The following is a 144,179-nucleotide window of genomic DNA, read 5'->3' as shown; positions in this document are numbered from 1 at the left end:
GTTGATTTCACAAGCTTAGTACCTCTCTCACAATTAGGCAAATGAAGCTCCGTAAAACAGGGGCAGTAACTCTGTCAAAATTAGTCGAAATGAAACGGTACTGCGATATGCGTATCATCAACATGTCGACATCTTGTGTGTAGAGTTTCAAGGATATTCTCTGGAAACTGAAGGAGGAGTTGATTTCACAAGCTTAGTACCCTCTGTGGGACGGACAGACGGGCGGACTGCGCCACGACATAATCCCCCTTCGGTCATTCTGGCCCGGTGGGAAAAAAAGGCAGTAGTTAGTCGATATATAAGAATTTTCAATCCAGGTTATGGAGAAGCTAAACACGGAGAGTGTTTGAAGCAATGAAGACTGGTATATCTAAATGTAGGATATACATGTATCTTGAAACTATGGGATAAATTTAAGATTTGGTTTGTCTGTGATAACATGTGTGGGGCAGCAGTTGCCTTAGATGCAAAACACGGTGCAGCTAAAACACTGAATGATTCTCTGAGAAATTTGGTTCTGATTACACACTTTGCAGCACTCGCGTTAGGTGTATTAGATGCAGTTCTCCAAAAAGAACTGTGAACTCAAACAATAACTGAAGTGTTAGATTAGGCACACGGACATCACAACAGATTGGTGGGTTATATCTAATACGAGGGCACTACAAGTTCTTTGTAGAGATCTTCATGTCACACGTTCACACTAAATATTAGGAGCAAATACTTAGCAGCATGAACCAGGTCAGTTAAAAGGCAATTCGAAATGAACTCTCGCATGCAAATTATATTCCTACCTCATGATGGATATTTTTACAACCATGAATGCCACATCTCGACCCATCCTGACCAAAGATGTATCTATCTGTGGCGTGAACGAAGGCACTGACATGCCATGACATAACAAGAAACTTCAAGAATTGTTTTCCAAGTTTGTTAAGATGGTTTGTTGGTTTGTTGTTTAACGCCGCACTCAGCAATATTCCAGCTATATGACGGCGGTCTGTAAATAATCAAGTCTTGACCAGACAATCCAGTGATTAATATCATGAGCATCGGTTCACGCAATTGGTAACGATGACATGCATCAACCAAGTCAACGAGCCTGACCACCCGATCCCGTTAGTCGCCTTTTACGACAAGCATAGTCGCCGTTTACGGCAAGCATGGGTTGCTGAAGATCTATTCTACACCGGATCTTCACGGGTCTCAAGTTTGTTAAGAATATAGATGTTGGATGGCAATGTGAATCAGAAAGGTTCACACCTTTGAAGAATACAAGACAGTCTGCTTGAGAAAATGTCAAAGTACATTCAGAGGTGATTCTCAGTTCTGAACATCATCCACACATTTGTGTAGAGTGATTGACTTCTGGCTGTGGCCTTCTCTGGCTCAGCTAAGTACCTATGGGAAATCTGAGATCAGGGAACTGTGTACCAAAAGCAGTGACATTCCCTCACCAGAGGAAGTCAAGATCATTTTAAATGAGTGGCACAATCTGAACACGCATGTCTCTTCAAAGACTATTTATCATCCAAAATTGCTCCCACAGGAGATATCGCTTGGATGAGATCAAGCGATATCTACACTGTAGATATCGCTGCAATGAAATTACATCACAATGCTTTGCAGACCATTGTGACGTCACTGGTTTATATGACGTCACAATCAAATGACATCACTAATGGCTCTGCTACTGAAGCTGTTTGCAGTACTTTTTACACTGAAGACACTGCTAATTACTGTCTACAAATGGAAAAAGTTGAAAGAATGATGTTGGATGATAAATAAAATCTCACCCTTGTGTCTTTTGATATCAAATATATCAACTAGTTTCTATGACGTCACAATCAAATGACATCACTAATGGCTCTGCTACTGAAGCTGTTAGCAGTACTTTTTACACTGAAGACACACCTAATTACTGTCTACAAATTGAAAAAGTTGAAAGAATGATGTTGGATGATAAATAAATCTCACCCTCGTGTCTTTTGATATTAAATATATCAACACTCGTTGATAAAAGTGGCAAAAATCCTCGGCAAGCCTCGGAATTTTAAGACTTTTATCAAATCGTGTTGATATATTTGACATCAAAAGACCCTTCGGGGAGATTCTCTATATATCCACTATTTGTCAATACTTTTCAGTGAGGACATCACGATTTGGTTTCAAGGAAGTGAGCATCGACCCCGGGCGTGACGAGCACAGCTGCGACCTCTTCGTGCAAGTGGGCCTTGTACATCTCAATCATTGCATGCCACGACCGCAGATACCACTGCAAGGCGTCAGTTGACCTCTACAACATTAATGCATGGCGATTGTAACTGACTTCGCAAACACAATGGTTTGACATCTCAGTTAATTTAATCAGGTATAGATTAATTGGTACTCGTTCATATCTGCAATGCTTTTCCGTGTATGTAAAGTGTTAAGCAAATATGGGTCAACCGATAACCAGCTGATTGATGTAATTGGAATGGATCGACCGATGTATTAGGGTCGTGTACTTCATGCTATCCATATATAACTCAAGTTCTACAGCATTGTCGTGCACTCTCCAATACTCATACAAAAACATTGGCATTTCGTCGACAGCTATTTTCTCTGAAAGCCAACGCATCAACAAGTGCTAGCGTTTCGTGTTCCAGTAGATGAATAACACCCATTGTTATTGAGCACTGTTCGTTATTTTGAGACTGCATTCTCAATATAATTACGTATACACTGTGAAAAAACAATAATTGTTAAAGGGCAAGTTTCCATTAACGTGTTTTTTTGCGATAGAAGATTTCATTAACCAAACACATATGAGGCTGAAAACTTGTGTGAAGATATATCACATTTACTTTATAGCTTCCTTTATCCATCTTAAGGGTGATTACCATCAAAAATCCTTTCGGCTTTGATCAAGATGCCGCTGGTGCCTTTTTTAACCAATCAACACCAGGGACCTGGGAATGAATCTCAGGGCAACGATTCTCGTGATACGGAAGTGGTAGCCTGTTTAATTTGGTTGTGAAGACAGATCAACGCGTGTTGTTTTTCAAATTGCTGGCGTCTAAATTCCAACCCATTTTCATTTCTTTATTTGGCACAATTCGCACATAAGAAACATTAATGTTTGTTTTCCTTGATAAGTCTACGCATGAAAAAGTAATTGATGCTTACACCTTATTTCGATAATCATCATTTTCCCATAACGAACCATGCTAAGCAGGCATTCATCAAAAGAACGTATGTGTTTTAATCAAAATGGGTTTGGAAAATAATGCTGTTCACACCTTGGAATGGGAAAAAAGCATGACATATGCTCGCCAATACACCGAGTCAACTTGATATATTGAAATAACACCTAGTCTGATCAACCAATTACTTTTTATATGACAAGAGATATTCTCAGTTCCACTGCGCGAAAACATTGGGGTCACAAACATTTGTCATGATCACAATGCTGGCGGCTTAAAGATATTTTATTTTGGGGACATTTGGGATTAGCGCCGGACTGCTCGATAACGTTCTTAGGCGGTATGCTCTGTTCTTGGTTGGCGAGGAATTATTAATCAGAGTAAAGAAACGACAATCTCAAAGATGCGAGCGCAGATTTGTTCAAAGTAGGGCTAGAAACCATCATCGCTGCAGTATTTATCATTGTCTGCGCACCATTTCTTGGCTTGTTTTATTATTCATAAAACGTTAGCAGTACTATAATTTTGCAAAATGGCACCATAGAGGTACATATAAGTGTGTCTCAAGGTATCAATGAAATATGTTCTTGCTTCGGAAACAGTTAACCTAAGGATACAAGGACCAACTTGTTGCAAGGAAATCTGTTTGTGTTGTGTACAGTGAAATCCCCTTAGTCCGGACTGTTACGTTCGTAGTAAAATTACCTGATTGACACATTCGGGCTACAGAGGGCCGGAAGACTAGGTTTTCAACAGATTAACAGGTTTCGACCGAAAGGAGGCTTCACTGTATACGAGAGTACTTCATGTTATAACTAGCATGTGACTGTTTATACGTTGAATGCACTGTGCTAACATGAACTGCTGACATTGGCCAGATTACCGATCAACTTGGCCTAATGAGACGATACTTTCCGTTTATGATATGGACATCAAATTAGAAATATGTTTCAAATCGTGTGCTCCAAGAGTCTTTTTTGTGTATAGATGTTACAACTACATGTACATGTATGTCTCGGAAGCCCGCAGATAATTTATTTGTTTGTTTGTTTGTTTGTTTGTTGTTTAACGCCGCACTCAGCAATATTCCAGCTATATGACGGCGGTCTGTAAAATAATCGAGCCTGGACCAGATAATCCAGTGATTAATATCATGAGCATCGATCCATGCAATTGGGATCGATGACATGCATCAACCAAGTCAGCGAGCCTGACCACCCGATCCTGTAAGTCGCCTTTTATGACAAGTTTAGTCGTCATTTAGGGCAAGCATGGATTACTGAAGACCTTTCTACCCCAGGGCGCAGATACTTTAACCTTGTTTAAATGAGCAACGTCCCACACCGTCGGGGTATGACGACACACAATCGACCAGCCGCTGAATCTGACGATGCCAGCCAACGTTATCGCCTACTGCAACAAGCAAACAAGCTCTAAGGAACCATTCTAACTAGGATTCCCGGCGATTTAATATGTGACTGGACTATATTAACCAATATTCCTGTGAACACCCATATGTTTGTGTCATATTGTCAGTCATAACTGGGTCTGCATCATTGGTTTAATATGTGACTGGGCTATATTAACCAATATTCCTGTGAACACCCATATGTTTTTGTCAATGTTGTCAGTCATAATTGGGGCCGCGTCATTGTTGATAATTTATTTATGAAATACCTTTACTGTAACGGTATAATATAAATCATACTTCTGTTACCAATTTTAAACTCATGTACGTTAATTGTGGCAGGTGCAGTTGTTCTCCTGGAAAGAAAACACGAAAACATATGGTCATTTTGGTGACATGTTCTTTGCGCTTTAGAAACATCTCTATTATTCAGTGTATTAAGAATAACGTTCATGTTTCCATTTTATTATGATGAGTGCTCTGGGGCTAATCTCCACCAGAGCATCGTTTTGAATCTGATTTAGAATATATGCCGTGCTTAGAATAAAAGCGACAAACCATTTCCATATTCATAAGAATTCTCTGCCTGAAATCTCAGTCGATTGTACGAGTCCGACTATATCATGAGCATATTTTTATGAATCACTATGAAACAGACATGTCGTCAGGTGTTCGCGAAAAGGTGAGCGTATCCTGCCCCACCGGCGGCACCCGTCACAAACACATGCAAAAGCAAGTCAATTGTTCACCTGAAAACACAGTGAACACGTAGTGCAAGTCAAAATAGCGAATTGCATAGGACATCATATTTGTCACGTATGCGTCAAATCTGCGAATATCCTCCACATGTCTACCTTACAACGTTTTGAAAGCTTTACTGAGACCTTGAATGGTGTAATCCGATCACACAGCTTTGAGCAAGAATCGTATGGCGCTGTTTGAAACTTTCGCAGAAAAGAGCATGCTTAAATGTAGTTGGAAAGTTGAGAAACTTAGACATCAAATGCCGGAGCTGCTGGAATATTGCTCGATATAAAGTTGAATATTGCAAAAATTAAAGTCATCCCTTATGTAATACAGACTTGTTATTTGTCACTTTGAGTCGTTATGCATAGATCTACACATGAAACACAGTAGACGTTTCACTGGTCTCTTTTATTTCTAGCAAACGTGGAAGGGAATTTGACCTTTTTTGTATATTAAATCATCGACAGACAATGGCATAATTGTACCTGGTTGTATTTCTTGATGCCGAACATATACAAAACAAACAAGAACATTGTGATACTATATACTCTATATACTCTATCATGATCCAGTTAATATAGCCAACAGGATCTGAGAGTCTCTGTTTCAGAGAGTCTTAGTTTAGTTCGCATGCATGTTCTTTATTTTTTAGTTCGCCTGCATGTTCTTTCTTTTATTGTGATGTTATTTTAGGTGGCAAAAATAATTGATGAATTTAATCAAGACATTTTCCGAACGGATCTGGTTGAATGTTGATCATGTCCTTGAAGTCAAATCAAGCTGCAAGTTTTGCTCTTCCTTGCTTCTGACACGTTTCTTTCTCTACCTTGTGTTTTCCAGAGAAACAATTGAAGATGGTTTAAATTATTCGTTTTATTTAAAATGGTTGACATGAACTATAATCTTAGTTCATCGCCGCAATATATTACAGCTTTAATGTAGGTGGTCTGTAAATAATCCAGTGATTAACATCATGAGCACCGATCTACGGTACGTAATTTGGATACGATGACATTTATCAACCAAATCAGCGAGACTGACAACATGACCCCGTTAGTCGCCTCTTACGACAAGCATGGGTTGCTGAAGATCAATTCTAACCCTGATCTTCATGTGTTGCCCTACTCAGTCGCCTCTTACTACTGCAATCGAGTGCTTGGGACACATTCTGTCCCGGGTCCCCATGGGGCATAAACATTAATGTAATCATTGAAGACATAGACGCTCAGTTAAGCTTTAGCTGTTCTGCTGTTCATCTGTTCAGCAGTTCAGCAAGAAAGACAATGTTTAAGGACGAGGAAATCAATATAAAAAGAGTACTGACACTTTTATTTTCAACCCAGTAAGAAACAGTCAAACAGTTTTTTACAAGATCACTCACACAGCATAAAAATATCAATGTTTAATCCGAAACCATAAGCGTAAAAACAACATAGTTCATGTACATGTTCTTTATGCTGTTTTCAGAGAATGTATTCATAGCTTTCAAAGTCACAACAAACAAAAACTCTTGCACAAACGAGGGTTTATGTCCAGGGATAAATCACACACAAAATAATGTCAAATTTGCGACTACCGATAACTAAGATGGTTGGCAGGGTAACACACCATTTACTGATAAACTATTGTGTCAGAGATTTCATTGCCTGCGAGAAGAACGATCACGGATATCGCAGAGGAAGCCGCTTCCAGACGCTCTTGACTGCTGAACAGATTCTTTCCCTTGAATCTCGAATGATAGGCGAAGAGAATGGTGCCAGCAAGACGCCGGTATTATACATTATACAGTTTGCAATATCCACGAAAGACATTACTCCACTGGAACAATCTCACAAAACCACGACTGAGTGCAAGGCAACCCTGAATGTATTATTCATGACTGGGTCATTTGCCACAGAATTGGAGATGCAGTCCAAAAGTAACTCCATCTGTGTCTAATAGCATGATTTTTGTTTGTTTGTTTTGAACGCCACATTCGCCGGCAATAGTCCAGCTATATGGCAGCAGCCTGTAAATTATCTTGTCGAGACCAGAAAATATAGTGATTGATGTTGCGAGCAACTATCCTCGCAGTCCGGGTACGATGCAAGAAATCACTTGGTCACTCAAGAGCCTGACCACCAGAGCATCACCACCAGGGCATGACCACCAGGGCATGACCACCGGATCCATTCGGTCACATCTTACGGCTAGCAATTACATATAGGTTGCTAGGGACCAATTTTAACCAAGAATCCAAATGGGAAAATAGCATGATGTATATAATGCGGTCACAATAGGTAGCGGCAAAAAATGTAGAGTATTCCTTATTTGTAGTGAAAGGCGTGAGTTGTGAATGCTGTAATCGTGTTTTATGTTAGACTGTTGAGTGTTACTCCTGGAAACTTGTCATTGTGGCACCTATACATACACGTACAAGCGAGCCAAGGGGAACAACAACAGGGATCTAGAGTGAAGACCTAAGTCAAGCTATCACAGCCAAAGCTGGCATCGGAGGTCAATGTAAGTCATATAAAGAAGAAGAAAATGTGTCCTTGTCTTCCTTAATACTTTCCTGGGATTAAGCGTGATTTCCCCTGACACAATGACAGTGGAAACTGCCTACACATCGAACATCGATTCAGCAAAAGTTTAATCGTTGGCCGAACATCAGCATAATCAAACCTCTGCCCTTACATTCAGCATAATTAAACATTGCCCATACATTCAGCATACTCAAACTGCCAAAACATTCAGCATAATCAAACTGCCCATACACGCAGCATAATCAAAATGTGCCCATACACGCAGCATAATCAAACTGTGCCCGTACACGCAGCATAATCAAACTGTGCCCATACACGCAGCATAATCAAACTGTGCCCATACACGCAGCATAATCAAACTGTGCCCATACACGCAGCATAATCAAACTGTGCCCATACACGCAGCATAATCAAACTGTGCCCATACACGCAGCATAATCAAACTGTGCCCATACACGCAGCATAATCAAACTGTGCCCATAAACGCAGCATAATCAAACTGTGCCCATACACGCAGCATAATCAAACTGTGCCCATACACGCAGCATAATCAAACTGTGCCCATAAACGCAGCATAATCAAACTGTGCCCATACACGCAGCATAATCAAACTGTGCCCATAAACGCAGCATAATCAACCTGTGCCCATAAACGCAGCATAATCAAACTGTGCCCATACACGCAGCATAATCAAACTGTGCCCATACACGCAGCATAATCAAACTGTGCCCATACACGCAGCATAATCAAACTGTGCCCATACACGCAGCATAATCAAACTGTGCCCATAAACGCAGCATAATCAAACTGTGCCCATACACGCAGCATAATCAAACTGTGCCCATACACGCAGCATAATCAAACTGTGCCCATAAACGCAGCATAATCAAACTGTGCCCATAAACGCAGCATAATCAAACTGTGCCCATACACGCAGCATAATCAAACTGTGCCCATAAACGCAGCATAATCAAACTGTGCCCATACACGCAGCATAATCAAACTGTGCCCATACACGCAGCATAATCAAACTGTGCCCATACACGCAGCATAATCAAACTGTGCCCAGACATCCAGCAGCATAATCAAACTGTGCCCATACACGCAGCATAATCAAACTGTGCCCATACACGCAGCATAATCAAACTGTGCCCATACACGCAGCATAATCAAACTGTGCCCATACACGCAGCATAATCAAAATGTGCCCATAAACGCAGCATAATCAAACTGTGCCCATACACGCAGCATAATCAAACTGTGCCCATACACGCAGCATAATCAAACTGTGCCCATACACGCAGCATAATCAAACTGTGCCCATACACGCAGCATAATCAAACTGTGCCCATACACGCAGCATAATCAAACTGTGCCCATACACGCAGCATAATCAAACTGTGCCCATACACGCAGCATAATCAAACTGTGCCCATACACGCAGCATAATCAAACTGTGCCCATACACGCAGCATAATCAAAATGTGCCCATACACGCAGCATAATCAAACTGTGCCCATAAACGCAGCATAATCAAACTGTGCCCATAAACGCAGCATAATCAAACTGTGCCCATACTTTTAGCATACTCAAACCGTCCCCAGACATCCAGCATAATCAAACTGTGCCCATACTTTTAGCATACTCAAACCGTCCCCAGACATCCAGCAGCATAATCAAACTGTGCCCATACACGCAGCATAATCAAACTGTCCCCAGACATCCAGCAGCATAATCAAACTGTGCCCATACACGCAGCATAATCAAACTGTCCCCAGACATCCAGCAGCATAATCAAACTGTCCCCAGACATCCAGCAGCATAATCAAACCGTCCCCAGACATCCAGCAGCATCAACAGAACTATGCTTATACATCCTGCTGCAAATGACAGAATGAATCATGCCCGCTTGATCTCTCACTGCCAACGCGAAACAACGTAGCAGATGTTGAACTAGTTACTCTGTTGATGTCATTTACTGAACTGAACCGTGTGCATGTTGTGAGCCAAATAAAATCCCCCGCATGTCCATTATGAAGAATTCTCTCTTTAAATCGTGGCGTTATTTACATGTTTTGGTTATAGATTGTATATAGAGGCAATGCTATTTAATTCACTGCACCTTAAATTACAGCTATGGAAACTTCATTGAGTATCTATATTTCATGATGAATATATCTACATTCTGCAAGCTAAACTGTTATTGTACCGAGCGATTTACAACCTTTTTGTGTTTCCTGCTCTTATAACAATCGATGACAATTATTTTTATAAATAATTGGAGCTCACCCATCTACTTTATTCATGCATGACTGTAGGCTGTTACTTAAATTAAGCAATGATTACTCTAGTGATCGGGAAACTGTGCCTAAAGCATCATGTGTGATGAGATGTCAAATGGTACTAATATTCTGGAAGCAAAAGAAACAGTTTTGTCCATGCAAGGTGACGCCTTGGTTTCCATAGACATGTTTCAGCTGAGAACCTCTATGAAACGTTCAACCGCCTGTGAGGACATGGGATGACTTCATCTCTAACACACATTGTTGTAATCACACATCTTCTGAAGAGGATCATGTTGATAAACCAATTCTTTTAACTTCGGAGTTATTGCTGTATTGTCGCGTATTGTCATCTCTCCAAGTATACATAGCAAATATATATCATTGTATCCTGAAGACGATATATGTTTCTGTTCTGTGAGAGTGCAAATATCCCCTTACTACAAATTAATGGCATGAATTGTTATGTCTCAGGCGCTTGTCTTCAGTTGCCAAAAAAAGACTGTGTTGTATGGCGTACATGGTGAAATCATTGGACACACTGGAATGTTAACTGTGTCAACGAAAGTCAATCTCAAGTGTGGTCATTGTGCCGAAGGCTGAGGAGAAGTCAAGATGTGACATGTATCTCGTGTTTCGGGCCCTATGGATATAAGTGCTGACACGTTTTAGATTTGAGTCTGTTTTGTGATTAGGCCTCTTGGCAGAGTTACACTCCTGTACGAGATTGCGTCTGTTTCCAGTCGCCTGGTGATAACGGTGTTTTCAAGACTCTTTGACAGGGTGATAATTCTTTAAGTTTCTAGAAGCTTTATAATGGCAACCTTTCAACATTTTAGAACCATTCGAAAGATTAGAGTCACTCATAGATGTAACAGTTTGAGAAGCAATTTGATTGGTAGGAGATTGAGTTCACACGATGCCAGTGCGTAATGCCTGCATGATGGTTTCAATTTATTTTACAGTGAATGATTGGAATTCAATCATTTTGTTGCCAATGAAATTTAAGTAGTCATGAATTAGCAATGATCCCCAAAGAGATTGTCGAATGTTTTCAAACTTGCAGGTGAAGAAATAACTAAAACCCCTATCATCAATTGTTGCAGTCACGATGGCATTGTGAGGAGTGCAGTTTGTCTTGAAAACTGCAAAAAGAGCTGAACCGGTTTCATTATCTATTTTATTTCTCGTTTATCTGGACCAACAAATTGAACACTGAAGTCACCCTTTGGGACGTCGAACAAACACTCCAGAACACAAACATGCGAGTATTAATGTCATTGACGCAGTGCAGGTACGCATGAACGCCTTTGCACCATGCCAATGCGAAACAGGAAGTGTAATGACGTCTTCAGAAGTCAAATTTCATTCAAGAAAACAGGGAAGGCAGTGGCATCCATCATAGTTCTTGTCACAGATCTGTCGAAGGTACAGATATCCCGAGTGATAACCGTTAACAATATTATCTGTTGCTTTATGCTTCAGTCAATGACAAGATTTATGATTGAGTTACAATTAAACATGTCATCGGCATTATTTCGGCCATTTAAGCATAATAATAAGAATTAATATCCATAAATCAACAGTTAATCATAGGTAATTGTATTATGAATTATGAATGTATTAACGTAGTGCCTAGATTGCATTGAAACACTGATGGTCATGTAATAACAATAGTGAGAGAGTTGCATATGACACTGCTTTAAACATTGTTTCAGTGACTTTCTGGTATGGCCGAAGTGATACATGTTGTAGAGTCTGACGTTATCACGAGCACAGGCATTGTAATGAAAGACGTGTACCAAGGTGGGACATGCAGGGACACGCGCCTCTTCCTACTCTTATCAAAAGAATTGAGTCCCTTTTTCAGCCATGATCCCCTAGAAAGGTAGGATTTGGCTTATGTAACTGCAATCAAATCACGGAGACATGTCCCGAGCTGTTGCACGGTAGGCCTTTGATGTACACACTACTGCTTTTAGGAATTGGAGGAATCTTCAACGCGCTGTGGTGCTTATAATTACGCCACATGGCAGCTGGGAGAAGGTCCTTCCGGTTTCGATGTACATCCCGATAAAGTCAATAAATGGATTGATGGCAGAAGATGACGGAAATGGCTCGTTTCAGTGGCTGTAAGTTCCAGTTTGCCATGTACACTACATTCCCTAAAACATCAGTCACTTCCCTAATCAATAAACTTTTAGAGTTGAGCAGACATTCCAGAGTGTATCACTAAATTTCTGCATCCTTTGGGATTCCCTGGCAGAATAGAAGCCAGCATTACATGCTTGGTGCAAGAGCCGACTAAAATGCGGAGTAGGTTTTTTTACCATGCGTGTGACTAGACTCATAATGTTGCCTGGACGGGGACGGGATAAGTCTATCCCGCAGGATGTCCATCTCCAGGATCATTTTTTTAAACATCATTGAACACTGAATTCTAATATAAAATGCTCGACGCACAGCTAGAGTGTCAAGTACTCACTTACTTAATCTTTGATAAGGAGACATGTTGAATTTTCTCAAATCACAACAAAAACGTATCGTGGGCAAAGCACCTTCAACTGAGAAGCATCCTGACTGACCTCAGACTCAGAAAGCTGCTGGAAGGGAATGAATAATTGACTGGGGTTATCAAAGAATGTCCAAGCCACATCGCTGCGGGGAACGCCAAACATACGCGTCACAAAGGTGAGGTGAGGTGAGGTGAAATGGGGTTTAACGTCGCGTCCAAGATTATTGCAATTATATAGCGACGTGCATGTACGTGTGTGTGTTTGTGTGGCTGCTTGTACTAGTCCGGACTGAGGCCGATTTATAGTGCTAGCTCACTGAGATACCATGCCGCAGTTTAAACATGAATACCCCACTCAGACACAGTATACTGACTCCGAGCCGACCAGTCCTTGTTTTAGCCCCTTAATGCCGAGCGCCAGACAGGGTAACAACAAGACCAATCTTTTAACGTCTTTTGGTATGACGCGGCCGGGGATCAAACCCCGGACCTTCCGTTCTCCGGGCGGACGCTCTACCACTAGACCACGGAGGCGGTCTCGCGTCACAAAGGCTATAAGTTAGTGATGTGTCTCGGTGTCAAAATGACCACCTGCAGATACATCGACTTGGTTAATGTAAATAAAGCGACAAAACACATTCTTTTGTCTGTACAACATTTGTCGTAAATTGTTAGCTACCTAGTTAGTTACTAGTATATGTCTCACCCATGTGTGGAAAGGGGACGGGTCTTCGGAGTCACAAGAATAACCTTTGTTAGGTACACTTCATCACCTGCATAACTGATAGAGCTACAAGTCGGGCGAAGTTATGCAACGCTGGTGGCGTTGAGTACTTCTATATCTGAGCTTCGGTCCTGCCCCACATAGAAATATTGGTTCGCGTTGTGTTTAGTGGGCAAGTGTCTTTGTTCTTTGTTCTCATTAGCGAATCTGTACCCGGTTGGATGCATCTTCTTGTACTTAACGGACAACTTTGTCGGTTGTATACTCCCCAGGAAGCTGAGAATGAGCACTGATCCGATGACCGAGGGAATAATATTATGGACCCGTGAAGATCCTGGGTAGAATAGGTCTTCAGCAACCCATACTTGCCGTAAAAGGCGACTAACGGGATTGGGTGGTCAGGCTCGCTGACATGGTTGATGCATGTCATCGTATCCCACTTGCGTGGATCGATGATCATGATGTCAATCACTGGATTGTCTGGTCCAGACTCGATTATCTACAGATCGCCGTCATATAGCTGGAATAATGCTGAGTGTTGCGTTAAACAACAAACAAACAATTAATATCCTCTTAATCAGAAAACAGAAGTCCGTTGATGGGCGTGGCCTTATTGTGCTTAGATGTATGTAAACATAAATGCAAAAACAAATTGCTTCGTTAACCAATCAAATGCCATGAAGTCACGTGCAATTTATTTATTGACTTATTTCCGTGCAGCATAAACAACAAGTGGTCGGTAGTGTCAGCAACAATCAATGCAATCATCATGTAATGACACAGTATGACACATAAGTGCATACCATCCTCAACAGTCTCTTCCCAATAGATGGCTTCAAACCTGATCACCAATTCTGACCTTTCATTCTGACATTCATGATACCCATTAACAATGGTAAGCTCATGTAAGACCCTATACCAATTACACATGCTAAGTGAACGTCACATGTGATAGAACTTTCATCTTGGCTCACAAGATAACCACCACAATGTCGAAAATCTTACTCTTACAATTGTACAAAACAATGAGTTCAACACGTTTTTTAAATCTATTCCATCATGATTCCATTGTTCTTGATGCCTGGAACATTCAATAATGCCTATAAAAGCTACAAAACCCTCCCTTTAATCATAAGAAATCTCTGCTTAAAGCCTCCATTGTACGATTCCGGCCATAGCATATTTATTTATGAATCACTATCAAATAGCGATGATACCAGATGTGTTCGGGAGAAGGTGTCTGAGCATATCCTGACCAACCGGTGACCCCGTCACAAACACATGTCAAGGCAAGGTAGGTTTTCACCAGGACAAACGCCTCTCTTTCATCTGTGTCCTTAGTCCAAACATGAACAGAAAAACTTAACATTGCATAATTATTCGTCAGACCCTGTTCTGCTAACTATTTCTGAAGACACGACGACGCGAATCTATAGGGACCGTGGTTTCATGTACTGCGGAAAAGTCATTGATAATTACATGAAAGGATGTCAGGAGCATAGCATGCCACGTCCATTTGGGGTTCAGATTTAAATAATGAGGCCCGACAGGGAGGCGAATATGGAAGAAGTCTCTACTTGATTTTTGAAAGAGATCTTTAAGACTTCTTTTGAACGAAGGATTGCAAGTGCAGTGTGATATATGCGGTAGCTTTGGGTATAGTTTCCCAGATTAATGAGCACAACAGTTAGTTCATAAATGAATGGACGGTCAGAGTCGGTCATGACTATGTGAGGTGAGGTGAAATTGGGTTTAACGTCGCGTCCAAGATTATTGCACTTATATAGCGACGTGCATGCACGTGTATGTGTGTGTGTGTGGCTGCTTGTACTAGTCCGGACTGATGCCGATTTATAGTGCTAGCTCACTGAGATACCATGCCGCAGTTTAACATGAATACCCCACTCAGACACAGTATACTGACTCCGAGCCGACCAGTCCTTGTTTTAGCCCCTTAATGCCGAGCGCCAGACAGGGTAACAACAGGTACAATCGTTTAACGTCTTTTTTGTATGACGCGGCCCGGGATCGATCCCTGGACCTTCCGCTCTCCGGGCGGACGCTCTACCACAAGACCACGGAGGCGGTCTCATGACTATGTGTCCATATAGGCAACACAATGTGAATGGATATCTTACAATACCATAATACTATGTGGTTCAGGAGCCGAAGGTGCTGTTATTTGCTCTGCAAAGTTGCGTCCGTTAGAAGTTCCAAGATCCGTGTTCGAATCATAGAATAGCCCCGGACATCAAGCTGACACGTTGTGACCATGACTGAAATACTGTTCCGCTTTGAATTTATTTGTTTGCTTGAATTAATTCTTTCTTAACTTTCATTTCGAAATGTTTTTTCTCCACATTTCACTTTGCAACTTGTCCTGACCCGCGTTTACACATGGTGTTGTTTTCGATACACTGAGACATAATTGTACTCGGCCTTCTAGAAACTAAAACTCTTTTTTTTCGTATAAGCTAGTCACGAAAATCTCGTTGGACATCGGCTGCAAAGAGGGCAGCTCGCAGTTTCAAGATTACTTTACATCAAGGTGATCGAAATCGCGGTGCCTATGATAAAATCGAAATCATACTCCACACAACTCACTCGCGGCATGTCCCTCGATATTCAGTGTGACAAAAATTCAACATTGTCATTCTCATAACAAATACATTACTCCTTGAAATATGGGAAAAGAATGATTAAAACATTTTTTTCATTACAATCTGACCAAAACGCATATTCAGGTAAAAATAAAACCATTAATGAAATATTCTTAACACTTGAACGGTTTGTCAAACGTTTGTCTTTTTTATGAATTATACAGGCTTCGATCACTCAAACCGAAACAAATTAGCATTTCTTATTCCGACCTGCTGACCCTCTTTTCTAACTAGGACAGTATTAAAGTTAAGCCTTTTAGTAATTTTACAAAAGTATCTCACCGCAAGCTGCTCTTTGTTCAACCCTTAAGAGGATCAATGAAACATGAAAGCGTCCTTGGTGTCAGGAACTCGTTCTTATGCTTAGCCCTGTTAGATCATCAGTTCATTGTGACTGATAACCTTAAGGCGTTATATATTTTATAATGTGGACATATTGTCAACATCTGAAATTATTTGCCGCATGTGAACCAAATACGCAACCGGGCAGGATATCTCTGCAGGTTTTAAAGTGCCTAGATATTCTCTTTTGATGAAAATGGACAAAATTGACGACTTCGCTATCATCAACTCCAACAACCATTCATGCGAACACTTGGTGCCAATTTTAGGGGGTAATGCTCCTTACTTTGCCACTGTTCAGATATGGGCAGCAGAGTTCAAGAGGAGAAGAGAGCCTCGAAGATGATCTGAAATCTGCCACCACAAAGGAAACTGTTGATGAGAAAGATTCATGATATGAATATGGATAATCTACGACTCAACACACGTCACATTACCAATTCAATCACCATCTCTCATGACAGAGTTGTGAACATTATGAGGAATGAACTGAGCATGAGAAAGGTTTCAGCTCCTGATCAGAAACGCTCCAGGTTCGCCATCTACAATTTCTTCAGCTCATTTTGTTGGGCGATTTGTAACCATTGATGAATCTTGGATTCACAACATTCAGCCCGATACCTAACAACAGTCAAAGCAGTGGAAACATACAAATTCTCCCGAAGAAGGAGGCAAAGCCCGTTCCATCAGCTGACAAGGTTTTCTGGTATTCCCGAAAAGTCAGATTATTTAACTCACTGAAGGTCTGTTGTTCCGAAAGGTCAATGCACCTGTGCACAAATCTGTTATTGTCATGGCTGTAATGCATTGAACATCCTCCATATCCACAGGATTTGTCAGATGTCCACCTCTTCCAAAATTTGAAGGAAGAACTGTCTGGCAAGCATTATACAAATGATAATTTCGTCATTTCTACTATGGAGGACGGTTTACACCACCAGTGGGATCCATGCACCCTAGCACCGTTGGAAAAAAGAGTGTGGACACCGGAAGGGATTGTTTTGAAAAATAATAAGAAACCACTCAGGTCGTTGCTGGCTCAGAACTTGTATTCCACCCCTTGTCATCAGTTTTGTTTAGTAATTCATCCGTCAAAATATATAAATAAACAGTTAGTGGGTACACTACATCACCTGCATAACTGATAGAGCCACACGTCAGGCGAAGTACTTCTATATCTGGAGCTTCGGTCCTACCCCATACAGATATATTTGTTCACGTTGTGTTTAGTGGGCAAGTGGCTTTGTTCAGTGTACCCGAATCTGTACCCGGTAGGATGCATCTTCTTGTACTTCACGGACAGCCTGGCTGGTATACTCCCAAGGAAACTGAGAATGAGCACTGATCCGATGACAGAGGGAATAATATTGTGAGCTTTGAACATACGTTAGACTACGTAGTGTGGAGTCTCTGTTGTGCTCTGTGTAAGGGGCTCATTTTTAATTGTGTCATGTTTTTGCATCAGCAATGCAACAGCACAGGTCAGTAATACTAACTGGCTAAATACTGCTATCTCGAATTGGCGATAAGGTAGTTGACCACCCAGACACTATTACAAACTACGGCGTACTTGGAATATTTACTGGGCTATTATGGAAGCTTCATTAACGTGAATCTTCTATCCCGTAATGAGGGACTCCGATTCTAAGCATGGTGAGACATAATAGAGGGACAGTTGAGACTTACTTTCCCGTTTGACGCCTGTTAGCGTTAAGCATGGGAGGATCAGGTTTTTCCCTCGTCTTAACTCGTAGTGAAAATCAATGAGAGCAGCAGGAACTTTGTGGTAATGTGTATTCCATTACAGGGTTGACACGTGGGCCGCAGGGAGCAAGAGGGCCAACTTCAGAACCGATTAGAGTGCAAATACGCGGTGTAGACGTTTTGATACATTTGGTAACAACTATTACAAAATCAAAAAGTGCATTTTTCCTGTCACTCTTTTACAAAACTCCAACGCAACGCATTTATTCGTGAAGTTAAAACTAATTCTAGCATGCTGAAAAGTTTACTCCTCAAAGTTGACAGCTCGAGATTTCAATGAACAACCGCAATTGATCACTCATGAAAGTTGGTTAACACATGGAACCAGATTTTGTAAAACAGGTGTTGATGTGCCCATTTATTTGTGCAAAAACTTCATTATCATACATGTTAACCAGCAGGTATGGTATGTTGTGCAGCATACTGGTATGTTCTCCCATAACCATGAAAAGTTCATTCTTCAGGCATGTTAAAATCTATTTACATTTACAGCCGAGTGAGTTAAACAGTGGGACCTGCTGATGTGTCTGGATGGTCTGTTCTGTGACTTGCTGGTGTGTATGGCTGGTCTGATCTGTGACCTGCTGGCGTGTATGGCTGGTCTGCTCCGTGACCTGCTGGTGTGTCTGGCTAGTCTACTCAGTGACCTGCACGGAACTCAAGCACTACAAGAAAGTCACCTCCATTTCCTCAGCGTACGTAGGCAGAAACCTGTAACAAATACCAACTCAATGACTACTTCACATGCGATACGTCTTTCAAATGTATAACAGTAATATAGTCAGTCTGTAATGTATCACCGAAACATCAAAAGACGCTAATAGCTGTATGGCAGTTATATGGCATACGAACATTAGTTAGTTTGGATAAAAACACAATCTGTGATAAAATCAACAGACAGATCAATGTATTAAATAAAGCGTTTCTAAATATGCAGACTGTCTCCTTATCAGTGCACCAACGTCACGCGAAGGACGCCAACCATACGCGAACATGAATAATAGGTCCCAAAGGTTAATGATGTGGAGTTGGTACACACAAAAACGCCTCCCACCACACGGGGCAAGTATACCACTGAATAACACGTACATGAATTTTCCTCACCGACTTACCTCCTGTGAGGGGGGGGGGGGGTTGGGTTCGGGGTTGGGATGCAGTCTGCAGAAGGCTTCCAGGAACAACACTAAAGACCGTTTGTCTTTATATACATTAGATGTATTTATCGAAGAATGGGAGCTTTTATTGTTTTTGATGTTTTCGGATTACTGTTTAAACATCAATATCTTGTTTTGTTCACACAGAACAGGGATATCAGGAAAGCATCACAACTCGTTAATGCACGGTCGAATATTCATGGGGACAAACTCAAAGGACCATTCTTGAATTTATTCAAAAAAGAAAACATTTCATCTTTTTTTATATTTCTTTTGTTATTTGCAAAGAATGATGATATTCAAAGATTTAGACTATCTCGTTCCAACCTTTACTCTTTTATCACACTGTGTCTATGACACAATTCAAAATGTCATTTACTCTGAATAAATTGAAGACAGATAACAGTAATTCCACCAGGACATGAAACAAAGATTATATTTTATTTAATATTTCTCGCTTGTGAGAGTCCTGTCTTATAACCTGATCAAACAACTCGTACTTGATAGACTTGAAGTGTTTCAGCTTCTTCAGAATAATATAACTTAGTCAGAATCAAAGCTGTATGTTATACTTAGATATTAATTATTTGATGTCAGTGGCATTCAAAGTTTCACAAGGTCCCATGAAATGCAAACGTCAAATATGTCTTAATTCATCTCGAATTGAAGTGAATTGTTTTTGTCCACAGTCTAAATATGAGTGGACGTAATGGCATCGAAACATGCCTCGTCAGAACTTCTTCTTCTAACCATTTCCGAAGACACGACGAAACCAATCTATAGGGAACTCGGGTTCATTTATTGCGGGGAAGAACTGCTTATTACATGAAAGGATGTCAGAAGCATAGCACGCCATGGTCAGCTGGGGTTCAGCTGTAGATAATGAGACCCGACAGGAGAAGGGGTGTGGAGAAATCTCTACTCGATATACGTTCGACCCCCTGAGAGAGCATAGCCTCAACGCCTGATACCGAAAATCGGTTCATGAAGAAAACATTCCACAGTTTCTCTAATAATAGAAGCTATTGTGGATAGATATATGTTGTGTAATGAATGAACGATGAACTGTATGGACAAGTAAATAATCGTTCAGGGGTTATCAAAATTATAAATAACTGTGAAGTTGGTCATGACTTGGCGGTAGTCGGTGCAATGGGTGCACTGTGATAATGAAATACAGAATATTCAGTTTACAAAATGTCTCTTATTGAGCTATTGTTTCCGACTTAAGCTGAATATTATGTCCGTTCGCTGAATCTCATTCCTGTTATACATCGTTTTCTTTCGAGTCACTCTTTGACGACAATCATCTCAATGGTATCCTTTCGTTAGTTACACATCCCATTTGCCATACACCTTAAAACAACAACAAAGGTCATGGCTGAATGCTTTGACTTGTCTACCCTATGTTACCTAAGTATTGATATGGACTGACCCAAAACAAGTGGAAACGGAATCTTGTACTTTATAAACTTTAAGTACTTATTTAAGATAAGAAAATATATCTTAGCGCTAGCGCAGTCCGCCCTCTCGATTTTCTGGATAACTTCAATGAAGCAGTAGATGTTGGGATGGTCGTGGGGTAGTTCTCGATTGAGTCGGTTGTGAAATCCCTCAAGATCGTTGTTGGTGCGCGGTCCTGTTGTCTGGTGATGGTTCCAAAGATGAAGGGAAAGTCAACCCAGTTCATCAGTATATAGTCATTGAAGCCCTCAGCACGGGGAACTTCAGGAGGAACTTCATCCATGGCGTCCAACCTGGTGTCTTGTACTTGTCCAAGAGGGAGGTGTGGCAGTGCCGCAGATCGCCGTATCTATCGCTTCACATGGGACTCTTCTTTGTAGGGGACAGCTAAGCCAAGATCCCGTGTCTTCCTCCACGCTGCTTGGCTGAAGTGGAAGTAGCAGCCCTTCTCTTCAGCAGCTGGGAATTGCAGCTAGTTCAAAGTCGGTCTGGAGAAGGTTCTCGCTGGAGTCTTTCCTGTCTTTAGGGTCAGAGTTTTTGTCTGCGTGTCTTTAGCTGACTGAAGAGTCACTGGTATGTTTTCATCTGGCGACCTGTAACAAAGTAAATACAAGAGGATAGTTGACAGTTCCACGTCTGGTAATCCTATGTACTCCAGTTAGGCTGGTCCATTACTCAGTAGGTGTTGTCTTACCTAATCCCCTCCTGGCATCCTCACAGGCTGTGTAACAGCTGGGAATATAGACGTGTGTGACAAATAGGACGTGTAACTAATGGGAGATAAGTCTCAATTCTTAAACATTGGAATTAGACTGAAAAACATGTCCTCCACATGTCTGCAAGGTTTTTTTACAAAGGCCATAGGCGTTGGAACCCTGAACAAACAACATTTGAGCAAGAGTCATAGTCAAGATTGAGTGAGTGAAATTCAGTAATGACCAAGTATTCGCGAAAGGGCAAGCATGTCTTGTTTTACCACTCACACAATTTGCAAGACGATCTAGTGATGGAGATAATACACGACACAAAGATTGGATGTCCAACCGCGAGGCCAGTGACTCAAACTTGACGTGCTAGGAAATGTTATTAGAACTATATCTTGGTGTATTTGTTCTCTGGAGATATAAAAACTTTTGTACATTTCTCAAAGATCCTACATTAGAATATTCTTTAGTGGCCTTATGAATCTGATAAGGATTTAAATATTTTTAGTTTTTCTCATTGGAGTTTTAGTGTGTTGATTTCTCCCCAATTTCTCAGTCATGACCACACATTCTTTCGTGAGGTGAACTGGATTATTATCCTGGTGGTTGAAGGATCAACACGTGCAATTTTTGTAGTGGTTTGTTGCATCAATATGACATCAAACTGATGCGTTGTTAAGAACCGTATATGACGTCCATAAACATGTAATGTTACGTTTTCAAAGTGAGTGACCACGAGGTTACTCATAAAAAAAACTTTTAGTGTATTTGTTTTTGTAAAGTTGTCATTTCATACATCGTTCTTCATTTGTTCATAAAAGCAGAGGTACCAAATGAGGGTGCTGAAAGCAATGAATCCTTTCCCTCGCCAAACGGTAGTTCACTTAGGAATGATAATCCATGAAGTGCATTCATACCTGATTCAGGTACATACATATACATTGAATTCAGATTATACCAGGTAGTCTTCAATATTGGTAATCGGGGCGACGTAGAAGTTAGAGGTTAGTGATCAATGAAGTACTAAAAAACAGGTCACATTTAAGCGTTTGCCTTGAGCTCCTAATACCAATTCATGCCACCAACAAATTGCACATCATGCATCCAAATCGTATACTTGTCCAATAATACCATTTCTTTAATGCTAACCATGTAATGAGTGTCATGTTAAGTTAACTGAACTGTTATAGAAGGTTCATTAATGTGATACTGAAACTACTATCCCGTAATGCGGGACTCAATGCTAAGCATGATGAGCCATAATAGAGGGACAGTTGAGACTTACTTTCCCGTTTGACGCCTGTTAACGTTAAGCATGGGAGGATCAGGTTTTTCCCTCGTCTTTAATCGTAGTGAAAATCAATGAGAACAGCAGGAACTTTATGGTAATGTGTATTCCATTATTGGGTTGACACGTAGGCCACAGGGAGCAAGAGGAACAATTTCAGAACCCATTAGAGTTCAAATACACCGTTTACACGTTCAGATGCATTTGGTAACGACTATTACAAAATGAAAAAGTATGTAAAAAAAACAAAGTTTTTCTGGGCATAAAACGTGCAACGCATACTTCCGTAAAGATCAAACCTACGAAGCCATAAGATCTGTTTAATTTATATCTAGAAGATAAAAAGGTTGCACAGCATAGGGCCTGTTGGGGCATGTTTAAAATCAAAGACCCTCATGGTGATTCCCCAAAGAGCTCCGTCATCTCAGATGGAACCATGTGGGAGACAGATCTTTAAATCGTTAAATCTTGCACCTGTGTTCACAGAATTGTGTCAGACATAGATAACCAAAGACGACACGGCCCGAATATTTATTAACATAACTGATGCTCGATTGAAGACGTACACTGCGTGTCCAGTCGTAGTTATACTTGTACTAGTATTGAGACTTTTGAACAGGAATGTAACCTAGCCCTGAAATATTCCTAAAACAGAAAACTGTCAACCTTAAAATACGTGACTAGTCGGCTACTTCTTTAGGCGCCACAACCCGTTGAGCAGTGTTTATATCTTATGAGGAACAGAATATGCTGTTCACATCCAGAATGACGTCAGCACGAATTGTCATTTAAAGAACACTGACCTTTAGGCAATACAGAAGATGTACCTGTTGAATGTCTTTCAGAGTGGGTTAAGTCAGTATGTGATGTTGTCATTGGTAGAAAGCACACAATGAAAAAGAGGAAACAGAATTGGAATAAACCTATTCTGTCCCAGTCAGCTCTCATTCAAGGTAAGGCTGCCCTACAAGAAAAAAACTTCAAGTTGTTCCCACTGACAAGGTCTGAAATAACATAGCCATGATAAGTAAGAATCACTGCTTTGATTGTTTGATCAAAGAACTGGATATAAGTTGCATATCAAATACTGCCACATAAAAGGCCAGTATGATAACCGAGGAAGGAATCTGCCAAAACCACGCATCAGCTTGACTGTAAAACCTGAGGACTTGTCCATTCCCATTTTTCGCTGGATTCAAAACATCCATAAAAATCAGTAGAAAGAGATATATTGCTGGGTCCAGTGCATGTACTTCCAAATCCTTGTCTCTAAAATTAACCACAATTATCAGAGCAGTCAAGGAAAGATTTTCTTTAAATTCACAGAAAGTAAATTGTATTTGACAAATGGAATTAATACCATGTGGATTCTGAAATCCACATGGTATTAGAAATAAAAGAGTCAAGCGAAACCGTCTCATCTATTTCATACGAGAGAGCTGGTCAAAAAGTTTTAAGCCTGACTTACTTTCAACAATGGGGCCATAACAAAATGAACTAGTTAATGTAGAACTGTGTTTGAGTAGTTCATTGCAAGTGTATTTGGACTGTTGAGACTGTTTGTATATTAGTGACAGCCAGTTGAACGTGATAAGGATCCAATATGACACAAATGGAAAAGAACTGGTACCAAACAGTCATCAAGTTTTTTACTTTAGAGAAACGTACTCCCCAAGACATTCATGACCACATGTCACAAGTGTATGGGGATAAGTGCCCTAGCTACTCCACTGTTAAATCTTGTACAGCTATGTTTAAGTCTGGGAGAACAAGTCTTGATAATGACTCAACTTGAAGATTCAATCAAGGAGATAGAAAAAACTTATACTGTCAGATAGACGTATTTCTATTGCTGATCTTGAGGAAGACACAGGTCTAAGCCATGGATCCATTGAAACTATTATTCATGAACATTTACAGATGAATAAGATATCTACTCGTTGGGTGCCATAGTTTCTAAATTCTGCTCTTAAGGAAAAATGAACTGACATTGCCAGAGAAAATTTAGAGCGAATTGAGGAGAATTTCGTCAAATTCAGAAAGAGATTAGTAACGGCTGATGAAACATGGGTCTACCACTGTGATCCCGAGTCAAAACGTCAATCCACGGAATGGCACCAGTCCACTTCTCCAGCACCAAAGAAATTCAAGTCTTCAAGATCAGTGAAGAAAGTTATGGCCACTGTATTTCGGGGATGCAAAGGGTGTGAGCCTTTTTGATTACTCAGAAAGTCAAAAGACGATTACCGGTGCCTACTTTGCTGATTTGCTTCATCGCCTGAGAGATTTTATCAAAGAAAGGCGTATCGATATATGCGTAACAATCAGGAAAACAAACATCCACAAGACTGTATGACAAGAGAGGTGACTTCAACTTTCCCTTTGTGTCGAGCAATAGTCCAGCAGTTCCAGGATTCATAATAAGTATCTACATTCATAACGTTTGAGGTACAATCAACATGTTATTTCTACGAAGATAGCAAAGAGCGTCATAGGACGCTTGCCTCATAGTTGTTTGATCTGAGTTACAACACTCAAGGCCTCATCAAATATTCTTGTGGTTAGTATTTTGTCACGGATAGCTATATGTTACAGCTACGGTGGGTAAATCAATGGAAGTGACTGGCTATTTGACCATTATTTAACGATGTCAGGATGCTACGGTTTATGCCTTCCTTGTGAATTAATGTTGCAAGGCGTAAGTCCTGGCTTGACCCTCCTGGAACGATTCTGAACACAGCGCTGAAAACGTTCACTTAGTAATTCATGTTAGTATATTGTCTTCGTATATGTTTATACTAAATAACACAACCATGTATGTTCAATGTGTGTAGCATTCATCATAGAAGCATGTTTTGTAGTATTTCATTTACTGCTGAGTCAGACAAGCATGTTCTCCAATGTGATATTACACACTGTCAATCACACAAGCATATTCACCGGTGTAAAAGAGCTGGTGTTAATATAAATGTGTTTAATACCACCTGCACATCTGTAAACACATCACGTTATATCCAGCATATTCCCTACTGTAACGTTAATAAAATGTGTCAAACAGAAATATTATCTTCGCAATACATTTACCTCTAAATTGTTTACCCTGACGTCTACCATGTTTATAGTTATGCAGACGCTAGAAAGTATGTGAAAGTCACCTACAGCATATTGTCTAAAAGTACATAGGCATAAACATGTAACAAATACAGACAAAAAGCTCTTAATGGCCACTTCACATGCTATGCTTCATTCAAATGTATTATAGTTATATTTATGTCTCGAGTGTATAACGGAAGCATCAAAAGATGCTAAAGGCATTATGGCAGTTATCCTTCATAAGAACATTATAACACTGATAAAATCCAGTGAATTTATCAGTGCATTAACTATTTCTAAACAATTCATACAGTCTCTTTGTCGGTACTCGATGGATCGCCATCGGACTCCAACCATGTACGTACATGAATAACAGGTCCATAGGGATTAATGGCGTGTAGTTTGTATACATGAAGCAGTTTTATGTCTTTTTCTTTGGGTTCAGGGTTTTATTCGTGTAAATTTATACATATCTGTAAACACACAGCAACTGTGACCATTCTTGAATGTTTATCCAACAAACCACATGTAATCAATACGCATTCATGAATTGGTACAGGTTCATCTCTGCTTCTTGTCTTCCTTGACCATGCACAGGAAATGCATCAGTGAAATACTTCAAATGCCATTTACACTGAATAAACTGAAGAGAGATAACTGTAATTTTACCATTACATTCAGAAGGAATAAAAGTTATGTGATTGATTATATAGCGAGAAGCACATATTGGCGTTAAACATACATGTCAATTACTTGAGGCCATTGTCATGCAAAGTTTCACAAACGTCACATGAATGCGAATGTCAAGTTCTTGCAAATTCTCTTCAATTAACGCCTGACTCGTATATGTATTATTAGACCCAGTGAAGATATTACAGTGAAGATAAATGCTTATCCTATGTGCACCATAGCACACCATGGTCAGATAGGGGCATGGGAGGCACAGCAGTCAGACACCGCAATTCGCTGTGCAGCCCAGACACCTATGATCATAGGTTCGAATCCCGGCTTGTCCCGATTCTGTTTCCAGGTTTCCCAGCACCATACACATGTTCGTGGGTTTCATCAAAGTGGTATACGTCTGAGACTTCGGACTTTTCTGCCACATTAAGTTGACACGTCGTACTATTACAGGAATACTGTTATCAAGGGTTCAGCCATGGTCAGTTGATATTGAGACCCGAAGGGGTTGGAGTATGGGAGAAATCTGTACCCGCTAAATGTGAACCCCCTGAGAGGGATAGTCTTAAGGTTTGATGCTGCATATCGGATCACAGGCTGACTAAAAAGAAGATATGTGTGACTGATGACAATATAGTCAAGCAAAGTATTGTTCAGGGATTATCAACGAGAACATTTCGAAAGTGGGCTTTTGTCTGACCATTTTAAGAGCCTTGATATTGTAGCCAAACATGTTCCGACTTGGACTGCGTGTAATCACAACCATATGCTTGCAACATGGTAAATAACAAAATGAATGGACATGTATCTGCATAACAACATTCATACAGACGTGGTTCCCGCTCTCCCGCCTTGTACCTTGTAGGTTATTCTCTAAACAGACATTTGAATGGCATTTGTCCGAGGTTCCAGTTGTTACCATCTGGGTAATGTACATTTCCCGTTGTGCTAAGCTTCCTATGATAAGTGTCAAGCCAATGTATTTATTGTCAAAGCTTCCGCGTAGATATATAATTTTCTCTCTTAATAGTACACATCACATCAGCTGGACAATCGAGCCACGGGGTCATTAATTCAAACCTGACGTGATAAATAATGTTATCAGTACGATATAAATAATAGCGTCAAACCCTTTCCATGATCCCGTAATCTCTGCTAAAGGCAGGGTAAACTGTACGATTCCGACTGCATCATAAGCATTCGTTTTGTGAATCACTATAAAAAGATGATAAAACCAGGTGTTCGGTAAAGGATAAACTACACCGTCTAACGGATAATTTTCATTTCATTTCTTGAAGAGGTCAATCGAGTACTGTGTGTGTGGGTAATATGTCACAGCAAACTTATTAGTTTGTTAGTTATCTTGGTCTATAGATTATCTGGATATGCCAATGATTCCAAGGTTACGAAACCTTTGTCTCAATAATGATTTCTTACACTTTACCCGTGACTAGCGTCCACAAAGATCCCACGACATTTGATGGTTCTTTACTGGGTTTGTGAATAGGCTTAGAACCCATAAGGATTGACAAATATAAGGATTCACATATTTGAAATACGTGCCATTTAGTAATTATCAAAGCTGATTGGTTTGTTAAAACAATATGTTTATGAATATCATATTGGCGCATTGTAGGGAACAATCACAAAATGACGTTATACAATGTAATTGATATCGAAAATCATTGTATATTCAAAGTGAATGACCAATTCTAGTCCTGAATACCCCCAAAGGTACTTACCCAGAACAATTGGTTGACAAAAGTCAGAGGTCTTTGTAAAGTTGACTTTTCACATATTCTCCTCATTTGATCAGGAAATGACGGTGCCTCTGGTATAACCTTGTGGTTAAAGCGTTCGACTAAGGCATGGATTTGCAAATCAAGCGACAAAACGCTTTCCATAATCTATAAAAAAAGGTTGTAAAATTCCGACTTTATCATGAGCATGTGTTTATTATGAATCAAAACCAAATAGTGATGATATCACGTGTTCACGAAAATATGAGCGTCTCCTGACCAACGGGTCGCGGCCCCCTTACACACACACACACACACGCACACACACGCACGCATGCATATACACACACGCATACATACACACACACACACACACACACACACACACAAAGACATGTTAATTGTTCACGTGACACAATACTGGAACATATATATACTTACATTTGTCCGAGGTTCCAGTTGTTGTTACACACACACACACACACACACACGCATGCACACACAAGTCAAAATAGGGAATTGCGTCAGAAATCATTCGAAGAATCGTTATGCAGAGATCTAAATGTTTCAAGCTTAGGTGGGTAAATCAGTGGAAGGGAAATGACTATTTGACTATTATTGAATAATATACAATGTACCTGTAGCTAGAGTTAAACTTAAAAGCAACAAATCTGACTCGTTTGCATAAAGAAATAATTTTTATAATAACTAACGAATGCTTTGCCTCACCAACGGTATGATTTACTCACTGGAAATATTGTCCTTGATGTGGTTTCGTATATGTTATAAGATGGAGTCAGATAGGTAACAGAAGGCGAAGGACTAAACAAGCGGGTCACAACAAAGAGTTCATCTTATCAGCTTCTAATATCGATTTTTGCCACCAACAAAAATTGCATATCATGCACCTAAATTGTGTAATAATGCTATATGTTTAATACTAACAATGTAATGAGTGTCATGTCAAGTTAACTGAACTGTTATAGAAGGGTCATTGATGTGATACTGAAACTACTATCCCGTGATGTGGGACTCCGATCCTGATCATGATGAGACATAATAGAGGAACAGATTAGACTTACTCGTACTTTCCCGTTGGACGCCTGTTAGCGTTAAGCATGGGAGGATCGGGTATTTCCCTCGTCTTAAATCGTAGTGAAAATCAATGAGAGCAGCAGGAACTTTGTGGTAATGTATATTCCATTACAGGGTTGACACGTGGGCGGTAGGGAGCAAGAGGACTATCTTCAGAACCGATATAGAGTTAAAATGCACAGTTTACAATTATTGTTCATAAAAGTGCAACGCAAACTTCGGTATATATCAGTGAAACCAAATACTCTTTTTAATTTATTTCTAGAAGAAAATAAGTTTGCACAGCATAGGGGTTGTTTGAGGATGATTAAAATTAACCTCAGATCGACCACCCTTAATATATTGATTTACCAACAGAGCTCCGTCATCTCAGATGGAACCATGTGTGAGACATTTTTTTGAAACCGTTAAACATAATTGCACACGAGTTCACAGCATTGTGTCAGATTAAAATGACACGGACAGACTACTTACGAAACATAACTGATGCTGAAATGAAAACGTATTCTTCTGTCTGACCTGTGTTTGTCTGGTCGCAATTCTTCTTTCGTGACCTAGTGAGATTTATGAAATTGCATATGTCCGAGCTCTGAAATATTACTGTAACGGAAATAGGTAATCTTGGTATACGTGTCTCGATGACTACACTTCTGCTGCGGGAACAGGTTGACGTCTGCGCCACAACTCGATGTGTTTTATCTTGAAATTCCAGGATCTGCTATTCGTTGATTCGAATCTCAGATTGTCTTCAGCACGAACGTTTAGCAATGGAGATCATTGAGCTTTACTGTGTGAAACTTTATTACCGTGTTTAGTAAATTATTCGTGAATTTTTTCCATAAGATACATTTCGATATTTACATCACATCGTCAACACAATGGTGTAAATTTGATGCATTACTTGTAAAATATATGACACAATCGATACCTACCAATCACAGAGTAATTGGCTATTAATCACATGGCAACCAATGGCACTTTTCAGGGCTTTTTTCAAAAGGCTTTCAAATACTTCGTATGACGCTTTAGTGCACCAGTGACACCAAAGCAGGCGTACATTATACAGGTGATATTCAATAGATGTGAGGGAAAGAATTTAAAGGAGAAAAAACATATTACAATACAGTGTAAACGTTCTCTGTCTACTCCCATGAAAGGCCGAACATGTACTTCAAGCAGCCAAGCATGCTCGAATCTCCAGGTGTTATAGCTCAATTCTATTATAATATGCCCCTTAGACCTATTTCTAAATCTTCATTTATGGACTGATATCATCTGTCATCAGTGCAGACGTTATCTCCCTCGTGAGTCAAAGGGGATGGGATGGCCTTCTATGCATCGCATGTATTCTACATCAGATTTCAAAACGATACTGTGGTGGAGAGTAGCTCCAAGTTACTGATCATAATGGAATGGAAACACTGTTTATAAATTACACTGAATAATGAAGTATTTTTACAAAGCACAACTTCACAAATTGATCTTAGTGCTAATACACTATTCTGAGACGACTGTGTAGGGCCTAGTCCACAATGTAATTTGTGAGTCCTGTATACAAGCTACCGTTCATGTGTCTTTATGTCAATATACAACATATTAGTATGGGAATGGTTTGGCTCAAGGAAGCCCCGGCATGTTGTCTGATGCTGATAAATGGTTTTTGAAACATTTTGTCTATCGTAGCTAAAAAGTTTAAAGTAACAATGAAAATAACAATAAAACAATTTTTTTTTTTTTTAGCATTATTTCAAGTTGACCAGTGTCCCAAGTAATGTTAACTGAGCTCCAACTCCAACTCCAACTCCAATTCCAACTCCAACTCCAACTCCAACTCCAACACCAACTCCAATTCCAACTCCAACTCCAACTCCAACACCAACTCCAATTCCAACTCCAACTCCAACTCCAACACCAACTCCAATTCCAACTCCAACTCCAACTCCAAGGTCATCTTAGCTCGTGTATTAAGTAAAGCAAAGTTTGTTGGTTGTTTTTTTGTGCTTTGAAAGTATAAATCAATTAGTCGAACCAGCAATTCTGTTTACTTCAAAACACGTTACTAGTGATGTCCACGTTTTGCAGTTTTGAATTCATCCATTCAATTTGATTTGTAGTCATTCCTACCAATACTTAGGGAGTCTCAAGTACCTTGGACTATCAATACTGAACTAAACATGCTGAAGATAAAGGAACTATCGGTGCTGCTGCATGCCCCCTTAATGGAGAGACATCTTCAGTGACTATGATGAACTCAAGAATATGGACACCATGATAAATGTCAGTTGCAATGACTGAGGGAATCATCTGCAGTGACCATGATGAACTCAAAAATAAGGACACCGTGCTAAGTGTCAGTGGCAATGGTTTATAGTCAACTACATGACAGAGGGAACCCTTAGTGTCAGTATGGCATAAATAAAGATGTCACACAATTGTCAAATAAATAACAGCAAATGTTTGGTTTTTGATAATGCCTGCGACCTATTTATGCATCAATTCAGTACGGCACGAGCTCAGTAATATGGGAATAAATCAACAATACAATACACTGGTTGGTTTGCCATGTTTCATTGACATGGTAGTCTGCGTTATTAACAAGTAACAATCATGGCATATATCTTCAAATCTATATCTCACTTACTTCATACATCTTAATCAATTCTCAAACAAATTGACAATAAAAACAGATTCATGAAACAATCACATAATACCTAACATGTTGGACCTTGAACATCAGTATATATATTGTTTTCTTTATACAGCCACATTCACAGAAATATTCTGTAAACTACAAACATACTGCTCACTTCCTAAAACAACAAACCATCATTTCCTCAGGCATCTAGCATGGAAGCCTTGCAACTGAAGCAAGTCTCCCGACTTGCCCTGCTGTCTACAATAACCTTCCGCCAACAATAAAGAAATCAGAAAATCATTTAAACATTATCAAACATTCATTCAGTATTATACATAACAAACAAATGTATCGCTTTCATTTCGCAATTCCAACTATTTTGAATTCACATCGTTAATGTTTCAACTATAGTTCATATTTTGTATTTCATCTAATCCAGTTGAATCATCTGATTTTGAAGAGAAATAGTGACTGACAATGAACTTAAACAAGACAAAGTTTTACACTGATCTTCAGCTGCTGTATGTACCAATATGTTTTCTTCCCTTACCCTGAAGTTTGAATCCCATATTCACTATAATTAATAATTCTTATCATCCTCAATTTCATCAACCATATCGTTTTTCAGTTTCATGAAAGAAGTTTAAATATGTAATCTGCACTACTCTAAGGTTTCTTCCCAATACAACTCCATGCTGTAACTGAAACACTGCTAAAGATGTATGAAATCATTCTTGCTCACTAACTCACCAACAATCACTCACTCATACTCACACTGTCACCCAATAACACTCACTGAGTCACTCGGTGATAGCTAATTGTTCCAATCCCAGATTCACATAATAATTATCCTTTGTTTACTATCACTCACTCGCCATCACTCTTTCTCTCTCTCGGTGATACCTAATTGTTCAAATCACAGATTCAAGCCATCACCTATCCTGCTACCCCTGAGCCCAGCACCAGAAAGATGAATGCAGGTCAGATATGTGCAACATAAATCAGTCTTCACATGTGATGTAATAAACTAATTGGCCTGACAGAGTGCTGTGGTCCAGACATTCCCCAGTGTGATGTAGAGCCCATCAGACTTAGCCCTGGGATGCAGCCAACACATCAGCAATGCTCAACGCTGACAGTTTTATGTCATACAATAGTCGCCATTTTTAATAACAAAATCTTAGGATGGCCTGGATTTATTTCTGTAAACACACATGAAAAGGTCTGTACGAATACCTGACAAAGTGGTATGATTTACAGTAAAAAAGTGCAGTCATTACGACATAATTCTATTTCATTCCAAAGCAAGGAGGAGTGATGGATCGTTGCCTGTTTTAATATGTGCCAATAACAAGAGATGCAGAAGCTTTACTTAGAGTGACTCTGGCAAGTCCTGATGGCCAACATTTGATGGATGGTGAAATAAACTCCGTGCTGCTCCTGCACTGATGACTTCAACAACTCACAGCAGGAACTACACACCATACAATCAATGGTATATATTGTTTACCAATTAGCACATGTACATGTCTATTTCCCATAATGTGGCATAATTTGCAGTGCCTTCTGTGTTAAAAATATAGGGGTCTTGGATCATTGAGAATTTCTGAAACAGTTTAATGATCCCCGAATGTCTATATATTTAACATTGAGGTAATGACAAGAATCTATGACATTCATTCTGATTTTGAACACTGCTTCTTGTGAACTCATTCGTCAAGCTTCCCCCTTCTCTTGGACAGGTTCACCCTTTTCGCGAATACCTGGTGTCATTACTGACATGCTTGCCCTTTTCCCGAATACCTTGTGTCATTTTGGATTGTAGTGATCCATTCAAATAGCATTTACCACTATTTTTCTTTCTGTTTACGGCAAAACTTAACAAAGTTTTATTCTGAATTCAGTGAAGTTCAATATTTCTTGATTTGTTAGAAAATAAGAAGTTCAGAATTTAACGAAATACTGGGTTTTTCAATAGCTTGAATTAGTAAATATTATATTCAGCTCACACAACATGTGCCACAATATTTGGTATTTGAAATCAGCTTGATGCAAATCTGTGCACAAATCTCACAACAATCAGTCATGCACACATCCATTATCTCCTGATCTCGTCCTTTACGCCAAATGACATCTGTTCCGGGAGATAATAGAGACTTATAATGTTCTAGTGTTGACGTTTTATATTTCAAAACCTAATAAAAGTTCATTCTGAATTCAGTGAAATTAAATATTTGCAGACATCCATTATCTCCTGATCTTGTAAAAGGACGGATTTCACATTAGAACCAGGGAAAACAACTGACATATTGTAAATGATGCATCACCATGGAAAAATATTGACTCACGTTCCATAAACTGAACAAAGTGACTTCTAGTGACATTTTCCTGGCATTATGCTACGTCTACTGACTCTTAAATAGTTTTGACAATGTGTCTTATTTTCCAAAATGCTTATGATAGGCAATCCATTAACTTCGAAAATGTCAAAGGAGTACAAAATAACTTCACCCCTTGTGCACGGTATACTTTTTCAATGGTAACGGACACCTCACGTCAACATTTTAACAATAAAGATGGATATTTGCTTGGAGTGGAAATAACAATGTTTATCAAGACCACATAATTGACATAATGGTAATATTGATATCAAGGATTAATCATTAACTGGCATTGAGGTCCAATTCCTGAAGAAGTTTGTGCTCTGACATAAACTGGCGCAGTTTGGAATTTTCGATGTAGACTCCATTGCTGGACTGGAGGAACTGCTGCAGCTGATCTACCACCAGAAGGTTCCGTCGCGTCTGCTGCAGAACGCTGTGGATGTGTTTCTGGGAAATGTATCGAAACATCCTTGCAGCAGTGCTCAAATGGTCCCATTCTGCGTTAATCATACTCAGACGCAGTCGAAGACGTGACTGCTTCTGTTGTAGGCTATATCGAGCATTAACAGCGTATTCCCGATTTTTCTGTATACAGGCTTTGGAACAGACGCCAAGAGCTGTCTCCACTCGGAGACTCTGCGTAGAGTGCTGCAGCACGAATCGGATCAGGTTTGGCATCGTCACAGGAATGGTGTCGGGGAAGACAGCACTGTTAGCTTTCCTGCAATGTACAACAATAACAGCACATCAGTAATGTGTCATCGTATGTCATGTGCCCTCTCCAAAGAGTTACACTGTACAACTCCTTGACGCAATGATTTAACTGAGTTCACAATCTTTGTTCTGTATTCACTGACAAAATGAACGGCATTACATTGAGATTTTTTATATGTTGTCAATATCACTCCTTCCAAACTTCAAAAATATCAAAGAGGTTTCAAGATAAGAATTTATTACTGTGAGTTCGATAAATTTAAGATAGCCACTTCATTTTTTTCCATTTCATTTACTTTTTCAATACAGGATCTACATAAACAAAAATTTAAAAATCTGGACAAAGTTCTTAAAAAGGGGGAAAAGACTAACATATGTTCATTATAACATCAAGATAACAGATTTCCTTCTTCCTAATTATAACACTTGAAAGATGGCAAGATATAGCAGGTGACCTGATCCTATACTCTCAATCACAAAACAATATTAGCTAGCCCTATCTATCAATCACCGACCTTCTTTATTACCAAAACACAACCAATCACCAGTGACGGCCTCAAACGGTAATAAACACTTCAAACAGCATGACACAGATTTGTTCCTGGCAATACGTCATTCTCCGTCAATTCCATGTCAGAAATTCCAAATTGACGATGCCATTTTGCCCTACATCTTTCTATCTGTGTCCCTCTATGGCCTGTATTTCCATGCTATTAGCCCAACGATTGATTACATCTAATGAACAGCTCTTTGTATATCATCATTTCTCTTTGTTAATCAAACGCCCGACCAACTCAGTGAACCGGTCATTCTGGTCAAATACATCATTTTTATCTCACAACTGTCAATGGTGTGAATAGTCCATAGCTGACAGTAAGCATTCCGAACCCTAAAAGGACATTTTTATGTCTTTTTTACGGGCCTTAAAAACAAGTAAAACCTAAATGCACCCAGCTTAAATACTATTAGGCATTCACTTCTTTATTCTGAAACGAAAGGGGTTTGTTACATTTTTTTACTATTATTTCCATAGGTTCTTTTAAAAACAGACTTCTTTGGCAAAGAATCACTGATGAAGGTTAGGATTCTGGTACATTGTAATGAAAAACAAAAATGTTATTGTTTAGATTTCATAAAAGAAATAATTATGACTATGGTTAGAGTGCTACAAAGTGTTATACAGCCATGAACAGGACAACAATTGGTAGAGTTAACCCTCACAATTAGGGTGTGGGTTGGGTTAAGACCACTTTTAGGAACAAAACCCAGGTCTTGGAAGTGACAAGCGAACACTCTAACCACTAAGCTACCCCACTGACTGCTTGAAATAAATTGCCAGTTCATTCCCAAATTCACGTTTGACGTAAACATTCAGTATTTTGGACCTGTGCAATAGGGTATGGGAAATGACTGAATAAGGCATGCATGAGTGAAGAGTTTTTTAGTAATATCCTGGAGTGTTAGATTCATATTTGGAGACCCAAAAGTGATGCATGCACACAGAAACATGTACAGCCCCATTGGGATTCCACAGTAGAATTGGTTTCCATCAGCCCTATATGACGACTACGAGGTGACTTAATTGATCTGGTGGTCTGACTCGTTGACTTGCATGAAAGCATGTTCTAGTACCCTGACGTCGTGGATAATCACTGTTATTCATAGGCTGCCGTCACATAGCTGGAATGATGCTGAGTGCACCATTAACATCAACCAAACAAAAACATGTAACACCTAGGTATACCCTACAGCACAGGCTGAACCACCAAGGTTCATAATTCTATGTATCTGTGTTACGAACCACCAAAACCAATGATCTTGCCAATCTAAAGTCATAAATCAAAACAGAAGTGACAATAACTCAGTCTTCCTGTGCACCACAACCTATCCAGTAATGGAAGACACCACATAACATTGTTCTTGAGGTATTTGCTATCATAATTACTTACTATCATAGAAACATCCTCTCTGACAATTTAAGTTATACGGTCTCTTGATGAAAACCTCAGAAAATATCTGTCCGTTACTGAGCCAATACCGCCTTGAACAAGCCTAAATGATCCATTAATATTCTCGGTTTTCCTTTTGCCAGCGAAAGACATGATGGATAGACTGCCTATAAAATGAAAGTTAAAATTTATAATCACTGCCCATCTTCCCATTATTCCTGTCTGCTCGCCTACACCTTTTCTGACATTGTAATCACAATACTGATGCGGATGCTGACATTTGAAATAAATAGTATAGTCATATTACCAGATGAATCATCTTCAACATTGCTTAAATTCTTTCCATATGAATTTCACCACTGCATATAGATATACATTATATTCCAAACTAATACAACTTGTATTCAGAATGTTGGCCCAAACAAAAATGTTTTCTGTCCCTTTCTCCATCCAAATCCCATATAATTTAATCAACAGCCCAAAACCAACAACTGTGGAGCATATATCATATAACACATTGATTTAAATGCATGAAATATTTTTTTCTATTTTTGTCCAAGCACACTATGATAAGGTTTAAGGTGCCAAAGAAAATATTTTTTAGCGTTAGAAAGCAGCTTGTGTCCAATGTTGGATTGGCTAAGAGGAAGCGATGGCTTTACCGGTCCCAGAGGATAGGTTACTGCTATGGACTGATCGGTTAACGGACTCTTGATGATCCCCCGGGAAGTATGCCCCCTAAAGTGAAGAAGACGCCTGCAGAACAGTATCAGTTGAGCAAGCCATCACATACAGCAGTTGGTGTAATACTCAGGCAGATACACTTACACATCCAGCATCTCCCCACTCAAACTTTAGAAAGTTTCAGACAAAACCACATCAGCCATTAGACACAGTGAATGATAATTACTGCCATGTCAGAATGTTGATAGAATTTGAACATTTTCTGCATTTCATCAACCTTTGATGTTGAATTAAATTGTGTTTTTCTTTCTTTTATTATGAGAACTGTGCCGATTAGATCAGAGACACAAATACATCCAGTCTGAAATTCACAACCATTACACATTAAAGAAAAGGTTGGAGCATCAGAACTTATCCCTTATTCCTGTGGCGTTTATTCACGACCAGGCCCGCTCGAGGCATTCTGCTTGGATATTGTACAGAGCCCATGTTGCTGCACCGTCCATTTTTCAGCTTTGGTGAACTCAAATTGACTACAACTGCTGGTAAATGTGGCCATGATTTGAAAATCTATTCCAGTTCGGCGAGCCATTGCTGAATGAATAGGTGAGGAGACTGAGGTTTCTTGGCATCAGTGTATGCTAATTGTTTAACTATGTATGTAAGGTCTGGGAAAGGGACAGAGGTGCCTACGTTTGAATCAGTTACAGCTTTGGTGTATGGAATTAGCTATCAGTAACTTAATTCGTAATTAATCCTGAGCATTTCGGTTGACATATATAACATTAAACTCATGACTCAGATGGTATCATTCAGACAGTATCATGTGACCAACAATGACGCGAGATGACAAAATGACAACACTACATCAACATGACAAAACTTCTTCAAAATGATGTCAGACGGGTATTATGTGACCCTACTTCCTCAGGATAACAATACTCCAACACGACTACAGACAGATATCATGTGCCCAACCCCAACATGACAACACAACTGCAACAAACACCAGATCAGTATCGTGCCATATGGAAACATGACTACACTTCTTCAACATGACATCAGACAAGTATCGTGTAACCCTACTTCAACACGACATCAGACAAGTATCATGTAACCCTACTTTAACATGACATCAGACAAGTATCATGTAACCCTAATTCAACATGACATCAGACAAGTATCATGTAAACCTACTTCAACATGACATCAGACAAGTATCATGTAACCCTACTTCAACATGACATCAGGCAAGTATCATGTAAACATACTTCAACAATGACATCAGGCAAGTATCATGTAACCCTAATTCAACATGACATCAGTCAAGTATCATATAACCCTACTTCAACAAGACATCAGACATGTATCGTGTAACCCTACTTCAACATGACATCAGACAACTATCATGTAACCATACTGCAACATGACATCAGACAAGTTTCATGTAACCCTAATTCAACATGACATCAGACAAGTATCATGTAACCCTACTTCAACATGACATCAGACAAGTACCATGTAACCCTACTTCAACATGACATCAGACAAGCATCATGTAACCCTACTTCAACATGACATCAGACAAGTATCATGTAAACCTACTTCAATATGACATCAGGCAAGTATTATGTAACCCTACTTCAACATGACATCAGACAAGCATCATGTAACCCTACTTCAACATGACATCAGACAAGTATCATGTAACCCTACTTCAATATGACATCAGGCAAGTATTATGTAACCCTACTTCAACATGACATCAGACAAGTATCATGTAACCCTACTTCAACATGACATAAGATGGCTATGTTTTTATCACTATTCAACATGACGTCCTGAAGGAAACTTGTTTCAAATAACTGTTATATCTGTGTCAGATATTGTGTCTAGTTGTATCATACCCCCACTAATAACGAATGACTGAACAATACAGATTATTAAAATTCGTCATTTTTTAAACCACAAGTAAAAACATTATCTTAACTAAGCCTATCTATCTAGCGCTGCAAAACCTTATAATTATTAAAATATGATTATAGCAATCCTCACTTGGAGGAGACTTAAAACCGAGAAAACCTCAACATTAATGTCTTTGAAGACAGTTATCTTTCAGACATTAATGCCTGTATTGGCAGAACTGAAATGGCCTGCCGGTTCTAGTGGCACTTCAAAGAAACGCAATGCCTTCTTGATATTTCAATGCTGCAGAACATGATATGAACGATTGGCAGCCTGCTTCATGAATTGAAATGAAATAGTCTTTATTCCGCCACAGTGCACTGATAATTGAAATGTATAGCCTTCCTGCTGTTCAAGAGTTGCAAAGAAATTGTAGCAAATTCGACAGCTTATTCTTCATATGTGGACATTTATATTTCATGTCAATAAAATTGTAAATCATAGACACCGCAGAATCTGTGTTCGCCATTGTTCAAGTTGACACACTTGAAAAGAAAATGCTGTCACCTCCCATATCATGTGGGATGCAAATAATCAGGTCTGGGATGGGCATACAAGTTGTTGATTGCATGGGCAAAGATTTATGGTTGATTTATGGGTGATGCCATTTATGGTATGAGCAACGACCTATGCCGAATCCATGAACAAATATCTATGACTAATTGCATGATCAAAGACCTGTGGATGATGGCATGAGCAAAGACATATGCCATCAGAGACGAAAAACAATCAGCCAGATCACATATTGTAATTAATCGAGTCTGGACCAGACAATCCAGTGATTGACATCATTATCATCGATCCACGTATGCATATACATGATATATATCATGTTTTTAACATTGATGCATGCTATTGTGAATATCTAGCAATGTCATGTGGATATACAATTAAACCCCAATTTGAGATAAATGTTGACGATATTTCTATGCCAGGGTTAAATTTTTAACATATGCATGTTATTGTGAATATCTAGCAATGTTTTAAGGAAAATATATGCGCCTGTTAAAAAAATATGCATGTGTCCTTTAGGAATGTTTACGTTATAAGGTAAACCATAACAAAATATACATGTAGCTGTGCATTACTATTGCCCCTGGACAGAGTTAAATACCCTGCAACATTGTCCTACAACTGCACCGCCTCAACGTGATTGAGTTAAACCCAGGGAGCACATTCACGTCAACAAAAGGTATATTTTAAATCAAATTCTCATTTAAAATTCGTACCATTGTTGATTTATAACGGACCGTACACTCAACAAACGGGAAAATTGTACAGATAAGCCGTGTGTTAGTTTCGGCACTGGCTCTGATCAATTACCCACAACCTATTATCATTTAACTGAAGCCTTAATTACTCCATGAAATATAATCAAAGCAAATGAGTTGAACCGTTCACGCGAGAAGGTGTACACAAACAACATGGGTATTAAATATGTGTAGGTATAGCATATTGTGACATGCAGACGGTTTGTTTGTTGTTTAACGCCCCACTCAGCAATATTCCAGTATATGACGGAAGGAAGACGATAATAAATTATATATTTTCAGTGGCAATCGGATATTAATGCAGATAAAACTAAGATTATAACATGCTATGAAGAGCAGTGATGTTTTATAATAAATAATAAAACTTAATAAAGAAATATAATGTATATTCAGGTCCCATACAACACATTATCAGAATAAATGATCAAACGAACTGATACGATCCTTAACCACACTGCGTTTACGTCAAATACAAACAGCTATTTATTTTTACTGTGAACGCTAACAAAGGGAAATACTCCTCCAGACAGTGTCTTAGAAGTGAATTGTAAACATTTGAATTCATTCTGAAAGACGTATAACGTCCGTTTGCAAACCACAAAAAACACTAGTGTATGACTTCTGTCAATAAATGACGTTAAGTATATTTACACGGTACTGAGAGGATAAACTTGACATTTTTATTGTATCATTTGAATGAAAAATATAATTAATTCATGTAATAAATGTTTAGTATACCATCCAGATTTCCATAATCGATACGTTGCCCACTAAAAGACGCTATATTTCATACAGTATTGTGATCTAATGTTGTGCACTCTGTCAAAGAGAAACTACTCTCTCTCTCTCTCTCTCTCTCTCTCTCTCTCTCTCTCTCTCTCTCTCTCTCTCTCTCTCTCATAAGTCATAATCGGAATATACAATGTTTGTGGCGTATTTTCTAGGATCTGTTGTTCGTGTTTTGCAAGCGGAAACCACTCGGTTTTCTAGTCAGAAATAATACTGTAGACCCATATTGTCGAATCGTTGTATTCACCATACCGTTTTTTGGCCTCCATTTTACCTGTCATAAGCTCCTAAGACAGGTGCGACCCTTCCTTCCATAAAAGAGAGGCCAATTAAATACAATGAGATGTGGTTATAGGTCTGGGTGTTATAACAAGATAATAACAATTATAATAATAATAATAATTTTCAAGGAGAGGCTATCTGAACGACCACTGCATCGAATTTATGTGCAGAAGATCAGCAATCCTGCAGATTCCTTCGCTTGGATGAGGTCCGCTGGTCAGAAAAGTGAAACAGAAGGCTTTCTGTTTGCTGCTCAGGACCAGTCACTTCCCACCTCGAAACCGTCAATGTGTGATTTTGCATCAAAATGTAAATATGAAATGTAGATTATGTAATGAATTTAATGAGACCCAACAATTGTCAGTAGATGCCCAGCTTAAGCGACATGATGGAGTGGCTCGATCATTTTATTACCGTCTTCGCCATGCTTGTGGTTTTGACACAGAGGTCCATCAATGGTACGACCCGGAATATGTAGAGGGCGTCATGGAAAATGATAAATACAAAATTCTTTGGAACGGGCGGCGTATCCAGGCCAACAAACATGTTCTTGTCCTTTTTGATAAATCCAATAAAATCGTTTATATTATTGAATTTTCTGTCCTTTTTGACACCAATGTGATCGACAAGGGTTCAGGAAAAACCTGGCAAATATGCGGACTTTGGTTTCGTAATATCACGCTTGCATCCAAAGTTCCAAGTTGTCCGAATCCCCATTGTTCTCGGTGCCTTAGGTTTGGTTCTGTTGACTGACATTGGGAGAGTACCCGGGTTTGCTACCAGGAATACAGCACTACTGACACTCTGGGTAATGCAGAAGGATGCAGTATTGGGGAGTCTTCACATCCTCCGAAAACTTCTGGGTGGGTTTGACTAGGCACCGCTTCCTGGGAGAAGTCCCATTCGCTGTCTGGGCTGCGTGTAGAAGCGGCTTAGGCCCTGAGCTGATGATGAGCCTAACCAGCCTGACTGTCCTCCACATGTCTACCATAAAACTTTTTGAAAGCTTGACTGAGGCCTTGAATAGTGTAGCCTTGATCAAACAACTTCTGAACAAGGGTCGAATGACGATCTTTGAAATCTTGGTAGAAAGAGCATGCTCGATTGTATCTAATAACTTGCGAAATGTAAACACCCAAGGCTGGAGCTGCTGGAATATTGCTCGAAATGAAGGGAAAATTGACTATTGGAAAGTTGAAGTCACCCCTCTTATCATACAGTCTTGTGGTGTGTGTTTTGTCACTCTGAATCTTTATGCAAAGATCTAAATATGAAACAGATGAGGCGGTCTCACTGGTCTCCTTTATTTCTAGTTTAGATGGGTGAATCAGTGGAAGGGAATTGGCTATTAGATTGCCATTGAACTATATCAGATCATCGATATAGCTGAAGCTTAAGTTAAACTTCTTGGCCAAATTACCTTGTTTTGACTTTGCCAATCCGAACAGAAATTCCGATTCATATGCATCAAGAAACAGATCCGCAAGAAGGGGAGCACAATTTGGGCCCAAGGGGATGCCTACTTCTTGCCAAAATGTCTTACCCCAAAATGTTACGTAGATGGTATCAATGAGGAAGTCCAGCATTTCACCTTGTTTTCTCATTAAACTTCAGATTGAATGCTTTCATTTTTTCACAAATAGTCCTGAACTTCTAAATAAAGGTACGTAACTGTATCTGTGTTCACCACCTTTTGTAACAAAAGGCCCATGGGTCAAGGAATGACGTTTTCCTTCAAGTTTGTCATGTGGGATAGTGGTGTACAAAGTTGAAAAATCAAATGTTTTGACAGAACGGATCTTTGTTCTTTTCTGAGATTGCAAACAGTCAAACAAATCCTTTGAGTCTTTGAGAATCAACATGGTATGAATTCCACTTGTCTCAAATACTTTCTGTGAATATAAAGAAAGTGCTTCCTTGATTGTATTATGGTCAGTCTTTGATACAGGGTATTTAATGGTACATTTGCTGGACCCAGCAACATATCTCTCTTTGTACGGTTTTTATGGATCTTTGGAATCCAGTACAAAAGAGGTGTGCACATGTCTTCAGGTTTTAGAGTCAAGTCAAAAGTTGACAGTACCGATTAATGGTTTGGGCAGATTTGTTCCTCAGTTAACATGCTGCCCTTATATGTGGCATATTTTTTATCTATCATTTATACCAAGTTCTTTGATCAGACAATTTATGTAGTCATGCTTACATTTAACGGTTGTGTTATTTGAGGCCTTGTCAGTGGGAACAACTACAAACTGTTCATGTAGGACAGCCAGACTTTGGCTAACAGCTGGCTGTGACAGAATGGGTTCATTCCAATTCAGTTCCTCTTTTTAAGTTGGTGCATTCTACCAATGACAACATCACACACTGACTTACCCACTCTTAAAGACATTCAACAGGTTCATCTTCTCTTTTGGCCCATTTATTGGCCCATAATTCTTCGACAGCATCCATAATGATTTTAAAGTTGTGATCACAATAGGTAGGAGGTTGCTCACGGTAATTTGGTCCATTTTTGAATAACAGACGAAGGTTGTCATTGTCAATAAAAGACTAAAGTAACACTATAACAACAAGACAATCAATAACAATTTGCGGTAAATGATAGGGTTAAAACAAAAAAGTACACGCTGCCTTGGTCTCTGTTAATGGCTGGCTTTATCTTTTGATTTCAATAGACCGTCTTAGTCTGAACTGGTACAAGCAGCCACAAACGTGCATACACGTCGCTATGCAAGTGCAATACCTTGGACTCGACGTTGAACCCCATTTCACCTCACCTCAGCATGATGATGCATAATAGAGGGACAGTTGAGACTTACTTTCCCGTTTGACGCCTGTTAGCGTTAAGCATGGGAGGATCAGGTTTTCGCCTCGTTTTAAATCGAAGTGAAAATCAATGAGAGCAGCAGGAACTTTGTGGCAATGTGTTTTCCATTACAGGGTTGACACGTGGGCCGCAGGGAGTAGGAGGACCAACTTCAGGGCCCATTACAACGTTTACATTTAGTAACAATTATTTATCATAAAAAGCGCAAAGCAAAATTCCGTATATATCAACCCCATGAAGCCACAGGCTCTTTTTAGTATATTTCTTGAAGAAAAATAGTTTGCACAGCGTAGGGGTTGTTTTAGCATGATTACATTCAACCACAGTCATATTGATTCCCCAACAGAGCTCCGTCATCTCAGAGGGAACCATGTGATAGACATTTGTTGAAACCGTTAAATATTCTTGCACTTGAGTTCACAGCATTAATCAGATTAAGACGACACGGGTCGACTACGTACGAAATATAACTGATGCTGAAATATAAAAGTATACTTGTGTCTGATTTGTGAATGTCTGGTTGCAATGCTCTGAAATATTACTGAATCGGAAATAGGTATTATTGGTATACGTGTATCGACGTCTACACATCTCCATCCGGAACGGGTATATTATTTTGAACTACCAGGATCCGATGTTCGTTCATTCGAATCATCATCATCATCATCATCATGCGTAACGAGACTATTTCATCACAGGCCATCAGTTTACCCAGTCGACCAGTGAGTGCCAGCACATCAACTCTGAACACTCTTTAGACTAATCCTAATTTCCTTGTACAGACTTTGTTTGTTTGTTTTCAATACTTCCACAAATTCACAGCGGCTGTATATCAGACACGACAGTGCTTGATAGTATGAGCAACATCCCATGACGTGGACAGCCATTCAACCAATCCCCCATCCGATCCATTCTGTCGCCTTTTACGACACATATAGTTTACTGGGGACCTGCTCTAACAAGAAATCACCGTGGAGTTATGTAGAGATTACCAGATCGGAAGCAGGGGTCCTTTCCTTGCTTAAAATATCAGTTAATCTCATTGAACATGTTTCAAAGAATCACATTTGTGTACGCACCTGAACGTATTATTCGCTAACTGTCATTTTGATTACCTTTGTTTACATATATAATCTGCTTGTTATGCAGAAATATAATAATAGTCATTTTGTTTTGCGCTTTTTTTAGCTATCATACACAAGGAGTTAGTGCCTATTGAGCATTTACAGTGCACGTTCAGTTGTTCACCTGAACAAGTCACGTTGATTTTGCCGCGGATATCATTATGGTCACTGATGCCTCCAATTTGGAAATGTCCTCAATATGTATTGGACATAATCTTTTTTAAAAGGTTTACTAATGCTTTACTTAGCTGTAATTAGTCATATGACGCTCTGCGGTTCATTGTAGAAAGAGCATGGTCGATACTGACAAGACATTTCTGTTTCAACCCACTTGACTTATATTCCATTAATCGCGTCGGCTGATTGACAAACAACTCAGATAAACACCTTACCATGTTAAATAACGAGACACATGGTTGAAAACAAGAACGCAGAAATAAATAATCTACATCGTAAATTATTCATGAATTTCTTCCCTCAGATACATTTCCATATATTCAACACACCCTCAACACATGGTGTAAATTTGATGCATCATTTGTTAAACGTATGAAAAGATTGGACACCTCCTCCATCTATCAATCAAAGATTAATAAGTAATGACATGGCAACCGATGGCACTTTTCTGGGCTTTTTTCTATGCAGACGAAAGGCTTACAAATACTTCATATGAAGCATTTAGTGAATCAGTGACAGACAAGGCAGGAGTACACGATGGAGATATTATTAAATAGATATGAGGGAAAGAATCTAAAGGAGAAAGAACATATTATTATACAGTGAAAATTGTCTCTGTCCACTCCTACTAAAGGCACATGATCGCCTCCGTGGTCTAGTGGTAGAGTGTCCACCCGGAGAGCAGAAGGTCGAAGGTTCGATCCCCGGCCGCGTCATACCAAAAGACGTCATTCCAAAAGATGTTATTTGTTGTTACCCTGCCTGGCGCTCGGCCTTAAGGGGCTAAAACAACGAATGGTCGGCTCGGAGGTAGTATAGTGTGTCTGAGTGGGGTATTCATGTTAAACTGCGACATGGTACCTCAGTGGGCTAGCACTTTTAAATCGGCATTACTCCGGACGAGTACAAGCAAACACACACACACAGACAAACACACACACACACACACACACACACACACACACACACACACACACACACACACACACACACACACGCACGCACGCACGCACGCACGCACGCACGCACTTTTAATGCAACAATCTTGGAGGTGACGTTTTACACCATTTCACCTCACCACAAAAGGCACATACTTCAAGCAGTCAAAAATCCTTGAATATCCAGTGTATTTGTTATCCAGTCTATCATAATGTGCCCCCTGGACCAGTTTCTAACTCTTCATTTGTGGAGTGACGCCATCATCTCCAGGTCTCTCCTCGGTGCAGAATTTCTCTCGCTCATCAGTCTGGTTTGATTGGATGGCTATTCAAAGAATCAAAACGATGCCATGGCGGAGAGTAGCTGCAGGGTACTCATCATAATAGAATGGAACCATAAACATCATTCATAATTAACCGAATAATGGAGGATGTTTCCAAAGCACAGTTTCACAAGGAGATCTTAGAGCTGCGAGATGACTGTGAAATTTTTAGGTCCTGTATGCAAGCTACCTTCATTGTGTCTTTATTCAATATATACCACAGCTGTAATAAACATGAATCTGGCCACTTGACATGCAGAATGAAAACTTCTTTTTTTTCACAGATGGAATATCATAGCGAGTAATCGTAGACCCGCTACGTGTAGTATCAAATTCTGGGGTACGTGGAGTATCTCAAGTACCTTGGAGTGTCAATACTACACTGAACATGCTGAAGATAAAGGAGCTAGTGGTGCTCACAGTGCTGCTGCATGCCCAGCTAATGCAGAGACATCTACAGTGACTATGATGAACTCAAGAATAACAACACCATGTTAAATGTCAGTTGCAATGACTGAGGGAAACATCTACAGTGACTATGATGAACTCAAGAATACCGACACCATCTTAATTGTCAGTGGCGGGGGTTCACAGTCCACTTTATGACTGAGAGATAAACTATGTGTTTCAGTTACACAGATATGTCATTGGTAATTCCATACTCACATAGCTGATATTTTGACAGAGGATATCTTTAATACTCCTTAGTTCACCTTTGCCACCCTTCAATTGTAACTTGAAAATCAGAAAAAAAAGCCGATTACTAGGTTGTTAAAATAAAAACAAATATAAGAACGAAACATTCTACAGTTTAAAGAATGCAGATGAAAATTCAATGTACATATTTCTTCTTCTAACAAGCAGTCACATAGCACAATCCCACTCACTCAGTAACAGTTTTTTCCTGCAAGAAGAGTCAACTACAAAAACCAAATGACTTTCAGTCGTGACCATTGCCATCATGTCTCCTATCTTGACATGAGTTACCTTGGGTTGCTGCACTGCACTTTTCCAATTACAGCTTCTTCCCAAGCATATTGGACAATAATAAACCTTTATACCTAGAACCTTAATATTCTACACCTTCAGAGCCCCAATCATTCACAAACAGTCTGGACAACGTCATGTACAATCATACATATGTACTTGTATATTCACAATACGTCCGTGTTATTATTCCAATAACCGAAATCTACTGCAGGACTTGATGACGAACAAAATCACCTCTCTGTATACATCATAAGGTTTAGGAGATTTGTCTTACTCAAAATCTATTCTTATGTCATAAAACATTGTAAATACGTGTACCTAATTATACAGACCACAAACACAATAACATAAAAGTTGGCAAAATGTCAGGTATGTTGATGTGATTATGACATCATTTTTGGCATCAAAATGGAGACACGGAGCTGAGTTCCATGCTGAGGTTTAACAATCGCTGCTCTTAATTGTAATTATACAATTGTAATAACGGAACGCGCAAAAGACTGTGTACTGGAGTAGCAAACAAATAGTAATTCAACAAAAATCATCCATTATCAACAATAAGTCCCAACTTCACATGATACAAATGTCATCACTGATGTTCAGTGGCCGATTCATATTATTTTTACCACTCTTTCGCCTTTTATGCCCAATGGAATCTGTTTGGCAGATAATCGAGACTGATTATTCTCTGCCGTCGATGTTATATAGTTACATACTTTTACATGTTCCCCCGCAAAAAATTCATCCTATTAAATCATAACATTCCATTTCACATAATTAAAACATGAATCATAATAATAGCATTAAAATAACTTATCCTGTTGGAATTATTAAATATTTTTCCACATATGCAATGATTATGAACACTAATACACCATGATAAAATTTGTTTAATTTACAGAACATTGAAACCAAATGTTTATAAAATTAATAGCGTATGACAACAGTCATTACAATTGACTCCAAAATTCCAACCCACTTCCTGCTTACATCGGCTATTTTCATCAATTCTCAAATATTAGACATCAAAAACAGATCCATAAAACCAATCACATCATTATCCAACGATTTGTACCTTGAACTTCATTTATAAGCAATGAAGCAATCTTAGCACAGTTTTTCTTCATACAACCACATTCACACAAATATTCATAAACACACTCCTCAAATCTTAAACAACAAACCAACAATTCCTCAGACATCTGTAACCGAAACCTTATAACTGAAGTATTTGCTCTGTCCATCGCCTTGCTCTTTTGTCTACAATAACCTACCACCAATAATAAAGTAATCAGTAAATCATTTAAAACGTATCAAACATTCATTCAGAATTACCCATAAAAATATATGTGTCGCTTTGATTTCCCAGTTCCAACCATTTTGAGTACAAACTGACATCATTAATGTTTCAGCTATAGTTCATCTTCTGTCTTTGAACTAATACAGTTTCATCCGATTATACGTGGATTGCTGTTGAACAGCAAGAGAGACATTCTTGTAGCAGTTTCATATTCAATGGGTTTTTTATTTCTTATGAAACTTCCTGGACCATTTAATGTAATATATTCAAGTCAAGTCTTTCTTGCAGTATTTAGGCCTCCGGCCAAGAGAATATTTTATAAGCATAACTATAAATTATATGAAACATCACTATTTGGTATTTACATATGGATACCTAAGTTTAACCGTGCACAGTTCACAAGCTTTCTTACTGGTTTATTGTATAATATAAACAAAAGCACATTTTCAAGCATAATATTATTTCAATATTTTAACATATTTGTCCATACAACATTTGTGGCCTGACCTGCTCTACCACTTGATATGTTCCCAAGACACCACAGAATTCTCAGACGTCTTTATAGTACACACAATCTTCTGGTGGTATTCACATCATAGAGGCAAAGCAAAAAACATTTTCATTTTAAAAATGTCTCATGATCATTAACAAGAAAATACAGACACTCGGGAAACCTGAATGAATCCTTTCAGCAAATATGACATCGATTATCTCACGTACATGCAAATACCTCCAGCTGTCCGACCTTCAACAGAATAGTTTCAATATGTTTCAAAATGAACACGGTTTGGTAATATGTCTGACAATATGTTGCAGGCCTAACGAGGTCTGTACCCACTATGTCAAACAAACTTACATAATTCACAAAGTCATTATTTACAAGCCTTTTAAGCCTACACACATTACAAGAACTAATGTTAAAAATATTAATTGGCCTGACCCCGGTGGCAAAGTTGCAATATTACAAACAAACACATATATGCCATATGTCTGTTACCTGTGAAGCCATGTAATGTGAATAGTACCTTGTATTGTGCGAAAGTTTTCAATTCCTTCCATTAAACGCCAAACATGAATCCTCAAATGGGTATTATCTTAGTTACATACACCTCAGGTTGAGTCAGTTGGTGCTTTTTAGCTTTCATAGGGGGAATAATGAGATCATTTCCTTGTTAAATCGGAGATTAAAAACTTTATCTACCATAATAGCATCACATTGCACTCACAGTTCAACAAGACCTCTAAGCCTGGTGATCTGTCAGTCACTAAGCCTGATACTACCACAATACAAATCTGAATAGAATGTTACAACATCCGAATCAACGCCTTCTAGACCACATGTGACTTGTAGTGACTGTATAAGAGTGACTGGGGCTGAAGTGTACTAGGTGTCTCTGTCCATATATCTGTGCAATCTACAAATACTCTAGTGGTAGAATAATTTCTACCAAATGAATCTGGCATAGTTGCATTTAATTTTTCCAAACTTGGCCACTGCACCAAAAATGAGAGCTGAACATACAAATAGTCAAACCACCTGTTTCAGAGTCAGCTGCATATTGCCCGTGAAATTCTAAGTCTGCATGCTAAATCATCTAGTAACAGAAATAATCTTAGTCTCATTAGAATCATGAAACAATCATCCATCTCACTCACAGCATGTAGCCGCACACCATCAGATATGAGAGATATTCGGCGATTCATCATACATTTCATCAAACAAAGTCTCACATGTTGCCGAATCTGGAACCCCAGTGTAGAACACAACACATTCACTGAAACACATGATATCCTCATAGGTCAGTGTGAGTGTGCCAACTTGAATACCAACACTCTGAGTTGATGATTTATCTGTTTGAGTGCTTGTATTACAAAAGGTAATTGCATTGTCTAATGTCCAGGTGATGTGACTGGTTTTGAAAATGTTTGAGTACATTTATTAACAGAGAGACTGATCAACCACAGTTGTCATGGTGACTTAGGGAACGTTCCAGTCTTGATACAATCCCTGCAGGTAGACGTGAATCCTCTGCCGACACATCACTTAGACTTGTATCCTCCATATACGAAGCTATCTCATCAGCTTTATCAATATACTTATTCTCGCCAAAACCTTGATCCAAAACAATCTCACATATGCTTCCAGGCACAAGATGGGAAGCATTCCGTTGAAGAAGAAGATAAAATAATCAAACATCAGCGGTGATGTTTTTTAGAAACGTGTGTATTTATTCAGGGGGGAAATGTTATTTAAATTTCAAGAATTAAGAAAATATTAACATGAAATGAAGGTATGAAAAGTCATCTGGCACGCTAATTGTCGGAGGGATTCATTGGAAATACTGAAAGAGATAAGGTTCCCATACTTACCAAAATGTGTTATGGCAGATATAATAATGTATATATTTTATTTGGAATTCCCATTTATTAAAGTCAAATTTACCCTGACTTAAATAAGGACTATCAAACATTAAACACAATACTTGATTTAAATATGTACATACGATACGACTAGGCTCCTAAGGGACCAGTCGCATATCTGCAGGGAATCTGCGCAAAGTGATCTTCCGGACATTCGCAAATTTCTTACAGTGATTGGAACAAATAAAACAGTATCGCTGTTTTGACGACATCTTGACCTGTGGCGTACTCAACAGCGCGACATCCTGGAAGTAGACAAGCATTGACCAGCACATGCGCATCATGGTTTTTTTTATTGCGGCCACCGAGGACAGATAACTGACGTGAGAGATGGCAATAGCTGCCATGCATCACAAGTCAGCAAAAATATCAGCCAATGACAATGTCAGTAGCACTGTCTCTTGATAAAAACTTCTGCTAAACTTCGGTCTAATACTGAGCCAATACTACACCGTACAAGCCTAAATGATCTATATATATTACCGGTTTTCATTTTGCCGGCTATTGACATGACAGGTAGACTGCCTATGAAGATGAACCTTGTCAGAAAGTTGAGAGAACATTTTGTGCAACCTTTGATGTTAAAATAAATTGCTTTATTCTTTCTTTTTGATATGAGAACTGTGCCGATTTGATCGGAGACACAAATACATCTAGTCTGAAATTCACAACCATTACACATTAAAGAAAAGGTTGGAGCACCAGTAAGTGTCCTCTATTTCTGTGGAGTTTATTCACGACCAGGCCCGCTCGAGTCAGTCTGCTTGGATATTGCATTGAGACCATGATGCTGCACAGCCATTTTTCAGCTTGGGTGAACCCAAATAGACTACAACTGCTGGTAAATGTGGTCGTGATTTAAAACTCTATCCCCGTTCGGTGAGCCATTGCTGTTGGAAGAGGTGAGGAGACTGAGGTTGGTTTTGCATCAGTGTAAGCTAATTGTTTAACGATGTAAGCTACGTCTGGGAAAGGGAGAGAGGTTTAAGGCCCATGGTTTGACCAGATAGCTGCTTTCGTGAGACGTCAAGATTCGGATTAGCTATCAGTAACTCAATTCGTACATAATCCTGAACAGTTTGGTTGATTGATATCACATAACTCTGGGATATGTCCACATTGCCCAGGTTGCATCATTCAGATTGTATCATGCGAGTCAGTGACTCTACATCCCCATGGCAACACTACTCCAATAAAACACAAGGCATGTATCATGTGACCCTAGTTCAACATGACAACACTACTCCAATAAAACACAAGACATGTATCATGTGACCCTAGTTCAACATGACAACATTACTCCAATAAAACACAAGGCATGTATCATGTGACCCTAGTTCAACGTGACAACACTACTCCAATAAAACACCATACATGTATCATGTGACCCTAGTTCAACGTGACAACACTACTCAAATAAAACACCAGACATGTATCATGTGACCCTAGTTCAACACGACAACACTACTCCAATAAAACACCAGACATGTATCATGTGACCCTAGTTCAACACGACAACACTACTCCAATAAAACACAAGGCATGTATCATGTGACCCTAGTTCAACATGACAACACTACTTCAACAAAACACCAGGCAGGTATCTGACGCTACTTCAACGTGACAACACTACTTCACAAAACACCAAACAGGTATGTGAACCTAGTTCAACATGATGTCTGATGACGACACTACTTCAACAAAACACCAGACAGGTTCGTGACCCTACTTCAACACGACACCACTTCAACAAAACACCAGGCAGGTATATGACCCTAGTTCAACAAGACAACACTACTTCAACAAAACACCAGACAGGTTTCACGTGACCCAAGTTCAACATGACAACACTACTTCAATAAAACACCAGACAGGTTTGTGACCCTACTTCAACACGACACCACTTCAACAAAACACCAGACAGGTATGTGACCCTAGTTCAACAAGACAACACTACTTCAACATAACACCAGACAGGTTTGTTACCAAAGTTCAACATGACAACACTACTTCAACAAAACACCAGACAGGCCTGTGACCCTAGTTCAACACGACAACACTACTTCAACAAAAAAAACACCAGGCATGTTTCAACACGACAACACTACTTCAACAAAACACCAGACAGGTTTGTGACCCTAGTTCAACACGACACTACTTCAACAAAACACCAGACAGGTATGTGACCCTACTTCAACAAGACAACACTACTTCAACAAAACGCCAGACAGGAATCACGTGACCCAAGTTCAACATGATGTCTGATGACAACACTACTTCAACAAAACACCAGACAGGTATCACGTGACCCAAGTTCAACATGATGTCTGATGACAACATAACAAATCTCCATCAACATGCCACGAAATTGCTTTGATTTTATCTTACTTCTTTGAACATACTTCTAATATCTATAAAATCAGCACAAAACAGATTATTTGCATTCAACAGTTTTTACACCACAAGGCAAACCATATCCTAGCTAAACCTATCTATTTATCGATACAAAATATAATAAAACGAATCAAGAGACTTAAAACCTAGAAATCCTCAACATAAATGGCTTTGATTTCTTTTATGAAATTAATGCCTGTATTGGCAGAACTGAAGTGGCTCGCTAGTTCCAGTGGCACTTCAAAGAAATGCCATATCTGCTTGATAATTCAATGTTACAGAACATAACATGAACGATTGGCAGCCTGCTTTATGAATTTAAGTCTTTATTTTTTTTAATTAATAACTCGTGGTCGTTGTTGATTTCTTATATGAGATAACAACATTTGGTTCAGCCTCTTTAACTAAGTTCATATAATGCACAAGCTTCAAAAATATTTACCCGTATTTAAATAATGATTATTCCCTGAATACAATCCGACCATCCGGAGGGGGGGGGGGGGGGCATGTTTGGTATTTCCCTGATATTCTTACAATTTTCACGTCCATTATATGTACCTCTTCTCCCAATACAGATTGTCATATCTGGGATGCGATTGTCCAATTTACGATATCTTCAAGTTGCGAGCACATGTTCGAATCTCCAGATATGACGTCATGACAGAACCATGTTTTATCGTAAAGAAAACCATGCTTCGTTCTTCATTGTTCTTTACAACAAAACAAAAAACACGTGTCGTATATTTCTTATATGAGATAGATAAAACAAAGTTTTATCATGAAATAAACAACGCTTCTTCATTGTTTTTTGCAATCTTATATTCCGTAATAATGTTCTGATGATTGAAATGTGCCTCCCCGTTGTTTTGCAAACATTGTCTATTTCAATACTGCAACAGCGTTTCCAGGCATGGATTTCTGCTGCAGTACAGTGTATTGGCTCTTTGTCCTAATGTGAGGAACGTATCTTGTCAAATTCACTGGTCATTTTACTCCAAATGAGATTGAGCGAGTGACTGAATACCACTTGAACATTATAGCAGCTACTGTAAATCGACTGCTGACCCCTGGCCAAAAATGCAACACAAAATCTATTCGCCTCCCCCCACTCCATCCCCAATGGAATGATACCAATCCTTACCTCGATCCAATCAAACAGCAAATAGCACCGCTTATTAGCACCGAGTAAAACACTTCTGTGATAACAATAAACTGTTTTCCTAAAAACATCACGCATTAAGACAGTTCAAAGGCAATAAAATACTTAAACCAACAACAGTTCACTGATGCCTAGTTTTACACAAGTGGGTAGAACTCTTGACCCCAGCAGTGATAACTCACCGGATGTCTATTGTGTAATTACTATTTTATAATTGACATTGTTATGTACTAGTTACAACTGCTGCTCAATAAACCGTGTTCGTTATTTCCGCTATCCAAAGTGTGCAGTGAAACCGTCTTACTGTTGATAGTCTTTTGGTAGTCAAATCCAAATGCGACGTTCGCGTTAAATTCAAGATTTACAGTATATCACGCGTCAGTTTATGTGGGAGGAATGCCCAAAGGAAGTAGGTTGTAGATGTTAAGCCCATTGTGTGAAACCCACTGGTGTGGTGCTGTTAAAACAAAGGATGGGGACGATTCTGAGATTCAAACCTACATGTATGTCCAACAGATCCTGGTATGGCTAAGGGACACGACTCTGTACAGCAAATCGCTGCATATTCAACAACTGGGTCACTAAAACTAAGAAACTTTCATGGTTACAAATATAGTGCGTCTTGAGATCATTACTTCATATTGGTAAAATTGTAATTCATTGTCCCTGAAAAAATTCCTCTTAAGTTACAGTTGACACACTTGATAAGAGGTGAGGTGAAATGGGGTTTAACGTCGCGTCCAAGATTACTGCACTTATATAGCGACGTGCATGTACGTGTGTGTGTTTGTGTGGCTGCTTGTACTAGTCCGGACTAACACCGATTTATAGTGCTAGCTCACTGAGATACCATGCCGCAGTTTAACATGAATACCCCACTCAGACACAGTATACTGACTCCGAGCCGACCAGTCCTTGTTTTAGCCCCTTAATGCCGAGCGACAGACAGGGTAACAACAAGTACCATCTTTTAACGTCTTTTGGTATGACGCGGTGAACCCTGGACCTTCCGCTCTCCGGGCGGACGCTCTACCACTAGACCCCTTGATAAGACAGTGAATGTTATATCATACACAAACAGGGATAATCTTACGCAGTAACTGTATTATGATACAGTTAGCAGTATCTGATTAGCAATCAGACTGCTAAGGGCCATCAAAATAGTGAAAACATGGCGTTAAGTACTTCTATTGTAAAAACACTCATTTGTGGCTCTTAGTCCTTTCTTTTATGTATGGTACAATAAGCACTTGGCTTACACGTCCTCTTCGTATGCTGTTTTTTCATACATGAAACAGGGGTGGTCGGGTAGCCTAGTGGTTAAAGACCCGGGTTCGATTCCCGACATGGGTACAATGTGTGAAGCCCATTTATGGTGTCCCCCGCTGTAATATTGCTGGAATGTTGCTAAAAGTGGCGTAAAACCATACTCACTCACTCACTCATACATGAAACATGAACTATCCACACCCAATGTCCGCATCAACACGATTACTTTGTGATTGTCCAGTGTATTTCTAGTTACATAGTAGTGTACAGATTAACAGAGCACTCGCCCTGTCGTTACACTTGAAGTGAATATGCTATACGTTACATTACATTATTTAGGAAACTCAACAGTTTGGCAATAGCCCTTCCATATAACATGCAATGCATCAAAAATGGGAAATTCTTGGAGAACACAATAACGATGCTGTAAAACTGGTTGTCGTCCTCCACATGCAACTACTAATCTGATTTACAGAGTCTCAAGTGTAATCATAACCAATTACAGACCAAAATATGTCTTATTATCTTATAACTGCTGTGTTATGTCTGCCATACCGCTTGCAGAAAGGCAAAGGTCACCAAGGAAGGACAGGATAACTTGTGCCCCAGAGGTAGGACAGCACATCTGGTAGAAAGGCAAAGGACAAAATGTTCATGACTTCTTCAGTAAGGGCAATCCACTTCATGTTAGTGTTGACATGCTTACTTTTTGTCGCAAACAACTTGTGTCATCACTGATTTTCAGTGATTCATTCAAAAAATATTCACCGCTATTTGTAATTTTGCGCTCAATGGAAACTGGTTCGGCCGATGACCGAGACTGATTATTCTCTGCCTATGATTTATTTTATACGTATAATTGCGTCAGCACTACTCAAGATGTTGTGTGGTAACCTATAAAAAAACAGTCTGGGCTTAGAGCATGAGCAATAAGAAAAGTGTTTGCATTATATGCAAAAACAGAAGCAGTCCAATCCAAACCGTGTGCCTCTAGCTACCTTAAGTAGAAAGTTACAAGTAGAGATTGCTGCAGAGCATCAATTGTTCCCCGCCATATAATGTAATGTGCAGAGGAAGGAAGTGTAAGCTATGGGAGGAGAGGATTGGTGTGAAGTACAAATTGGTTGTTATTAATGTAGTTATCTTTGGAAAGCACAATAAAAGAAACAGTGTCTTTAAATTGTCAAGAAAACCAAGGCAAGAAAACTGGGCCTGTTACGCAGAACATGATAGACACCCACTATTAGTACCAATAAAATATAAAAATAATTGATTACAAATCCCATATAGATAACACAACAAATGTCGTTCTTAAACAAGCTTTGGCAGCAAATATCAATATTTCTGGTCAAAATATTGGTTGGGTTAAATAAAACAAACTATTTAAATAGTAAACACACAAAAAATGTCATGAATCCACTGAAAATAAACTTGAGTTCAAATGTAAAAATTCCCGCATTCATTAAGGGATTCCAATTTATCTAACAGTAAGTTAAGAACATACCGGTTGGTCAAGTCATCTATAAATATTGAGAATTATCTTACATATTGTAAAACCAAAGGTCATAGATCACATTTCTAAAAACTTCGTTTAAATAATCACAAATTAAAAATTTAAACTGGTAGATATATAAAAACACCAACCCCATTGGAACAACGTCTCTGTGAAACATGTGATGTCTCAGAAGATGAGCAACATTACGCACTGCCCTGTATAAATACAACCAAGAAAGAGAATCACAAATAATCCTCAATCATGATAAAGAACTTGGTACACTCTGTTAAAAGGAAAAGTTAATAATTTTACCAACAGTTATCCAGAAACAACTTCCAAGATCTGTTATCATATCAACAATAACAAGCAAATTCCTTGTATGTACAACATTGCCATAGTTTTGCTCAATTCTCATATTGTTTCTATATTATTTTAATACACTTGATTTAAAATAAAATTGTTATAATGTACCTCCTTTGAATTTTGAATGTACCTGTGTGTTTTAATTGTCACTTATTGTGCATATAATTTGCTCATGGGTTTCACCAAAGTGCTGAACGTCTAAGACCTGCATCACTTCGGACTTTCATCCCACATCAAGCTGACACGGAATACTATTCAAAATGGCGTTAACCCAACTCCCTTACTCACTCTTGTGTACGGTTCCGTTTGGTTAACTGGGTTTATGTTGTGATTACTTCCAGGTTAGATTTAAAGTATGTTTAGAAGAATGTGACTATGTTCAACCCAAACATCGTGAATATTTCATGCAACAGTATTATTGTTTAGGAAAATAATTGCAAACTAGAGGCCAACCATTTGATTTCCTATCATACTCTGGCACAGCGATGGCTTAGCATAACACCACTGCCACAGGCTAATTTGCATATCACGTGACCGGACTTGTCTCTTGTTTGTAAACAAACGTGCTTTTTCAGAAATCAGTATAGAAAGGACTTATGCAAGAATTTGGGGTCTCTTTACATATTGTTTTGCATAATTATATAGATATGTCTCTATAACTGCGACAGTGAGTTGCATGACAATACATATTTACACATCAAAGTGACCGTGTCGCTAGCTCTCCATTGGGCTTCAATGACAGCACGTGGAGCCGTACAACCAATGTAAACATAGGATAACTACGCAAATGGAGATAGTTTTTAACGATTTAGGATATTTTCTCAATGAAAGTTAACAATTCCATGACATATGTTTATCTAGATATGTAGACTTGTCAAAAATGAAACAGATGAAAAACATATGCAATATCTTAAATTGACTGTGTAGGATGTGACGAATCGTCACATGGCGCTGGATTGTGGCAGAGGTACTATGCTGGTCGCGTGGATTCTGGGTAGGAGAGTGGACTTCCTATGTATCCAGAAGCAAAGAACATATACGGGTGTATAATCTCTGCCGGAAATTCCTCCCTGGAACCTTTCTCGGTGGCTGCCTGAATAACATACGATACATTGCAAAGGTGGTTCGATATAGAGTTGTTTGGGTAAGGGAGATAATCACTCACTCTCAGTAATACAGCTTGCATAAGATACGATGTTTAGCATTGCAAGGTCAGTGCAAGGTCCATTTAAGGTTTTCCCGTTCACTTCTTTCAAGTCCAATACTGAATAGGCTTAATCGGTTAATACATATATATACATGCAAGTTTGTTTCCACAAAGCGTGATTGATTAACAATATAACGATGAAGCCTGTGGGATTAACGAAAGAGAAGGCAGTTAATGACAAGGAACTGATATGGTAACAACATAACAATAAGACAGTCAGTAAGTTCATTTGTGGTTAAAGATGAGGTTAAAGCTCAGTAGAGTACACACTGGGTATGTGGAAGGCTTTGATCTCTATTAATGGATTTCTGTTTAGTTTCTATTTTTGCAGTGATTATTATTGATGTTTGTATGGAGAATTTTGGTTTGCTGCCAGGAAATATGATGATCAGGATTGTTCATGACGTTTTCTGAAACAGGTCTTCTGTTCTTGCATTCTCGTGGCAACGGGATGTGAAGTCTCTCCAATGTATTGCTCTCCCCAGATGCATCCTACAGGGTCTAGACCACCAATATACAATGTACCTAAAGCTAAGTTGTACTTAAAAGGCAAAGGTCACCAAGGAAGGACAGGATAACTTGTGCCCCAGAGGTAGGACAGCACATCTGGTAGAAAGGCAAAGGACAAAATGTTCATGACTTCTTCAGTAAGGGCAATCCACTTCATGTTAGTGTTGACATGCTTACTTTTTGTCGCAAACAACTTGTGTCATCACTGATTTTCAGTGATTCATTCAAAAAGTATTCACCGCTATTCGTAACTTTGCGCTCAAGGGAAATAATGAACATAACAACTAATGAATGCCTTGCTCGCCAACGGTACCATATACGCACGGGAAATATAGTCCTTGATGTGCCTTCGTATATGATGATACGATGAAGTCAGATATGTCACAGGTCTACAATACAGGTAATCGAGCCAAAGTAGAGTTGAAGTGAGGTTTAAGGTCGCGATCAAGACACTGCACTTATATAGCGACGTGCATGCGCGTGTGAGCGTGTGTGTGGCTGCTTGTACTAGTCAAGACTAATGCCGATTTTTATAGTGAAACAGTGCCACACTTTATCATGAATACCATGAACACAGTATACTGACTCCGAGCCGACCAGTCCTTGTTTTAGTCCCTTAATGCCGAGCGACAGACAGGGTAACAACAAGTACCACCGTTTACCGTCTTTTGGTACGACGCGGCCGGATATCGAACTACCGACCTTCCGCTCTAGTCTAAATAGACTAGTTAGAGGTTGGGATTAATAAAGCACTGAACAAGATCACAACACATAGTTCATCTTATCAGTTTCTTATTCCGATTTATGCCACCAACAAATTGCACACCTTGCATCCAAATCATATACTTGCCAATAATACCATGTGTTTAATGCTTGTCATGTCAATTTAACTGAAATATTCAGAAGGTTCATTATTGTCATATAGAAACTACTATCCGAACCTCAGCATGATGAGATATAATAGAGGGACAGTTGAGACTTACTTCCCCGTTTGACGCCTGTTAGCGTTAAGCGTGGGAGGATCAGGTTTTTATCGTCTTAAATCGAAGTGAAAATCAATGAGAGTAGCAAGAACTTTGTGGTAATGTGTATTCAATCACAGGGTTGACACGTGGGCCGCAGGGAGAAAGAGTTAAAATGCATCGTTTACATTTGGTAACAACTATTTTTCATAAAAAGTGCAACGCAAACTTCGGTACATATCAACCTCATGAAGCCATAAACTCTTTTTAATTTATTTCTGGAAGAAAAATAGTTTGCACAGCATAGGGTCTGTTGGGGCATGATTAAAATCAACCACCTTCATATTTATTCCCCAGCTGAGCTCCGTCATCTCAGATGGAACCATGTGTGATACATTTGTTGAAACCGTTAAACATAATTGCACTCGAGTTCACAGAATATTGTCACGGGCCGACTACTTGCGAAGCATAAAACGTATACTTCTGTCTGATCTGTGCATGTCTGGTTGCAATGCTCTTTCGTTACCTGGCATTGAGACTTTTGAAATTGCTTATGACTGAGAGGGGGCACGGGTTGTCCACTCGTCTAAGGCGCCGCGATTCGCTGTGCAGAGTTGCGTCCCTTGGGTACTCCAGAAACCTATGATTGTGGGTTCGAATCCCGGTTCGCCCCAATTATACTTCTAGGTTTGTCAGCACCATACCGTGCTCGTGGGTTTCACTGAAGTGGTAAACGTTGAGACCTGCATCTCTTCGGGCTTTCCTCCCACATTAAGCTGCGATATAACTGGAATAATGTTAAAAGCGGCGTTAAACCCAACTCACTCACTTATGACAGAGCTCTGAAATATTACTGAATCGGAAAAAGGTTATATATCTTGACATACATTCATTGATGTCTACACTTCTACAGCTGAGCATTGTGTATTATCTTGAAGTACCTGGATGTGCTTTTCGTCTATTCAAATCTCCGATTGTCATCACAACGAACCTTTAGCAATGAAGAATACTGAGCTTTTCTGTGTGAGTTCAAGGAAGTGTTACATTATTATCACTATCACCATCAGCAGCAGCATCATTGTATCACGTGACCTCATCAGCCGTTATCAGTTTACTTATTCGACTCATGGGTGCCAGCAAATCTTTTTTCAGAAGATTCATTACGTCCTTGTACAGGTTTGTTTGTTTGTTCGTTTGTTTTCCACACTCAGTAATACTCCAGCAAATTCATGGCGCCTGTAAATCAGACAAAACAGAGGTTGATAGTATCAGCAACGTCCCATGAAGGTGAGGTACGATGAGATCCATTCCGTCGTCTTTTAAGACACGTATAGTTTACTGGGACCTGTTCTGACAAGGAATCAGCATGTAGCCATGCAGAGGTTATCAGATCAGAATCAGTGGACTTTTTTTCACTTGAAGCATCCGCTCACTGCACAAGCTTTATAGCTTTAGAGATAAACCAATGAAGAACATATTGACGAATATGAACATCCTATTCTCAAACTCTTGAATGTTTACGGGAATTTAGTAATAGTCCCTTTCTTTTGCACTTTTACATAATGGATATCCATGTTCAAATACACACAGAATAGCTCATAGAATGCAACAAAAAAGCAGTCCCTTACACAAAGCAAACGGGACATTTTGACCAAACCAAAAGTTGATTATGTCAATGTTTTATAGTCCTAGGTCACTCAGATACATTGAGACTCCAAGCCGACCAGTCTTTGATTTTATCCCCTTAATGTCGAGCGCCAGGCAGGGAAAGAACAAGTACCATCTGATTTTAACCTATTTTTATTCCGTGAATCTTGATCGGTAACAGGCCAAAATGTTTATGTTATATACCTCCCCAGTACAAGTTATATTCATGAAAGCATTACGCAAAATAGTACATGATGATCAACTAAATACGTTAACAGGAGTGGTCAGGGACAACAGTTTGGTTTAATGTGTAGAAAAAATAATATATAAGCGGTATTTATAGTCTCACGTTAGTTTAAACCTTTTGGAATTAAGTATGTATGGATGTACTGATTTTAAGATTAGATTAGTAGTAGTTCTTGTAACATTAGTATTACCATTCAATATAGTGTTACGATCAACTCCCTCAAAGGAGAAGAATGAATCATTTCTAACTTCATTATAAAAGGGACAGGAAAAGAAATAGTGTGATACATTTGCATATCCATAAGAACAAGCTGCATTGTCAGAAATGTGTTTTTCATATCGATGGGCATTTAGATCGCTACAATCAAGTCTGAGACGAGAATGTACAATCTGACAAAATCTACTTCCAAAATTAAGATCAATATACAAATTGGTATTTTTATTCTGTTTTGAAACTCTCTTAAATTTACCAACAGTTTCTGCATTAATAACGCCATCAGGCAAATGGTTCCAACGCTTAATAGTGTCTGGTAAAACGATTCAGCATAACAATTTGTCCTTCATCTCATAGTCTAAATTTCTCTCAGTCTGTAGCTACTGTTAGCAGAGACATTTCGGGGTATGAGGTGAGAATGATATTCAGGCGCGAAGCGATTGATATTTTATAGAAAAGAGTTAGTTTTGAGTTATGTCGTCTCTGGACCAGTCGTAGGAAATTTGTCCCCCACAAACAACTTATCGTGACTTGTACTTTTTGTTGCGCCGCAAGTCGTCCTTAATGCGCCCAAATGAACATTTACAAGTATCATTTCTTTTTCTTTCGTACAATTATCCCAAATATGAGAGCAATAATCAAAGACTGTTACGATGTAAGGCTCGTACATAATTTCTAGCGTGAATTCATCTCATACCATCTTTCAACGAACCACGGACCTTCCTATCTGCGGGCAGACGCTCTATACACTCGACCACAGAGGCGGTCCTTTAGCAAGGAAACCGCTGTAACGTTAGTTTCAAGATAGCCTTTGTGAGGGTTTTCCTACCTTACGGTCTACAACTGAGGATCAAAGGCATTAAAAACAGTTGAATGCCTTCTGAGCACTTACATTTCATGTTCGATTGTTCACCTGAACAAACACGGTTGGTTGGTTTCTTGTTTAACGCCACACTCAGCAATACTCCAGCTATATGACGGCGGTCTGTAAATAATCGAGTCTGGACCAGACAATTCAATGATTGATATCATGAGCATCGGAACATATTGAACAAGTTACAATAGGATTTGCCGCGGTCATCATTTTGGTCACTGATGCCTCAATTTGGGAAATGTCCCCCTTATGTCTAATACATATTTTTTTAAAGCAAAGCTAATGCCTTGAAAGCTATAATTAGTCATATAATTCGTTTCTTCGATATCATCGAATAAAGGGACACAACCTTTTGGATATCCAATAGAAACATCTGCATAAAGCAGAGTCGATTGTACGATTCCGACTATAATGTGAGCATGTGTTTATGAATCACTATCAAATAGTAATGATACCAGGTGTTCGCGAAAAGGTGAGCGTATCCTGTCCCACCGGTGGCACCCGTCACAAACACATGCAAAGGCAAGTCAATTGGTCACCTGACAAAACACATTAACATATGGTAGAAGAAAGAACATGCTCAACACAGACAAGGCATTTGTGTTTTAATCCCTTTAAAATATGCCATAACTCGCTTCAGCGGATTGACGGACAACTCCGACAAACACTGTAAACATTAAAAGTACCTTTTTTAGGTCTATATTGCCCGCAATCTTAACAGAAATCTGCGGGCCACTGAACTTGATACCAGCCTGAATTTCCCTAACGACGGGCTGCTATATGTTCTGTTGTTATGTGACGTCATTGGCGTCACGTTTCTTGTTTGTGACGTCATCATATTTTATGTTCTATGATGTTACCAATTGTAATTTAGTGACCTCCGTTGTAAACTTCTTTTCTCTATAAGTTTTATTGATAAAGCCACGAACGTGGTCTCTTGAAACATTAATGTCTTTGCCGTAACAAATAATGGTATTAAAACAGAAAACAGTGTCGAAAAACGAATTTCTGTCCCAGAACTTTCATGTAAAATATTTGAGGTGGGTGTCGGAAAATCTAAATGGCTGTTACTGACGGTCTACGGTCGCATATTAGGTCAGTAACAGCTGTCTTGGATTTTACTGACGGGAAACGGGCTTATGTTGGGTAAGTAGTTCTGCTCTCGGATTGGGCAATGTCACTTTGAAGCATAATAATTTCATAATATATCCCCTGTAACCGTTTCTAAATCTTCATTAATAGAGTGATATCATCATCTCCAGCTCTCTCATCAGTGCAGAATTTTTCTCGCTCATCAGCAATATTATGGAAAGAAATAGCCTTGATCTGTGTAGCTCACTAAGCTCTAGTTGATTTCAATTAATACCGAGGAAGAGTAATAATAAGAATGATGGTTGGTAAGTTTTTTGTTTGTTGTTGTTTCAAAGTAAACCTTAATTAGTCGAACTAGCATTTGCTCTTTCCTTCATATTAACTTTACTAGTGATACTCTTCTACTGCGCTCGAAAACATCCATTCATGTTGATTTGTAGTCATCCTACCAAAAAGAATATAATGTACTACATTTGATTGAAAGTAACAAGAATGGGGACATTCACGTTTATGCCCAAAATACAATACCATATAAGACAAATTCACTCAAACATATCATGTGCAAAATACCAAACTTATTCTAAATGTAATTAACACGAATCTTGTTATAAAATTGCCATTTGACATACTGAATGAAAAATATGATTCTTTTCACAGATGGAATATCATAGCGAGTAATTGTAGACCCGCTACCCGCACACTTAGCAAGGCCAAGTTGTGGCCCCGGTTCAGTAATATGGAAAGGATTCAACAATTCAATACGCTGGTTGGTTTGCCATGTTTCATTGTTTATCACTGAAAGTATTAAGTGCCTTGCTCGCTGCACTATGTGAGAAGAAGGGATTGTCTTGAAAAATTACAATCTCAACAAGTGCACTTGGAAACAGATTCTTACAGACTGAGCTATACATCGGTTCTGTTTCCATCTGCACATATCCCATAAACACATACAAGTATTTACATATGTATACAACAAATCATTAATTCAGAATTAAAAAACTATGTGCTTCAGTTACACAAACATTTCTTTGGTAATTCCATATACACATAGCTGATACTTGGACAGAATATATGTTTAATACTTCTTAGTTTTCCTTTGCCATCCTTTAATTTGTCACTTGAAATTAGCGTTACGCCCATTGCTATGTTGTTACAATAAAAACAAATATAATAACAAACATTCGGAGCAGAAGGAATACCGATGGCCTAGATTGTATGGATATAATATATAAAACGTAACTGTCGTTACTGTTACTGTCGGAATACCCTCTGTTGAATATTTCGAGGTTGCATGATCAGAAAATACATTCCGTCTGTCACTTTCATGATCTGGTATGCGACGCTCTGATTGGTTGGAGGAAAGGACGTTCTGACGTGACCCGTAATGGGATGTCCTCAGATCTTTGTTTAGCGATAGCGAGAACTAACATCTGATTTTAATGAGATTGAATCTGATCTGATCCGATCTATGAACTGTTATACAAAGTATATAATACAATTAATGCATTTGTATGCATAATGCAATTTATATGACAAACGAATTGAGTGTGTCTTCTCCATGTTCTGTTTGGCCCTTCTGACTTGTTTTGTGTGGCTCTTGTGACCTTTTTGTGGCCGTTTTGACTATGGGTTGTGGCCTTTTGGACTTTTTTCTGTGGCCGTTTTGACTTTACCTTTGAGGACTTCTGACATGGGGCAGTTTTGACCCGCCCCCCTTACTATCATACATCCTTATCATACAAACGTCATTTGCATCTTCCCTGACAATATCAGTAACACTATCTCTTGATAAAATCTGAAAGATAAAATCTATCCCCTACTGAATTAATACTACCATGTACAAGCCCAAATGATCTTTTAATATTCTCGGTTTTCCTTTTTACCGGCTAAACACATGATATGTAGACTGCCTATAAACATGAAAATCATTTTTATAATCGCTGTTCATCTTCCCATGATTCCTGTCTGCTCGCCTACACTTCTTCTGACAATGTTATCACTATACTGATGCGGATTCTGACATTTGGAATAAATAGTATAGTCATATTACCAGATGAATCATCTTCAACATTGCTTAAAGTCTTTCCATAGGATTTTCACCACTGCCAAAAACATATTTCTGTCCTTTCTCCATCCAGCTTTCATATAATTTATTCAACAGCCAAATACCAACAACTGTGGAATGACAAGCCAAATGGGAGCATTTATCATATAACAGATTTATTTAAATGCAAGAGGGGAAAAAATCTATTTTTTCCAACCGCAGAAGATTTGGTTTTAGGTGCCAAAGAAAATATTTATTGTCGTTAGAAAGTAGTTTGTGTCCCATGTTGGCTTGGTTTAGAGGAAGAGCTGGCTTTAGCGATCCTAAAGTACTGTCGGAAATGCTAGAAAACTGCTTTTTGCCTGTTAAAAAAGGATATAGTTTTTCACAGACTGTTGTTATTGAAATATCGAATAACTACCGATCGGCCTACCTGTGGTTTGAAGTATTTCAGTCACAAGGAGTCCTGTCGACAAATTTACAGGAGACAAATTCGAACGAAAACAGGAAGTTCACATTTATTCCAATTATTATTTAAGTCCAACGATGGCAGTCTGAAACGGACTTTAGAAACATGCGCACGTGACTCCGTTATAATGATAATAATGTAGTCTTCATAAAACATTTATTCCACACACAAAATTCATTTTGAGGAAATTCTAGATGTGCATCTTCTAAAATGACAAAATGACGCTGCGTTTTTTTTGTTAACATTGCTCCCATGATGCATGTTACATTACACTTGCATAGCCATAACCATGGTACACAATATGGAGTCTGTACTGGGAAATGTATACAAGTTCTTTACCATTTAGAGAGATAGAGGGAAACCATTTATCAATTTAGAGGGTGATTTACCGAATTGCCCAAGCTATGGGGTTTTCAATTCATACCACCAAGCCTTCGGTATGATAAGAAAACAAAACAGGTATAGGGGTCGTCTCAAAAACAAAACTGGGACGTAAAAGGATATTAGACAGCTTTGATACAAGGTGATTAGGCGTATAGTGTACAAGCTTTATGAACAGAAGGTAACCATGACTTGTAGTAAAATTTGGGAGGAATTAAAGATACGATTAATGTTTCCCGGACTGCACTAACTATTGCTCTCCAAGAGATGGGATTTCGATACACTGTGCATGGCGATGACCGAGCACTTTTCAGGGGAAAATATTCCATCCTGTCTATGAGGTCACAATATCTCCGAACCATTTATAACTATCACAGTCAGGGTGTCAAGATAATGTACCTTTATGAATCATTCCACTGACTACATGTGGCTATCGGCAGATGGACAAAAAGCACCCAAGGTACCATCAGGTAAAGGTAATCTTGTCATTGTTTTGCACGCTGCAACCCATGATATGGGGCTTATTGATGGATGTGTGCTAGTTTTCGAGGCAAAAAGAAAACTGGTGATTTTCATAAGGAAATTATAGGAGGTGATGTGTTCATAGACTGGTTGTAACTTCAGCTATTGCCCATTTTAAACAACGACAGTGTTATTGTCATGGATAACGCCAGTTAATTTAACGTCCGGGAATCAGATACTGTCGCCCAGACCATGAGTAGTCTGAAGGCGACCATACAGGAATATGACCTTGTCGACTTCAGACCATATGAAACGAAAGTTCAATTCGGCTGAATAAGAAACCAGTCTTACGTACGCCAGTCAGACATTGTGAGCTCAATCCTGTTGTGCCCATCTTGGCTAATCGTAACGGGTTCGTAGCAAGACGACATTCAAAAGTACAGATTCATATACGTCATCAGCGGAGATAAATGCTACCTCCAGAAACCATCTGTAGAACAACAAATACTTCTGGATTCCAAAACCGCAACCTTCTAATACTCATTCCGTTCCATAGCTCTTAACTAGTCCATCATGTTTCCAAGCAAATATAAAGCAGTACATATCCTAAATTGTTACCCCATCAACGCATGTCAATTAAGTACATTAACAGCAATATTTTGAGACCAACCCCAACTCGGTGACATTTGCGCCTGGGAGAATGCACGGGACGGTGTGAGGTCATCACCTCGGGACAGGTAATTACCTCAGGTTATAGGTCATTTCATACATGCATGACAAGACATGAATATTTTTCTAAGTTTATCATCACTTTACCTGTAAACGTACATCTTAAGGTTAATCACCATGTCAGTAAGGACAGGCTAGATTAGGTTAATTTGGGTTATTTTGATATATGCTCTCTTTATAGTCCCATGACTCGTATTTATTACATGAAGCCAGGAAAAGCAGTTTTCTAGCATTTCCGACAGTACTTTAGGGGGAGTTTCTGTAACGGACTGATCGGTTAACCGACTCTTGATGATCCTTGGCGAAATATGCCTCCTAAAATGATGAAGCAGCCTGCAGAACAGTATCAGATGAGCAGGCCATGCCACATACAGCAGTAGGTGCAATACTTGGGCAGATACTTCATGTGTCACACTTACACATCCAGCATCTGCCAACACAAACTTAATGAAGTTTCAGACAAAACCACATCAGCCATTAGACACAGTGAATCATAATTACTGCCATGAAAGAAAGTTTATAGAATTTGAACATTTTCTGCATATCATCAACCTTTGATGTTGAATTAAATAATGTTTTTCCTTCCTTTATTATAAGAACTATGACGATCAGATCGGAAACACAAATACATCCAGTCTGAAATTACAGCCATTACACATTAAAGAAAAGGTTGGAGCACCAGTACGTGTCCACTATTTCTGCGGCGTTTATTCACGACCAGGCCCGCTCGAGTCAGTCTTCTTGGATATTGCATTGAGACCATGATGCTGCACAGTATTTTTCAGCTTGAGTGAACTCAAATAGACTACAACTGCTGGTAAATGTGGTCGTGATTTAAACATCTATCCCAGTTCGGTGAGCCATTGCTGTTTGGGGTGCACGGGTGGCCAAGTCGTCTAAGGCGCCGCGATTCGCTGTGCAGAGTTACGTCCCTTGGGCGGGCCTGAAAGCCATGATTGTGGGTTCGAATCACGGTTCGCCCCGATTATGTTTCTAGGTTTGTCAGCACCATACCCGTGCTTGTGGGTTTCACCGAAGTGGTAAACGTCTGAGACCTGCATCACTTCGGGCTTTCCTCCCACATTAAGCTGACACGCCGTGATATAACTGGAATACTGTTAAAAGCGGCGTCAAACCCAACTCACTCACTCACTCATTGCTGTTTGAATAGGTGAGGAGAATGAGGTTGATTTTGCTGTACCGTATGGGCTAATCGTTTAACTATGTATGCAAGGGAGAGGTGTTTTTGGCCCCTGGTTTGACCAGTTACAGCTTTGGTGTGTGTGGGATGTCAAGAATGGGATGAGCTATTAGTAACTATATTTGTAATTAATGCTGAACATTTTGATTGAAATATCTCACAAAAGAAGTCATTCATAAAACATCATGTGACAATAGTTCATCATGCCAACACTTTTTCAACAAAAACACCAGACAGGTATCATGTGACCCTACTTCAACATGGCATCCAACAGGTATTATGTTATCAATATTCAACATGACATTCCGAAGTAAACATGTTCCTTATATATGTAACATCTGTGCCCCATAGTCGCTGTGCTATACAAGCACTAATAGAGATTGACATATATGTCATCTCAGCATAAAACAGATTTTTTAAAACTCCGCATCTTTAAAACACAAGCCAAAACATTATCTTAACTGATTCTATCATTTTATCAAAACAAAACCCTAAAATTATTAAATATGATTATACCAGTCCTCTTAGTTCCCGGAGACTTTCAACCTGGAAAACCTCAACACTAATGGCTTTGAAGACAGTTATCTTTGTGACATTAATGCCTGTATTGGCAGAACTGAAATGGCCTGCCGGTTCTGGTGGCACTTCAAAGAGATGCAATGCCTGCTTGATATTTCAATGTTGGGGAACACGACAAGAAAGATTGGCAGCCTGCTTCAGGAATTGAAACGAAATAGTCTTTATTCCGAAATAATATACCAATGATTGAAATGTATAGCCTTCCTGTTGTTCAAGAGTTGCAAACAGCGTCTATTCCAAAGCTGCAACAATGTTTGTAGACTGGGATTTCTGCTGCAACACAGTGCACTGCGTGGCTCTTTGTCCAAATGTGAGGTATATGGCTTGACAAATTCATCAGTCCTGTTTCTCCAAATGAGAGCGAGTGGCTTAATACCCCTTGAACGTGATTGCAGCTATATATCGTGTCAGTTTTATGTGGGAGGAATGCCAAAAGGAAGTAGATTGTAGATGTTTACCCCTTTGGGGGAAACCCAGAGATTGGGATTGGGATGAGGGATTGGGGCGATTTTGAGATGAAAACCCATGTCCACGGGTCCTGGTACAACTCTCAACAGCAAATTGCGACATCTTTAATAACATGGTCACTAAAAGTAGGAAACAATGGTTACAAATTTAGTGAGTCTTGATATCATAACTTCATATCAGTCGCTATCAGTCTTCTTTTCTTTTAAGTTATAGTTGTTACATTTGACAAGACAAGACCGCCTCCGTGGTCTAGTGGTAGAGCGTCCGCCCGGAGAGCGGAAGGTCCGGGGTTCGATCCCGGGCCGCGTCATACCAAAAGACGTTATAAGATGGTACTTGTTGTACTGTCTGGCGCTCGGCATTAAGGGGCTAAAACAAGGACTGGTCGGCTCGGAGTCAGTATACTGTGTCTGAGTGGGGTATTCATGTTAAACTGCGGCATGGCATCTCAGTGAGCTAGCACTATAAATCGGCATCAGTCCGGACGAGTACAAGCAGCCACACACACACGTGCATGCACGTCGCTATATAAGTGCAATCTTCTTGGACGCGACGTTAAACCCAATTTCACCTCACCTTTGACAAGACAGTGAATGTCATATATATCATATACAAACAGAGATAAATTCCTCTATAACTGACATACTCCTGATTAGCTATCAAACTGATAAGGGCAACCAAAATGATGAAAACGTGTGGCTTAGGAGTCATATTGTGATAACACTCGTTGGTTGCTCTTAGTCCTCTCCTGTGTCCTTATGTCTCGATGTATGGTACGATAAAGACTTGGGTTACACATCATGTTGTTATGCTATGTTTTCAAACAATACATGAATTTCGCGACATATATTCACACCTAATCTCCACATCAAAAGGATTAATTTCTGACTTTACAGATAAACAGAACACATGTTACATGTTACTTTTCAGTATTTTTGACAGAAGAGTTTTGCAATAGCCTTTCCACATAATATGCAATGCATCAAAAAAGGGAAATTGTTGGAGAACACAATAACGATGCAGTGAAGCTGATTATCGTCCTCCGCACGCAACTGCAATCTGATTTAAAGAGTCTCAAGTGTAATCATAACCAATTACAGACCAAAATATGTCTTATTAGCTTTAAACTGTTGTGTTATGTCTGCCAAGCGGCTTGCAGAAAAGCAAAGGTCACTAAGGCAGGACAAACAAACTAATGCCCCAGCGATAGGAAAGCGATCTTGCAGCAAGGCAAAGGACAAAATACTCTTCTTCTTCAGTAAGGGCAATCCACTTGATGTGAGCGTTGACATGGTTACCCTTTTCGCAAACACCTGGTGTCATCACTGATTTTCAGTGATTCATTCAAAACGTTTTCACCGCTATTTTGACTGGAATGTAAAACTATTTCGGCCGATAATCGAGACTGGTTATTCTCTGTCGATAATGTTCTTTATACTGATGCCCCAATCGTTTCCTGAATTACCCCACAAAGGTGCCTCTCGCAACCTAAATAGCAAAGTTATAAGCACTTCCGGATTAATAATATCGCTTCAGGTTTGGGAAGAGTGAGTGAGTTGGGATTAACGTCGCTTTTAACATTATTCCAGTTATACCGCGGCGTGTCAGCTTAATGTGGGAGGAAAGCCCGAAGTGATGCAGGTCTAAGACGTTTACCACTTCGGTGAAACCCACGAGCACGGGTATGGTGCTGACAAACCTAGAAACATAGTTGAGGCGAACAGGGATTCGAACCCACAATCATAGGTTTCTGGCGTGCCCAAGGGACGAAACTCTGCACAGCGAATCGCGGCGCCTTAGACGACTTGGCCACCCGTGCTCCCGCTTTGGGAAGAAATGCAGTACAAGTTTGAAACAGAACGTCTTGTGCTGAAGCTACCTTATTAACACATCATATTGTTTGCAACGGTATTTCAGGGCTACTGCTTTCCCCTTTATCAGCTGTGTATTGAAAATCATCATCATTTAAGGGTTTACGCCCACTTCTGCAAAGTCCCATACTCAATAACCTTAATGGGTTAATATATATGAAAGTGAAGCCAGTTAAATAGAATGAAGATGTAATAATGGGGCTGCGTGTAAAATATTTACGGCGCTTTTTGCAATAACCCCGCAATATCAACGCGGGGGACACCAGTTTTCACAAGGGAGTGACTCTGTAACAATATAACAATAAGGAGGTCAATATGTTCATTTGTGGTTACAGATAGGGTTAAAGCTCAGTGGAGTACACACCAGGTAGGTTGAAGCCTTGGTCCCTTTAAATGGCTTGCTTCTTTCTTTGGATTTCAAATATTTGTTGAAGTTTCCTCCTTTTCCAGTGATTGACGTTGGTATGGAGAATTTTGGTTTGTTGCAAGAACATATGGTAGTCAGGATACTTGGTAAGGTTTTCCGAAACAGAAGTCTTGTGTTGTTTCATTCTGGTGGGCATGGGGCTTGAAGTTTCTCCAATGTATTGGTGTCCACAGAAGACTTCTGACCTGGTGACTGGTACGATCTTGGTATGGGACGTTGATTATGATAGATGGTGGAGCTGGTTTGGGCTTGGAATCGGGACTTTTTCTGGCTTTCCTGAATAGCTTCATCTTTCAGATGTTTGATAGCTTTACTCATGGGGCGCTTTCCCTGTTCTCTTATATTTCTAGGTCAGATGAGTAAATGAAGTTGAGGGAATTGACTATTTGACCATTATTAAGCTTAAGAGCAGAATTTCTGACTCGTGTGCATAAAGCAATAATGAATGTAATAACTAATGAATGTTGTGCCTCGCCCAAAACACCATTCATTCACCGGAATATATCCTCAATGGGGTGCTAGGATGAAGTCAGATATATCATAGTCGATCTAATCGGGTCTAAGTAGACAAGTTCAAGGTTGGGATCAATAAAGCACTAAACAAGATCACAACAAACAGTTCATCTCATCAGTTCTTTATCCCGATTTCTGCAACCAACAAACTGCACATCATGCATCCAAATCGTATACTTGTCCAATTACTAGTACACCATTTGTTTAATGCTAGCCATGTAACGAGCCGTTAACGTCATGAGTTAATGTGATGTCACAACTGATCTACTGTGGTAGGGTCATTAAGGTATTACCGAAACTACTATCCCATAATGTAGGACTCCGATTCTAAGCATGATGATCCATAATAGAGGGACAGTTGAGACTAACATCCCCGTTGGATGCCTGTTAGCGTTAAGCATGGGAGGATCGGGTATTTCCCTAGTCTTAAATCGTAGTGAAAATCAATGAGAGCAGCAGGAACTTCGTGGTAATGTGTATTCCATTACAGGGTTGACACGTGGGCCGCAGGGAGCAAGAGGGACAACTTCAGAACCGATTAGAGTGAAAATACGCGGTGTCGACGTTTTGATGCATTTGGTAACAACTATTACAAAATCAAAAATTTCATTTTTACTGTCACTCTTTTACAAAAATCTAACGCAACGCATTTATTCGTAACTTCAGAACCCATTAGAGTTAAAATGCAACGTTTACATTTGATATCAACTATCGGTACATATCAACCCCATGAAGCCATAAACTCGGCTTTTTAAACATCGTTAAAACCAACCAATTGAAACGTCATATTCATTCCCCAACAGAGTTCCGTCATTACAGATGGAATCACGTGTGATAAAAGCTACAAACCCTGTACATATTCTGACATTTCGCGAAATACGGCTATACCAATAGCACCCGTCACAAACACATGCAAAGGCAAGTCAGTTGTTTACCTGAAACAATGGTCTCCCATAAAACTTTCTGAAAGCTTCACTGAGGCCTTGGATGTTATAACCTTGATCAACTTCTGAGTAAGAGTTGTGTGATGCTCTTTGAAATCTTGGAAGAAAGACCATGCTCGATTGTGCCTCAAAAAGTGTGAAATGTAGACACCAAGTGCTAGAGCTGCAGGGATATTGCTCGAGATAAAGTGAAAGTTGACAATTGGAAAGTTGAAGTCACCCCTCTTGTCATACAGCCCTGTCGAGAGTGTTTTGTCACTCTGAAACTTTATGCATATATACACATGCACAAAAGTTAAGCGCCACCCACCATATTTGAGAGCCGTTACTTTTGGCACTTAATGATGACTATTATAACGAGATGTACGATTGTTATAAGCCGTATATGTAAACCTCATGTGATGCAAAAGTTGTCCCAAAGCAAGTTTATCTTGTGTTCCAAAAGAATATGAGCAGAATGGAATCTTACCGAAGACCAGAAATTGAAGGATTAGAAAACATTGAAAAACTTTTTTTGCCATGAAACTGTCATGATATCAGGTGACCATATCAGGTGTCACATAGACACTCTAGGGAGTGCAGAGTCTATTGCAAGACAGAAACGTCAGTAACGTGTGTATGATCCACGGACATTGACCACAGCTTCAACCCTACGCCTCATACTCATTACAAGTCGTTGAATGCTTCTCTGAGGCAAACGTATCCATTCTTCATGAAGTGCGGTCCAGCGAGATTTTGAACTGGGGGATCACGATGTCTGATTTTCCGGCCAAGAATGTCCCAGAGATGCTCAATCGGATTAAGATCCGGACTACAGGCTGGCCAAGGAAGAGTGGCAATAGCTTCTTGACGCAAATAAGCCAAAACTGCCCGAGATCTGTGTGGTCTAGCATTGTCGTCCATGTAAACAGGTCTTGTCTGAAGAGGATGGTTGTCAAAATGAGGGACTACCACTGGACGAAGAACAGCATCTTGGTATTGTTGGCCATTCAGGTTTCCACGAATTGTCACCAGCGGAAGTTTGCAGCCGATGGAAACACAACCCCATATCATGACAGACCCCACATGCTAAGGTCTTCTGGATGTTCCTTGGTGCAAAACGAGTGTTACGTTGCCTCCAAACACGTATTCGACCATCAACAGTTCGTAGCAGCATTCGACACTCGTCAGACCAATGGATCCTTCTCCAGTTGGCCAAGTTCCATCGACTACGGGCACGACACCATATCAGACGATTCCGCATGTGCCTCTCAGTCAGTTGAGGACGTTTTACTGGTCTTCTGGCGTTATAACCAGCCGCGCTCTGAGGCGACGCCTTACGGTCATCGTCGAGAGTCTCTGATGGGTAATCCACTGCAGTCTTAAATCTGTTGGAGTGGCAAATGGATTTCGTCTGACTATCCTGAAAAGACGTCTATCCTCTCTGTTAGAGGTCTTTCTTGGCCTACCAGACCTATGCCTGTCATTGACATCATTGGTTTGACCATGTTTGACAATCAAACGAGTGATAACACTGTGATGACGACCCATTTGTCTTGCAATGGCCCTGCATGACATGCCAGCATTTTTCATGCCTATCACTTGCCATCTTTCAGCGTTCGTTAACTATCTCCTCACCATGGCTGATTTTCAACCTCTATTGGATCGGAATTGGAATCTCACACAGGAGCAAAATATACTAGCCACATAGATAGGTTTGAACACAGCAATTATTGGAGACATTCAAACGCTCATGCACGTGCCATGCGATATGACGTCATTGATGGGGGCCTATGGACGTGCAATGTGTTACTGCACGTGCATCCTGTGCAGCTGTACACAGCATGTGCAACTCAAAATTCAAAACTTCTCAGGCGCAGACACAATCATATCATGCCAAGATTGACAGCTGCACAGCGTCATGAAGCCATTGGAATGAACCGAGCGGGAATGAGGCAACAACAGGTGGCAACACATTTCCAATGCCATCGTAACACGATATCGGCATTGGTGAGGCGTTATCAGAACACAAATTACGTTGCCGACCACCCACGTTCAGGACGTCCCCGAGTAACGACGCCAAGACAGGACAGATGGATGCGAGTTACACATCTCCGACACAGGTTCCAAACGGCAGCAACGACGTCCCAGACAATTCCTGGACTGCGCCGTATCCATCCCAACACTGTCAGGAATCGTTTACGTCAGTACGGGATTCGACCACGACGCCCTGCCATACGTCCCATCCTGACACACCGTCATCGAGTCAACCGTCTAAGATGGTGTCGAAATCATGTTCGCCAACCTCGAATATGGTGGAGAAATGTTGTCTTTACAGATGAATCGAGGTTCAACATTTCCCACAGTGACGGGCGCCAACGTGTCTACCGGCGTTTGGGAGAACGTTATGCACGCAACTGTATTGTGGAGAGGAATCGTTTTGGAGGTGGCTCTGTAATAATTTGGGGTGGGATAACAGCACGGCACCGAACCCCTTTGGTGGTTGTTCAGGGCAATCTCACCGGTGTTGGCTACAGAGATCAGATTCTGAGGCCTGTAGTCATTCCTTTCCTGCAACGTCATGGCCCGGCATTGACATTTCAACAGGACAACGCTCGTCCTCACACGGCTAGGATCGCAATGGATTTCCTTCACCATAACAATGTCATGTTACTGCCATGGCCTGCAATTTCTCCAGATCTCTCCCCAATAGAGCATGTGTGGGATGAAATGGAGCGCCGTCTGCGTCGTCTTCCACATCCTCCAGATTACGTCCGTGACTTGGCACAGGATTTGAGGAGGATATGGCAGGCCATTCCCCAGGCCTTCCATGCCCATTTGGTGGACTCCATGCGTCGCCGATGCACTGCTGTGATTCACGCACAGGGTGGTCATACCCGTTATTGACTTTGTGACTTTGTCGTTTGACCCCCTACTCCATTTTGATCTTCTGACGTCATCGTAACAGATGTTGTTCAGGTCCCGTTGACATTTTCTTATGGTCCGATCATTCAGCTGCTACAGCGTCTGCATAATTTTGTTCTTGCTGTGTTGTATTTCAATCCAGAATATATTTTCTCCGTGCACAGTTTCTTTATGTGGCTAGTATACAACCACGTGTCTGAAACTTGAATTTCACTATTTGTAGGGTAGGGGAACTGCAGCAACACGTAAAGCACGCTTTCCTTGTGGTATCTGGACGAATTTGGGTTCATGAAACTATGGAAGCCTAATTCAGTCATACATCATCATATTTCGTATTTCTGATTCCCACACGTGAAATCAAGAGATTATGAATATGGTGGCGCTTAACTTTTGTGCATGTGTATATTTAAATATGAAACAGATGAAGTCTGAAGCTAAAGTTAAACTTATTGACCAAATTACCTTGTTTTGACTTTGCCAGTCCGACCAGAAATTCGGATTCATATGCACAAAGGAACAGCTCAGCAAGAAGAGTGAGTGAGTGAGTAAGTATGGTTTTACTCCGCTTTTAGCAATATTCCAGGAATATCATGGCGGGGGACACCAGAAATGGGCTTCACACATTGTACCCATGTCAGGAATCGAACCCGGGTCTTCGGCGTGTTGAGCGAACGCTTTAACCACTAGGCTACTCGACCGCCCCATCAGCAAGACGAGCAGCGCAATTGGTGACCATGGGGATGCCTTCGTCTTGCCGAAATTTCACAAAGATGTTATCCATGAGGAAGTCCAGCATTTCACACATTTTCTCGGTCAACTTCAGATGGCATTTGCTTTCATTGTTCACAAATTGTCCTGAACCTCTGAAGATAGATATGTAACTGTATCTATGGTCACATCGTTCTGTAACAAAAGCCCCTTCGATCAAGGAAGGAACCTTCTCCTCAGGTTTGTCATGTGGGATAGTGGTGTACAAAGATGTTGGTGTAATGTCAAATTGACATCCCGGTGGTGCAGGATGTGCTCACCTTTTCACAAACACTGAATTTTGAAGAGATTTCTCATGATAATAGAAAGGGTTTTGTCGCTTTTATTTAAGCTTCCTGACACTGGCGATCAAATGCATTTAAAAAGGGGTTCATGCCTCAGAGCATTTACAGTTCAAGTTGGAATGTTTACTTGAAGAAGAACTGGAACACTTGGAACAAGTCGGAATAGAATTTGCCGTGGAAATGTAAATGCTGTAAATGTCCTCCACATGTCTACCACTAGTCATATGATGCTCTTTGATATCATTAAAGAAAGAGCATGCTCAATACTGACAAGGCATTTGTGTTTTAATCCAATTGAAATATTCTATTACTTGTGTCAGCTGGTGGACAGACAAGTCAGATAAACTCTTTAATATGTTAATAACAAGATACGTGGTTGAAAATAAGAACGCAGAATTTATTTATGTTGATCGTAAATTATTCATGAATTTCTTCCCTCAGATACATTTCCATATATTCCTCACATCCTCAACACGTGGTGTAAATATGATGCACTACTTGTGAAACGTATGAAAAGATTGGACACCACCTGACATCTATCAATCAAAGATTAATTGTGAATTAATGACATGGCAACCAATGGCACTTTTCAGGGCTTTTTCCTGTGCAGACAAAAGGCTTACAAATACTTCAAATGAAGGATTTAGTGCATCAGTGACAGGCGTACATGACACTGGTAATATTCAATAGATGTGAGAGACAGAATGAAAAGGAGAAAAACATATTACTATAGAGTGAAAACTTTCTCAATCCACTTCCACTAAAGGCACATACTTCAAGCAGCCAAACATCCTCGAATATCCACTATATTCTATCATAATATGCCCCTTGGACCGAATTCCAAATCTTCATTTGTGGAGTGACGTCATGATCTCTAGCTCTCTCATCATTGCAGAATATTCTCGCTCGTCAGTCTGATGAATCGAATGTCAGACTCAAAATGATGCCATGGCAGAGTAGAGCTGCAGGGTACTCATCATAACAGAATGGAACCATAAACATTATTCATAATTTACTGAAAAATGGAGGTTGTTTCCAAAGCACAATTTCCAAAAGTGATATTAGTGCTAAATATGCTACACAAAGATGACTATGTGAAACAGAGCCTAGTTCACATGTAATTTGTAGGTCCTGTATGCAAGCTATATTTGTTGTGTCACAATAGCAGTATGAAAATGGTTTGGCTCAAGGAAACCCTGGCAAGTTTCCTGATGCTAATTAATGGTTGTTGAGACATTTGGCCTGTCACAGCTAAGATACACCTTTTTAGACATAGTTTAATCCCTGAAAACAACAAAATGCCAATTTCCAAACATATTAGCATTTGCTCAGTTGACCAGTATGTCAAAAAACATTGAACTATTCAGAACTGCCAACACAATTTCCCATTATCAAATCACACATTTCTTCAACCATCTGGAATCAAACATACAGAAAAAGTGAATGAGTAACTAGTGCTTTAAGCCATAGCAGCAATAGTATAAAAAAAAATAGCCTCATTTCTAATAAGTATTGAGGAAATGACATTTTTGAATTCCCTAGGAAGTGTATTGATAAGAATGTTGGTTGGTTTGCCTGTTGTTGTTTCAAAGTAAAACTCAATTAGTCAAACTAGCATTTGCTCTTTACTTCATATTTACTTTACCAGCAATGCTCTTATACCGCGCTTAAAAGCTATGGTTCAGAGTTGGCAGCTCTGAATACATCCATTCATTTTGATTTGTATTCCTACCAATAAAAATATAATGTACTTTGTTTGATTGGAATTACAGAGAATGAGGACATTCATGTTTATGCTCAAAATACAATACCATAAAGGAACAATTCACTCATGCATATCATGTGCAAAATACAAAACTTATTCTAAATGTAATGAACATGAATCTGGTTGTTGACATGCATAATGAAAACTAGTATTCTTTATACAGATGGAATATCTTAGCAAGTAACCGTAGATCCGCTACGTGTAGTATCAAATCCCGGGGTAAGTGGAGTGTCTCCAGTAACTTTGATTATCAATACTGCACTGAACATGCTGGAGATAAAGGAGCTATGATTGCTTACAGCATTTCTGGATGCCCCACTAATGCAGAGACAATGAGGGAAGCATCTACAGTGACTATGATGAACTCAAGAATACAGACACCATGTTAAATTTCAGATGCAATGACTTAGGGAAACATCTACAGTGACTATGATGAACTCAAGAATACGGACACCATATTAAATGTCAGTAACAATGGTTCATAGTCCACAACGAGAAACTCTCGGTGACAGATGGTCATTTTTGACATTTTTATTTATGACAAAGAAGTAACAGCAAAGTGTTTGGTTTTTGATATTTTTCATGCTTCCACTTAGTAAGGCCAGGTTGTGGACCCAGTTCAGTAACAGGGAAATTAATCAACAATTCTATACCATGAAATGGTAGTCTCTGTTCATCAATGTAAGCGTTAAGTGGCTAGTTTGCTGCACTATGTGAGAAGAAGAGATTGTCTTGAAAAATTACAATCTCAACAAGTGCACTTGGAAACAGATTCTTAAGACTGAGCTATACATCGGTTTTGTTTTCATTTGCACATATTCTATAAATACATACAAGTATTTACAAATCTATATACAACGAATCATAAACTCAAAAATAATAAAATATGTGTTTCAGTCACACAATCATGTCATTGTAAATTTCATGTACACATAGTTCATACTTGGACAGAAGATATACTTAATATTTCTTACTTTTACTTTTGCCATCCTTCAATTGTTACTTGAAATTAGAAATATGCCCATTACTAATTGTTACAATAAAAACAAATATAAGAACAAAAATAAAACAGCTTAAGGAATGCAGACAAATGAGTGAGTGAGTTGGGTTTAACGCCGCTTTTAACAGTATTCCAGTTATATCGCGGCGTGTCAGCTTAATGTGGGAGGAAAGCTCGAAGTGATGCAGGTCTCGGATGTTTATCACTTCGGTGAAACCCTCGAGCACAGGTATGGTGCTGACAACCCTAGAAACATAATCGGGGTGAACCGGGATTCGAACCCACAATCATAGGTTTTTGGCTTGCCCAAGGGACGCAACTCTGCACAGCGAATCGTGGTGCCTTAGACGACTGGGCCAACCGTGCCCCCGGAATGCAGATGAAAATTCAATGTACACATTTCTTCATCTAACATGCAGTCACATAGCACAATCCCACTCACTCAAAAACAGTTTTTCCTGCAAGAAGAGTCAACTACAAAAACCATATGACCTGTAGTCGTGATCTTCTAGTTCTAGTTGAACTAACGTCAGATGAAATGACAAAAACTTGTTGTGAACAATAATCATAAAAGAAACCATGCCATCATGTTTTCCTATCTTGATATGAGTTACCCTGGATGGCTACAATGCACAAGCATAATGGACAATAATAATCCTTTATACCAAGGACCTTAACACTCTACACCTTCAGAGCCCCAATCATCCAATAACGGTCTGGACATTGTCACGTACAATCATGTATATGTATTTGTATATTCACAATACGTCCATAGTATCATTCCAATAACTGGAAGCTACCACAGGACTTGCAGGTTCTTCATGCCAAACAGAATCACCTCTCTATATACATACTAATAGGTTTAGGAGATGTTTCTTTTTCCAAGTCTATAAAACATTGCAAATACATGTACCTAGTTATAAAGAGCACAAACAAAATAACATAGAAGTTGACAAAAGGTATGATCCGATATGGAGGATTTCTAACACAAGTCAGGTAAGTTGATATGATCGTGACATCATTTTAGGCATCAAAATGGAGACATGGAGATAGGTACCATGCTGAGGTTTATCAATCATTGTGTTAAATTGCAATTATACTATTGTAATAACCGAACACACAAAAATACTGTATACCAGAGTGGCAAACAAATAGTTATTGTACAAAGTCAATTATCAATATACGTTGCATAAAACATGTTGAAGAAATAAAATTACCAAAAATTAAGAACTAAAACAGACAAAATATTAAAGTTTCTTTTTAAATGTACTTTTTAATATTTAGTTAACTATGAGCACTTTTCCTCAATGAACAACTGGTTATGAACATCTGATAACAAATCTCTAATAGGTGCAACTTCAATATTTTTCTTGGACCTAAAGCATAATCACAGCCATCAAATTGATCAATATTGAGCAAAATGATAATTTTGTAACAAAGTTTCAAAATATTAGCTGTCAATGAAAAAGGAATGCTCTTCAGAAACCTGACATAAATGCCCCTGAGGTTTCGTGAACACCTTGTGTAATCACTGATTTTTAGTGATCCATTCATATAATTTTCACAACTATTTAGCCTTTTATTCCCAAAGTAATCTATTTCATACATCAACAATCTTTATCAAATCTCAAATATTAGACAAAAAAAATAGATCCATAAAACCAATCACATCATTATCCAAGATTATGCACCTTCAACATTAGTAAGTGCATTTTTTTCTTTATACAACCACATTCACACAAATATTCATATGAAATAGAAACATACTCCTCAATTTTAAAACAACAAACCAACGTTTTCCTCAGACATCAAGAATGTCTTATAACAAGCATCTGCTCAGTCCCCCTACTTGCTCTACTGTCTACAATAACCTACCACCAACAATAAAGTAATCAGAAAGTCATTTCAAAGGTATCAAACATTTATTCACAATTATCCCAAAATAATTACAAAATAAATGTGCCTCTTTGACATGTCTCATCTTCTGTCTTTCATCTCATCCAGTTTGAACAGTGAGTGAGTGAGTGAGTTGGGTTTGAAGCCACTTTTGACAGTATTCCAGTTATATCGCGGCTAGTCAGCTTAATGTGGTAGGAAAGCCCCAAGTGATTCAGGTCTCAGACGTTTACCACTTCGGTGAAACCCACGAGCACAGGTATGGTGCTGACAAACCTAGAAACATAATCTGGAGGAACCGGGATTCGAACCCACAATCATAGGTTTCTGGCATGCCCAGTGACGGCTGGGCCAACCGTGCCCCCCAGTTTGAACAGAATGACCGCCTGACAATAAACTTAAACAAGACATCGTTCTATCACTGCTCTGCAGCAAGATGCACCAAGAGAAAAAATTCAACATTGTCACTGATGGCCCTGCAGTATACGGTGCTGCAATTTGCTGTGCAGGTTTGCTTCCCTGACCCTTAGGTTTGAATACTAGATTCACTCAAATCATTATCCTGGACTTCATAATCCATACCCATGCTTTTCGTTTCAGGAAAGTGGTGTAAATGTATAATCTGCACCACTTTGGAGTTTCTTCGTGATATAACACCATGATCGAACTCAAAAGCTTTAAAGAAGCATGAAATCATTCATTCAATCACTCACTCCCGAACACTCACTACCATTCATACACTATCACTCACTCACTACTTCAATCGGTAATTGTTAAAATCCCAGATTCGCAAAATAATTATCCTTTGTTTACTATCACTCACTCGCCATCACTCTTTCTCTCACTCGGTGATACCTAATTGTTCAAATCACAGATTCAGGCCATCACCTATCATGCTTCTCCTGAGCCCAGCACCAGAAAGATGAATGCAGGTCAGATATGTGCAACATAAATCAGTCTTCACATGTGACATAATAAACTAATTGGCCTGACAGAGTGCTGTGGTCCAGACATTCCCCAGTGTGATGTAGAGCCCATCAGACTTAGCCCTGGGATGCAGCCAACACATCAGCAACACTTAACACTGACAGTTTTATGTCATACAATAGTTGCCATTTTTAATAACAAAATCTTTGGATGGCCTGGATTTATTTCTGTAAACACACATGAAAAGGTATATATGAATACCTGACAAAGTGGTATGATTTACAGCGAAAAAATGCAGTCATTACGACATAATTCTATTTCATTTCAAAGCAAGGAGGAGTGATGGATCGTATCCTGTTTTAATATTTGCCAATAACAGGAGATGCAGAAGCTTCGCTGAGAGTGACTGTGGCAAGTCCTGATGGCCAACATTCAATAGATGGTGATAAAAATCTAGTGCGGCTCCTGCACAAATGAATTCAACAACTCACTACAGGAATACGCACCATACAATCAAAGGTATATTTTGGTGTAGGCTTTGGTCTCTCTTCCACTCAAGTTACAAATGGCCCAACTGGACCTTTTTTCAATTCAGGATCCGCCCCTGTAGGGCATTATTTGCAGTGTTTCTGTATCAGAAAAAAGAGGGTCCTGGATCCTTGTGGTTTTCTGATATTTTCTGATACCGTGTTTTAAAAGTGATCCCTAAATGTCTATATATGTTACACTGAGGTAATGACAAGAACCTCTGACTTTCATTCAGATCCTGAACTCTGTGAACTCATATGTCAATTTTTCCTTCCTCTTTTGATTCTACATTCATGGTAAGAGTGGCAGGTGCTACCGGTTGGACAGGACATGCTTACCATTTTTGAGAACATCTAGTGTCATTAATGATTTTCAGTGATCCATGCATATAATTTTCACTGCTGTTTTGCGTTTTACTCCCAATGGTATCTGTTCCTGCAGATAGTCGAGACTGATTATATTCTGGCGTTGACATTTCATATTTCAAAACTTAATAAAATTTCATTCTAAATTCAGTGAGGTTCAATATTTGTTGTTTTGTGAGAAAACAAAAAATGTAGAATTTTACAAAATAATGAGTTTTTGTCTTGCTTGAATAAGTTAATATCATATTCAGCTCACACCACGAGGTGCCACAATATTAAGTAATGCAATCGGCTGGATGCAAAACTGTGCACAAATACTCCAAAGTTATCACAACAGTCTGTCATGCACACATCCATTATCTCCTGATCTTGTAAAAAGAACGGATTTCACATTAGAACCAGGAAAAACAACAGCAACTGACATATTGTAAATGATGCATCACCATGAAAAAATATTGACTCACGTTCCATAAACTGAACAAAGTGACTTCTAATGCTGTTTTCCTGCATAGTGCTACGTCTACTGACTCTTAAATCATCTTGACAATGTATCTTATTTTCCAAAATGCTTATGATAGGCAATCCATCAACTTTGAAAATGTCAAAACAGTGCAAAACAACTTCACCCCTTGTGCACTGTAGATGTTTTAAATGGCAACAGATACCTCACGTCAACATTTTAAAAAACATGCATATTTGTCTGGAGTGGAAATAACAATGTTTACGGAGACCACATAATTGACATAACGGTAATATTAATATTAAGGTTTAATCATTAACTGGCATTGAGATCCAATTCCTGAAGAAGTTTGTGCTCTGACATAAACTGGCGCAGTTTGGAATTTTCGATGTAAACTCCATTGCTGGACTGGAGGAACTGCTGCAGCTGATCAACCACCAGAAGGTTCCGTCGCGTCTGCTGCAGAACGCTGTGGATGTGTCTCCGGGAAATGTATCGAAACATCCTTGCAGTAGTGCTCAAATGGTCCCATTCTGCGTTAATCATACTCAGACGCAGTCGAAGACGTGACTGCTTCTGTTGTAGGCTATATCGAGCATTAACAGCATATTCCCGATTTTTCTGTATACAGGCTTTGGAACAGACGCCAAGAGCTGTCTCCACTCGGAGACTCTGCGTAGAGTGCTGCAGCACGAATCGGATCAGGTTGGGCATCGTCACAGGAATGGTGTCGGGGAAGACAGCACTGTTAGCTTTCCTGCAATATACAACAATAACAGCATATCAGTAATGTGTCATTTTGTGTCCTGAGTCCTCTCATATTTATCAATGTCATGTTATGATCTATCAGTAATATCTTCTCACATATCAGTAAATCATGGCATATAATGATATATCAGTATATGTCCCCTTATGATATATCCATATACAATGTATCCTTTCATTATGAATCTGTGAAGTGTACTCAGTCATTTATATCATGACAGCTATGTGTAAGTATGTGATACCTTGCCAAACCATTTGGAGGAATTTGTCTATCTTTCATCTTTTATCATTTTGGTACTTTGGAATTATTAGATTGAAAATATAAAAAAACGACATGACATGTGACACGAAGAAATTAGTTCCGACTGCCAGTCATGACTGGAATACAGTTAAACCCGGATAATCGGAACAATGCGAAATCATCAAGATTGGCCAATCACATGTATCAAGAAATCATATGTACGCAGCAAAGCCTCATTGTAAAGATGGACTTTCACAAACGTCATCATCAAGAAGGTCCTGGAAAATCGGGACAGTGTTAAATCATTCAGATTAGCAGGGCGGTCTGGTAGCCTAGTGGTTAAAACATTCGCTCGTCACGCCGATGACCCGGGTTCAATCCCGACATGGGTACAATGTGTGAAGCCCATTTCTGGTGTCCCCCGCCGTGATATTGCTGGAATATTGCTAAAAGCGGCGTAAAACCGTACTCACTCACATTCAGATTAGCAAATATAAAATGTCAGCGCCAGAGAATAACCAATCTCGATTATCTGACAAAACAGATTCCACTGGGCGTAAAAGGCAATTAATAGCAGTATTAACATGTATTAACAAATCATGGATATAAAGATGGACGTTCATGACAGATCTGGCATCCTGATCAGTGGGGTTTGGATTGAAGGGTTTTACCGTACAACTCTATGATTCACTGATCAACTGACTTCACAATCTCTATTCTGCATTCACTGACAAAGTAAGAGGCACTACATTGAAAATTTCACAAAACACAAATTAATGTTGTTAATATATGTTGTCAAAATCACTCCTTTCCAACTTCCAAAACATCAAAGAGGTTTCAAGACAAGAATTTATTACAATGAGTTCACAAAATTTAAGATGGTCACTTCAAATCTTTTTCATTTACTTTACTTTTCAAATCAAGATCTACATAAACAAAAATTGAAAAATTAGGTCAAACTTCTTAAAAAAGGAAAAAAACACTTTCAAGACTAACATCTGTTCATTACAACATCAAGACAACGGATTTCCTTCTTCTTCCTAACACTTGAAAGATGGCAAGATATAGCAGGTGACCTGATCCTATACTCTCAATCACAAAACAATATTAGCTAGCCCCATCTATCAACCACCAACCTTCTTCATTACCAAAACACAACCAATCACCAGTGACAGCCTCAAACGGTAATAAACACTTCAAACAGCATGACACAGACTTGTTCCTGGCAATACGTCATTCTCCGTCAATTCCATGTCAGATATTCCAAATTGACGATGCTATCTGGCCCTACATTTTTCTATCTGTGTCCCTCTATGGCCTGTATTTCCATGCTATTAGCCCAACGATTGATTACATCTAATGAACAGCTCTTTGTATATCATCATTTTTCTCTGTTGATGAAACGCACGACCCACTCAATGAACCGGTCACTCTGGTCAAATACATCATTTTAATCACATAACTGTCAATGGTGTGAATAGTCCATAGCTGACAGTAAGCATTCCATAACCCTATTATGACATTTTTATGTCTTTACGGTCCTTAAATACAAGAAAAACTCAATGAAATGCACCAAGCTTAAATACTTCTCCTAGGTGTTCACTTCTTTATACTGTGCCGCAAAAGGAATTGGGTTTCTTTCATTTCTAACTATTAGTTTTCATAGGTTCTTGTAAAAACAGACTTCTTTTGCAAAGAAGCAATGATGATGTTTCGGATTTTGTTACATTGTAATGGAAAAATATCATTGTTTAGATTGCCATAAAAGAAATAATTATGACTACGGTATGAAATTATTTTCTAGATTCGTTTGTCCACAAAAATGATTTGCTACAGAGTTGCCGGCTGCCTAATGGCTGAAGTGGTAGTCCACAAGGAAATGACAGTGGTACTTTCTGAATTTGTGTAGTCTTGGGCTAGCTAGCATACTTTATCAACTCAATTTGTATGAATTATGGAATTGATTGTATCCAAGGCATCACTATTTATTTTATCTCACAATGGCCTACAATGTCTGATACAGCCATGAACAGGACAACAATTGGTAGAGTTAACCCTCACAATTAGGATGTGGGTTGGGTTAACATCACTTTCGGGAACCAAACCTAGGTCTTGGAAGTGACAAGCAAACACTCTCACCTCTGAGCTACACCACTGCCTGCTTGAAATAAATGGCCAGATCATTCCCAAAGTCACATTCAGTATTTTGGACCTGTGTCATAAAGTTATAGGAAATGAATAAATAGGTGAGGTGAAATGGAGTTAAACGTCTCATCCAAGATTATTGCACTTATATAGCGACGTGCATGCACGTGTGTGCGTGGCTGCTTGTACTAGTCCGGATTGACGCCGATTTGTAGTGCCATCTCACTGAGATACCATGCCGCAGTTTAACATGAATACCCCACTCAGACACAGTATACTGACTCCGAGCCAACCAGTCCTTGTTTTAGCCCCTTAATGCCGAGCGCCAGACAGAGTAACAACAAGTACCATCTTTTAACGTCTTTAGGTAAGACACGGCCAGGGATCGAACCCCGGGCCTTCCGCTCTCTGGGCAGGCACTCTACCACTAGACCACGGAGGCGGTCATATGAACAAATAAGGATTGCATGATAGAGTTTTGTAGTGATATCCTGGCATGTCAGCTTCATACCTGGACACCCAAACGTAATTCACGCAGACACATTGGGATTCCACACTAGAATTGGTTTCCATCTGCCCATTATGACTAGTACAAGGCGACTTAATTGATCTGGTGGTCATATTCGGTGACTTGGATGATACCATGTCATCGTACCCTGACATCGTGGATAATCACTGTTATTCATAGGCTGCCGTCATATAACTAGAAGGTTGCTGAGTGTACCATTAACATCAACCAAACAAAAACATGTAACACCTAGGTATACCCTACAGCACAGGCTGATAAACCATAATTCTATGCAACTGTTTTATGAATCACCAAAACCAATGATCCTGCCAATCAAGGGCCGTAAAGTTAAAAACAGCAGTGACAACAACTCAGACAACAGGACTTCCTGTGTGCCACAAACTGCCAAATAATGGAATTTTCCACACGTCATTGCATCACCTCAGGCCCAAGCGTTTCCGGTGCACCACAAACTACCCAATACTGGAATTTTCCACACATCATTGCAGCATCTTAGACAACAGGGCGACCTGTGCAGCACAAACTATCCAGTAATGGAAGATACCACACACTAGCATCTCATCACACTGTTCTTGAGGTACTTACTATCATACATTCTTATTATCATACAAACGTCATTTACATCTTCCTGGACAATATCAGTAACATTGTCTCTTGATAAAATCGGCCTAAATGATCTATTAATATTCTCCGGTTTCCTTTTGCCAGCAAAAGACATGACGGCTAGACTGCCTATAAAGATGAAAGTCAAAATTTATAATCACTGTCCATCTTCCCATTATTCCTATCTGCTCCCCTCCACTTTTTCTGACATTGTAATCACTATACTGATGCAGATGCTGACATATAAATTTTTTTTTCATGAAATATTTCATTCAGAATGTTGGTCCAAACAAAAATGTTTTCTGTCCTTTTCTCCACCCAAATCTCATATAATTTAATCAACAGCCAAAAACCAACAACTGAGGAATGACAAGCCAAATGGGAGCATGTATCATATTACAGATTGATTTTAATGCATGAAATAACTTTTCCATTTTTTTTCCATCCACAGGATGATAAGGTTTTAGTTGCCAAAGAAAATATTTATTGTCGTTAGAAAGCAGTTTGTGTCCCATGTTGGCTTGGTTCAGAGGAAGAGCTGGCTTTAGCGGTCCTAGGGGGGAGTTTCTGTTACGGACTGATCGGTTAACCGACTCTTGATGATCCTTGGGGAAGTATGCCTCCTAAAATGATGAAGCAGCCTGCAGAACAGTATCAGATGAGCAGGCCATGCCACATACAGCAGTAGGTGCACTACCATATTTTCTTGAGTATAGTGCACACTTTTTCCCCAAAAAACACAGCTGTGTAGAAGGGGGTGATCATTAAACACGCAATAATAAGTTTTGATTTCTTTTTTCCCCAAAGCAAACACATTACCGTGAGCACGTAACACCGGAAATACCACGTCAACAAATCAATACTGAAATAGGCAAATTAATCATGTAATTATACTGTCTTGTTATAAAAAGCGTTCATTGTATATCTGGACTTATGTTTGTAACTTATTTTAGTAATTTTATTCAAAATTCCTTTTAATATTGTTTTAATTAATTTCGGCGAAATCATGTGTGAAGCGATCGAAAGATCGCACAACTCACCGTTATTAACAGCAACCACGGTCAGATTACCGCTATTGACGCCTTAAAATGAACTTTAGTTCTCAGAGAATGGTTACATATATCATAAATGCCATACTTTGTTTCGTTTAAATTCATATTTGTTGTAATTTCACGATTCTATGTCGACATGTAGTTCTCGTGATCACGTGCACGGGAGCCTAACAGTGACTGGTCAAATTGTTCCAGCTGACAAAAATAACTGGCAATCACAATCAGCTGCACCAAAGTGCTACGCTTAGGGTTATTATTATTTTAAATAAATTTAATTGAAGCTGCAACTATAATAACATGATATTGGAATATATTATTCCTGATGAAAAAAAAGTTTCAGATACAATTTTTCCCGATCCTTGCATTAAAATCCTTTAAGTTATATCAGGTAAGTTTTAACTGAATCACCGTTGATTCAAAGAAAACGTGTGTACAGCTGATTACTGCTTCCAGCTTAGTTTACGAGAAAATACGCAAGGTAATCTTAATCCCTGGATGTAAAACAATGCCTAGCAGATAAAAAAATACAATTTGAATGGTAGATGAACATGTCTGGTGATTTTGTATCTCAAATTTCAAATTTGAACTGACCAAGTTTCTTATCACCCATTCATTTACCAGAATTCACTGAAGTGGTACAATGTAATTTTTTTCTGCGCATAATGTTTGAATGTTTTACTTGGGCAGATACCTCATGTGTCACACTTACACATCCAGCATCTGCCAACACAAACTTTAGAAAGTTTCAGACAAAACCACATCAGCCATTAGACACAGTGAATGATAATTACTGCCATGTCAGACAGTTGATTGAATTTAAACATTTTCTGCATTTCATCAACCTCTGATGTTGAATTAAATTGTGTTTTTCTTTCCTTCTATAATTTTGAGAACTGAGCCAATCAGATCGGAGACACAAATACATCCAGTCTGAAATTACAACTATTACACATTAAAGAAAACGTTGGAACACCAGTACGTGTCCCTTATTTTTGTGGCCTTTATTCACAACCAGGCTCGCACAAGTCAGTCTGCTTGGAAATTACTTCAACACGACAACACTACTTCAACAAAACACCAGACAGGTATGTGATGCTACTTCAACACATGACAACACCACTTCAACAAAACACCAGACATGTATCATGTGACCCTAGTTCAACACGACAACACCACTTCAACAAAACACCAAACATTTATCATGTGACCCTAGTTCAACATGACAACACCACTTCAACAAAACACCAGACAGGTATGTGACCCTAGTTCAACACATGACAACACTACTTCAACAAAACACCAGACAGGTATGTGACCCTACTTCAACACATGACAACACTACTTCAACAAAACACCAGACAGGTATGTGACCCTAGTTCAACACGACAACACAACTTCAACAAAACACCAGACAGGTATGTGACCCTACTTCAACACATGACAACACTACTTTAACAAAACACCAGGCAGGTATATGACCCTAGTTCAACACGACAACACCACTTCAATAAAACACCAGACAGGTATGTGACCCTCGTTCAACACAACAACACTACTTCAACAAAACACCAGACAGGTATGTGACGCTACTTCAACACATGACAACACTACTTCAACAAAACACCAGACAGGTATGTGACGCTACTTCAACACATGACAACACATCTTCAACAAAACACCAGGCAGGTATGTGACCCTACTTCAACACAACAACACCACTTCAACAAAACACCAGACAGGTATGTGACCCTAGTTCAACAAGACAACACTACTTCAATAACACACCAGACAGGTATGTGACCCTCGTTCAACAAGACAACACCACTTCAATAAAACACCAGACAGGTATGTCGTCCTAGTTCAACACATGACAACACTACTTCAATAAAACACCAGACAGGTATGTGACCCTAGTTCAACCAGACAACACTACTTCAATAAAACAACAGACAGGTATGTTACCCTAGTTCAACACAACAACACTACTTCAACAAAACACCAGACAGGTATGTGACCCTACTTCAACACATGACAACACCACTTCAACAAAACACCAGACAGGTATGTCACCCTAGTTCAACACATGACAACACCACTTCAACAAAACAACAGACAGGTATGTTACCCTAGTTCAACACAACAACACTACTTCAACAAGTATTTGTCACAGAAGTGACGAAATGTCCCCTGCCTGTGTATACACCATAGTACCAAATATGAAGACAATCCAGCGATTACTTCTTGAGATATCGCGGCAACACCGTTTTCCAACTCCAAAAGCATATTTACCTGCTGTGACCTTGAAAATGGGGTCAAGGTCACTAAAACCGACTGGTGTCTGCGGAGTCTGTATATACACCATAGTTCCAAATATGAAAACAATCCAGTGTTTAGTTCTTGAGATATCGCGGCAACACCGTTTTCAAACTCAAAAAGCAGATTTGCCTGCTGTGACCTTGAAAATGGGGTCAAGGTCACCAAAACCGACTGGTGTCTGCGGTGTCTGTATATACACCATAGTTCCAAATATGAAGACAATCCAGCGATTACTTCTTGAGATATCGCGGCAACACCGTTTTCCAACTCCAAAAGCAGATTTACCTGCTGTGACCTTGAAAATGGGGTCAAGGTCACCAAAACCGACTGGTGTCTGCGGAGTCTGTATATACACCATAGTTCCAAATATGAAAACAATCCAGTGTTTAGTTCTTGAGATATCGCGGCAACACCGTTTTCAAACTCAAAAAGCAGATTTGCCTGCTGTGACCTTGAAAATGGGGTCAAGGTCATCAAAACCGACTGGTGTCTGCGGTGTCTGTATATACACCATAGTTCCAAACATGAAGATAATCCAGTGTTTAGTTCTTGAGATATCGCGGCAACAAACAGGTGGGACGTACGGACGGACGGACGTACGGACGGACGGACGGACGGACGGTCGTGAATACTATATCCCCCGCTTCGCGCTTTCGCGCGGCGGGGGATAACAAAACACCAGACAGGTATGTGACCCTACTTCAACACATGACATCACCACTTCAACAAAACACCAGACAGGTATGTGACACCAGTTCAACACATGACAACACCACTTCCAACAAAACACCAGGCAGGTATGTGACCCTAGTTCAACACGACAACACTACTTCAATAAAAAACCAGACAGGTATGTGACCCTAGTTCGACCAGACAACACTACTTCAATAAAACACTAGACAGGTATGTGACCCTAGTTCAACAAGACAACACTACTTCAATAAAAAAACAGACAGGTATGTGACGCTACTTCAACACATGACAACACTACTTCAACAAAACACCAGACAGGTATGTGACCCTAGTTCAACACATGACAACACCACTTCAACAAAACACCAGACAGGTATGTGACCCTAGTTCAACAAGACAACACTACTTCAATTAAACACCAGACAGGTATGTGACGCTACTTCAACACATGACAACACTACTTCAACAAAACACCAGGCAGGTATGTGACCCTAGTTCAACACAACAACACTACTTCAACAAAACACCAGACAGGTATGTGACCCTAGTTAAACCAGACAACACTACTTCAACAAAACACCAGACAGGTATGTGACCCTACCTCAACATGTTGTCTGATGACAACACGACAACACTACTTCAACATAACAGATTGCTTTGATTTTATCACTACAGAAGCATACATCTAATATCTATAAAACAGATTATTTACGTTCAACAGTTTTTAAATCCCAAGTCAAATCCTATCTTAGCTAAACCTATCTATTTGGTGATAAAAAAACCTACAATTATTAAAATATTATTATAATAGTCCTCTTAGTTTTCCGGAGACTTTAAACCTAGAAAACCTCAACACTAATGGCTTTGAAGACAGTTATCTTTGTGACATTAATGCCTGTATTGGCAGAACTGAAATGGCCTGCCAGTTCCATTGGCACTTCAAAGAAATGCAATGCCGGCTTGATATTTCATGTTGGAGAACATGACATGAGAGATTGGCAGCCTGCTTCAGGAATTGAAACGAAATAGTCTTTATTCCGAAATTATATACCAATGATTGAAATGTATAGCCTTCCTGTTGTTCAAGACAGACAAACAGCTTCTATTTCAATGCTGCAATAGTGTTCCAGGCATGGATTTCTGCTGCAATATAATGTACTGCGTGGCTCTTTGTCCTTATGTGAGCTTGGTATATGTTTTGACACATTCATAGGTCCTGTTTCTCTAGATGAGCGCAAGCGAGTGGCTTCATACCACATGAACATTATTGCAGCATTAAAACAAAGGATCAGGTCGAGTCTGAGATTTAAACCCGTACATCAGGTCCTGGTATGGCTAAGGGACACAACTCTGAACAGCAAATTGCAGCATATTCAATAACTGGGTCAATAAAACTAAGAGGTGAGATGAGGTGAGGTGAAATTGGGTTTAACGTCACGTCCAAGATTATTGCACTTAAATAGCGACATGCATGCATGTGTGTGTGACTGCTTGTACTAGTCCGGACTGATGCTGATTTATAGTGCTAGCACACTGAGATACCATGCCGCAGTTTAACATGAATACCTCACTCAGACACAGTATACTGACCCCAAGCAGACCAGTCCTTGTTTTAGGCCCTTAATGCCGAGCACCAGACAGGGTAACAACAAGTACCATCTTTTAACGTCTTTTGGTATGACGCAGCCGGGGATCGAACCCCGACCACGGAGGCGGTTACTAAAACTAAGAAACCTTCATGGTTACAAATATAGTGAGTCATTATATCATTACTTCATATTGGTAAAAGTGTAATGGTGAAAACATGGTGCTAAGAACTTATATTGTAAAAACACTCATTGGTGGCTCTTAGTCCTTTCTTTTATGTATGGTACAGTAAATACTTTGGTTACACATCCTTTTGTTATACTGTTTTTTCATACATGAAACATGAATAATCCACACCCAATCTCCACATCAACACATGATCAACACGATTACTATGTAATTATCTAATGTGTCCACTGTATTTCTAGTTTTTCTTCAAGCTATGCTTTTAAGGATCGACATGACTGATGAATGTGTCAAATCAATATTCTGAGGGCTATAAGGGCGATATACATGATATAATATCCTTGGCATGTCCAAGTATTCAAAATCAAAATGTAGTCCCCCCGACCAAATCCCAAAGTGCAATAGTCTAATTGAGAGCTCACCCTAATCCCAGTCATTATTAGTTTCATAAAAATGGGGTTGGGTGTATGAGATTCCTCTCATATCCCCATAGGATCCACCTAGAAGAAATCCCAGAAAGTTCCATATCCCAGTGACATTTTTGTAGGGGGGGCGGTGCTCATGATATCAATCACTAGCAAATTTCACTGGCCAAGTGTAGGTCTTTTAAGTTCACCCGGAATATTGCTGAATTGGCTTGAATCAACATTCACTCACTCACACACTGATATTCAACATTGCTGAACAGTGGTTAACCTCATTGACGCACATCACACAGGCTCTGCCATTTTCAATATAAAGATTCACTGTTTCTAGAACACAACCAAAGTGACCAAAAATATTTACAGCCAAATGCTTAAAATTTGAAGCTGAGAAATATTAACTGAAATTACTAACATATTAATCTTCTTTAAGGCAACCTTGGGAAAGGTTTGAAAATTGCTCACATCATTCACTCTGGACATAATACAGTCTTTGCCAGCAACACATTTGCATCAAGGCTCTCTATAATCATCTCTATTCTAGGTGCTCCTTATCAATACGTGATGAAAGAAGCTTGCATGGAGTGACACTTTCTGTAGTTACAACGAAATTATTCTTCATTCAGATATATCACTGTAGGTCCCCCATCTAACCCCAAATAATCACTCACAGCCAGAATAACAGTCTGACAGTTTTATTATAGTTAACGATGCTTCGACAGATTCAAGGGACTATAAATGAAATAGCTCTTTACATTTTACAGATTGAATAAAGCAGTTTTTGTTATTTCTGTCGAGGCTATCCCTGATGTAAGGACCGGTGACAATTACTCGGAAACAAAGCCACTAAAACTAAAGTTATCCCTTCTCCCTGTGTGACAGTTCAGAGTTCCCAAGAAAGCCTTCACTAATAAGTTCCAAGTCTGAGGGGACCTTAGCTGTGTTGGGGACCTAAGGATCAAAATTAATTGAAGTTATACGGTATTCTTGCCACTACTTATGAAGATGGATGTGTTGATACATGACGGATGGATACTATCCATGAAAGTCATGTCTTTCTATCAAGGTGCTTAAACTCAATGCATCTTCCCAGGTTCAATGTCGATACATCTCTCTGGTAATCACCCAACCCTCCCTCCCTCCCTCCCTCCCTCTCTCTCTCTCTCACACACTAACACTAACACTAACACACACTAACACTAACACACACTAACACTAACACACACACACACACACACACTAACACACACTAACACACAGACACTTACACACACAGACTGACAGACACACTCAGCTCCAAGTTGCGTATTACCTCTCGCTTAAATAAGTGTGGCAAGTTTCATGTCAAGACACACAGACAGACACGGAGAGATGGAGGAGGATGAGTTTGAGGGGCTCAAAGAGACTAGAGCAATATATTTTGTCACCATACCATATTTATTGTCACTCCCATTGAGTTACAACAGATTCATTTCATGTGGGAAAGAAGATGGTAGGATAAGGGACCCCTTCTTGACAGATTTAATACTTTTTTTCCTGCATGGCCAAACACAGCAATATTCCAGCTATATGATAGCAGCCTGTAGACAGTCAAGTGAATGTTATTGTGAGCAACAATCCATGCCATCAGGGTACTGGACACACAATCAACCCAGACACTGAGTCCATTATTGACCAGCCTAAGTTGATGGGGGACCTATGTCACAGGATATATCCTGACGTACCCTATTTTCGAACAGTTAAGATGGCTGATATTTCGAGGGATGAGTGACTCAAAACTCAAATTCTGCTTCATACCAGTAGGTGATGTCTTCACAACAATAGAATTCAGCTACTTTCCGAAAGAAAAAACAGTCCTCGATAAAAGCCGTTACCTCCATTGCGTCGTCTGTAAACTACCGCTGCACTCGAGTGGCGTCACCTATTTTCGAACACCTGATTGGTTTCGTACTATAGCGGGATTTTCATGAATGAACAACCCAGGTTTTGGCGCATAGTTATCAATATAATTCTTGCAGGTCGACATTAAAAATCAAAAAGTTATTGAAAGTTTGAAACCTTTTCACAAAACATGAATATTCATCAAATTATATTGTTCACACTACTATTTTACTCCTGATGACACAGGCACCAAAATTCTGAATGACATCGGACTGTTCTAACAGGTATACAACACTTCACATGAACGCAAACTATCATATCATATTTTATGATTGTCTATATTTGCAATATCTTTTGATTGTTTGATGTAAAGGGAGTGGATTTTGAATAATGTATAATTGTTGAAATGTAACACACTGTATTTTTTTTTATATGTGAATAAAGATTTAAATAGTAAATATAAAAAAATACTTCGCATGAACCCACTTTTAACGGGAAGAATGTGTGCATTCTCAAGTCAGCAGCATTGATGACGTCACACATCTCATTATAATGCAACAAATCAATATCATATACTGCTGTTTGAAAATAGGTGTCATTTGAAAATAAGGTACCCAACGAGTGTCATATTATAACAAGAATGTAAATAATCCATCTTTATTTCATTCTGTCTTGAAAATAGATTCACAAAAAAAAATAAAGGAAAGAGAAAGATCAGAAGCAGTCCTAAAAAGGACCCAACCTTAACACAGAACACACTGGAAAAACACAACACTCAATTATACAATTGTTGTGCACACAGAAACGCTAAGGGACCATAATCTTTTTGTTAACAAATAAACATGTTCCCCTAGGTCTGCAGACAATTCCCATCCCAGTCACTCACGAATGACTCATTCCAAACTTGACAAAACCACATCAACTTCAAACAGGAAGTAAAACACCCAGGCTTGAAAATTGGGCGAGTTTCTTATCAGGAACATAAAACGGTAGTGTCATTTATTGCAAGAAGCTAACACTAAGGTCATTTACTTCTACTTTGATGTTGAGGAGTGATTTAGTCACGTTCCACGACAGTTCAGACGATTGATGGGAGATAACCCATGTCACATTTCTTCACCTCCGTTACCCATAAAGCCCTCCATCCTCCCAGCTAGCACCGAGAGTAATTAAGAGTTGTAATTGCAGCTTGTCTAGCACAATACTTTGTCTAATCAGAAGCAAATAAAGAGTACAACTGAGCTCGTTTAAGCTGAGATTAAGTGGAATCTCATAGATTTCTGGAGATTGGTGCCGCCCATAATCACTATGAAGCCATGTTTACTTAATGTTGACAATCTTGCCGCTAAGTCATACTAAAGGGATAACGATTGTAATCAGACAGTTGGATGTCCAATCAGAGTCAACAGTCAAAGACGATACCAGGAAACTTCTACACTGTAGTGTTAAAGGAGAGGTGGTGATTTATTGCATATCAGATTCGTACACAGATCAATACTCCTTCTTTTATTATAGCGACATTTGCTGTTTATTACGACTTACAAGCACTGTGGGGAATGCAAGGCGAAACTGTGTCAGGGGCAAGATGGAATTGGGAGACAATGTTATCACAGTAAGATAACCTCTGACCTACACTGAACTGCATTGTAGTTGTGGCCAGTCATCACAGCAACAGCTCCATCAGAGATCAAAAGGTAATGGAAGTATGGGTGCTGCTTCTCAGCTCTGTCTCATCTGTCAGCAAGCAAATGCTGCCAACTTCAGAATCGGAATGCTTACACAGGCAGAGACAAGTAGCAAAATATTGCCAATTCCAGCTTGGAACCATGTGTGCTTTATGGTATTGATCACTATGGCTACAGGCACCATCACAATAACTACACACTTGGAGAGAATGGGTCTGTGACTCTTGTAGAAATGTGGGCTTGTACTTCCTGAAGAGAACCCTTCAATCACATTTCATGATATTGCCAAGTGATGGTGTTTGTTTTTTCTCAAAATAGATTTTGCAACTGTCTGTATACGATGTACACAATTCAGGCTTAAATGGGGCTATTCCTGTGGGTGAGTGAGTGAACGAGTTTATAGGGAGATTGAGTGATTCAAATTTAAATGTCAATAGTAGAACAAACCTACTAAAATTTTGAGAAGTGAAAGAAAAGTGAAAATGCTGCATTTGAAAACGTTTTTCAAACAACTTGTGTTTCTGTTGTTGAGATTAATATCTTGTCAAAAACTCTTTAACCGTTGGCCTTCTGAATTATTTTTTACAAGAAATTAATCTCAAATCAATCATAAACACACGTTTTCCTATCTTATTACTTTTGCCTCCATGAAAATCTGTAAAACAAACTTAAATTGGGGTGGCCTAAGAAAGATGCTTTGACCAGTATGATGCAGAAGAGAAGTCTTTCAAATTAAATATCTATGTTAAAATGAAATTAGAAATTCTCTAACATTTCCATAATTTTTTCAATCTGTAGGTCAGCTTGAGAATATCCTCAAAGTGGAACTCAATACCCCTGAGACCATTGTAATACTTCATTCATTTGATGAACTCGCCAGCTTGCAAAGCAAAAAGCACCTTTTATCTTTCCATGAGCATACTTGTGTCTCCAAGATTAATATCCCAGACATTTTCTAAAGGATAAAATCTCTTTTTTCTTTCTGCTTTGCATATTCTAAATGACAGTTGAGAACATATACAGACAACTTGATGCCACTGACCTCACAAATTGACTATATGCCTTGAGAGATGACAATTTTCATAATAGGTAAGACTTGCATTTGAAATGTTAAATCAGGACTTCACAGCTACATAAAAAACCCATCTCAAATCTATATTCAAGACAGAAAAGGAATCACATAAAAAGTCTTTATCATGAAAAGAAGAAAACGTCTGCATGATAATCCTTCCATCCTCACTAAAGGCATGCAACATTCATAAAATAATTTGCATTTTGGTTGTCATGTTATTTTTGCTTGAATATGTATCACTAAATTATTTAGCAATGCGCACACGCACGCACGACTATCCAGTCACTCACCTTCAGGATCCACTCACTCACCCTCCACATCCACTCTCACTCACCCTCCAGATCCACTCACTCACTCACCCTCCAGATCCATTCACTCACTCACCCTCCAGATCCACTCACTAACACTCCAGATCCACTCAAGCACCCTCCACATCCACTCTCACCCTCCAGATCCACTCACTCACTCACCCTCCAGGTCCATTCACTCACTCACCCTCCAGATCCACTCACTCACACTCCAGATTCACTCAAGCGCCTTCCACATCCACTCTCACTCACCCTCCAGATCCACTCACTCACTCGACCTCCAGATCCACTCACTCACCCTCCAGATCCATTCACTCACTCACCCACACTCAAGATCCACTCATTCACTCACCCTTCAGATCCACTCACTCACATTCCAGATCCACTCACTCACCCTCCAGATCAACTCACTCACTCACCCTCCAGATCCACTCACTCACCCTCCAGATCCACTCACTCACTCACCCACCCTCCAGATCCACTCACTCACTCACCCTCCACATGCACTCACTCACCCTCCACATCCACTCACTCACCCTCCAGATCCACATGCACTCACTCACCCTCCACATCCACTCACTCACCCTCCAGATCAACTCACTCACTCACCCTCCAGATCAACTCACTCACCCTCCAGATCCCCTCACTCAACACTCCAGATCCACTCACTCACCCTCCAGATTCACTCACTCACTCACCCACCCTCCAGATCCAATCACTCACTCACCCTGCAGATCAAATCACTCACCCTCCAGATCAACTCACTCGCCCTCCAGATCCACCCACTCACACTCCAGATCATCTCACTCAGGCTCCAGATCAACTCACACACACTCCTAATCCACTCTCACCCTCCAGATCAACTCACTCACTCGCCCTCCAGATCCACTCTCACTCACCCTCCAAATCCACTCACTCACACTCCAGATCAACTCACTCAGGCTCCAGATCAACTCACACACACTCCTAATCCACTCTCGCACTCCAGATCCACTCACTCACTCACCCTCCAAATCCACTCTTACTCACACTCCAGATCAACTCACTCAGGCTCCAGATCAACGCACTCACCCTCCAGATAAACTCACTCACACTCCAGATCCGCTCTCACCCTTCTGATCTGCTCACTCACTCACCCTCCAGATCAACTCACTCACCCTCCAGATCCACTCTCACTCACACTCTAGATCAACTCACTCAGGCTCCAGATCAACTTACACACACTCCCAATCCACTCTCACCCTCCTGATCCACTCACTAACTCACCCTCCAGATCAACTCACTCACACTCCAGATCAACCCTCACCCTCCTGATCCACTCACTCACCCTCTCTATCCACTAACTCACATCGGGGCGGTTGGGTAACCCTGTGGTTAAAGCATTCGCTCGCCACACCGAAGTCCCAGGTTTGATTCCCTAAAGCCCATCCCCCTCCCCTCCCCCCCCTTGGATATTGCTGAAATATTGCTAAAAGCAGCGTAAAACCATACTCACTCAATTATTAACCATCATCAACTCACTCACCCTTCCAATCAACTCACTCACTCTTACATCCACACCCTCCCAATGATGCAGTTCTTACCTGTTGGCTGGAAAGAAGATGATAGCTGGAAAAGACTCTACTGTAAATTCCCATGGAAGATCATTGGTGTCACCATTTAGCCTGCAACAAAATGGCACAAAATGAAGACTCAGTAAGGCAATGCTATGGTAGCTTTTCACGAACTCAACCTTGAGTCCAGAGTGTGGATGGTAAGGAGGACATGAGTGTCAAACTGAGGGAAACTGTTCTTTGGTGCCCTGATCAAACCAGCATGTTTATCACTTACCACAGTCTAAAAACAAATGCAGATTGAGATGCAGAGCGTTTGTTTGTCACTATATTGCCAGGTGAGCTCCAGCCAACAATGTGTCCATGTTTGGGCTCTGTGCATTACATACATCTATATCAATGTTGATCCATGTATACATTATACACCATTTCTCTGTACAGAGCTTGAACTGGAGACATTACAGAGTTAGGCAAAATATTTCCTGCTGTGACTGCAGGCTATATTTTTTCCAGTTGTATCCTTTAGAAAGGTGATTGATTTGAACAGTATTACAGTAATGTCATGGCATGTCAGTTTCATAAGGGAGGAAAACCCCAAAGAGATGCAGGTCTGAAACCTTACCACTTTGTCTTAACCGATGAAGATGCTATTGGGCTGATACACTGAGAAACACAATCAGAGTGAATCTGCTTCTTGGCAGTCCTAGAGGGGTGAGGTGAAATTGGATTTAACATTGTGATCATTGCATATATAAATAGCGAAGTGTAGAAAGTGTGTGTGGTGTATTGGTCACTCCAAAAGGACGGAAGTGTGGTGCCTCAGACATGTTAGACTGTGTCACCCCTGCCCCTTCATAGCATACACGACTATCTGGAGCCCTGAGGTCTGCACAGTCAACTGTGGTGCATCAGACATGTTAGACTGTGTCACCCCTGCCCCCTCACAGCATACACGACTATCTGGAGCCCTGAGGTCTGCACAGTCAACTGTGGTGTATCAGACATGTTAGACTGTGTCACCCCTGCCCCCTCACAGCACACTCGACTATCTGGAGCCCTGAGGTCTGCAGTCAACTCTGGTGCTTCAGACATGTTAGACTGTGTCACCCGTGCCCCCTCATAACATACATGACTATCAGGAGCACTGAGGTCTGTACAGTCAACTGTGGTGCTTCAGACATGTTAGACTGTGTCACCCCTGCCCCTCATAACATACACGACTATCTGGAGCCCTGAGGTCTGCACAGTCAACTGTGGTGCATCAGACATGTTAGACTGTGTCACCCCTGCCCCCTCACAGCATACACGACTATCTGGAGCCCTGAGGTCTGCACAGTCAACTGTGGTGCATCAGACATGTTAGACTGTGTCACCCCTGCCCCCTCACAGCATACACGACTATCTGGAGCCCTGAGGTCTGCACAGTCAACTGTGGTGCCTCAGACATGTTAGACTGGGTCACCCGTGCCCCCTCACAGCATACACGACTATCTGGAGCACTGAGGTCTGCACAGTCAACTGTGGTGCATCAGACATGTTAGACTGGGTCACTCGTGCCCCCTCACAGCATACATGACTATCTTGAGCACTGAGGTCTGCACAGTCAACTGTGGTGCATCAGACATGTTAGACTGTGTCACCCCTGCCCCCTCACAGCATAATGGACTATCTGGAGCCCTGAGGTCTGCAGTCAACTATGGTGCATCAGACATGTTAGACAGGGTCACTCGTGCCCCCTCACAGCATACATGACTATCTTGAGCACTGAGGTCTGCACAGTCAACTGTGGTGCCTCAGACATGTTAGACTGTGTCACCCGTGCCCCCTCACAGCATAATGGACTATCTGGAGCCCTGAGGTCTGCAGTCAACTATGGTGCATCAGACATGTTAGACTGGGTCAATTGTGCCCCTTCATAACATACATGACTATCAGGAGCACTAAGGTCTGCACAGTCAACTGTGGTGCCTCAGAAATGTTAGACTTGGTCAATTGTGCCCCTTCATAACATACATGACTATCAGGAGCACTGAGGTCTGCACAGTCAACTGTGGTGCATCAGACATGTTAGACTGTGTCACCCCTGCCCCCTCACAGCATAATGGACTATCTGGAGCCCTGAGGTCTGCAGTCAACTATGGTGCATCAGACATGTTAGACTGGGTCACCTGTGCCCCCTCACAGCATAAATGACTATCTGGAGCCCTTAGGTCTGCACAGTCAACTGTGGTGCATCAGACATGTTAGACTGGGTCAATTGTGCCCCTTCATAACATACATGACTATCAGGAGCACTGAGGTCTGCACAGTCAACTGTGGTGCCTCAGACATGTTAGACTTGGTCAATTGTGCCCCTTCATAACATACATGACTATCAGGAGCACTGAGGTCTGCACAGTCAACTGTGGTGCCTCAGACATGTTAGACTGTGTCACCCGTGCCCCCTCACAGCATAATGGACTATCTGGAGCCCTGAGGTCTGCAGTCAACTATGGTGCATCAGACATGTTAGACTGGGTCACCTGTGCCCCTTCATAACATACATGACTATCAGGAGCACTGAGGTCTGCACAGTCAACTGTGGTGCCTCAGACATGTTAGACTTGGTCAATTGTGCCCCTTCATAACATACATGACTATCAGGAGCACTGAGGTCTGCACAGTCAACTGTGGTGCATCAGACATGTTAGACTTGGTCAATTGTGCCCCTTCATAACATACATGACTATCAGGAGCACTGAGGTCTGCACAGTCAACTGTGGTGCATCAGACATGTTAGACTGTGTCACCCCTGCCCCCTCACAGCATAATGGACTATCTGGAGCCCTGAGGTCTGCAGTCAACTATGGTGCATCAGACATGTAAGACTGGGTCACCCGTGCCCCCTCATAACATACATGACTATCTGGAGCACTGAGGTCTGCAGTCAACTGTGGTGCTCCAGCTATGGTAGACTTGGTCAATTGTGCCTCCTCACAACATACATGACTATCTTGAGCCCTGAGGGCTGCACAGTCAACTGTGGTGCTTCAGACATGTTAGACTGGGTCACCCCTGCCCCCTCATTACATATACTGGCTATCTGGAAGCACAAATACAGATGCAGACATCCCCTGTTCCCCTCTCTCTTGTCACATGATATAACACTGTTGTCTCTAATCTCTCCAGAGACCCAGCCCAGCATGATACATCCTGACAGTATCACCACATGACCACATGGCCACTTGACTCTTATCTGACTTGGAAATAATCTCCCAAATTATGTGTACTGATGGGCCTGTCAAGTCATTACGTGTTCTCTGTAGACATGCTAGGTGTTGAGAACCTCTGCAACACAATTATTAAGTCGTACATCTACGTAACTTATACTTTGGCTCAAGCTAAATTCACAATCACTTTCAACATAAGGCTATGAAAAAATAAACTGTTTCATTCTCATTTGGCAAAGAACTTATTCAAACTTGTGAAAATGTCGGCGGTCTGTAAATAATCAAGTCTGGAGCAGATAATCCAGTGATTGACATCATGAGCACAGATCCACACATTTGGGACACGATGACATGCAATCAACCAAGTCACCAAGTCTGACCACCCAATCTATGTAGTAGCCAGGTTGCTAGAGACCTACATTCTTACCCCATAATCCTCATGGGGGAAAGCCAAAAAGGATATCAAAACAAGACCAATGTCTACCTAAATGAGTATACAGGCTGTGATTGGATGACTCTAAACAGAGCATTCTTTGAGCTTCTGTATCGAATGGAAACAAAAAGTGACCTTTCTAAAATTTGTTGAGAAGTAAAATTGCTCCCGCAAAACTTAACAATAACTTTAAAATGATTTTGTGCATAGAAATGTCTCCATTTATATTCGCATGTGTAGACAACCAGATATGGCTGAGATTTATACATTGTTTGGCTGCTGTCTGCAAAGCATAATCCTGGAGTCTGCTGCATGAACCAGTTTAATATCATGTGTTAGTTTGTTGTTTAACATTGCACTCAGCAATATCACAGCTATATGATGGCGGTCTGTAAATAATCGAGTCTGGACGGGACAATCCAGTGATTAATATCATGAGCATCGATCCACGTAATTGGGATATGATGACATGCATCAACCAAGTCACAGAGAGCCTGACCACCCGTTCCCGTTAGTCACCTCTTACGACAAGCATGGGTTGCTGAAGACCTATTCTACCCTGGATCTTCACGGGTCCAGTTTAATATTACAATGATATGAGAGGCCTTACAGTCACGTGCCACAAAGATAAATATGATTTTCACATGATATCAGTCTGGCAGAGGAGTGTGGCCACACTGAATGACACTGATGACAAAATAGCATCAAAATAACTGGTCGTAATATACTTACAAAAACTCTTTTTGACAGGCACATATATACACACATCACAATCTAGTTTTTCACCATACTTTTTTATGTCTTGTATGGTTGGAGTTTTGAATAATATCAATTTTGAAGAAAAGAAACTAATATTTTTTTGTCACTTATTTTTTAAAACAATGTTACAGGAAGGTGTTTTACTTTTTATATGGTTTGAGATACAAGGCAACTGAAAAACTTGAAAACTTGAGAAAAAGAGCATTATCATCAAATAAACTGGGCACCTAAAAAAAATTTTTTCCACAGTTGTCAAGAGGAGAAGCATATGAAGGATGTCTACTTGTCAGTGATCAAAAGTATAAACAAATATTATAAAAAATGTGTTAGTAATCTTCAAGTTTGAAAACCTATAAAACTGGTAAAGCAAAAAGTCAAAGTCATCGATATACCCTGCCCTTTTAAATGGGTGTATATATATTTTGTTTGTTACTTAACGCCATACTCAGCAATATTCCAGCTATATGACGGTGATCTGTAAATCATCAAGTCAGGCCAAACAATCCAGTGATTGACATCATGAGCATTGATCTACACAACTGGGATACGATGACATGTATCAACCAAGTCAGTGAGCCTGACAACCCGATCCCGTTAGTCGCCTTTTACGACAAGCATAGTCACCTTTTCGGGCAAGCATATGCTGAAGACCTAGTCTAACCCGGATCTTCACGGGTCCGGTGGCTGAGTGGGTTAGATCACTGACTTTGTGTGCTGGTGATAAGGTGCCTCACTCGGAGAGTGTGGGTTTGAATCCCGAATGGGACTCAGTGAAGTATGCTATCTTCCAGACTAACAGTGTTCCTCTACAGCCTTCCAATGAGCACAAGAATGCTGGAAACCCTGGTCCCCACAGGGTTGTCTTGACATGGAGCAGAGTGCTCTTGATGACTTGAATGTTAATCGATGACTTTCAGCTGCACTGCTTCAGATCAGCAATAGACCTGAACAATGCTGTTAGGGTTCAACGATACATGACAGTTGGAGTAGAGTGGTCAACACCAACTCGTTCCAGCAGACACGCTTAACTTAAATTCTTGGCTACATGACACTCCATGTCCACAATTACCAGTGTCCAGTCAATATTTAAGCCAAAGTTGATATCAGAACTCATCTTCTCTCAAACACAATGATTTGCAATGATTGGAATCAACTCACCTGGCAAATAAAATTTTCTGCACTAGAAGCAGTATTTAGCTCACCTAGCAAATACAATGTCCTGCGCCAAAAAGCAGTATTTAGCTCACCTGGCAAAAACAATGTTCTGCACCAAAAAGCAGTATTTAGCTCACCTGGCAAATACAATGTTCTGCACCAAAAAGTTGTATTTAGCTCACCTGGCAATTACAATGTTTCTAGCAGTTTTCAACTTACCTGACAAATACAAAGCTCTGCACTCACTGGAATTAATTAACTCACCTGGCAATAACAATGCCCTGCTCTAAATAGCAATATTTAACTGTGAATACAATGCTCTTCACCATCTAGCAGTGATTAAATCTCCTGGCAAACACAATACTCCACACCATCTAGCAGGAATCAGCTCACCTGGCAAACACAATGCTCTAAACCATCTAGCAGGAATCCACTCACCTGGCAAACACGATGCTCTGCGCTGACTGGAAATACTTGGCCAATGAGAGGTAGACATGATTGATGTTGGCACAGAAGCCACACCATGAGGCATACACAAACAGCAGTACATCCTGTGAACAGATGAATTAACATTAAACCTCTGAATGCGCTCATTAATTTGGCAACTGTAGAAAAAGAACAATAAATCAATACACCTTCAATATATTAGCAGAATTGTAAGTCTTGAATCATCCACCAGACTACCACAGGTACAGAAGCTCACCTTCACCTCAATGAACAGGTTTCTTGCTTTCAAATACTTTGAACTGCCTTGATATGTCAAACAACAGCTTCTTATATGCTCTTTGAAAGGCATTTGGAAGTGATTCACATTAGATGAAGGAGTAAGCATATACTCCAAAACGTTGTGTTCCTCATAATAAAGAAGTTGACATCCATATATTCTCTTCCTTATGCTCAGAATGTTGTATGTATATTTGAAAGAATATTGAATACACCACAAATGTCCCCTATCCTGGTCAGAATCGTCCCACAGGTAGGATCTTTCTTCACCAATACCTTGAACCAAACATCTACAAAGAGGAACCGAGCCAGTGTGTGCCAGTCGAAAAGATGTTACATGCTGATTAACAGTAAATACACTTTAAGCATGTTAAGTCCTAGCCTTATTTATGAACTTTTACAATGTCAGATATTGCAAAAAAACTAAAGTAAAACATGTTATGAGTAACACTAGATGATCACACTGTGGTACAATTGTATCCTTCAGTGAATTTATGGCCTTGATAAACTATGAGTTAGGCCTTGCATTATTTATATGGGCTACAGATCTGCCAACGAAAAGTTTTGGAGAAAAAAGTTTGATTGGTTTGACATGGGTTTTTGGGTTTATTTTATGCTGTTTTGAGAACTTAAAGAATCTCAAAGTATTTGACATAGATTGAAAGGTTGAAACGTAACAAGGTCATGAGGGCATTCCTGAAACATAAAACGCAGCTATCTATAACACTGGTGTCAAAACTTTTTAAGTGCTGGTGGCACATTGATTGAAGTCCAATGTCTTGAGTGGGCTGACATTTTGAATTGAGGAATTACATACAATAGTCTGTTAATAATTCAATAAGCTTTTTCTGAAGTTATTATTGTTGACATATCTATTTACGTCAAAAGGTTGCGTTTATGGAAGTATAAATATTAAATTTGGTGTGCACACTTTGCGCAAATCTGCTACCCAGATCAGCACAGCATGCACAGCAGCTTGAACCTTCACCATGTTTACACTTCCATAAACGAAAACAAATATTGAAGTCAATTCTTAACAATGGTCTACCTGTAGACAGGCACTGAAAGTGTGTAGCACAGCTTCTTCAAAGCCATGTGGCCAACCCTGAAGAGTGTGTGAGTGAGTGAGTTGGGTTTAACGCCGCTTTTAACAGTATTTCAGTTATATCACGGCGTGTCAGCTTAATGTGGGAGGAAAGCCCGATGTGATGCAGGTCTTAGATGTTTACCACTTCGGTGAAACCCACGAGCACGGGTATGGTGCTGACAAACCTAGAAACATAATCGGGGCCAACCAGGATTTGAACCCGCAATCATAGGTTTCTGGTATGCCCAAGGGACGCAACTCTGCACAGCGAATCGCAGCACGTTAGACAACTGGTCCACTCGTGCCCCCCAACCCTGAAGAAACTGGACCAAGCTTGCAATATTCAGTTACACATCACCCTTATGGCACCACACAGTACAAGTAGCCACACACAGTCATGCACCCATGTTACTATAGAAGTGCAATAATCTTGAACGCAACAATAAATTCCATTTCACCTCACCTCACCACACACAACAAAAACCAGAACACGTTTTTGGCACATGAACATGTCAAGTTGAAACTAATACCCTTTTTTTATTGGTTTAATGACACAAAACAATGAAACGCAGCATTTGCAATGGCCATATAGCCTAAAATAGTTTCATTGCAATGACAAGAAGAAGCAATAATAAGGTTTTTGTTTTCATCAAGTTTTATGCTGGTAGTAAAAATGAAACATTCCCACATAGAATCTGAAGCATGAGTTACTTGACTGCTGATAACAGTCATGCAACAATAATCAGCATCCAAAGTGGTATCATGATAAAAACAATTGGGAGATATATCATCAACAAAATCATTGTATCACCAAATTAATTTCATCACTTGCTGATATTCAGTAGAAATTATATGTATTAGGGTTAATTAAAACTGTCAATATTTTTATCACCTTGATATTGATACGGACTTGCTCCATAGAGAAAATACCATGATATAAAATATCATAGAAAAATATTTGGAGACATCCCCTCAGTAAAATCATATCTCTTGCTGGTGGATGCATGCGAGGAATATTCAAAAGAGAAGTTTTTGCGACTGTGTACAGTATATCACACAGAGTTGCATGTCATTTTTGCAAGAAACTTGCGATTTACAGCACAGGAAAGTGTTGCAAGCAACACCAGGCTATAAACCTAGTGAGTTATAAACCTTTTTTACCACATCAGAGTAGAAATGAAAGTCTACCCACTGATCCAAGGAAGCTAATGGCGAAACAGACCTGTGGGGCTTTCAAAAACTCTCTTCATGCTAACCTTGTGCATCTGAAACTACAGAGGTAAAACAGTCCTGGAATTTTATTAGAGTGGGATGTTGGACTTATTCTGAAAATTCAGGTGGTCATTAGCTTTTTTGAGTAGCATAATATTAATAATGAAGTACTTTTGCCTGTAAGTTCAGCACAAAAAAGTCAACCTGTAACAGTAAAGTCAGGCAATTGAATATGATGCCTCAAGGTGAGTGAGTGAGTGAGTGAGTGAGTGAGTGAGTGAGTGAGTGAGTGAGTGAGTGAGTGAGTGAGTGAGTGAGTGAGTGAGTGAGTGTATGGTTTTACGCTGCTTTTAGCAATATTCCAGCAATATCACTGCAGGGGACACCGGAAAACGAGTTTCACTCATTGTACCCATTAGGGGTCTTCAGCTTGACAGGCCAACGCTTTAACCACTAGGCTACCCCACTGCCCCTGATGCAATAGTCCTTGGCAACCTACTACGTTTATACAATGACATCTTGACCAGCCAGACATTTTGTTTCTATTAAATTCATACTTGAAAAGTTTTTCAACACAATGAGAATTGTGATGAACAGTCGACAAGGTGACCTCAAGACTAACTCACTATCATCATCACTACAATTAATGATAACTGACAATCTGACGAAGTGGTCGGTAAATAAATCCTTAATAAACTGACTAAAGATCTGTGACTTGTCCAATCATCTGGAAGACCAATTCATTGATACAATTGTCTGGGCCGGTTCGCCCCGATAATGTTTCTAGGTTTGTCAGCACTAAACCCGTGCTCGTGGGTTTCACCGAAGTGGTAAATGTCTGAGACCTGCATCACTTCGGGCTTTCCTCCCACATTAAGCTGACATGCCACGATATAACTGAAATACTGTTAAAAGCGGCATTAAACCCAACTCACACACACACACACACACAATTGTCTGGGAAGGATTTCAGATTGATGCTATCATTGCTGCTTCTCCTCATCAACATTCGGTTCCTCAATTAGAAACTCCACATCATCAGAGTAGATAACTCTACAAGTAGTCTATTCCCAAGGTTAAGTTTCCAGAACATCCCGATAAGATTCCACTCATCATCATCATTGTCGATGAAAGTCTCATGCTTATATCGATAATCCTTGAGTGAGTGATTGAGTGAGTGAGTTAGGTTAAACGCAGCTTTTCACAGTATTAGTTATATCGCGGCGTGTCAGCTTAATGTTGGAGGAAAGCCCGAAATGATGCAAGTCTCAGACGTTTACTACTTCGGTGAAACCAACGAGCATGGGTATGGTGCTGACAAACCTAGAAACATAATCGGGGCGAAACCGGGATTCGAACCCACAATCATAGGTTTCTGGCGTGCCCAAGGGACGCAACTCTGCACAGCGAATCGCAGCGCCTTAGACGACTGGGCCACCCGTGCCCCCTGATAATCCTTGACAGAAGATAACGAGATATAGATGAGTTTAACACAACAGTCGTGAGTCTATGTTGAAGTATGGAAGTTACGATCATCTAAGCATTAAGATCACTTGGTAGAACAGGTTCCAGAATAGGTCCCTATTCTTGTTTACCTATACACATGATACACAGATTAATGTGGAAAGGCTGGATTATCGCAGATTGTGAAGTAAAACAATATTCTACCAACTTGGAAAATACTTGATTTTGATTGGTCAGAGGAATCAAATGACTATCAACTTCTGATTGAAAGTCTAACTTGACATCCGCATTACCGGGGAAGCTAATATCTTGTAATTTCTCAATCATAGTTGGAAAGCACTTTCTGATAATAATATGAAGGTTATGAAATACATTGTTGCAAGAAATGTTGCTGTTCTTACAATATTAAGGTATGTTTGGAAATAAATTTTAAACAGAAGAGCTGTATCACACACTTTAATGCCTGTTTGATTTGCGAGCAAAATTATATTGATGTAAAAAGCAATGTTTTAGAATATACTTGCTGCATGTTCGGTTCAAAATTCAATTTACTGCAATCAAATCTGCAGGTACCATGGGGCTGCAAAACAGTATGTTCATCTCCTTATTGACATACTCCCACTGGACACTGATGAATGTGAGATCCCCGTGGGGACCAGGAAATACATCCTCATCAGTCTGCTTGTCGTAGGTGGTAACTTATTTGGATCAGACAGTCAGACCTGGCTGACTGTGGTTGACTTGGTTGGTTGACCCTGATCAAAGGAAAGGTTGATAAAAATATCAACTGGTTTGACTGGCCAAGATTCATTTATTTAAAGGCTGTCATGAAAAAGCTCTGAGCTCCAGGTAAACTGTGTATGTGAATAAAATACACACAATAACTCACCATTACAAAATTAATTTTGAGTTGCTTGTGCATACAAAAACTAGTATAACAACACTGCATAATTACCCAATGTATCATCATCAACTGCACACACACATGATGCACACTACTGCAGTGAATAATGCATCAAAAAGGCACTACATCTCGCTTATTGATAATTAGACATGTATTCGCCATTGTGCTTACGCGACATGGTACATAATTTGGGCAGCAAACAAACAGAAGTCACTTGAGTGAGTGAGAGAGAGAGAGAGAGAGAGAGAGAGAGAGAGAGAGAGAGCGAGCGAGAGAGAGAGAGAGAGAGTGAGTGAGTGCTGTTTTTAACAGTATAGAAGTCACTTGGAACAGCACACAAGGCAGAATTATTTAAAATCAATGTCTAACCAAATTTACAGATAACAATTTATTTATCATAATATTAAAGTGATGTTTCTGTATAGATCATTATTCCGTTATCAAGCGGTATAAGGATATACACCGAAACATAGATTTAATAGTATAATAAAGAGGTTGTTATCCACTAATTGTGTCTATTTTGTCATCCATCAACAATTCAATGTCTAATCTTTTTTGTAAAAATACACAATAGACTGAACCAGGGGAGTATAAATATATTGAATAACAAAAAGAATTATCACTACCCAATGTGAACGATAAAATGTGAGTATCTACTACTCCATGGCTAAAACATATATCTGGAGCCCTGATAGTAGTATAGTGCTGACTGCAGTGTAAAGCAACAAACAAAGCTGAAGTGAAGGATGCAAGTTCTTCACCCCTTCACTCAGTTCTTCTTCTGACTGACAGCTTCTACCACAACACAATCAACACTATTGATTCCGGACACAGACCTGTCACTGCCCCACTGTGATACTGGCAGTTATTCTGTAACACAAGCTACTAGGCCTTAAGCTCCATGTTAAGCTAAACGTTTTATGTAGCAAATTATAACTTTTTAGCGGAAATCTCATAAATGAACAATATTACAATTATACCCTTATGGTGTGGAAGCAGTCCTCAAATAGCTTGAGGAGCCATATTGTAATTAAGAAACTTGAGCAATAATTGAAAATGTCTTCCTATTTAATTTAGTGAGAAAATTGTGCAATAACTTCACTGTAAACTAATCAATACTGAGATTACATTGGTGCTTTTTCTGTCGCTGTTTTTCAGTGGAATTGGCCAAAGGCTCACACCAATATCTGAGACGGGTTTCTTATCCCCTTTTGAGGGGAACCTGTCATCATTGTCAACTTGACACTTCACAGATGCTCTTTGAATGTATTTTCAATTTTTCATGTGTAGGAAGATGCTTTGTATTTCTGCATAATTGCCCCTTGAAAGTGTGACAAGACAGTATGAGAAGCAACAGGGTTTAGATCATTTTACACTGTTTGATTATCACATTCAAGGAGCGATACTTGACTGAAAACATATTCGGCAGCTTTTTAATTTTCTTAATACTCTGTCACATTTTCAAATAACTGCAACATTATGTATTGATTTTCTGAAAATTACGCATTAAAGTCTTGAAGGAATTGAAAAGAGAGATATTTACAGTCAGTGAAATAAAATATGGATGAAACAAAATCAATAATTTCATCACTAGACTGCAAACCTCAACAATTAATAAAGATGATGGTTTTATGTCAAGTCTTTTGCTCAGTACACTCCACCACAACACAACACGACCAGCTCCCATCCATCCAAACCAACACAACAACATGACCAACTCCCATCAATCACAACCAACACAACAACATGACCAACTTACACCCACCCAAACCAACACAACATCACACTACTAACCACACACACACACACACACTACTCACCACACACACACACCATACACACACCATACACACACCACACCACACCACACCACACACACACACACACACCGCCAAACCAACACAACAAAGCGACCAATTACCACCCACCCAAACCAACACAACATCACTTAAAACCAACAAAACATCACTACCCTCACCCCCAAACCAAAACAACAACACTATCCCTCCCCACCTGCCCAAACCAACAAAACATCACTACCCCCTGGCCAAACTAACACAACATCACTAACAACTCCCACCCAACCAAACCAACACAACATCACTACCCCCAACGGCCAAACCAACACAACATCACTACCCCCATGCCTAAAACCAACACCCAACTCCCATCCACCTAAACAAACACAATAACACTAACCCCCCACCCCCCACCCCCACCCCCACCCCCACACACACACACCCAAACCAACACAACATCACTAACACACACACACCCCACACACACACACACTCAAACCAACACATACACAACCAACTCCCACCCCCCCCATACACCCAAACCAACACAACATCACTAACACCCCCCCACACACCCAAACCAACACAACATGACCAACTCCCACCCACACAAACCAACACAACATGACTACCCCCCACACCCAAACCAACACAACATGACTACCCCCCACGCCCAAACCAACACAACATGACCAACTCCCACCCACACAAACCAACACAACATGACTACCCCCCACGCCCAAACCAACACAACATGACCAACTCCCACCCACACAAACCAACACAACATGACTACCCCCCACACCCAAACCAACACAACATGACTACCCCCCACACCCAAACCAACACAACAACACGTCCAACTCCCAACCAAGTAGAAACTACTTTCAGGCTTTGTACATCAATGCAATACCTGTTTGTTCAATAAACTATTGATTAACGTTCCCAATAAGTTTAGATTGGATTTCCCGATGTGTATGTGCAGACAAACAGTCTACAATTCATGAATGGGGCAATTTACTCAAATTTAGTGTAATTACACAGTTTCTACACACTACTTTATTTAATAAACAATTTTTATTCCAAATATATGACATTTATGCTACAGAACACACTCAGCTAAATATCCCTGTTTACAAATACTGAAAGTTTTTTGTTTTTTTCAAAATTGATTAAACAGCTGGGTTTTTTTTATTAAAGAATCGAACTGTCAGATCATCAAACTTATCTTATTTTCATTTTTTTTACAATGATTTTATATAATTTATAACATCAAATGATCGCAAAAGTTATTCTGCTTTTAACAACAAATAATGAGACTCCCATATGCTCGTTTGTTTTCAAAAGTCATTGTGGAGGGAAGTCCATTTTCTGGCGCCAAGACATCTAATCCAGTAAGGGGGTCCCACTCTTTTAATTGTTAACCACAGATCTGAAGCATTAAACTAAAAAAGCATAGCGACACAGAGTCTGAACATTCAACAGATTAAATATATAACACTTGTGCCGCCAACTTTCCGAGCAACATCAAATGTGCTTTCCTTTAGAACTAGCAAAGACTGCTTTCATTTCAAAACTGAACATCCATCTTGCTGCAAGAATGCTGGCAATGAGAGTCGTCACCCTAAATAACCTACCCTACATTCCAAGGATGAACATCATAGCACAGGAATGTTTTATTGTGTTTATATGGACACAATTCTTTTGAAATTTGTCCTTTAGACAGTTTCCATTCATCTTAGTATCAAATTTATGAGCTGTAATCATGCATTTCACCTTCTAAGATCATGAATAATGTTGGCCAATTCATAAAACAATATAAAAAGTGTCAATTAGCTGTTTCTTCAGTCACATGCTTAAACTGTCTTCCAGTCTCCTAAGCTCATATAAGAATATACATGGCAAGGCTTGCTCCAATGATAATTATGCACATAGACAAGCTTGGCCTTGCAGACTCAAATCATCTTCCCAAAGCTAGGGAGTAAACTAACTTTAACAGTTCAGTTTCCACCCTTGCCGAACCAGGCTGGAATTAAGGAGTTAAATTTTGGCTGGACTATGCATAGTCCAATCAAATTCCCGAAACGAAATCAATATCAGGTTCACAAACAACATTGCAACTGCCGTGCCAAATTCATTCAATCGCAAGATTTGTCAGAGCATGTGAACCGTCAAATGGGCATTGACAGATATTTATCAAATCTTTTCATGTTTTTAATCCAGGTACTCAAGAGATCTGATGCACTTTGAGAGGTAAAACCCATTTCATTACAATAAAGATCTTTATTATCGATGCGATCGTCTTGAGTGGGGGCCACCATTTTGTTTGAAGCAAATGCAAGTGATATGAGAGGTGAAATCTGATTGGTCAGAAGGGGGGACATGGAAGGGACTTAACTCCTGATAGAAATTGGTGGCGCTAGAATCAATCCATCTTCGTTCGGCAAGGGGTCGAAACTGGAATTTTAAAATCAGTTGACTCCCTTGCCTTGGGAAGATGGACTCAAATACTCTGCCACAGGCTGTATAATATGACTTCTTCACAAATGAAATGAAAAACAAGACTACAGCAATATTAGATTTGGTGAAACAATACACAACACAGTTGGTTTTGTATCAATACATATCATGTCCCTCTTTTCAACTACATTGTTCACACTACGTCATACACAGAAACTGACCTTGAACTACCTTTTATAAACATTTATGGAAAAGTCCATAATAAAATGTCTCATATGACATATCTTTGGCAATAATAACACGTCCACCACACATTAACCACTCTAAACATGCATCAAGTTTCATGAATAGCACTAATCTGAAATTCAAGTGACAGCTGACTTCATTGATGTGATTTTATATCCAAATAGTGACAGCCGAAATACAAAAGCTATTTCAAAACAGTGCTTCAAACTTCATCAATGAACAACCATGACTACAGGCATTGGAACTTCTGCCAATCAGGAGACAGATGCCTTCATTTACAGTCACACACTTTCAAACAAATCAGCACACAGGGAAAAACGTAAAATTGATTAAGCTTTGATCCGATAAGGATTCCTATTGACAGGAATTAAGGAACATTAAAGATCCAGTCAATCAGGTGTCTGATTAATGGCTTTCTAAGCACAGGGACAAAAGTTCCAGACAATTCTAGTTCCGTTTTATTGAAAAATATAATTAAAACAGCAATATGTTCTGAAAAAAACACTACTTTTAGAAAATTTAAAGGTGACAGCTTGGCTGCCATATTTGGTTGTTGGTTTGTTTGTTTTTTAACGCCCCACTCAGCAATATTCCAGCTATATGCATGGGTCTGTAAATAATCGAGTCTGGACCAGACAATCCAGTGATTGATATCATGAGCATCAATCCACGCAATTGGGATCGATGACATGCATCAACCATGTCAGCGAGTCGGACCACCTGATCCCTTTGGTTGCCTCTTACGACAAGCATAGTCGCCTTTTACAGCAAGCATGGATCGGCTGCCATATTTAATTTCAGATGTTGATGTAATGAGTAGACTCACTCAGCGTCACTCACTCACTCACACAGCGTCACTCACTCACTCACACAGCGTCACTCACTCACTCACTCAGCATCACTCACACAGCATCACTCACTCACTCAGCGTCACTCACTCACTCAGCGTCACTCACTCACTCACTCAGCGTCACTCACTCAATTTCAGATGTTGATGTAATGAGTAGACTCAGAAACACATACAGCAAGTTCAGCTCAACCATCATGAAACTCACTCACACAGCGTCACTCACTCACTCACACAGCGTCACTCACTCACTCACTCAGCATCACTCACACAGCATCACTCACTCAACTTCAGATGTTGATGTAATGAGTAGACTCAGAAACACATACAGCAAGTTCAGCTCAACCATCATGAAACTACAATATTTTTCCAAAGGATGATGTTGTTCAACAGCAAAATATGAAAACAGGGACACAACCTGGCACGTTGGATCAGGTGAGCTAACCAAGCGTGTCCGAAAAGTAAAACACTGACCCATGGCACAGTAGCTCACCTGGAAATATAGTCAAGAGTGTGAAATGTCAAAAAAGACAGCAACTCAACAACAGTTCATGTCAGTATAGATATTCAAATATGTTCTGCATGACACCTGAGGACTAAAAACTAACACTTAAATATATAGATTTAAATGATATATGGCATAGCAGCCACATTGAAAATCATATTTAACCTATTAAACAATTCAGGTGTAATTATTGGTGGGAACAACCATGTGAAGTGTCAGCTATGTTGGTCCAGTTGTGACAGGAGAAGAGGTTTACAGGTGAAGCTGACAAGCAGGCCATGATATCAGCTCACTTCACTTTATCCTAACAAGGGTACACCATGTAGTAAAGTCCATTTTGGTGTCCCCCGCAGTTATATTGCCAGAATATCATAAAACCACTCACTCACTCAGCTTCACTCACTCACTCACTCAGCTTCACTCACTCACTCAGCTTTACTCACTCACACAGCTTCACTCACTCACTCACTCACTCAGCTTCACTCAATCACTCACTCACTCAGCTTCACTCTCACTCGGCTTCACTCACTCACTTAGCTTCACTCACTCAGCTTCACTCACTCACTCACTCAGCTTCACTCACTCACTCACTCACTCAGCTTCACTAACTCAATCAGCTTCACTCACTCACTCACACAGCATCGCTCACTCAGCTTCTCTCACTCAACCAGCGTTACTCACTCAGCCAGCGTTACTCACTCAGCCAGCGTTACTTACTCACTCAGCGTCACTCACTAACTCAGCGTCACTCACACACTCACACAGCGTCACTCACTCACTCACACAGCGTCACTCACTCACTCACTCAGCATCACTCACTCACTCAAACAGCGTCACTCACTCACTCACTCAGCGTCACTCACACAGCATCACTCACTCACTCAGCGTCACTCACTCACTCAGCGTCACTCACTCACTCACTCAGCGTCACTCACTCACTCACACAGCGTCACTCACTCACTCACACAGCGTCACTCACTCAGCTTCTATCACTCAGCCATCGTTACTCACTCACTCAGCGTCACTCACTCACACAGCGTCACTCACTCACTCACACAGCGTCACTCACTCACTCAATCAGCATCACTCACTCACTGACTCAGCATCACTCACTCACTCACACAGCGTCACTCACTCACTCAGCATCACTCACTCACTCACACAGTGTCACTCACTCAGCTTCTCACTCAGCCAGCGTTACTCACTCAGCCAGCGTCACTCACTCACTCAGCGTCACTCACTCACTCAGCGTCACTCACTCACTGACTCAGCGTCACTCACTCACTCACACAGCGTCACTCACTCACTCAACGTGACTCACTCACTCACTCAGCTTCACTCACTCACTCACACAGCGTCACTCACTCACACAGCGTCACTCATTCAGCTTCTCTCACTCACTCAGCTTCACTTCAAGTCAGGTGAGCTAAGATCTGTTTGGGTATTGGAGCCAAACTGAGATTGACACAGCCACTCAAAGGGAGATAACTGTAAACAAACCATAAACCTGCTATTCATCACAGAGCTATTCTTTTATTGTCAGACCAACGCCTTGCATGGGAAATCTCACTGTAATGGATCTCTCAATATCACCATGATCTCCACTTTTGACTTTATTTTTCAAATGTAATAAAATGATTTCAATGAATCCTAACTTAACTTGATGTTGCTTTTGACAGTGAATGTTTGCAAAGAAGTGTTTAGTTAAATTCATTTTGAAGCATCACATAGCAGTTAATGCCTGCTTAATGACGACACTTTGATTCTTTGATAAGAACATTAGTGTCATATATTGCAAGGAATATTCAATTTCACACTGTTTAATCACAACTGCTGATCACAAGGATTTTTCTATTTCATGTCCAAATTCTTTTTTTCAACATGTTCAAAAGAGACAATGCTGTAATCAATAAACTTCAAACAAAAGCCTCAAGAAGAGGTACATAAAGTGAGTCCGAGGCTTTGAGAAAACTGTTTTCCTCAAAGCAATCTACCATATCAACCAACAGTCACTTTGTGAGTCAGTGACATCTGCACACGTGCTCCACACTTATGCACCACTTTTTAATTGTCACCTAAACTGAATATCTTGATTTTTTTTTCTTGTTTCAAAATATCAATTTGTATGGAATCAAAATCAATATCTCCCACTCTAGTTCTCAAGTAAAGTTCTGCCAGGTGCAGCTGAATGGAGACTGTTGATAAACAAAATTTCAAATACTAACTTAAAGCTGTTGTTCTATATAATTTCTACTCAAAGTGTGAGTATTGTTTTTCTCCACTTTATTAATATTCCAGAATACAGCAGAAACATGCTTCACACATTGTACCTATGTGGGAAATCGAATCCGGATCTTGGGTGTTTACTCAAGTGAAGTTAGAGAACACCTGATGACTTCATATGACTATGGTTAATCTGTAATGGCTAGTGGGTATTGCAACACACAGCCTTCCAAATTGAGGATGTTCTTTAACTATTGTTATAGTAATATGCACACGCACACGCACACGCACACGCACACGCACACGCACACTCACACGCACACGCACACGCACACACACGCAGCACAGGCATATAATAAATGCATACAATAAATGCATGTCTTAATAATCAGATTTCCTATGATCTGAGACTAATTGTCTGCTCTAAAGAACACATAGCCTGTAGACTGACTGTTATGTAAGCTCACATCATACCTCACTTCCTTTGGCCTCTGTGAGGAGCCAAGCACACAGCCGAGGTCTGCGATGGGGTCAGACAGTCAAGATATGACCCTACATCACAGCTGAGTTGGTTGGTTGGTTTGTTGTTTAACGCCGCACTCAGCAATATTCCAGCTATATGACGGCGGTCTGTAAATAATCAAGTCTGGACCAAACAATCCAGTGATTAATATCATGAGCATCGATCCACATAATTGGATTGATGACATGCATTAACCAAGTCAGCAAGCCTGACCACCCAATCCCGTTAGTCGCCTCTTACGACAAGCTTAGTTGCCTTTTTCGGCAAGCATGGGTTGCTGAAGTCCTATTCTACCCCGGATCTTCACGGGTCACATCACAGCTGAGAACACCACCTTCATAATTATGTGGTGGCCAATTACACCAAATGATTTCTGGAGATTTAAAAAAAAATTCTGTTTTATGACTGAACAGTGCATAAAGATATAGATATTTCCCTTTTGATAAACGTCGTCTATTCAATACGAAACTGTAAGTTCAGTCAAGGCTTGACTGTCAGACCCCATCACTGCCTTCAGGTAGCCAGTGCCAAAATGTTGATCTGGTGGACAGTATGGTGACCTCACTGACAGTATATCGTCAATCACTATCTTATCCATTTTAAAATACATGTTCTGCAAATAAATGTGTGGTCCTAAGATGACGCCTAGTGCCCTGCGTCAATCAACAAATCTTCCTATCTCACCTTATGAGGATCCATGACGACAGTGTGGAATGTATTAGACGAGACTTCGACAACGCATACACTGGTCTCAGTTTTATCACAGGTAGAGGGGGCATAGGTCAGTGACCGCAGAGACCGGCCGGCATGACCACGGGTGAAGTTCAGGATAAAGGAGGCTGAAACACAAAAACAGAAATGGAAACAAGGCTCAAAAGAAAAACACCTAAATCATTTTCTATTGTCTGGGTTAATAAGTCATTGCTTTCATGAATACTGCATGATTACTGCATGAATCAGTGGAAAACCTCCTGTGACAACGTCTCATTCCTGCTTGTCGACCAAAACTAACAAATTCTGACACTGGTATAACATAATGTGCCACAAGCTTAGGGCTACAGTCCCTATACCAGTGGTCTGAAAATCTCGTCTCACACAACCTAGGATCTCAAAGTCTACAGTCAACCAATGAGGAGTCCGAAAGTCTACAGTCCAACAGTGAGGGGTGTGAAAATCTACAGTCCTACAGTGAGGGGTCTGAAAGTCTACAGTCCAACAGTGAGGGGTCTGAAAATCTACAGTCCTACAGTGAGGGGTCTGAAAGTCTACAGTCCAACAGTGAGGGGTCTGAAAATCTACAGTCCTACAGTGAGGGGTCTGAAAGTCTACAGTCCCACAGTGAGGGGTCTGAAAGTCTACAGTCCCACAGTGAGGAATCTGAAAATCTACAGTCCTACAGTGAGGGGTCTGAAAGTCTACAGTCCAACAGTGAGGGGTCTGAAAGTCTACAGTCCCACAGTGAGGGGTGTGAAAGTCTACAGTCCTACAGTGAGGGGTCTGAAAGTCTACAGTCCCACAGTGAGGGGTCTGAAAGTCTACAGTCCCACAGTGAGGGGTGTGAAAGTCTACAGTCCCACAGTGAGGGGTGTGAAAGTCTACAGTCCTACAGTGAGGGATCTAAAAGTCTACAGTCCTACAGTGAGGGGTCTGAAAGTCTACAGTCCTACAGTGAGGGGTCTGAAAGTCTACAGTCCAACAGTGAGGGGTCTGAAAGTCTACAGTCCCACAGTGAGGGGTGTGAAAGTCTACAGTCCTACAGTGAGGGATCTAAAAGTCTACAGTCCTACAGTGAGGGGTCTGAAAGTCTACAGTCCTACAGTGAGGGGTCTGAAAGTCTAGTCCTACAGTGAGGGGTCTGAAAGTCTACAGTCCCACAGTGAGGGGTCTAAAAGTCTACAGTCCTACAGTGAGGGATCTAAAAGTCTACAGTCCTACAGTGAGGGGTGTGAAAGTCTACAGTCCTACAGTGAGGGGGCTGAAAGTCTACAGTCCCACAGTGAGGAATCTGAAAGTCTACAGTCCTACACTGAGGGGGCTGAAAGTCTACAGTCCCACAGTGAGGAATCTGAAAGTCTACAGTCCTACAGTTTAGAATCTGGAAGTCTACAGTCCTACAGTGAGGGGTCTGAAAGTCTACAGTCCTAGAGTCTAATCTGGTATTCCTTGTTCCAACCCATTCAGTGGTCAACAATTTTCTTTGGATTCACCACACATTGTGTTCAGGACATCCTGCATGGCCACACATTGTGTTCAGGACATCCTGCATGTCCACACATTGTGTTCAGGACATCCTGTATGTCCACACATTGTGTTCAGGACATCCTGCATGTCCACACATTGTGTTCAGGACATCCTGCATGGCCACACATTGTGTTCAGGACATCCTGCATGTCCACACATTGTGTTCAGGACATCCTGTATGTCCACACATTGTGTTCAGGACATCCTGCATGTCCACACATTGTGTTCAGGACATCCTGCATGTCCACACATTGTGTTCAGGACATCCTGCATGGCCACACATTGTGTTCAGGACATCCTGCATGTCCACACATTGTGTTCAGGACATCCTGCATGTCCACACATTGTGTTCAGGACATCCTGCATGGCCACACATTGTGTTCAGGACATCCTGCATGTCCAGTGAACATTCTTTGGGCAGTCAAACCTGAGCACAGTGTCAATGGACATTCATTATGTGCTGCCTCTCCTTATGATACTGTTTTGCTGGGGTCAGCTTTTTTTCACCATAGCATGGGAATATCAAGCTCAATCAATGATCATGTTTTGTTTGTTTGTTGTTTAACGCCGCACTCAGCAATATTCCAGTTAAATGCCTTTGGTCTGTAAATAATCTTGTCTGGACCAGACAACTCAGTACATGACATTATGAGCATCAGTCTTTGCAACAAGGATATAATGACATGCATCAACCACCCGATCCTGTTAGTAGCCTTTTATGACAAGCATGGGGGGGCTGAAGACCAATGTTTTCATCAATTGAACACAGTGGGTATCATGAAAGGCCTCTCAAGTAGTCTTGTTATGGCTAATGTGTATACATAAATTGAGAGGAGTACATTTTCCTCACATTAGATTAGGTCCTCAGATTAGGTCAGGAACTGAACTGAAGAATCTGGTTAAGATACAATTTGAATTTAGGCAAAAACTTGTAAAGACTCCATTCCCATAACATTTGGGAAAACTCTTTGGGCAAGTCTTGATTTAAGCTCATGCCTTGAAATCCTTAAACAGTCAATAAATTAATGTGTTAAAAAAACATACTGTCCAACACTGTATCTCTGGACTTAAAACCTTGAAGAGAGGGCCTTGAATTTTTTAACATTATTTCCAATTCTTATCTTCACTTTGTACAGTCATTCAATTACTGGTACTTGGAAATAATAAAACCAAATGTGAACTCAATATTAAATCATAAACAGTTTCAGTTTGTAGCCAGAAGAAATAATTCAAAGTGGGATGATATGCTTAAGGGGAAATAACTCCTGTCAAAAAATTCCGACAAAGCTCATCTCTCGATGTGTAGTTTCAGGCAATGGTTAAGGGGCAATAACTCAGGACTACACTTCACGACAAGGCTCCTGTTACTTTCTAAAATGACTTGAATAAGAAAAATATATTTGCCAACAACTCACCAACATTTTTGGCTGTAAAATTTTCTTTGAGCAAGTACTGTTCTTCATTCTATAAGTAAAACATATGTTAACTGTTGCTGGCAAATTCCAAACCAAAACAACACATCATGCACAAAACACATATTTCAAATTCTATTCCAAATAAATTGTACAAAACAAAAATCTGCTGGAATGTTTCTCCTTGTCATTTAAATTTATGCACCTTCACTTTGGAACTGTTGAAAATATGAATGATTGTCTCAACAGCAAGTACTGTCGCTCTAACATTGGAAGAGATTAGCCAGAGAAACTGTCTGTAGCAGAGATGCTGAAAACTAACCGTAACATACCCACAACATGTATAGAAACTGCAATTGACTGGAATAATATTAATTGTATTAAGCACTGAAAGAATTTCTGCCTCATATTCTACACTTGGACTTATCTAGGATTCCAAACTAAGCACCCTTGGCAGGCAATTTGGGATTAAACCATTATTTCATTTAATAATAATAATAATAATGATGATGATAATGATCATCATCATCATCATCATAATAATAATAATAATATGTTTCATACTTACTTCCTTATCAAAAATAACAACCGCTGGATTCTGTGGTAAGGTTGACACATCCACACCAAGCCTCTCAGCAAACACAGAGTGCCGCACAGCATCCATTGCATAGAAGTTCACAGTCCGGTTACTACGACAACCCAAACCCGTAAAATTGACTGGAAGGGACTCTTCAAAGTTATAACTATTTTCATAAGGCACATGGCCCTGTAATTTCTGTAAAGTCAACCTTTTACACAACCGTTTTGGCTTATTTTCAATTTCTTGCCACACATACCTATCAGTCACTCTACGCTTCCCTGATCTGAAAGACATGGGTAAAAAGTCTGACTGGAGGACAGGCACTATGGAGGCAGTATCATCACCACACCACTGACAACACAGACTATGATATTCATTAACATTATAATTCTCTATAGAGTTCCTACAGAAGTTGGTATGCAGCATAGTCCACTCCTCTACTTGAGGGTCAATGTCTAAACTGGAACACCCCGGCCCCATCTGTCTCGGTCGGTGGACACAGTATTCGCAGACATTGTGTGCCTTGCTGGACATCTCCTCCAGGGTTTTGGAAGCAAGGGAGACACAGCATTTGAAGTCGTAGAGTCCTACGTTACGTTGCTTGCGGTAGTTTGCACAGAACTCGACGACCTGGTGGTACTGGACCTGGGCGGACCTGACCTGGCTCCTCCAGTGTGAGATGGCATCCTCTAGGTTGTGGATCTCCTCACAGCTGTGGTACTGCAGCGCCAGGTCCTTCATCTGGAAACGAGGGACGAGCTGTGGGAGTGGGATTCACAGACACACGCACTGGTTCACCTTCACTGGGGATCCACAGGACCCAATAGTTATTTTAAGGGTACTGTAGTGTACGTTTTGATGATTACTTTAATTTCAGGACCCTTCAATTTCTTGTCAAGAACGCAACATATTCATTTTTCTGCATCCATTCAATATATTTCAACATTCTGGGTGCACATATTTGCGTCACGTAAAACCCTGAACACGTTTCCAGACAAGTCTCATTACTTAGTCAACTTTCTTTGTTCAGTTTGTTACATGTACCGTGGCTGTGCACAGTAAACGTTGAGGTGGGATACCGAGGTCCTTGTTAGGCCCACTGGATATTTATGTTTCTTAACTATCGACTTTGAAATAATGGTGGGTTGGTGGGTGAGTTGGGTTTAAAGCCGCTTTTAACAGTATTACAGTTATATCACAGTGTGTCAGCTTAATGTGGGAGGAAAGCCCGAAGTGATGCAGGTCTCAGACGTTTACCACTTCGGTGAAACCAACGAGCACGGGTATGGTGCTGACAAACCTAGAAACATAATCGGGGCGAACCGGGATTCGAACCCACAATCATAGGTTTCTGGCGTGCCCAAGGGACGCAACTCTGCACAGCGAATCGTGGTGCCTTAGACGACTGGGCCACCCGTGCCCCCTTGAAATAATGGAATGAAACATCTCAGACATGTACAAATTGCTGACAAACCATGATCAAATGCATGAGTTTGGCAAAAACGAGTGAAAAAGGCAGATTTTTCTTCAAGAGTAGCTGTAAAGGGTGGTAAAATGAACAAAGTCTAGTTATCATTCATATGAGCAAGCTGATAAGTTATATATTTCTCAATTTCTAAAACATTTTGCTCAATTGATAACTTTTACAGAACCTGTGGCCAATCATTGCCCTCATAGTACCACCACTGTTGTTCAACAACCTGCATGTCTGCAGCATGAGGGCTAAGTATGCAAAGACAAATCTCATCATTCAATATAATGAGGCATTCTTTCTTTCATGGTACATCTCTTGTATTGAGATCTCACCATCATGATACTTATTGCATCATGAATTTGTGTATCCTTCCAAGTGAACTGGGGTTTCATGTTATTCTAAAGTACAGGATAAATCACGACTCCATTTTCTTGTTTGAAAATGTAAAACCGCGAGCGAGCTCAAGGTTTTACATTTTCAACTAAAACCAAAGTTCAGTGTTTTATCCAAAAATACCAGAAAAAAATTGACATACCTTATAGTGAAACAATACAATGTATCGCAGTATAAAAGGAATTCGCTCAAAACGTGCGAGAGAAAAAACATGTGCAGCATGGACTAGCTGGAGTCATGACATGCTAAACGGAACAACTTCTCATCGCCTCCCCCGGTAGCTCAGTGGGAAAACAGTGGGTTACAAAGCTTAACACGATATGTGAGGTTGCAGGTTCAATTCATGTTACGGAATTTTCATGTTAAAAAAAGAATTTGACCTTTAACCAATAACCAAACACAATTATGTTCACTTCAAGAGGCAAGTTTATAAAATGTTAATTGTAAAACCTAGGTTGAAATTGAAATGTATTTATCAGGTCCTGGGCATTCCACCGACATCAACATTCGTCAACGTACATTGTACTCCATGAGGAATCAAACACAGGCTTTCGGAATGATGAGAGGACACATTGACCACTAGGCTACCCACTGCCCCTGTCAGTACCGGAATCCCAATGAGTTAGCAATGTACACACAAGGGAAAAGTTGATTATCAATAAGTTGTCCCCACATTATAAATGTTGTGACATTAAATCAAATCAGTCTCTCTGCCCACCATCACCCCGAGTGTCTACAAAGGAATCATCACAAAGTATCTAAATAAGTTATAGTCTACTTACCACATGATATGGTTGGTTGGTGTCAAACAAGGGATTGAGGGCATAGAAGGCAATCACGGCTGGCCCCTGAGCCATCTCCTTTGACAATATCAAACTCTTCACTCCCAAAGGTGCCAGAGACCTTACCATAGGCTGAAAACAAATCAATAATTCATTCACATGAATGTGTATCTTTGTTTTTTGTTCACCAACCTGGTCTCTGTGTGTTTCACGTGTCATGAAAGAATACCTATCAGTTTAAGAGATGACGCTCATTCAACCAAGTCACTGAGTCTGACCACCCAATCCATTCAGGCGCCCGATTGGTTTTATTTTGTTCACCCTATGCTGTCTATGTCGAGCTATAAATAACTATCCTGAACACAATCTGAACCTAATGTACAAGAGTCATCAGGACATATTCCTTCCTCCCACCCGGCCCAAGTCTGATGCAGTTCGGAAATGGAGTTTGGCTACTTATGCCCCACTTTTGGTTCATTGCATTTGGATACCTTCAGGTCAGGGAAGAAAATAATAATCCTGTTCTGTATTTTTCAACATCCTAGATCATCAAAAGGTGCCAGTTCACCACTAGACTGTTCTGTATAGCATGTTCTGCTCCAGAAAACGAACACTACCATCATTTTGCAGTAAAGTGTCGTCATGAAAACAAAAAGACAATAAAATAAAAATCCCTAATCATCAAAAGGCACCAGTTCTCAACTAGACTGATCTGTATAGCAAGTTTCATCTAAACATATTCAACTGTTTTGGATTTTTGCTCCAGAAAACAAGCACTACCCTCATTTTCAGTGAAGTCCAACTTGTCATCATGGAAAATAAAATACAGATCCCATCATCAAAAGGCACCAGTTCACCTCTAGACTAATCTGAATAGCAAGTTTCAAAATGGGGGATAAAACTGGAAATGGAACAGAACATGATCTTGCACATTCTCCAATCAACTATTTATGCTTCTTACACTGTGTAGAGAATACTCACCATTGACCTTTCCTTGAAATGAATAAAAAATATAATACCTCCTTCCTCACAGGATAAAATGGATGATAATCTCATTATTTATCATATATATCTTACAAACCTATCATAATTATCCAAAAAAAACTTCAAAAAAGGCAATTTGATCATTACAGCAGAGTGTGATCAAGGTGTTGTAAGCAGTTGACAGGAACATACTTTTTGTCGATGTTGAAGACTCCAGGTCACAAGCTGGGAGCTGGTCAAGTTAAATTCTCGAGGATATTTCTGAAAATTAAACATTTCTATAATTATTTTATGTACACTAAAAGGAAAGTAATATAAGAGACAACATATCATTATGATCATATCATAAACATTATTGGTCTCCATTAATGAACAGAGGTAAAAAATCAACTTTGCCATGATGTTTTTCTGAAAGACAAGCATGAGTTTCAAACCACCCTCAATGGTTTGTTTATTTATGAAAGATCAGTTATTCCTCATGAAAGAAAACAAAAATAACAAATGAACATTCTGTATTCTGGTTTTGGCAAGGGTACATTTATGTATACAGAACGTACCTTGGGTACATATCTATAGAGCCTTCAGCGTCACTGATACACCTCAATATATTGTTTTGTTTGTTTATTGCCGCACTCAGCAATATTCCAGTTATATGACCACAGATTAGTAACTAATTCAGATTGGACCAGACAAATCAGTGATAGATATAATGAGCAATGATCTATGCTGCTGGGGTATGTTGACACGGCATCAGCCAAGTCACAGTCTGACACAACCTATTTAGTTGCCTTGTACAAGCATAGGACCAACTGTAACCTAGAATCCAACAGGCTGCTCACATATTGGTGACAGGCATTATGTACTACTCCAAGGAAGTGAGTGAGTGAGTGAGTTGGGTTTAACGCTGCTTTTAGCAGTATTCCAGTTATATCATGGCGTGTTAGCTTAATGTGGGAGGAAAGCCCGAAGTGATGCAGGTCTCAGACGTTTACCACTAAGGTGAAACCCACGAGCACAGGTATGGTGCTGACAAACCTAGAAACATAATCAGGGCGAACCAGGATTCGAACCCACAATCATAGGTTTCTGGCGTGCCCAAGGGACGCAACTCTGCACAGCGAATCACGGCTCCTTAGACGACTGGGCCACCCGTGCCCCCCCAAGGAAGTGAAAGATACCCGAACTTTCATGTTCCTCTAGTTAATCTGTCACGGCATGCCATGTAGTAGTGGGACGATATACTGATGCAACACGATTTAGTACTTCTTGATACAAGTATCAATCACAGTCCGCACACTAAGTGAAAAAATATTACTTTTAATGTTTGCCTTAATAACTGATACACCAAACACTCAATAGAAGTGAAAATAAGTAGTGAAATATGTAAATATTTTCATCCATTGTGCCATAGTTGCCACTTCCAACTGTAAATTGTCAGTGTGCTAGGTATTTGGCCATCCCGTCTATGAAAAAGATGGCTTTCAGACCATGGGTTAAGAACACATGTAAGTATCATGATATGTTTCGGATCGTGCATCTTCCTGAGGCAAGGGAGTTAACTCACTATAAAAGTTCCGTTTCCTCCCTTGCCGAACTAGGCTGAAATTTCTGGGCTCAATCGAAGCGCCACCAGTGGCTATTATTATGAGTTATGTCCCTTCTATGCCCCTCCTATTGACCAATCAGCTTCCACCTCTCATGTTATTTGCATTTGCTTCAAACAAAATGGCCACGGAAGGTGAAGACGATCAGATCGAATATCAAGATCTATGTTGTAACAAAACGCGTCTCTTGAAGTGCATCAAATCATGTGAGCACCTTGATTAAAAACATGAAAAGATTTGAAAAATATCTGTTTACGCTAATTGATGGTACTGGTACAAATGTTTAGCAAATCTGCACAGCAGTTTACAGACAGGATGTTGATTCTTTAACTTCTTTTGAGTAGTATACAAGACTCTGTCTTGTCCCTGATCGCTGTCAGGCATGTTACAGTCCTCACCAGTGTGGAGTTGGCAACACGCAGTAACATCACATCGTTACTTTGTGTCAAGTTGTAGGACTCCGCCAAAGACTTCCCCGGGAAGATGCAGAATTTGATCTGGTTGTAGGGATCTAATTACAGAAACAGTCATTGACAAACATTATCACTGCATTGATAAATGTAAGTTATCAAACAACTTAATCACAGAAATAAATGAGCTAGGAGCCTGCTACACCAAATTCAGTAAAATGCCATTATTTTGTGGCTAGTGAGGACAGACAACTGATTCTAGCCTTCAGTCTATCAAGATTCTTAACTTTGTATGTGTTCAAATCTATTATAGCTAAAATGGATAGAATTATCATTAAACCCGCCTGTTATCAAAAATGAGCGGGCCACTGTAACTTGATAATGCCCTCACATTGTTTGATGACGGGCCATTATCACAACCGTTGTTAGGTGACATCATAGGATAGGGATAGGTGATGTCACGTTGTTGTTTGTTTTTATTTGATACCAAATTCCATCCATTTTAGCTATAATAACGGTAACGCTATTTTTCAGGGCATTATCATTTGCATATTTGTTACCCTAATAGCATGTAACTAAACTATGGCTAATTGGTGAGAGTGACTACCAGTCCTGGCATAGGACTTAATATATTCAATGCCAGCCCCTAGGAAGGCCAAGACTATCAGTAAATCACTGTGTATATTCAATGGTAGCCCCTAGGAAGGCCAAGACTATCAGTAAATCACTGTGTATATTCAATGCCAGCCCCTAGGAAGGCCTACCTTGTTCAAGCATCCTCATGGAGGCGAAATAGAACTGTTGGTAGCCTGGTGGTTGCGGGGATGCGTTGAGGTCAAAGTAGCCCACCACAGCACTCTGGAACATGGAACATGAAGACATGAGAGTTAAGACAAATTGCTGGATAAAATAAAACGCCAGAAAGTCATTTGAGAGAATAAAAAACTATTGACAAAAATCATTAAATTAGATCTTCATTTGAAGAAAGTAACGATTTGGGGATTCCGGATCAGAATGGGTCCCCAGTACATGATGCTCATCGCCATGTGTGAATTCCAGGGCTTTACTTGACACAGAATGTGCCCCCATTACGCACAAATGTATGGAATGAACATAGAAAAATATATATATATTGCATCGCGAGGGACGTAAATAATATTCATTGTACCAAAATTCTTGACATGAAATATAAAGTTCCTGTAATTAAAGCAATTATTAGCACTGACAGTACCTTACACTACAGTATCTCATTACTTTACAGGACCATCATATATGGACCTTTGAAATAAGTAAGTGGGGGTCCTCTGGACAATAACATTCATTGTACCAAAATTCTTGACAAGAAATATAAAGTTCCTGTAATTAAAGCAATTATTAGATCTGAAAATACAGTACACTACATTCTCATTACTTCACAGGACCATCCTTTTTCCTGTATGGCCCTTTGGAATTAGTAAGTGGGGGTCCTCTGGACCCCTAGTTTTGTAGGTCAAGGTAAGACCCTGGAATATGTCCTCAATATATCAAGCTTGTCTTAATGTGGGGATTCTGGGTCAGAATAATTCCCCAGTACCTCATGCCTATCCTATCATGTATCTAAAGCTGGATCAGGATCTGTGACTTGGCAAATTGTATGTCATAATGCCTTGACTTTGTTGCAGCTAGCCTTGATATGGCTCAAATGTTTAACAGTGACATTGAGCCCGCTCACTCAGTAGAAAAAATAAATGACAAAAGTCTTCTCCACAGTAGCACATGGAGCACAATTACCTCCATTTTGTACTGTTTGTTTGTCGCTTAAAACCACAATCAGCAATATTCTAGCTATACCACAGCGGCCTGGACCAGACAAACCAGTGATTGATACAAAGAGCAATGCCACAGGGGTATGACGCCATGCAATCAAAGGGCCTTTACAGTGGGACAGTCTTAGGAACATCATGTCGCATTTCAACTTACATCATGCCTGGCCACAAAGGCCTTCACCTGGTCATGAGAGTGGAAGGCTGTGATTGGATAGGTAAGGTCCTCCACAAACGTCACCATGTGCTCGGCCGCCATCTCACCTGGAATATGGTAAATGACATCATAAACAAAGGCGAATCAAATAACACATACTGATGGTAAATAAGTTTCAAGAATTTCAGGTTTCATGAAGAGGAGTGATATCTTCCTCCAGAGACCAACACAACATACATGCATGGGCATTTCATTCTCCATCTATCCCCATCTTTTAAAGTATCCTGTGCCTGTATAGAGAAAGAAATGTATTTCATTTCAAATGAGCCAGAGCATACCCAACAATGGTGGCATGAAATGGGGTTAAAGTCGTATTCAACATTATTGCACTTACATAGTGACATGCATGCACACGTGTTTGTGTGTGCTTATGTGTGAGTACGTGTGTGCATTTTGTGTGTTTGAGAATGTATGCATGCGAGAGCAAGTGTGTGATTGAGTGTGCATGCACATGTCTACTTATACTGTTCAAGACTAAATGCCACTTTAAAAGTGCTAGTCCACTGAGATACCATGCCGCAGTTTAACCATCTTCGCGAGGCAAGGAAGTTCACTGACTAGTCTAGTTTCCACTCTTGCCGAGTTAGGCTGGAATTTCTGGGCTTGATTGTAGCGCCACCAGTTGCTCTTACGAGTTATGTCCCTTCTATGACCATCCTATCCTGCTTCAAACAATTGGCGGCGCCCAGTCAGTCTTTTCCCACCTAAGTATCTGAACCCATCTAGATGTGTGTGATACACAAACAGTATCTTTTCCCACCTAAGTATCTGAACCCATCTAGATGTGTGTGATACACAAACAGTATCTTTTCCCACCTAAGTATCTGAACCCATCTAGATGTGTGTGATACACAAACAGTATCTTTTCCCACCTAAGTATCTGAACCCATCTAGATGTGTGTGATACACAAACAGTATCTTTTCCCACCTAAGTATCTGAACCCATCTAGATGTGTGTGATATACAAACAGTATCTTTTCCCACCTAAGTATCTGAACCCATCTAGATGTGTGTGATACACAAACAGTATCTTTTCCCACCTAAGTATCTGAACCCATCTAGATGTGTGTGATACACAAACAGCACGGGGAACATCAGGAACTTGTAGCGTTTCCGACACTGCCCATCCGGCCACCAGCAATTCACAGCCACAAACTTCACCTGCAATAAGATAAACACACTATACCAACTTATTCAGCGGTAGAAACAAACAGTTTTAATCCACTAGTCCTTATAATGATAACATATAGCAAAACCCTCAAAAAGAGCAAATTTCTACTAGTCCTCATGATACCTTTACTATTGGGCAGTTTGGCAAAGACTATAGGACTAGTGCCAATTACTACTGTTGAACATACATGTAGTAATGTATACAACTAACAAAACAAACCTCAAATGCAATTGAAAAAAAACTAAAAACTTTGCTGCTCAGAACATTCAAAGGGACATATATTTTTTATTTCAAGTCAATCAAGAATTATTGAATGAATATATGTATTTGTACATTATGTATGTTATATTTGCCACAAAAGATAATAGCAGCTCTGAATATGCTGAAATCGATTACTTATTTTCCGAGTTCCACAACTAGTTAATGACATGGTTATTGCCAGAAGTGAAACTTAGGCGGAGGTCTGGGGTACTATATGATTTACGTGTATATTGTAATTGCATGTATAACAAAAGTGATCCTTGACGTAAAATATTCTAAGGCCTAGTAGAATTTTAGGCCTTATAGTTTTAGGGGATGTTCTTATACATATTAAAGGTGAGGTGAGGTGAAATGGGGTTTAACGTCGTGTCCAAGATTATTGCACTTATATAGCGACGTGCATGCACGTGTGTGTGTGGCTGCTTGTATTAGTCCGGACTGATGCCGATTTATAGACTAGTGCTAGCTCACTGAGGTACCATGCCGCAGTTTAACATGAATACTATTTAAGTTTGTTTACTACATACAAGTATTGTGAAAAAAGGACCAAAAATGGAAAACAGTTGAGGAAAAACAGCAACATATTCAACGTGGCTCGGGTATCAAAGGAGCAAGTACTCATGTAAATGGTTATTTAGAAGATCAAAACCCACCACAGAGTCACCATTTTCACGCATTACGTACAATATCCACCAAGCAACATAAATTTAGTAAAAAAATCTTAAATTCAGAGATGCATTGGAAAAGTTATTTTTAATACTTATCGGCTCATATTTGGGAAGGATAGCAAAGGTACATGTTTCAGGTTTCCACAATCATAAACAGACATGCCGTTGCTTCTACCACCAATTAGGTAGAAGACAGGGCGCATCAAGGGAGGTAATTCGTCACGGTACAGCGTGAACTGAGGTGTGAACGAACTATTGTATCCAACGTCTTTAACTATGTCATCACTACTCTGGTGAGTGAAGCTCTCAGGTTAAGTGGCATCTGTGTCTTATTCCTGTCTTACATGTTATTTATGTCTATCTTCTCCATAAATACTGTTAATGTCAACGTGTATAATATCAGGAACAGAATATGTGGATGTCAACTTTATTATGAGAAAACACCATGTTTCGGAGTATATGCTTAGTCATTCATCAGGTGAATGAATATACTCCGAAACGTTGTGTTCCTCATAATAAAGAAGTTGACATCCACATATTCTCTTCCTTATGTGAATCACTTCTAAATGCCTTCCAAAGACCTAATATATAATATCACCACAATATTGTGTAGGTTATTTATGACATTAGATTCAATGACAATATTGGGTAAAGTATTAATAATGACAAAATAGACAACAAAGTCTCCACTGATGCAACTTTATAAGTTAATTGCACATTTGCAACACAAACTGTATCAAATACCCAGGTTTAATCGACAGGGTGAGCCATGCATGTCAAATTGGACAATGAAACCTCTTCTAATCAGCTGGATAGTGAAATGTTGAAAATCAATGAGAATAGTTCAGGTACCCATGCATTAGACTTAAGCAAAGTGGATGCAAGAAATAATTTATTTGAGTAATCATTTATTCATCAGACTCCAATCCCAGATAAAAGAATCAATTTCAGCATCCCACTGCATAAACCAGTCACTGTGTTTAAACTGTCAACTTCAGACCTCAAAAACACTTTAAGTGTAGTGGCAGCAATAAGGCCTCGTGGAATAGGTCCAATAATTATGAGTACATTTCTGTGGCTCCAAATTCAATACCTGCTGTCATGCTCATAGCGAGTCAATGGATCACTGTACTCTCAATTGTCATTCTCAGCTCCGTGGGGAGTACACAACCCAAGCTATTAGGCACTCGAAGGTCAAAAATCACTTTACCATCACGTCCTACCATGTACCCATTTGCTGTTGAGTGAGCTGAGGCATATTTCAAACAAAGCTACTTTCCTAAGGACAAAACCACATATAACATCTGTGTCAGTGCAGGGCCCTTGAAACTCTCTGGAGTAAGGCTTGCAGCTGCTCACCCATCCACCTACTCTCACCTGATTTGTGACACATGAGCTGTACACATGACCATGTACCACTTGGACACCCAAAAGGTATTCAAACAATAAAACTCTTATTCTTAGATCAATTAGTCCCCAAGAAGAAATAATAGAATCAGGACAAAGGAAGAGTGAGTTGGGTTTAACGCCGCTTTTAACAGTATTACAGTTATATCATGGCGTGTCAGCTTAATGTGGGAGGAAAGCCTGAAGTGATGCAGGTCTCAGAAGTTTACCACTTCAGTGAACCCCATGGTATGGTGCTGACAAACCTAGAAACATCATCGGAGCGAACTAGGATTCGAACCTACAATCATAGGTTTCTGGCATGCCCAAGGAACGCAACTCTACACAACAAATCGTGGCGCCTTAGACGATTCGGCCACCCGTGCCTCCTACAAACGAATATAATTTATGGATGTCAACTTCTTTATTATGAGGAACACAACGTTTTGGAGTATATGCTATCTCCTTCATTAGATGAATGAATGCTATGAGGCAGAGAGTATATATATGTAAAGGTAAGAACAACAAAAGTAATGATAACAAAAGACAATGGAAGCCAACACTCTACAGTAATTAGCATGTATAATGTATATCGCTTCTAATTGCCTTTCAAAGACAAGAATCAATTCTTTGAAATGTTTGATAGGCATTTCTTAGAAGTTGATGGATGACAAAGTGGACACAATTTATGGACAACAACTTCTTTATTTTACTGTAGTGAGTGAGTGAGTATGGTTTTACGCCGCTTTTAGCAATACTCCAGCAATATCACGGCGGGGGACACCAGAAATGGGCTTCACACATTGTACCCATGTCGGGAATCGAACCCGGGTCTTCGGCGTGACGAGAGAACGCTTTAACCACTAAGCTACCCGACCGCCCTTATTTTACTGTAATGATGACATTTCAGTAAAAATCCTCATACCGTTATTAAGCAAGTACAAGGGAATAAGGATCTATACCGGAACGTCGCCATTACAGTAAAATAAAGAGGTGTTTATCCATAAATTGTCTAAATAAGATTTACAAAATTTGCCATTACTTATACATCATGCACACATGCCATAGATGGTTCTTGACCTTAAGTCAAAGCATTATGTTCATCAATAAACGATATTTTACATGTTTTGTGTATCTAGTAAGGATCGCTGGAAACATGAAACTTCCAATACTGACACTGTACTGAAGCAGGACAGTACTGCGTTATCGTCTGCATTATGACCAAGGACTTGCCCTTGTTGAACTGCCATCACACTTCTTCCAATGGGGATCGACCATCACGTTTCACTGGTCTATTGTCTCTCTTTGATAAGCTAGCTGCAGCCGTTATCCTTCTTTCAGATACATTGTACTTAAATGCTGTCCATCTGATCCCCAACAGAACCCAGCCTGGGTCTGCTTATCTCTATAGTCAAAGTCATACCACAGTACTGAAGCCCATGTGTAACGGCAGGCTAATTCTCCAATCTTAGCAGTGTATGCGAGATAGTCAACGATCTGGTCCCCCTGCAACTTATCCTCAACATCCTTATCCTTGACATCAAAAGCACGCCGTTTCTGGGTTTCTCTTGTGGCAGCATCTGCACTATCAAAGTCGAATACACTCATCGTAACATTCAGCCTGTATGTGGAGCTTACTCACACGCAGCGCCCCTCAGCGATTTATGTATAGACCATGTAGACTTGTTCATTCGTTGCCATGATTAATTTTTTCCGTACCTCTCATTGCCATGATTAAATTTTGCCGCCACTGTATGCTTGCCAGCCACCGGATGTGGAAGTATGCTAAACTAAAAACCGGACAATCCTGTCCTAGGGGAGGTAACTCCTACCGTTTAAATTTTTTTCACTCTGGAAAAACACATTATGACCAAGGACCAGGAATACTTTCAGTGCTTAAACATTGCTATCAGTGCTATCATGTAGTAAAATATGCTTTAAGTGAACAGTTGTCTGAAACATAATTACTTAGGCTAGGTCTTTGAAAGGCATTTAGAAGTGATACACATCATCACACATTCTGATGAAGGAGGAAGCATATACTCCAAAAGGTGTTCCTCATAATAAAGACGTTGACATCCATATATTCTCTTCCTTACTTAGGCTAGCTTCGAATATTCGGGGATTTCTCAAGGATTCCAAACTTCGTGCCCTTGGCAGGCAAATTGGGTAAAAAATCTTGATATGTTCAAAATTGAATGTTTTTACTCAGTAATGTTCTTATTTTTGTACATTCTGAGGAACTGTGAAATTTCTAATTCAAATTGGGAATTGTTAGTACTATTTGCTGCAGAAATTACCAAAATGGTGAACACCTGTTGGAAAAAATCCTGACACGTACATGTCTCTGGGCAAAGATCACGATTTCCAGGTTACAAGCTGATCAAACACGATACAATACTACAAAAGGATCTCAGCCTTCTTGTTCCAGCTGTATTGTAGGATAGAACATGTTGGGAAGAATGTTGACCGATCATTGATTGTATCAAACATTGTATCAGGTCTTAACATGTTTATTATCCACATTTTTGTGTGAAAAACAATATTCTTACATTCGTTATCATGTCCGAAGTTTACAATTCATCAAACATGTTAAATTCCATTTGTTCACTTTCTTTAGTTTTCAAGTCATTTGATTAGGAAGTTTTCAAATTCGATCGTATTCACACAAACCCAAGGACAAATATCATCAACAAATCTTGTACATTTAAAGAAAATATATAAATAAAGCTGTGTCAGGAAACTTTAAAGTATATTGTATAATTAAATACTTATCCTATCTCACACTATGCATTTCTTCCTTCTTTTTTCAATCCTATGTGGAAACGTCCATGAACAAAGTTTCAGTTTCAAAAAAACAAATCCTGGGGACTTTCTGCCTAAGAATCCAATCGAGGAGAAGAATTTGGGAGAGAGGGAAAGGATTTGGGAGAGTGGGACTTGGTTGAAGAGAGGGGTCCTTACCTGTCCTTGCATGTGTTTTGCTGCCTTGTGGAACTCCCAGCGAGTGGCCATGGACCGAGAACACCATGGAGCATAGTACATGAGGAATATAAGCTCCTCCTTGGCAAGAAGACGGACCACCGGATCAAGTTCTCCATTAAAAAAATCATAAACTGGTGAGTTGTTTGGGAAAAATTTCTTTGGTGGTTTTGGTGGTACAGTGATAGGTTTCGGCCTCAAACTGAAAAGAAATGAACTGTTCACATCACACCCCAGCCTGTCTGGGTCTGCACAAAGTGTGTGTATGGGATCTTATATATCATTATGCATTGAAGTTTCAAACAACAAAGAGGGATCAATACACCAATCAGAATTATCATCTAAATGTTCAAGTTAATCCGCAAGGTGGAAAAAGAAGACAATGTCATTTTGTTTTGTTCCTACGCCTTGTGAATAATTTGAGAGCATCATGAGACTGATTAAAGGACAAACAACATCGCCTTTTGCACTTCACAGTACTTGTACAACATATCTCAGCAGTGGTTGTGGATGAAATTACCCCAGAAAGGCTCATCAGCCAAAACAGTGATAAGAACACCTGCTTGGCCTGAAATTCTACCAGTGCAAATTTGTATCCCAGTGACAGATCCAGATTAATATCATCAAAGTCAGTACTTTTCGCAAGGCCGCAGTTAACATTTTTTGACAGGGGGGGTGCAAATATTTGTACAAGTATCACTTGTCCCCAACTCGATTCAAATAAAACTGTTTTCTATAAAAAATCTAGGGGGGCAACTGCCCCCCCCCTGCCCCCCGGCTGGCTACGGGACTGTTTTGTGATATTCAATCTTTAGGAATTTTAAAACAGTAATGCTAGTCATAAAAAAGAAATAGCTTCAAAATTTGCTATGTAATCTGACCTAAATACAAGGCCAAAGAAGGCTAAGAATCACATTAAGCTTAATAAATGTATAATGTTTACTATCTGATAACTGAGAACACCCCTAATCAATTCTTCTGTAAGACGTTGCATAAATGGAAACCGCACACCAATGGCATCATTCAAATATTATTGAACAGCTGTCAAGGTATTGCACTTGATGCCACACATGAAACATCACTCGACATTCAAGAAGTGAGCTCTCTTTGAATAAACTTTCAAAACATAAACACGTGAGTTTATCATGCGTGACAGGCACATAGATAATCGATCATGTATAAAATCTACCTGCTCCCATATCGTGAAATGATGGTCAGCGACAAGCCAATAACAATCAGAAACAATTCTGGGTGTTTCGCCATCACTCTTCGAACTACATTTGTCGGGGCAGTGAGATCCGAATGAACTGCCACAACACTCGCCATTGGTTTCACTCCACGTCACATTAATTAAAACTACTTGCCTAAATACTAACTAAAGTAACTTGCAAATATATGTTACTAAATTACCATATTTATGACTATGGCTAGGTAATTTCATAATAAAATTGGAATATTTTCATGTACGATTTAATTTGTTATATGTTTCAAACTCAGTAGATGTAACGTTCTCAAAACAAGAAAAATGCCAAAACACGTAGCCAATAACGGTGTAAGTTGTGTGGAAAACAATATATTATTTCCGGGATGCGTCGTAAAATCTCAAATACTAAAAGAGATCTTTTCTGTAGCAGCCGACGCAAAGAATTTTTCGGCTTCTGTACCTTTTCAAAATTAATATATTTATATACATATATAAATCCGTTGAATCATTATTACTTAATGACACACTATGTGGATACGCGGGTATCTGATGCAGAATAACTGTTTTAATAGGCGGTGATCAAAGGGGGCGTGGCCGACCACACCTATGCCGGTTCGTGGATGAAATCGATATTTTGTTCTGCATTTTGAAACCACACGCGTGTTTAATTGACATGAACTTCCAATTTTCTAAGAGTAGTTTAATAGTGTATGAAATCGTAAGATCGCATATTCTAAGTTAACTATAGTCTAGACAGGGTTTGGTGATTCGATTGCTGTGGCTGCAATCGTCTGCTTATTAAACAACGTTCAAAAAAGGTACTTATTGCCGTTTCATTGCCTGGTGCTTGGCATTAAGGAGGTAAAACAAGGAGTGGCTGACTCAGAGTCTGTATAATATGTTTGAGTGGGGTATCCAAAACTATCCATGTTAAAACAAAGGTGTGGTATATATGTCTCAGCATTGGACCATGTAACCAATAGTCTTCTAATGTAGAATATTAGTAACATTGTCCTGTGGTCTCATGAGTTAGCGCTATGAAACCGGTCTTGTTCGGCCTAGTACGACCAAGCGAAGAACGCCAAACACCATTTCGACCTCACCTCACCTCAATATATGTATATATGGGCCCAAGAATAAGATATATATCATGCTGGGAAGTGTAGTCTGACTCGCAAGGCAAATCGATTATTTGTCGTTCCGACTGATAGTATGCCAGTATTTGGAATTACTTAGAATATAACATTTGACCAGTTAGCAAATAAACGCCAGTGTGATAATTCCTAAACGCATTGTCTTCTTCGATTTTTAGCATGTCATATATACAATAAGAATTTGGTTCTCTAATATTATGGCTGTTTCCGTGATTAACAGGTACATGGAAGGCCAGGTTGGCATCTGAGTATCCTCAGAATAAAGGGAATCAATTAAGTGGAAGATGTGTGGGCTGAGATGCTG

At 39.9% G+C, this 144,179-nt stretch overlaps 1 protein-coding gene across 4 annotated transcripts; it reads right to left on the bottom strand.

Moving 5' to 3' along the window:
- Positions 1 to 79,998: 79,998 nt before the first annotated feature.
- On the bottom strand, positions 79,999 to 142,852 carry LOC124151743 (thioredoxin domain-containing protein 11-like). Of its 4 annotated transcripts, XR_006863403.2 has the most exons (15): positions 142,707 to 142,852; positions 141,500 to 141,734; positions 136,090 to 136,210; positions 134,990 to 135,096; positions 133,795 to 133,888; positions 133,019 to 133,131; positions 131,209 to 131,277; positions 130,033 to 130,164; positions 127,372 to 128,124; positions 126,807 to 126,855; positions 123,835 to 123,989; positions 109,596 to 109,708; positions 103,632 to 103,712; positions 81,769 to 87,320; positions 79,999 to 81,732 (listed from the first exon to the last, which is right to left on the bottom strand). XR_006863403.2 is itself a non-coding variant. In XM_046524348.2 (14 exons), the coding sequence occupies exons 1-14, from the start codon at positions 142,841 to 142,843 to the stop codon at positions 86,879 to 86,881; spliced, it is 2,601 nt and encodes an 866-aa protein (XP_046380304.1). In that variant the 5' UTR covers positions 142,844 to 142,852; the 3' UTR covers positions 79,999 to 86,878. The 4 variants fall into 4 exon arrangements, 3 of the variants coding, with proteins under 3 accessions (XP_046380304.1, XP_046380305.1, XP_046380306.1); XM_046524348.2 differs by having other exon boundaries at positions 79,999 to 87,320; XM_046524349.2 differs by having other exon boundaries at positions 79,999 to 87,320; positions 141,500 to 141,719.
- Positions 142,853 to 144,179: the final 1,327 nt, after the last annotated feature.

This window comes from Haliotis rufescens, unplaced genomic scaffold (assembly GCF_023055435.1).
Source record: "Haliotis rufescens isolate VD_foot unplaced genomic scaffold, xgHalRufe1.0.p SCAF_11, whole genome shotgun sequence".
Taxonomy (NCBI): domain Eukaryota; kingdom Metazoa; phylum Mollusca; class Gastropoda; order Lepetellida; family Haliotidae; genus Haliotis; species Haliotis rufescens.
The sequence above is the reverse complement of the archived record's forward strand: the minus strand, read 5'-3'. Positions and strand labels throughout refer to the sequence as shown.

What these genes read in the sequence shown, in the direction of transcription:
- LOC124151743 (XM_046524348.2), bottom strand. Translation starts at nt 142,843, where the DNA reads ATGGCGAGTGTTGTGGCAGTTCATTCGGATCTCACTGCCCCGACAAAT. An exon ending in CCAACCAACCATATCATGTG is followed by an intron (nt 128,125 to 130,032) that starts GTAAGTAGACTA and finishes CCTCGTTTCCAG; the next exon opens with ATGAAGGACCTGGCGCTGCA. An exon ending in TTTTACAGCCAAAAATGTTG is followed by an intron (nt 123,990 to 126,806) that starts GTGAGTTGTTGG and finishes TTTGTGTTTCAG; the next exon opens with CCTCCTTTATCCTGAACTTC.